Here is a 144,179-nt window from a genome sequence, read left to right as displayed (position 1 = left end):
GAGCCTGATGCGGGGCTCGATCCCCGAACGCCGGGATCACGCCCTGAGCCGAAGGCAGACGCCTAACGACTGCGCCACCCAGGCTCCTCTCACAAACCTTTAAAATGCCCTTGTTTCCTGCCTGAAGCCCAGGGATTAGCTTAACTGTCTCTTCGTTACTCCTTCAGGAGACCAGTGGCCCAATGGTGGGGTAGAGAGAGGATGGGCTTAGGGAGAGGGGAATGGCTGCAACAAGGCACAAGGTCTTCTAAGTAAGGTGTGGTGCATTCTGGTGGGTGACGGCAAGCACATGGCACAGTGGGGATCCCATGGGACAGGCTCCTCCCGTAAATGCACGCCACACCCTCCCTTCCTGGGNCCCGGGGCCCCCCCCCCCCCCGTCTGCAGCGGGAGGGCCTGAAGGCGGACGTCCATGAAGGGGGAAGGGCACGTGGTCTGAAAGACTAGTCAGGAAGTCAGTACAAAGAGGGAGGAGGTCCCCTTCTCAAAAGGGCCTCCATTGCCTCGGGTGGGACCTCTCAATCTTGGCACTATTGCTGTTTGGGGCTGGATCCCTCTCTGTGGGGCGGGGGCTCTCCTGGGCATACACGGTGTTTAGCAGCATCCCCAACCTCTACCCACTAGATGCCAAAACACCACCCAAGCGTGACAATCAAAAATGTCTCCAGACATTGCCAAATGCCCCCCCGGGGAGTGGGGGCAAAACTGCCCCAGGTTGAGAACCGCTGTCCTGGAGCAAATGGCTGTTGGCTGAAAGCCGAATGGGAGTCTGCCTTCTCGCACACGGCAGAGTAGCTTACGGGCAGTGGACCCACAAAGTGACGCCATCCTGTCCTCGTCCCTCAGCTGGCAGATGACCCAAGCTCTTCCAATCCCCATCTCACCCATCTGCAGGCTTAAAAGGCCCCTAGTGTGTCTGGTGAGGGGTGGGCTGGGGGAGGGTGTCAGGAAATGGGTTTGGAGCAGCAAGCTGGGTCCAGCCTGCTGGACTTCATTCAAGGGCAAGGGCTGAGGGTTTTAAGGTTTTATTCTGTGTTTCACTGATGAGCATCCTTAGTGGCTATGGGCAGTGGAGGAGCACGTTTCCGCATTTGGTGGCGAGCAGAGCATGGGAATCCCGAGCAGAAGCAGAGGCCATGAGGGGCTAGTGACGGGCGGCAGGGAGAGGACTGTGATCTGGGTGTGGGTTTAGCCGTGGTGGCAGCCACGGAGAGAGGCAGACGGTTCAGGCTCAGGAAGATGGCTGTGATGTTGGGTCCGTTGGGGGGTGGAGGGTTAGGAGGGCACAAGGAAAAGGGAAGAACCATTGCTAGCAGCTTGGTTTGGGCCTGGGTTGGAGATGTCCCTACATGAGATCGGGAGCTCTGAGAAGAACAGGCAAGGCTGGAGTGGGGGAGGCAACGTGGACACCGACAGTAGGGACCATTTTTGGCCATTTATTCCTTTATACTTTGTTTGTTCTCAGCCAGAACCTTAATTTCTCCGAGCCTCAGCTTCCTCATCTGTGAAATGGAAATAAGAGAGCTTATCTCAGAGGAATGCTGTGACCATGAGGATCTCTTTAGCGGCATATAACCATGGCTTAAATACTAAGGATATGTAACGATCTCACGTGACAAGAGGTCTTGGAGGTAGGTGGCCTCAGGTGGGTCTGGTGGCTCAATAAAGCCACCAGGGTTCAGGTGCTCCATCCTGTTGCTGTCTCTTCTCCTTGCTCTGGCTTTCCATCTACAGACTTGTCACCACATGGTGGCAAGGAGTGGCCACAAGCCATCACATCCCCACTCCAACCCCTATGAAGCTAGGAACAAATGGAGTGGACAGAGAGGCCCTTTTCTAGTATTGAAACTCCCTGGCCACAGGGAATGGATCAAAGGTGGGCTCGGGATCTATAACAGGCCAATCAGAAAAAACACAATGGAATTCTTGTTCAGAACCCCTGATGCAACCCTTAGACACCATCTTGGTGTTGGAATGGAAGCTGGGAGTACATAAGCCTGGTGTTCCTAAGGATCCTGCACGAAGAGGCTGCCTAAGAGAAAGGCATGGGACAGTATCTGAGCACCTAGATACAGCCGTGCCTGAAGCCAGACCAGATACCAGTTGCCTTTTCAGTTATGCAATCCGATACATTTCCTGTTTTAAGTGTATGTGAGCTGGGTTTCTGTCCAGTTGAAGAAGCATTGATGGGTGTAGCTGGCAATAAAAGTGTTTCCTCCAATTCCACGATCTATAGAAATAAATCTATGACTGTCTCAGTCAACGCAGGCTACTACAACAAAAATACTATAGTCTGGGTTGTCTATACAACAAACATGTATTTCTCACAGGTCTAGAGGCTGGAAGTCCAAGATCCAGGAGCCAGCAGTTGTTTGGATTTTCTGTACCTTTTATTTTAATTTTTAAAGATTTTTGCACTGCATATAAGTTTGGTAATCACGGGCTGGAAAAATGAACCTTTTTAACATTAATGTGATGACCACTAGATCTCCCTAAGAAAACACACAGAAAAGTCTTTGAAAAGGTCTTCTGCCTGGCTGTTGAGAATGTAAAGTGTCTTTTCTCTCTTAGAAATATTAAACTCCCAACAAGTATTAAAAACTTCACCCTCCATTAAATCCTGAAACAGTGAAAGTGAATGGTCCATTTCCACAGTGTCATATTTCCGGAGGGGACAATGATTATGAATGTCTCTTGGATCTGTACGCTCCATTAAGCCCCGTTAGGAGGAATACTTTCAAGCTCCAAGAGACAATTAATATCTTACTGGCAATAGCATTCCTGAAGGGACAACAAGGATTTTGATTACACTTGAGCAGAAAGTAATACTTTCCGGGGGTTGGTAAAAACACACTTCGGAAGTAAAGTTGGGAGGTCATAAAGAGTGGGGGTTACTTGAACTGGGCATCTGTACCAGGTAAATGGTTGTGTTTTAACTTCCTGGAATGAAGACCCAAGAAGCAGAAGGGGACAGTTTAATTCGGTCTACTTGAGGGCAGGGAAAGTCATGAATTTTTCCAGGGCTCAGGATTCATAAATAACAACAGGGGCGCCTGGGTGGCACAGCAGTTAGGCGTCTGCCTTCGGCTCAGGGCGTGATCCCGGCGTTATGGGCGAGCCCCACATCAGGCTCCTCCACTATGAGCCTGCTTCTTCCTCTCCCACTCCCCCTGCTTGTGTTCCCTCTCTCGCTGGCTGTCTCTATCTCTGTCAAATAAATAATAAAAAAAAAATCTTTAAATAAAAAAAAATAAATAACAACAGCATTTCATATCAAAAGAGCAGAACTTCAGAATTAACCTTTCTATGAATTTGTAGGTAACTCATCGCACATTGCTACCCAGTGCATTGTTACTACAGGAATTGCCAACAACTCTCCAGATGTTGGAAGGAAACACTGGAAATCGTCAGGTGACTGGCATGCTCTAGTCCAGCAGTTTGTTTGTAAGCAGAGGGGATTTTGTCCCACTGGGGACATCTGGCACCGTCCGCAGACATTTTTGGTTTCCACAACTGGGGATGCTGCTAAAAATCCTTCAATGCACAGAACAACCCCCATGACAACAAATTATTTAGCTCAGAATGCCATAGTGCTGAGTGGTGAGCCGGAGGGGCTCTTCTCTCTCACAATCCAGTATAACATAAAGTCAGGGCCATAATTCCTTTCTAAGATGGTGTCTAGCCCCGGACATGTCGTTTTGTTTGGGGAATTACTCAGATCCCAGGAGGCCTTGCCAGGAACCACAGAAACAGGGAGCATCACCTGGGGAGCAAGGGCGGTATCATTTGTCCTCAAAAACACAATGTCGAAGAAGTAACTTAGGAAATAACTACAAAGGTAAGACATTTAGTTCTCTCCTTTGGTAGAGAGGGTGTAGGGAAAATCAGAACACTAGCTGAAAGAGGAGATTCGGCTGAGTGGTTATCTTTCTAATTGGAGTAGTGTTCTTTAAAAGACTGGCTTTGCACAGACCCCTTGAAATTAGCATATAGTTTCTATGTGCAGAGGGGCTGCAGCTTTCATCAGATTCTTGGTGGGATCCATACGTCCCAAAAGATTAAGAACCACAATTGCAAAGGGTTCCAAATATCACTTGTGCCCCCCACCCCCACCATTTTTGAATATAAACCATACTTGCGTGCAGGGAAAATAAAATTAAACAGTACAAAAAGGTAGCCATGGTGGAGGCTGGGGTGAGGAGATCTCTCATTCATCTTGGGCACAAAATTTAAAGAGGGTGTCCCAAACCTCAGTAATCGAGATAAATACTATTTTAATGTAATTTAAAAACCCTCAGGGGCGCCTGGGTGGCACAGCGGTTAAGCGTCTGCCTTCGGCTCAGGGCGTGATCCCGGCGTTGTGGGATCGAGCCCCACGTCAGGCTCCTCTGGCCATGAGCCTGCTTCTTCCTCCCTCACTCCCCCTGCTTGTGTTCCCTCTCTAGCTGGCTGTTTCTATCTCTGTCGAATAAATAAATAAAATCTTTTAAAAATAAAAAAAAAAAATAAAAACCCTCAAAATTAATGGAAATGAAAAAATGGAAAAAATCCATGATGAGCAAAATGTGAAAACTTTGAATTAAAATAAGTTCAGTGTTACCGATTTTTCTTTTTGCCTCAAGCTCAACTATGACTCAGAAGGGCACTATTAATCATCATGGCTGTTTTAAGTGTTTCTTCCAGAGATTCTATGCAAATACAAGCAAATATGTACAGATCTACCACCTACATGAACACTTTCTGTTACACTACATATACCACGATCTTGTTTTTTAAATAAATTTTTTAAAAATTTACTTATTTGACAGAGAGAGAGTACAAGCAGGGGCAGCAGCAGAGGGAGAGGGAGAAGCAGGCTCCCCACTGAGCAAGGAGACTGATGCGGGGACTTGATCCCAGAACTCAGGGGTCAATACCCGAGCCAAAGGCAGACGCTTAACCAACTGAACCACCCAGGTACCTCTCTATATCTTGCTTTCTTCATTTACTATATCTTCGAGATTATTCCATATCAGAATGGAACAAAATATATTACATATTTATGTATATTTCATATATTAAAAATATGCAGAAAACTCACTTATTGTCTTCTTTTTTGTTTTATTTTTTAAAGATTTATTTGTTTATTTTAGAGAGAGAGAGCATTGAGGGGAGGGGCACAGGGAAAGAGAAAGAGAGAATCTTAAGCAGGCTTCATGACCAGCATAAGCCCTACATGGGGCTCGATCTCATGACCCCAAGATCACTACCTGAGCTGAAACCAAGGGTTGGGCACCTAGGTGCCCCTGTCTTCTCTTTTTAAAAGCTTTTTTTTTTTTTTTTAAATTTTTAAAGATTTTATTTTTAAGTAATCTCTATACCCAATGTGGGCCTCGAACCTACAACCCCGAGATCAAGAGTCACCCACTCTACCAAGGGAGCCAACCAGGGGCCCCTGCTTTATTAGTCAAACTTCCTTCTGCAAAGAATAATCTTTTCCTTTAAAATCCATTTCTCTAATACAGGATGCTACATTTGTTTGCCAAGTCCACATCATACACACACACACACACACACACACACACACATCTCTAGAGAACTATACTTAATTAGTTCTTTATTTTTAAAAAGTGCATGCCTCCATTCCTCCCTTATTGGGGTGGGTAAAGTTCTAGAAGTGGCTAGATTGACTTGGCAAGACTCCCAGGTAAATGGAGTGTCCTGGAGGGCACGTTGGCCTCCTCAAGTTACTGGTCACTGCTAATTAGTTTAGAGAGTATAAACCCTTCATATTCTCAGATTCCGTTTTCAAAGAAACAGGAGGTTTAAGTTGCCACAGATGTGAGTGATGTCACCAAGAGGGACCTTGTGAGCTGTAGTTGAAAATCATCTGAAACTGGCAAAAGGCAACATAAGCCCACATCCCCGACCTCCACTAATATAATTCAGCCAACTCAGGACCCACACAGCTCCTCCCTTCAGGAACTCTGTGGCCTCTAACGAATACTGAAGAATACACGCCTCTTGTTGTTTCAGTTCGTGATTAAGAAAAAAGAAAGTAAATAATAAAGTTGGAAATCTGTCTTTTGTTGGAAATTTCACCAGCATATTGTCCCAGGGTAGCTTCCTTATGCCATTTAGTAAAACTTCCTTTATGCAATTCCCTTTATTGCTTTTCTGATTACACATTTACTATTGCACAACAATTCAACAAATATTTATGGAGGGTCTACTTTGTGCCTGGTATTGCTTCTGGGACTGGTGGTAGAGGACAAAGAAGGCAAAAATGAACCAAAAAAATCGAGTGTTACAGAATATAGTCCACAAGAAGGAGAGACTGTGGGTCCACTCACTCCAGGGACGATGGATTTCTCCAACGTTCTTCCTTCGATGCACATGCTAACATGTAATACTTTACAAAAACGGGGATTTCTTGCGTGTATATGCACACACTTCCACAGGTATACAGATATTATAGGTAACATCCGTGAGGGGACTAGGAATCTCTCAAGTGATTTAAAAAATATTTCTCTTTTTAAAAAAATATTTCTGTTTATCTTTAATCTTCACAGAATTGTCTTTAAAATTGCTGCGACTTTGAACCATATTCTATATTTAAAAGAATCTTCTGCCTTTGATCATGGGTCAAATGCTGGCACATTTGTGTAAATAAAAATGGCAGCAATGACAATAATCACAGAAACAAAAATGTTCCATTGCTGAGGGCTGACTGTCCGACAGATAACCTACAAACCGTGGTGTTACTTAGGCTGGCTCGTGAAATCACACAGCAACCCTGGGGGTGGGACGGTGTCCCCCCACCCCCCCACCCCAGCGGAGAAAGCAAGGGAGGCTCAGAGCAGCTCCCACTACAGATCTGCTTGGCTCCCAAGTACAGTGCTTTCCCCTATAATACCATTTAAGCAAAGAAAAGCATTCACAAAAGCTGTAAATCTATGCATAGAAAGCTAGGTGTCATTTGTCTGCGGCTGTATTTATTTGATGGGGCAAGTGCCACTAGAGAAAAGTGGTCAAGATCAGGATTTCTAAGTCTCTAGGCCTACATTGTCACTAGAGGGTGACGGGTGCGTGAATCAGGGCCGTCTTTGCACTGCAAAAATGAAATGAATATTCAAAATATGGACCCCGAAGGGGTCCTATTTTATGAGGATTAAGTCATAAAGTGTATGTCCAAAAAAAGGTCTGTAAATTTTACTTATTTTAAAGCTTTTAAGTAATTTCTATAACCAATGTGGGGCTTGAACCCACAACCCCAACATCAACACTTGCATGCTCCACTGACTGAGCCAGCCAGGTGCCCCTGTAAATTTTAAAATATAAAATTATCTTACTGTCTTACGGGTGTTTATATTATATTATCTTATTACTTTAAGATTGTTTCATTTTTTATTTTTATTTATTTATTTTTAAAGATTTTATTCATTTATTTGACAGAGATAGAGACAGCCAGCGAGAGAGGGAACACAAGCAGGGGAATGGGAGAGGAACAAGCAGGCTCATAGCGGAGGAGCCTGATGTGGGGCTCGATCCCATAACGCCAGGATCACGCCCTGAGCCGAAGGCAGACGCTTAACCGCTGTGCCACCCAGGCACCCCAAGATTGTTTCATTTTTTAAAAGTGAAATTCATATAACACAGACTTAGCCGTTTTGAAGTGTACCATTAAGAGGCTCTTAGTGCATTCATGATGTCGGGCAACCACCCAAGTATATTATCTTGATGAACATATATATATATATTGCATGAGACGACTTTGGGCACAAGAGGCTTCGTTATTATATCCTTTAGTAATTTAGTGCCCCTCAAGGACACTAGGCTCCTGCAAGAATCTTCAGCCCTTAGGACTCTAGCTCACACAGGGATTCCTGCCACTTCTCAATCTTCTCATTGAATTTCAAAGCCTTACAACTGCACCCAACAAATTGCTATGGGTATTTGTGGTGTGTGGCTGTTTTACAAAGCAAGTGAATGTCTGGCTCTCTGATTGGCTACAAAGCCAAAAATAATCCAGGATGACAAGAGGAAATTTTAATTATAACCGTGCTTGGCTTTAAAGGCACTCAAATACTTCTTATTTGTATGCAAACTGAACTCTCCCCTCCCCCCGCTTTGTCAGGTTGTTTGGTTTAGGACTGACTCAATGTTTACTGTTGGAAATGTCTAAAAATAAAAGGCTCAACAACATTTACGACTTCAAAATGCCCCGAAATGCGAAATGCGGAAGCCAGCTCGAAGTCTTTTCCATATCTGATCACTGGAGCTAACATTTCTTTTTAAATGCAAATAAGGTCTTCTGAGTATTAGGAAAAAAAATTAAACTAGATTACTTGCGGCACGGGGCAGGATTACTTTTAGAAATAATGCATGTTTCCAAAGGGACAAGTCCTGTTTTAATTCTAGACAGGTAGTTTTATAGATTCACACATAAAGAGAGACCCTGGCTTTCTCTCTGAAGCCACAAACAAGCCCTGCCTCTCTGTTGGTTCTTATGATATGTTCTGGGTCAGGCAGTTTGCTTGTGGTCACACCAAAAGCAGCATCCAGTTCAAAGTGGGGGAAAAACAGTCTTAACAATGCAAGAATTTCCAAAAGTCCAAACATCCTTGGCCACCGTGCTCCCACAAATGGAAATGGTGTCAGATCTACATCATAATTGATCCTCCAGATTTCCATCCGCAAAAGAAGGATGTGGTCATTAAGAACAAACAACACCAGGGGCAACAGAGAAGCCTTTTTGCAAACTTTCCCCTGCCTCCGCCCACAGGAGTTTAGCAACTGACATCAATTTCACCGTAATCGCTCAAGATACAATCACCTTGAGGTTTACGAAATGTTATGAAGAGCAGTGGACAAGCACATCTGTGCGATTTTTCCTCTTAGAGATGTGAACTGCTGATAAGTATCCACGGTTGTATTTTTTTGTTCCCATAATTTTTTGATTTTTCAAAAGCCGAACCATTCGAGGAGTCGCAGCTTTTTGCCCCTGCCCTCCACAAACACAAGGGGCGGGGGGAGGGAGAAAAGAGAGTGAAAATGAAAGAGAAGAAAAAATTTGATACAGATAAAAGAAATTAAGGGAGCCATAAAGTCTGTGCTTTATTTTAACTGGGTTGTTGGGTCCCACTGTGCTGCCTATAATCCAGCTGGAAGACAGGCTCCTGCTGGGTGGCTAATTAAAACAATTATAAATACAAAGAAGGTATCAATGGCATTCCAAGACTCAAACAAAGAGATAAAGCATTGAAGATTTAAGTTGTCAATGGCCAGTCTCTCTTTAAGGAGCTTGTGAAGAAGGTCAGTGTCCCCCAGACTCCATAGCTCCTTTCTGGACTGACTTATGTCTGGTTACGTGGGAGGCTTCCTTCTAGTAGGTTTATAGACATCAAAATATATCAATGATGGAATTAGGGCAAAGAAATTCATAGACTGGAAAAAACAGTTGTCCTGGCATGTCAGGATAGTGGATCTGAATTTAGAAATGAAATCCTGTGCGTGTGTGTGTGTGTGTGTGTGTGTGTGTGTTGTGTTGGGGGGGGAGTGGGGGAAGGCCCCTTGACCCTCCTTTTGCAATCGATATTTTCAAAAACAAAACAGAAAAGCTCTTGAGACCTTTTTACCCCAATTCAAAGTGATAAAATGAGAGTCAGTGTAAAATGTGCTTCGTGTTAAAAGTACTGCGGGCAATCTGAGGATTGTTAACCATGGAGCAAGTGTGCTCAGATCCTTCCCGAATGTGTTTTATAGAAGTGACTTAGAGAATTAAATTTATTCCCCAACAAAAATGGAAATCTTTCTGAATGTATTCGGCCGGTCTCACCCCACCCCCTTCTGGCTTTTGTAGACTGCACCTTTAAAGGAACGTGCAGAAATACGATAACCTGGAACTACATAAATTCATTCCCTGATTACGGTCGAGATTCACACAAGGCATGAAACTGAAAGGCATAGGCAAGGCTGTACCTAGGCAAACGCACTGGATATTCTAGAAACCATCCAGCACACTCCCTAAGGAATAGGATTCCGGATAGTCTGCACATGCCTTGCAACTTCTTAACCTTGCCTGGTTTAGAACTTGCTGCCGGTTCAGGAACGTCTCAGAACCGCAATCAGACTACGCACAACGGATTGCAGTCCTTTCCAGGTGAGTCTCTGGGGAAGCGTGGTCCGTCAGCTCTCAGGAGGGGGATGGGACCAGCGTGGCTCCCCTGAGCACGGGGGGCCCGTCAGCTGGGCTTCAGGAGCAGGAGCCCGAAAGTGGCAAGGCGCCAAGGCTGACCCTTCCAAGGAGCAACTCTTGTTTGCACCCAGAAAGTAACTGGTGTCACAGGTGAAAGCCGAGCGGGAGGAAGGCCGTAAGGTGGAGAAGGCGGATAAGAACTCAGTGGGGGTGGGAGCCCCAGAGGCATTCCTTCCTTCCCGTCCTCCTTTCCTCTTGCTTTCTCAGCTTCCTTGCTCCCTCTCCCTCCTCTCCCCCACCCCCTGCTCCCCCTAGTCCCTCATCTTGTTTCCAGTAGCAAGGGGATTGAGTGTTTCTTCCTTGGGAGTATCAATGGCTTCCCACTCTTTGCCTTTGTGTTCTTTTCCCCACCAAGTCACTGTAAGCTAGGTCTCATTCCTGGTGGCGAAATGTTATCACAATTATCATTAAAAAGGTCCAAAGGACTGAATGGAAACCTTGGTCCCAAACCTTTGCAACACAGGATGGTGATTGGTAATAAGAAGGATACGGATCTGACCAGATGGCTTTTTTTTTTTGGGGGGGGGATGGGTGGGGATAAAAAAAAAAAAGTATGCCTCCGAAAGCACCTTTGTTATTTTACGTATTTTTAAATGATTATGTAATCAGAGTATTAAAACACAGCACAGAAACTCCGCTAGTTATGAAGGTCCAATTCAGACCTTTCCTTGACTTGAACAAACTTCAAAGCCCATGCAAAAGCATGACAAACTCTACCCGATGCCAACAGAGGGCGGTATATAGGGGCTCTGTCTCTTGAGTCTGGGGAAAATTTTTAGGTGAAGGCAACACTGAGCCTCAAATGCACTCAAGGATTAGAGGCCCACAGACCGACAGATCTCAGCCACGGCCCACCACGTCATAAATCAACCTATACAAATTTTAAATAAATCATCAAATCCTCCCACGTTGACAAGTACATTCCTAACGACAAAGCCAAAGCCTGTGTAAAGCTACTGAGAGTCAGAAAACTATCAAAGATGAGAATCTCCTTATGGCTGCACATGCCTGGGTGTTTTGTGGTTGGGCCTGTGATAGTATTCAAATGAGAAACAAACGTAACTCATAATTATTTATCCTTGGTTATATATATATATTTTTAAAGATTTTATTTATTTATTTGACAGAGAGACAGCCAGCGATAGAGGGGACACAAGTAGGGGGAGTGGGAGAGGAAGAAGCAGGCTCATAGCAGAGGAGCCTGACGTGGGGCTCGATCCCATAACGCCGGGATCACGCCCTGAGCCGAAGGCAGACGCTTAACCGCTGTGCCACCCAGGTGCCCCTATCCTTGGTTATATTAGTATCTGATAATTATTATATATGCCACTTCATTTTGTTGCTTTCATTTCGGTAAAATTATGAAATATGCAGTTACAGCCAAGGTTCCTTTTATAAAAAAATTTTTTTTTAAGATTTATTTATTTATTTGAGACAGAGAAAGAGCAAGAGTGGGAGGGGCAGAGGGAGAGAGAATCTCAAGCCGACTCCCTGTTGAGTGCAGAGCTCAGGACCCTGAGATCACAACCTGAGCTGAAACCAAAAGTTGAATGCTTAAGCGCTTAACTGACTGAGCCACCCATACACCCCCTTTAAAAAAAAAGTTTAAGTAATCTCTCCACCCAATGTGGGGCTTGAACTCACAACCTGCAGATCAAGAGTCACATGCTCTTCTGACTGAGCCAGCCAGGTGCCCCTATAGTCAAGGTTTTACATAATTTATATTCTATTGATCAAAGGTTGGCAAAATATGTTTGTAAAGAGCCAGAGAGTGCTGTGTTGTGTTTTATTTATTTATAAAGATCTTATGTATCTGAGAGAGAGCGAGTGAGAGTGAGAGCATGAGTAGGGAGAGCAGCAGAGGGAGAGGGAGAAGCAGGCTCCCCGCTGAGCAGGGAGCCCCATCTGGGGCTTGATCCCAGGACCCTGAGACCATGACCAGAGCCGAAGGCAGATGCGTAACTGACTGAGCCACCCAGGCACCCCAGAGAGTGTTTTAGGCTTTGTAGTGTATATAAGTTCTGCCTCATATATTTTTTTAAATTTTATTTAAATTCAATTAATTAACATACAGTGTATTATTACTTTCAGAGGTAGAGTTCAGTGATTCATCAGTTGCATATAACACCCAGTGATCATTCCATCAAGTGCCCTCCTTAATGCCTATCACCCAGTTACCCCATCCCCATCCCCACCTCCCCTCCAGCAACCCTCAGTTTGTTTCCTCTTTAAGAGTCTCTTACGGTTTTTCTCCCTCTCTGATTTTGTCTTACTTTATTTTTCCCTCCCTTCCCCTATGATCTGTTTTGTTTCCTAAATTCCAGAAGAGTGAAATCATACAATTGTTTTTCTCTGATCGACTTACTTTGCTTAGCATAATACCCTCTAGTTCCATCCATGTCCTTGCAAATGGTATCATATATTCATTTTTGTTTTGCAAATCTTTAACATATTATTTTTAGCCATTATGGACTAAATATAGCTAAATAGAACTGTTAGGCTTTTAGAAATAAAATCCTGTCATTTGTTGACTCCTGCTATTGACAATAATGATCTAAAAGATGAAAAGAAATCAAATACAACTATATTCAAAGGATAAAAAATTTGAGCATATGTTCATTGAAACAGTAAATGTTAAAAAACAATAAATACTTCATAAATATTTAAACATACTTTTCTCCTAAAATATTCAAAATTATTGAAGATGGCAAGGTAAAATACAAATGACAACTGGTATCAAGCTTCACATCAAAATTATTTAAACAAAACTGGAATGTGTATATATATATATGTATATAAAAGTTTTAGCTAAATCCCCCTAAATATGTTATAAAAATAAAACTACTTTCAAGTCCAGCACTCAGTTTTCATCTAGATGCCAATATCAAGAATCTAAGGGGTGCCTGGTGTCTCAGTCGGTTAAGCATCTGCCTTTGGCTCAGGTCATCATGATGCCAGGGTCCTGGGACAGAGCCCCACATCCAGCTCCTTGGTCAGCGGGGAGCCTGCTTCTCCCTCTCCCTCTGCCTGCCACTCCCCCTGCTCATGCTCTGTCAAATAAATAAATAAATCTTAAAAAAAAAAAGAATCTAAGCATGTTCATCAAGACCGATATCTAAGCAAAGTGAAGAGTGATATGAATTGTTTAATATCGTGGAATGCTCCTTACCCAGTCCCGTGCCCTGGGTGAGCACATGGCACGACGTCTTGAGACAATGAGCAATTGGAAAGGGACGCCCTGGTGCTGCTGGGGAAAGCGGCTGCACCTGTCTTCACAGTGTTTATGCTACAGGAGGCGCTACCATAGTAGGTAATGTGCCTTTTTTCTTTCCCGGTTGCTCAGGTCCTCCCTGCACTGCGGGGAAGGGTCTGTCTTATGTTGGCAGTCACACAAGGACACGTCTTCAAGCATTCGGAAGCAAGTGCCTTTTTTTTTTTTTAAAGATTTTATTTATTTATTTGACGGAGAGAGACAGCCAGCGAGAGAAGGAACACAGGCAGGGGGAGTGGGAGAGGGAGAAGCAGGCTCCCAGTGGAGGAGCCTGATGTGGGACTCGATCCCAGGACCCTGGGATCACGCCCTGAGCAGAAGGCAGACGCTTAACGACTGAGCGACCCAGGTGCCCCTGCAAGTGCCTTTTGTTTTGTAGACATGGGGCCAGAGATGTGCAGAAGTGCTTCCCTGAGGTCTGAATGGTGTTAGCCACAAGAGCGGATGTGTGGTGCCACAGATGGCACGGTGCCACTCCTGGGGAACCACGCTGAGAGGCAGATCGGCCCATGATGTTTAACAAATGTTTCGTGTGTGTATTTTATAGTCAGAGCCACCACGGTGAGGCACTCAGGGCAGGGGCCCCTCTTGCCCAAGTCTAATGGGAGACCGAAGGCTGGATTCAACAAACAACTCAAGTGGGAAGACACAGGGCTGCTGACACTCGGTGGTGGAATCCAGGAGATGACAGGAAGTGGACTGTGGGCATCTGGGAAGCCCACGCCCTGTCTTGAGAGAACTGCCAACATTCTGCCCTTACCAATTACTGACCTGGAGGAAAGTGGACCCGGGATTGCTGGGCTGTCCGATTTCTCAAGAGAGTGCCAAATCTAGGGTTTTCATGTGAAAGAACTGATACGTAATCCAAAATGAAAAAAAAAAAACACCAAAACACCAAAAAAGCATATTTTGGGGGGGGGGAAATCATCTTTAAGCTAGGTTTGTTCCTGAAGCCGCTGTGATCAGCCCTCTAGTCTATTGTACTTCGCTATGGTTTGTGCTTATTTTTGAAGCATTTATGACCATTAATGCCTCATTTTGGATAAATACTAAAGCAATGACAGTGTCAAAAGTGTGGAGGAGAAGGAGGTACAGGATGAGGTCAGGAAGGAAAGTGACGGACACATGGGGTCGTATGTATTCTGCCACTAGACTGGGCAGAACATGGACCCAGCAATACTTGCTTCCAAGTAGAGAAGCCACCACAGCCCAAAGAGTTCATCTGTTTTTGGCTCTGCCACTAAGTTCAGAGAACTTTTTAAAGAGAGCTTCATTGTACTTCCAACTTATTTTCAGTAATGGGAGAGTGGTGCCAAATGTGAGCCTGGAGTGTGGAAGAATGAGGTCAGAGAGCTGAGAAGAGTATTTTCAGGAGGTGTGAAGATTCAGGACATAGGGTTACATCCTGGGGCTCTGGAAGGGCAAACAGAAGACATTCGCGCATGGGAGTTGGGGAGGGAGAGCAGAAAGGGAAAGGTAGCAAGTTATGTTTCAGGCATTTTGGAGCACAGGTGAGATGCCTAGCACAGTGATTAAGAGGTCAGACTGTCCTAAGTTCAAACCCAGGCTTTAGTATTTACAAGCTGGAAAAGTGGTTTTTCCCTCAGAGATTCTGTTTCATTTTTGGTAAGAGGGTGATAATGATGCCCTACCTCAAAGGGCTGCTCTGGGCAATAAATGAGTGAATCAAAGTCAAGGTCTAGCACACGCTCCACGGCAGTACTCAGTACATGCTGGCTGTTGTTCGTAGGAGAGTGGGCCGGGTTAGCAATAAGAATTTGGGAGTCAGCTGCAGGAAGGTGGATGGTTAACATCTGAAGAGGACACCTTGGAAGAGACAGGGCATACATATTTGGGGAGCGTATTTGGGGGAGTAGAGGAAGGATGTGGAGCCCTCAGAGGAGTCAGAGAAGGAATAGTCAGGTAGGACCAAGGCCAAGACAGGGTTAAGGGCAGGCCCCTGTGTGAAAATAAACTAGAGACCTTATTCCACATCAGTGCTGAGTGAAAATACAGTTGGGTTATAAACTTCATGAGCTTTGAGTTGCCTAAGAATCACCTGGGAGAGGGGAGATGTTTCGAATGCGGATTCTCAGAAAGACTGGCTCAGTAGTTCTGGGCTGGGGCCCAGGGAGCTACAGGGATTCCAGATGCAGACAGGTGACTAGCCATACCTGGAAGGACACTGCATGAAGACTGAACATGCAGCCAGGGAGAGGAGCAGAGTGGTCAACATCCTTTCGAGGCAGTTAGTTAGGGCATACATGGGTCTCACCCTCCTCCACCCATGCATTGAACAAAGTACAATTGCCAAGGAAAAATGGGTTGCTTGGTGAGTAAAGGAAGGGATGATAGCTGGCAGTGTTTATTTCTCCCATATATGTATAATGGCCAAGGGGACTTGAACAACTGTGGCCCTGGGTTGTCATGGGTGAATTAAATTGGTTGATCTTCACGTATTAAACCAGCCTTGCATTCCTGTAATGATCCAGCTTGGTCATAAGGGATAGTGGGAAAGAGACACATTGATCAGACCTCAGTCTCAGGTTCCACGCTCCCTTTCCTCTCTCCAGACTTCAGGCACACATGGCCTTTTAGCCAACCAACCCAACAGCTCCCTAAGACTTGGAAATAAATACCAGGTCTTGTCTTCTGGAGCCATGATCTTCAAACTGTTTTTCTCTTACACCATCTAAAATAATTTTTTAAAAGTATACACTCCCGTAAATTTTGTAAAGTTGATATCTAAAATGTTTTCACATATTTAAATAGCTTAAAAGCACTCTGGGGCATTGTAATTATTTGTTACATGATTTACTTAAATACATTTCAAGTAGTCTGAATACCATGTATCCTGGATCTCCACAGTCTATCCATTTAAATAATATACGAATAAGCTGTTCTTTAAAAATGGAGATTTGATATCATTACTGAAGGAATTTTTCTCCTAAAACTTGTATTTCAATTCTACTTCCCCATGGGATTTTATAGTCATGCAATAATTATTTTTTGGCTTAGAAGTCTTGATCACCCCATCAAACTTCTTAGCAAGGAAATTTGTACATAAATTTAAAAAAGCTTTTTAACTTCCTTTGATCAGATCTGAGTTACCATTACAATGATTATCTTAACGTAATTGATAAACTGATTCTTTTTATGCAATTGATAAAAACAAGGAAGGTGATGGTATTATAAAATCAGAATGACAGAAGGTTGCTAATTGTGGAAGCTGGGTCATGGGTAAAGAGAGGAGCGTTATGATCCCCACTGCTCGGTACGTGTTTGAAATTTTTCATAATAAAATGCTTAAAAACATGTTGGAGAATAAGTATGTCATAAATTCTTACATTTTATTGGCAATAATATTTTAACAGGATGGCTATGGCTTGAATGGTCTTGCTGGTACCGGTCAAGTAGCCTCCACTATTACCAGGTTCTTGTTTGTCTTTGCAGTGACATTGGATGAACACATGAGTAAATACTCATATATACTCCTTTGATATGTAAGTGGGAGCATAGTGTAGGCACATTCTGCATCCTATTTTTTGCTTATGTATCTTTGCATGTGACCATGTCACATCAACATATGTGTATATACACACATTCTTGCTCTATATTTTTAACTGTCTTCAGAGAATTCCACAGCACAGATGAACCAGAGTTACTTAGCCGGACTCCCTACGTGGGGGCATTGAACTGGTTTCCAGCCTTTTGCCTTTACCATCTGTGCTGTCACGAATAATCTCCACAAAATGTTGTTCTGCTCATCTCTGAGTTTATCTTAGGAAAAAACAAAACAAAACACAAGTTTTTAAGACAGTCTTAATAGAAAAATGCCTCTTGGGGCACATGGGTGGCTCAGTTGTTAAGTGTCTGCCTTCGGCTCAGGTCATGATCCCAGAGTCCTGGGATCGAGTCCCACGTTGGGCTCCCTGCTCTGCTGGGAAGCCTGCTTCTTCCTCTCCCACTCCCCCTGCTTGTGTTCCCTCTCTCGCTGCCTCTCTCTCTGTCAAATAAATAAAATCTTTAAAAAAAAAAGAAAAAAAAGAAAAAGGAAAAGTGCCTCCTTTCGATAGCTACAACATACCTTTCATAGATTTAAAAACGGATCAAAAGTGATTCTCTTGGCTTTCAGGCGAGATTATTATTCCTGCTTCCTGCTTTTCTAATTCAAGTGAGCCAACTTCAATGACCTGATGCAAATCTCACTTCTCATTATTTATTGTCCAATACCCAAGCACAGCTGACTGCTCCTTTTTCTGAAACGACAAAGGGAAGATAGGCTTTATTGAGAATTTATGATGTGCGGTACCATGCTAGGAGCTGTGTTACATGAGATACAACAACCCCACGATGTAGACCCTGTTCAAATATAAGAAAACTAGGGTGCCTCATAGCTCAGTCGGTTAAGCCTCTGACTCTTGGTTTCAGCTCAGGTCACGTGTTAGAGCCCCAAGTCCATCCAGGGCTCTGCGCTCAGCAGGGAGTCTGCTTAAGATTCACTCTCTCCCTCCGCCTCCTGCCCACCCACCTCCCAGGGAAGTGAGAAAGAAAGAAAAGAAAAGAGAAGAGAAGAGAAGAGAAGAGAAGAGAAGAGAAGAGAAGAGAGAAAAGAAAAAAGAAAAGAAAAGAGAGGGAGGGAGGGAGGGAGGGAGGAAGGAAGGAAGGAAGGAAGGAAGGAAGGAAGGAAGAAAGAAAGAAAGAAAGAAAGAAAGAAAGAAAGAAAGAAAGAAAGAAAGAAAAAGAAAAAGGAAGGAATGGAAAGGAAAAAGAAAATAAAACTAAGGCTCTGAGAGGTTAAGCCACTTACCCAAGGTCACACAGCTGGGTAAACTGGTGGGGGGAGTGGGAGGGAGAAAGAGATTTGTCCCAGGTCTGTTTGATTTCAGGAATTCTTCCACTGCCTCTGGAGTCCTACAGTATATACACATGCCATCCTAGCCAACACTTACACGCTTTTTTTTTGAAGTGTAGTTGGGATACAATATTATATTAGTTTCCGGGGTACAACACAGTGATTCAATGCTTATAGACATTACGAGGTGATTTCCATGATAAATACAGCTACCATGTGTTGCCACACAAAGTTACTACAATATTATTATTTATTTTTAAAAATTTTTTATTTATGTGAGAGAGAGAGAGAGATCATGAGCAGTGGTAGGGGGGAGGGTCAGAGGGAGAGGGAGCAGCAGACTCCCTGCTGAGCAGGGAGCCCCACATGGGACTCCATCCCAGGACCCGGGATCATAACCCCAAGGTGAAGGCAAATACTTAGCCAACTGAACCCCCCCGATGCCCCTACAATATTATTAAGTATATTCCCTATGCTGTATGTTGCATCTCTGTGTCTTATAACTGGAAGTCTGTACTAATTTTAATTGTCTTACATACTTTTAAAACTACCTTTAGATTTATGGGAAATTGCAAAGATAGTACAGAGCTGTATGTGTGCATCACCCAGCTTCTCCTAATTAACAAGCCAAGAAATTAACATTGCTACAACACTACTAACTGAACTAGACATTTTATTTGTATCTTACCAGCGTTCCTACTAATATCCCCTTTTTTGTTTTGGGATCTAGAATACCACATTGCCTGTAGGATTTTCTATTACTCATAGTTCTTTCTTTCTTGTATGTCTCAGCTCCCCCACTATTTCTTGAGAGGAGAAATACTGCTGAACATTCAAGTCCGTCCCAGTGCCCTAGGGACAGTGCTGGACTCACAACACGGAGTCAATCACGACGTGACATGATTTATCGGGTTTGGACTGATTTATTAAGGTTCTGGCTGTAGAAGAAAACAGAAGTTTCCAGGGCTCTGGAATATCAGGTGTGCTAATGAACGTCCTCTAAAGCCTGGGAGCACATCAGCACCTTGTCACCTTGTCTGCCAGGCGCTGGCGGAAGTGGGAGATTTGTTCATAACACCAGGTCATTTCCTCCCTTCCGTTCTGACCTCCCGGCACTTTCAGCACCAGCCCCCACAGACGCCACGAGCCAAGTCACTTAGTGACATCTTAAGGTGAGGCCAAGAACTGACAGCGTGTGCTGTCCTTAAACTCAGAGGGGACCCTCCAAATCCAGAGATCCCCTCCTTGGATAGCTTGCCACGTGGAAATATGAGGAGTGGAGACATTAAATGGATTTTTGAATATACTTAATAAAGAAAAAAAATTGCTATGTAATTTTACCTGATTCCCAGGATTATCTAGTACTTAACTATCCATAATAAGGTTTTTTAAATGTGTGGGGTTCATTCATTTATTTAATAAATGTTTCCTGAATACCTACTATGTTCTAGGCACTATTTTAGGGGTTAGGTATAAGCAATAAATGATGGAGTTCTAACCCCTTCCCTGAAAGCACATATGTGGATATAGGAAGATCAATAATCAAACAACAGTCAATAGGCAAGTGAAATGTTAGCCAACTGTGCTAAGTGCTACACTCATTTAGTAGGTATTTGAGCACCTTTGTGTGACAGGCAGAGTTCTAAATCCTGAAGATGTGACAGGGAGCAAAATATCCCTACAGCTTTGAAAAGACAGATTCTAACAAAAGGGGAGGGGACTTTAAATAAAGGGGTTGGGGAAGGTGTCTCTGAGAGAGTGCCCTTTACTCTGAGATCTAATAGATAGCAAGAGCTTGACTTGGGCAAAGGGAAGAAAGGGCATTCCATGCAAATGGGGCAGCATGTGCAAACATCCCGAAGTAGAAAAGAGGTCGGCAGATTTGAAGAACTGAGAGGAACATGGTAGAGTGTATAGTGAGCAAGGAGAGGAGAAGGCAGCCATGGAATGGAGTGAATTTTAGCCCATAGGATATCGGAAGCCACTAGGCTAAATTGTCTGTTGCCCTTTGGACTCTTTCCAGAATCGTCTTCCCTGTGGGTTCCAGGTTAGAGATGGCCAATGGGAGGCATTGTAAGCAATCTGGCCTGCAAGGAAGACAGGCTAGCTGGAGGCAGCTGCAGTCATGGGGTTGGGGTGAGGGTGGGGTGGGGAGGTTGACACAGCTTCCTGGAGAACTTTGTATTAACTGTGGAGCTCCCTACGGAGAGCTTTCTAAGAGTTCATAGTGCTTTTGGACAAGGTTTTGAAACTACCTGCTGAGGCAGGCCAAGTCATCCTCATTGCCCATTTTGTTAATAAAGTTTTATGGGAACACAGCCACATTCATTTTTTTTTTTTTTTGTATTGTGTTTATGTCTGCTTTTGTGCGATAATGGTAGGACTGAAGGGTCTACAAAATCAAAAATATTGACTGTCTGGTCCTTTACAAAAAAAGTTTGTCAACCCTGCACCAAGATGTGGCAGGTCAATATTGTTGGTGGCTGGCCATGAGCAAGGCTTCAGTTCCCCATGCTCAAATATGTAGTGATTTCTGTTATCTCAACCTGACCTTGACACCCATTAAGTTTTTATGCAAAGGAATAATATGGTCCAAATAATGTTCTAAGATTATTCTTGTTACCCTGTGGAGGGTGAATGGGAGGAAGGCAAGGCTGAAAATAGGGGACCCAGAAAGAGGGGATTATCCAGATGAAATGTGATGGCTTACCAGGGAGATGGCCACAGGGTGGGGGGAGGGGGGAGGGGAGGGATGGAGGGAAGATGCAGGATACAGTTTGGAGACACCCAGCAGCAATAGGTACACCTAGTGCCCAGACTGATTTCAAATACTCTTCTCCAATAAAAGAAACCTGCGTTCCTTTGAGAAATGGCTGATTCCATGGCTGGGGCAGGAAAGGTACAAGATGAGCCTGGAACATCTTGTGAGGCCAGGAAGGAAGCACTTAAAAAATGATGGGGCGTTTTGAAAGTACACAGGAGCCAACATGGAGACCTCCCAATGGCCAAATCTAGACCAAATGAGCAACCAAATAAGTAATGAAAGTCATAAATGATTCAAGTCAACAACTGAATAAATAAATGGGGGAAAAAGGACAGTGCTTCCTTACAGAAATTCCATATGATAAATGTGAAAGTAATGACAGAATTTGAAAAACTGTCATTTGGCAGATAACATAGGAATAATCATGGTGGCCATGGAGCATCAACTGGATGGTATCAAAGAATCTCCCCACATGGTACTTATTAAGGACAAAGGGGAAGGAGGTAACCTTAGAGTGGACAAACCCTATGGTCATAGCCTTGAGACTGCAATGTAGCAAGTTTGTAGATTATGGGGACTGGATCCTCAAATCTCATATATTTTAGCCCTTGTCAACACGTGGTATCACCAACTGTGAAAGGTTTGCCAGTCTGATGGTTGGAAACGGTCTCACCATCCCATTTTCCTGAGTCAGGCTCAGTTCAGCCTCTTGCCTACAGTACTGACCACGTGTCTGTTCCTGTTGGTCATCTGTCCATAGCCTTTGTCACCTTTTTCCCTATTGCCTTTTTCTTACGGATCTGAAAGAGTTCTTTGTGAATTCTGGCTCTGTCATTTGCCTAATACAGTTGGAAAATATTTCACCTGGTACCCTGCTTGTCTTTTAACTTTGCTATGTGCCTTATTACTACTACTACTTGGTATTTCAAATCTGGAGATGTCCAATGGCTTTGAAAGCTTTTGTCTTCTAAATATAAATATATTTTTTAGGCTTTGTAAGGTAATTATTGTTTTTAGGAGAGGGGAGGGGCAGAGGAAGAGTGAGAGCAAGAATCTTCAGCAGGCTCCATGCTCAGCACGGAGCCCAACGGGGGAGGAGGGACTCGATCTCACAACCCTGAGATCATGACCTGAGCTGAAACCAAGAGTCAGACGTTAACTGACTGAGCCACTCACACGCCCCCAGGCTTTGTTATTTAATCAGTGGGGATTTATTTTTGTCACTAAAGTAGAGAATCCAACTTTACTTTTTTCCTCACTCAAAAGTCAATTTTCCCAGCCTCATTTATTGAATTGTCCCCCATCTTTTTCAATTTATATGTAAGATTTAGATCTTCTACAAATTATATAGTAATTTGTATATAGTAATAGTATATAGTAATAAAATACAATTACTTGAAAGGAATAAAATCCTATATTGAGGTCTCTCTCTCTCGTGTGTCTGTCTCACAAAGTGCTGGGCACACAGTAGGTGCTTAATAAATACTGCTGAACCGAAGGCATCAACTTTTGTTTTCTACTTACCATTGCTACGAGTGGTAAATCTTCATGTTAGCTATGGTACTGTCATAGGCATTTTGGGGTATGATCAGAATCTTGAAGTTTTTGTTTTCTTAGTTTTTCTGTGAGGTTATACAGAACCCCATTCTACGGATGTAAAACCAGTACTGCTGGGTGCCAGGAGTCTCTATTTTAAAAATGACATCAACAAACCATATATAATCTTCATGTCCTCTCACGTCCTTTTTCGTTGATGGATTATTCATATCACACATTTTCAGCTCTCCTGAAACTAAGCTACTTCATGGTGGTCTTGACTCTACCCAAATAATTCAATGAGTTTATAGAAATGACTGCATGAGTAGCCCCTAAGAGCTACGAGAGAAGTGTTTCTCCTTCCTTCTTTTTAAAGATGTCAACTTCAAGTCCCCCCTGCCCCGCCAAGGCTCCCATTCATTTTCTGACGTAAGGAGCTTTGTCAACTGCTGCACATTTCCAATTTTTAGGTTGCCCTCAGAGGTACTGAAAATCCGGCAAAGCTGTACATTTATTTTATTGTGGCCCCCACCCCCGTACTCTTTCCTTGATCAGTGCTTTGTTCAGCTATCAAGAGTCACATTTAAATACAGCAGCAGAAACTGTCTTTGGGGCTATTAGCAATGAGATAATCAATTGGAGATGACTCCCTGCTGGACAATTTTCAAGCGGAGTCATCACCAAAAACCCACTGTGCTTGCAGCTTGTGGCCATCACGAACATCACTGTCCAATGAGAGGTTACAGTCCTATGACTTAGATACATGCAGTATTTCATATTGATTAAGCAAATCAAGACACATGGGATAAATTCCCAACATGGAGGCAAAAAGTCTAGATTCTTAGTAATTTCCCCTTTTTGCTGGTGGCTAGAATCGTTACGTGCTAAATAAGGTGGTGAAATTGCAAATGATTTTATGTCTCTACAGTGCTTATTCTGCTGTTGGACTAAGGGATTGGAAAATTTTCTATTTGTGTATTGATACCCGGTCATCAGGATACTCACGATCCTTGATTTTTTTTTTTTTTTGGCCATTCTTTTATTTACTATACTATATATCACTTAAACTACGCAAAAATATGACCATGTATGGATTTTTAAAAACTCCTCTACTAATGCCATTAAAAGTTACTAATGCAATAATGATAATCGGCTTATCTAAATTAGTATGTTACTTAGCAAATACTCAACTTTGGAGCAGGGGAAGTAAACTTGGCCTCTCAGAATTGTTGATGAGTATAAACCAGACCAACCTTCGTGGAAAGCAATTTGGCAACATTTAGCAAGTGCTTTAAAATGCTAATAACCTTTGACCCAGTAATTCAATTTCTGGGAATCTATCTGAAGAAAATAATCCTATATCGGAAAGAGCTTTATGCGTTAAGATGATAAATACGGCATTATTTTCAATTATAAAAAATTGGAAGAAGCCTGAATGTTCACTAAGGAAGTAATGGAAAGTAACTTATATTTATAAGCAGTATATGATAACATGGGAAATTTTCTTGTTACGTTTTAAAGAAGGGAAAAGAAACATTTCAAATTGTGCATATGGTAATATGTTAGACAAGGATGTAAAAACACACCAAGCACAGCGAAAGACTACAAAAATAGAGCAAAAATGTCAGAACTGTTGCCTGTGTGTTGTGATGCGCACTGGGTGTTATACATAACTAATGAATCACTGAACCTACATCAAAAACTAGTGATGTGCTATTAGTGGCCAACCGGACATTAAAAAAAAAAAAAAAAAAAGGAACTGTTGCCTGTGAATTTAGCACTAAAGGTATTTCTACTTTTCTGTATTATTCTACATTTTCTGAATTTTCTACGAGCATGAAATTAATAAAAAATGAACATTTTAAAATTTAAATATTTAAAATTTAACATTTAAATAATTAAATTTTAACATTTCCTTCTGGTGTGAAATATCAATAATAAATCCTGTTGTCCCCTAGCACAATATTTCCTGTTCTTAAGAGATAGGTAACATTCTTGAGAAATATTTAATCAGAGGCAAGCACAAGAGTGGGAGGGAAGTTATAGACAGAATCAGTGAATAGATCCACTGTGCGACCGAAAATCTTCCTTTTCTTTCTTTTTTTTTCCTTTTTGGACAGAATCAAGGGCAGCAGCTGCTGAAATGACCACTGTACCGAGTAAACTCCTATTTTATCCTGAAACTGGAATCTCAGAGAATGACAAAGAAATGCATGAAGCTGATTGATTCTTCCAGGCTCATATTTGGAAAGAGGAAATACTGTGCAATTCATGAACTGCCTTATAAAGAACTTTTTCCCTTTGTTGTCCAAGATTTTTCCTGAGACTGGCAGGAAAGGAGGTTAAAAATGTCCGCAAGTGGGTGGCGAGGGGTGGGGAACACAGGTGCAGAGGCAGAGCACAGAAGCAAAATACGCGAAGGGAGACGTTCATAGAACTTTTAAATTCCAAAGGATTTTACGTGTTTAAATTAATGTATCGTATATATTTACAACGTGGACATCAAAGTGAATAAGTGAGAATGTGGGAGATAAACTTAAAAGCTATTTTTATTATTTATGTAGTCCTTGCTTGTTGTAAAAAGTCTAACAGAAGGCTATTAAAGCAATAAAAGCTCCCCTCTCCTCACACCTGCTTCACTTACGGGACAACCACCATTAAAGTTATTTCGTATCCTTCGAGACAATAGGCACACACATAACTTCTTTTTTGAATGCCGGTGGGACTATACTGCACAGAGAGTTCTCCAACTTGCTTTTTGTTCACTTAGTAATTGACCTTCAATCATTATCCACATCAACACACATGGGGCAACCACGCCTTTTAAAAAGGGAAAAAACCCACAAAGGTTTGTGTGGTCATCCACTGTATGGCTGTGTTATAATTCTGCCTGCGTTTCTGGAAATTTTGGCTGTATCCTGCTAACGGGGCCCATGGAGAGCACTGCTCTGAACACCTTTATACACATTCTCTTGCCTACGTAATCAAATTTGTTTCATGGGGGAACTCCTACAAGGAGCATTGCTGGGTCAAGGATAGTCGATATTTTATATTTTGGTAAATATGGCTAAATTCCTCTTCTGGTGAGTCTCTCTCATAGAGCACAAGAATCTCTCTCCCCCATTTTGGCTGCAGAATTAAGTTTTGTTTGTAATAAATAGATGATTTCTATTCTACTGTGTCCACATATTTGCAAGGTACAGGCATTTTTTTTATTTGGCCAAAGAGAAGATGATAAAGGGCAAGTAGTTTTGTTCAAGTACGAGCATTGGAAATTACTATTAACAAAATAAATCCAATACAAATGTTATTGAATTAATTCCAAAGGCACACGTAAATGATTTGATTAAGGAAATTCTTGCACAGCCTAGTAGGCTGGATAAAGAGCGATCAGCAGTTATTAACAACTCATTTACAAATACAAGTTATAATTAGCTAGCTCTTGATCTGGGGCTTATTATATGCCAGGCACTATTCTAGCTCTTTACACAGATTTATTTAATCTTTGTGACGATTCCGTGAGGTCGGCACTATGATTACCTTCATTTCATAGATTAAAAAAAGGAGGCACAGAGGTCTCAAGTGATATGGCCAAGGTCATGCAGCTAATACAATGACAGAGCCAGAATTCAAAGCAGGCATCCTGACTGCTGCCTCTGGGCCCTTAACCACCATGCTGTATTTGAAGTTCACGTTCAAGAAACAAGGACGCACTTTACAGTTCTCTACAAAACTTTTCATCATAACACTTCCAACAGGGAAAGTTCCTTACCTGCCTTTGGGTTGCAGGTGCCCCAATATCAAGATATAGCAATGGCTGGATTATAGGCTTTTAGTTTTTATTTTGCTTTTCAATATTTTCTCTGATGACCACAATATTACTTTGGTCAGAAGAAAACAAAGTTGCTTAAGAATATCGACAGTTCTTGAGGACAGAACACTTTCTGTATCAGAAAGTGGTTCATCTTTCTAACGCCTCATCCACCCGTCCTACCAATAGCCACGCGGCATCAGGAGGGTTTCACAACCCCAAACCACAAAACCTCATAGACACCAGAGGCAGAGTTTCAAAACTCCTGACTATAACAGGTCATATTGGTGTTTCACATACTTCACATACAAACATGGGAGATGCTGCACAGACACAGAATTTAGAATTGACTGGAGCTCCCTAGTGTGTGTGTCCCTGGTGGAGGAGTATGACGTGGGCAAAACAACCATTCACACAAATCCTAAAAGCAGAACCTGACAAGAGCTATTGTCTGCTTTGGGAAGGAAAAAGGAACATAAAGTCCTTCTGGTCAGGCAGGGTTAGGAGGTGGCATTTGAAACAGGCTTCAAGGGATGGAAAGAATTCTAATAGAGAATGTGAAGACCCTGCTAAGTGCTGCTCAGGGCTAGTTCGAACTCTCCTCTGATGCTTTTTTGTTTTCATTCATCTGCTCAGCAGCACAGAGCACTAAAATCCACTGTCTCCACTGCCACTGGGATGGAGCAGAAAGACTGGGGACAGCTCGGTGGTTAACACTGCGGGACCTCAGGTTGGGTGGTCTGGGGTGGAATGACAGCTCCAACACTCATAACCTCTGTGTCCTTGGGCAGGGTCTTTCGGCTCCTGTTAATTCATGTGTAAAAGGGGGATAAAAGTCCCCCCCCCCATACAGTTCTTGTGATGATTCCATGACTTCAGGTAAGTTAGGCAAGTATGAGAACCCCCCGGCACACAGGAATCCCAAAACAAAGGCAAGCTGTTGCCTGTACAGTGAATGCTGACTGTTGTGGGCTGGGGCAGGGTGGGCAAGCCCCTTCAGTAAAGACCACAGTCTTAGATAGTTTAGGCTTTGGAGGACACCTGGTCCCTGCCTCTCCTGGGCCACTGTAGCTCACAAGTAGCCAAAGACAAGATAAATGAATCAAGGTGCTATGCTCGAATGCGGTGTTCTTTATGGACACACATTTGAATTTCACATAGGTTTCCCACGTCACAATTTTTTTTTTTCTTTCAACCATTAAAAAAAAATCTGAAAACCATTCTTAGCTCAAGGGTTGTACAAAAACAGGTAGTGGGTCACCTTTGGGGGAAATGGGGTGAGCTGTCCAAGGGCTTGCTCTGTATTTTCTCACGACTCCAGGTGACTCTGTAACGATCTCACCCATACGTTGAGATTTCAGCAAAACTATTTACAAAAATAGGTGGCAGTCCAGATTTAGCCTCTGGACTGAAGAATGCGGATCCCTGGATTAGCTTCTAGGTCCCCTACTCTTAACAGGATGATACGCCCACATCCTCTGCTGGAGAACGCTGCAGTCCTCCCAGTGCATGGGAAATGTATTTCCCCACCCCTCGGGTATGGGGCTTGCTACAGCCAATGGGGTATCAGCCGACGTGATGAGAGCAGAGGTTTATCCAGTTTTGCCACTTTTGCTTTGCCTTGTGCCTTGCTCCTGTGATCAGCCATGAGAAGATCAGGACAATCACTGACTCAAGGAGAATGTGGAGATTCATGGAATAGACCAGAACCCAGCCTGAAACCCAGAGCCTGGTCCAGTGAACCTAAAACTGAGCTGCCAAGACAACCATAGGTGAGAAGGTAAGTGCCTGCTGAAAGCCCCTGTGTTTTGGGGCTGGTGGTGGTTTGCTATGTGACATTATCTCAGCAATGGTTGATTAATACACCATCTAACTCTCTGAGCCAAGCAGCAGGGCACTGCTTTCTGGTTTGAGTGGCCCTTGTCAGGGTGTAGGTTTTGTGTGCTGCACTGTAGTATCCGTTTTCCAGATGAAAGACTATGGATTTGTAGCTTATTAGTCTGACACATGTCGACTTATTTTAATGGTTGACCATGCCCATCGGATATAAAAACACAAGAAAGGTCAGGGGATGTGTGTCCTGTTAGTCTTTGCCTATTCGATAATAATTTTTTAAAACTTGAATACTTGTGGAGAAAAGGAGCTGACGTTTGGTCCCTAGATCCTTATTGGAATGGTCACAGGTAATGTGCCATGACTTGGGGGGAATGCATCTCCAAGGTGACCAGATGGCCCTTTGCAGTAGCCTAGTAGTGCATATCCGTCGCGGATGAGGCCCCCACATAGACGGGAGAAGCAGAATAGAAAGAATGGAGAGAGGTCATTCACAAGGTGGGAGGCAAGGATCACCACGGCTCGGTGTGTGAGGGTAGGCAGAGGGCCTTCGGTAACATGCCCAGGCACTTCCTGTGCAGGCAATAGGCAGAATCACAAGGAAAATGTCTGGGACTACCTGCTAGTGACTGAGGACTTTTACAGGAGCTCGATCTGTCAAGTGGGGCCAGCATCACTGGTGCTGGAAAGCTGCTGTGTGGAGTAGAGGTCTTTGAGCTCCAGTCGGCACTGGTAGCTACTATATTACCTTTGACAACTAACCCAACACAAAAATAGCCAAGGTGACAAATTTGAAATCAAAACTTTTCATGGATACAAAGACATTGCTATGATGACTGCCTCTTGGAAGGGACCAAGATGGACTTAGATGAGAGACTTGTCACAGCACATGCTGATACTTTTTCCCCCTAAACCATGTGTACGTATTACTATTTTAAAATACAAACAAGACACTAAGAATGCAAGACTTCTTTTTATAAATGACTGTCATAATTAGAAAGGTCGACGCATCATCCCTCCCAAATAAGTGAACATTTGACAAACATAAACGCATTTCATCTATCCTTTAGATGCTTGAGAAACACTACAGTCTTTAATTACATGGACCCCTACACGGCAAAGGCTTTTGTATCTGAACTGTAACATAAAGGCAATGTTTGGGAACAGCACAGATCAGAAGAAATCATATTCAGGGGCGCCTGGGTGGCACAGCGGCTAAGCGTCTGCCTTCAGCTCAGGGCGTGATCCTGGCGTTATGGGATCGATCCCCACATCAGGCTCCTCCATTGTGAGCCTGCTTCTTCCTCTCCCACGCCCCCTGCTTGTGTTCCCTCTCTCGCTAGCTGTCTCTACCTCTGTCAAGTAAATAAAATCTTAAAAAAAAAAAAAAAAAGAAGAAATCATATTCAAGCGTGGTCTTCATGTCAAAAACAATCTAAGAGATGAGAGCACTTTAAAATCAAATACCATATTTTCATAAGCCTTTCTGACTGGCAGCGGTTGTAAACTACAGCTCAGGGGCCAAATTCAGCCAACTACCTGTTACTTCATTAAAAAAACAAAAGAAACCTTTCTATTGAGAACCGTAGGTCCATATGCAGTTGTACAAAGTAAAAGAGAGATTCCTTGAATACTCTGCTCAGGCTTTCTCATGGAACCCACCACCCGTTTTTGCACAACCCATGAGCTAAGAGTGGTTTTCAGATTTTTTAAATGCTTGAAAAAAATATCGAAGTATTTCGTGATGTGAAAAATTACATGAAACTCAATTCGCTGTCCATAAATATTAACTGGAACACAACTATGCATTCCTTTACGTACTGTCTACGGCTGCCTTTCTGCTACGAGGTCAGAGTTGAGCTGTTGCAACGGAGATCGAATGGCTCACAAAGCCTAAGATATTTACTACCTGCTTTACAAAAAAGTTTGCCAACCCCTGGGCTCGAGACTGGGCTAGGATCAGAGAAGAAATGAGCATCTGGAATAAAGATTTTTCTTTCAAAGGCTAAACATTTCTAAAGGGAATTTGCACCATGGATGCCCTCAGATACTAGTATTAGAAAGGTCTTCTTCAGCCGGGGATGGATGGACAATTGAAGAGGCAAATAAATCTAGTTTTTCTCAAAATCCAGTGATGGCTTTTTTTTTTTTTTTAATTGATTTGAAAGAGAGCACAAGAGCAGGGTAAGGGGCAGAGGGAGCAGATGCGGGACTCAATCCCGGGACTCCAGAATCATGACCTGAGTTGGAAGGTAGACACTTAACTGACCAAGTCACCCAGGCCCCCCCAGAGATGTCCGTTTTAAAAGAACTCTACACAGGGAATCAATCTCTCTTACCCATAAAGGGATCATTTATCAAAACTAAAAGAAATGAAGGTAGGTTGTTTCAAATCCAAAAGTAACCACTAATACAAATGAAACACCATCCCCCTCCCGGGATGCTTGTAACTAAGTACAAAGGACGCTAGGCTGAGCACTAGCATTAACCGATGTTACTCACCTGTTACCTGCCCAGCTTTGGGCAAAAAGCCTACCCTTAGTGAAAGGCTGAAGCCAGTCTTTTGTAACCTTTCAAGAAATATATGGTACAATGTGAGTGGGTGCCGTGGCTTGAGAACTTCCGAATTGTTTGACAAACATACAATGTCTGTTTTCTATGGGTCAAAGTCCATTAAACTAACATGTGAGGATTGCCATCTTAAAGAGCAGCTTATCAGAAAAAGACTATACTGTACTACAAAGAGCCCTTTGGTGAAGCCCTCCTACAGTAAGTTTTTGGGCAGGGGTGGTAGGGGTAAGTGTTGTTTTTTGTTTTTAAGATTTATTTTAGAGACAGCATGAGCAGGAGGGGGCAAAGGGAGAGAGAATCTCAAGCAGATTCCTCGCAGAGCCTGACGACGTGGGGCTTCATCCCAGGACCCTGAGACCATGACCTGTGCTGAAACCAAGAGTCGGATGCCCAACCAACTGCACCACCTAGGTGCCCCGGGGGGTAAGTTTTCAAATGCTGGTGCTACTAGACCTGGTTATGATGGAAGCAAGTGCAAATTCAAATTTTACCACGGACAACCAGATCCCAGAAACTGCATTAGCACTGAAGGTCTTCATATAGGGTCAAGGAGACCATGGATGGAATTGAGAGAGTCCAGAGTCTCGGACAGGAAAGGAGAGGAACTTCCTGCACTAGCCTTCAACTGAAATCGAGCATTTCTGTCAATTCTGGCTATAGGTACCAAACCACAGTGGCATCAGCAAGTCAAAGCAAATCAGGTATGTTCACAGAACATGTGAAATACATCACTTTTCAGGCTCTAGTTATCTTGAAATACCATCACCACTTCAAAGTAAGAGTAGTTATTAGATCAGCTGCTAGAACTTATTTAATGCACTAATAACTATACATAGTTCAAAACATATTTTGATAACTGTTCAATATAATTGTTCCCCTTACAAACATATGCATTGTTTTCTTCTTGTAAACATTACTCAGGGGGCACCTGGGTGGCTCGGTTGGTTAAGTGGCTGCCTTCAGCTCAGGTCATGATCCCAGCTTCCTGGGATGGAGCCCCACTTCCTAGGCTCCCTGCTCAGTGGGGAGTCTGCTTCTCCCTCCTCCTGCTCTTGTGCTCTTGCTTGCTCTTTCCCCTCCTCTCAAATAAATAAAATCTTTAAACATCACTCAGAAGGGACTCATAGACTTCACTGAACTGAAAGAGGTCCAGGCCTCAAAGCGAACTCAGGCCTTAAGGCAGGTCTCCCAAGCAGGCAGTACTGGGTATTATTAGAAGGACTTCCACCTGCAGGCCTCAGACATGGGTTCAAATCCTAACACTCTCGACTTTAGTCAGACACTACAATTAGGTAACCTGCCTGTGTTGGAAGAAAGTCATGTCAGTCATTCCTGCAATACTTGTCCCAGCAAGTGGTCGGACAGCCTGGAGACATTTCTGCAATCATCCAATGATACCCACAGCTCAAGATTTTTTTTTTTCCCAATCCCACCATAGACCTCATCATTCTTATAGCAAGAGCTTATCCTTTTTCTGTCTTAACACTCGGAACTCAAATGGTTTCATCTCTGATTCCCCCACCTCTGTTAGGGGAAGACGCCTTATCCTCTAGAGGAGAACCAGACTGCAAATACCAGGCAGAGATGTGAGCCTGGCACACCTGGGTTTGTCTATCCTGCACTGGCTGTATTGACTTTTCCGAAGATAGGTTCCCTTTCAGGACAAATGCAAATGCCATTCATCGTGAGGTCTGAATGGAATCATGCAGAGGAATGCTTGAACACCATGGTTCCCCATGCTCGTTCCTTCTACACAGAGGAGGATGGCTGGCTGGCCAACCACGGTTACGACATTTCTGTACCAGCGACGCAGACAAGTTTCCTTCTTAGGCAAATTTTTTTCTTCCTTCACAGGACCAGCTACATAATTTGCAGGGTCTGATGCCAGATGAAAACACAGGACTCTTTGTTTAAAAATTAAGCATTTCAGGATGGCAAGAGCAGAGCACGCAATCGAGTGTAGGGCCCTTTGTGACAGCACAGGGGGCAGGTCTATGAGGATAGCCCTGTTCCTTCAACGGGAGCAGCTGTTCCCCCACTGCACATTAGAATCAATTCCAGAAAATACCCCCGTCCCGCACTGCTGCCTCCGAGATAGATTCCATATACCTAAGAGCTTCCCAGGGGACTGTGGCCACTGTTGAGACCCACTGGACTTAGACAAATACCATGGACCAACATCCATCAAGAGCAGGCAAAGACAGCCCCAGTAAAGTCCTGACAAAAGAGAAATGTTCATGTACAGAACACTCTGGGTGTTCAGGCATCTGAGCCAGGTGTTTCCTAGGAAAGTCCTCTCCAACTTTCAGGAGGCTACATGACTGCTCAGGGGCAGAGAATACTCATGGCCTAGCATCTCTTTCCAGGTTTTAACTTGGCACAGTCTACTCCAGCGACACCATCTCCCAGCCCCCTTCACAATAGCAATGCTGTAGGACCAGCCAGGTAACCAGGGGAGGTGGGCAAAAGTTCACATACAACTTCCTGGCAGTGTTAAGGAGAAGGGGCATGGCCTTTTCCACCCGGTAGGAGCTTAAGGTGGCGCCATCTTGGACCAGTGTGGAAGATCCAGAGTGGGGAGAAGACAGAAGCCACGTTCCCCAACACCAGAAGGTCACAGTACTAGTTCTCAGTTATTTTCCAATCTGCCTCCCCCCAAACGAGAGAAACAGGCAAGCAGGTACAACAACCTTGGTTTTGTTTTACACCAGTTGATTTCATCATTAAGTCAAATGCCTGAAGTGGCATATTTAGAGGAGCAAATGGAGAATCTGAGTCTCCAGCTGGATGCCAGCCAGACACTACTGCCAGAGGCTGGGGCTTCCTCACATCCTTCCTCCTCAACCCCATTAACTTATGTCAAAAGGCTTCTTTGGGATTGTCCACATCACCCTGCTCAATTTATTACTTTAATAAAATTTTTCTGAGACCCAGCCAGCATTTTGTTAACATGGACTCCGGAGCTACCCTGCCAGGGGCTGAAACCCAAGTCTGTTCTAGAAGTTTCTTCACCTTTATGCTTCCAGTTTTTTCATTTGGACAAGAGGCAGGGATCAGGGTGAGGTGGGTGAGGCAGTCCCCTCAGGTGCCAACAGAAAGTGGTGCCCCAAATCTCACTGATCAAGGTCAATATTTTAATGCAATTTTACGTGAAGCTAGGTTCAACTCTGCCCCTGCACGGCTGGCCCTAATTCCCAGGTCAACTTTTAAAGATATTTTTATTTATTTGAGAGAAAGAAAGAGAATGAGCAGAGGAGGGGCAGAGGGAGAGGGAGAAGCAGACTCCCTGCAGAGCAGGGAGCCCCACGTGGGGCTTGATCCCAGGATCCTGGGATCATGACCTGAGCTGAAGGCAGACACTTAACTGACTGAGCCACGCAGGCGCCCCAAAGCACACAGCTATGCCCATTTGCTTACCTATTATTTCCAGCTAGTTACAATGGCAGAATTGAGCAACTGTGCTACAACAGAAGAGATGAACAGAGCTGAATAGCTTCATCACAGACAAAGGCAAGCAAAGTCCAAACTATTTACAATCTGGCCCTTGACTGAAAAAGTCCACCTACTCCTGTTTTGGATGAATCAAACTGCAAACATACTCAATTTCCCCTTTCAGACCCATATTGACTTGCAAAGGGAGACACAGAAACTTGGTCTTTCCGGTACCATCATGGCTGTTTTTCACAGTTCTGTCATTATCTATGTATTTGAAGTCTCATCCTAGAAGAGTTTACTCTTCCACTTCCTGAGTTGTTCTATAAAGTTTTACTGGAACGCAGACACGGTCATTCTTTCTCTTACAGCCAACGGCTGCTTTTGTGCTAAAGCCAGAGTTTCCTCACAAGAGAGACCTTATGGCCCCACAATGCCTCCAATCTATCTGGTCTGGAACTCCGCATGGACTTCTGCTCTATGGGGAACCCAAATTTGCTGGGTGATACCTAGGGTGGACCTCAGACCTCTGAAGTCCATACAACTGGGGGGAAAAAAAACTTCTAAAAGGGCTTTCCTATTGGGGTGCCTTGGTAGCTCAGTCATTTAGCGTCTGCCTTCCGCTCAGGTCATGATTTCAGGGTCCTGGGATCGAGCCCCACATCGGGCTCCCTGCTCGGTGGGAAGCCTGCTTCTCCCTCTCCCACTCCCTCTGCTTGTGCTCCCTCTCTCGCTGTATCTGTCAAAGAAATAAAATCTTAAAAAGGCTTTCCTGTTTATCTGAAGAGCTGAGATACGAAAAGTTCGAGGAACGTTTATATGATTTCGATCTATGGGTTCCCACTTGAAAGGTCAACAGCCCTCTTGCTACTAGAACAGAAACACAGATAAGGCTCGTGACAAACAGAGGTGACACAGAATCTGTACAATGCACGGGCATTCAGTCACCAGACACTCTCCCAGACAATCAAAACAGTTCCAAAGCAAAGATTAATTCTATCGTGGGTCTCAGACATCATTCTCTCCTCACAACAAAAAGATCCGACTGTGTATCGTCATTCACCTGCTGCCACACTTAAATCAGGTACGTGCAAACAACAGAATTCATAACAAAACAAGCTACATGCCTCCCATAAGTAAACTGTTTATTCCCTCGTGTACAATCTAGAAAAGTGTTCACGTCCTTTTTCTCCTAGTTTACCAAAAAACAATGGATCTATTTAATCGGTTTGAAAAGCACAGATGTTTAACTTGATGAGGGCACATAATTTGTATTAAAGACTGCACCTGAAGAAAAGACGCCAAACAACGACACAACTGTGGATAAGTTGTATATCTGCTGGCATTCCAGAGCCTTCTAAGTTTTGGCCGAAGTAAAACGTCCATCTGCAAAAAGTCTGGATTTCCATTTGTTGGTTTGGCAAACACCAAGCACTTATTGGGATGAAAGACCCTAAGCTCAGGCTGTCTCGTGCATCACATGTCCCAGAACCAAGCCCGGGGCCCACTGCGCCCCAAGCGTTTTCTGTAGGAAGCATGTAAATGCAGTTTCACAACGCACACGTGTGGCTCACCTAGTGTTAGCCTGATCTTTGGCGCCACCTACAGGTCAAACTGCATTTCGCTTCACTGCAGCACTGAACCTGGAGAAATCCTGTGTCTCCCTAGAATGCACTACTGAATGGGGTGCGGATGGCGAACCCCACACCATAACCAGTCTGATGGTAGAGTGTAAAGAAAAATGGAGCGTTCTCTTACATCATTCTACAGCGGAGTCTGCCTTTTTATTATAAGACAATGATAAAAGGAACCACACGAATGCATAAGGCAAACACTCATAACCACCACCTAGGTTAAGAAATAGAACTTTCCCAGATGCCCCCAGGTCCTCCACGGAACACACCGCCGTCGCCGTCTTAACCTTCCCCACTATACACATCAGTTAAGTTTCCCACGTGGTATAAACAGTTTCATAATTCCATCGGAGATGGATCAGTTTTAGGACTGGAATCCATCACGAAACTATCCCTATTGGATAGAGCGGAGCGCAATGGACCCCCCCCACCTTGGAAGGACTGGGTCAACTTGCGGAGCCGATGTTTGGAGGGAAGACAGCAACGTGGAGGGGTGTCTCCACGGTGTTGCTCTGGTGTCAGTTCTCATGCCAGCGATGGCAGCCACGGCCTCAAGGGCCTATAAAGTTGGAGCATCGGTCCCCAGAGCTGGTGACTCAAGTCTGGCTTGACGGCCTGCACGCGGAGGGCTGGACCACAGCATGTCTGGAATTCGGACAGCCAACCAACCTCTTTGGCGGAACTAGAGGCACTGGCTGGGCTCTGGAGACGTCTCCAGCTGGCCTGCAGAGACCAGGGTGCCCAGCTGCCCTGAGCCACTGCTTTCTGGCAGGAAGGTGACCAAGTCTGAGTTCTTGTTCTCACTCTGGTCATTGTGCTGTTTCTTATGGCATCTCAGGGAATCGTCTCTGACGAAGGAGGCGCCGCAGGTCTCACAGCGGAAGGCCCGCTGGGTCACTATTTTGGCCACGTGCTGGGAGCTGCTCCCTCGGGGCCCTTCCTTGCCCTGCGGGGCCCGGTTCTCCGTTTTGGTCTCATCCCTGTGCACCTTGTCAATGTGCTTGGCCAGGCTGCTGGGCCGCTTGGTGTCGAAGCTGCAGAAGTCGCACTTGAACGGGCGGTCCTTGCAGTGCACCCGGCTGTGCACGCGCAGCGCCGCCGCGCTAGAGCACGAGTAGCTGCACTCGGGGCACTTCTCGGGGTGGTCGGCCTGGTGCAGCCGGCTGTGCTCCAGGAGGTCGGCCCGGTCCCGGCCCTGGAAGGAGCAGTGCAGGCACTTGAACGTGTGCTTGATGCGGATGTGCGACTTGAGGTTTGCCTTCATGGTGCAGCGGACGTCGCAGAACTCGCACTTGAAAGGCTTCTCCCCCGAGTGCACGATCATGTGCCTTTTCAAGTCCGAGCTGATTTTGAACTTGGCGCTACAGAGCCAGCACTGGAAAGGGGTGTCCCCTAACAACGGAAGGTGTGTTTCCATTAGAGCAGGCAGGCAAATGAACTCCCCCCTCCCCGCCAAACATGCATCAGAACACCTGGTGCAGAGACAGTTGGGTCTTTGAACTCCAACGACCGGGAGCTCCCTATCACCACCACTTACCATGTATGTTAACTTCTTTTATCCTCACAACAATCTCATGAATGGGTATTATTACCCCCATTGAACAGATGGGGTAACGGAGACTTCGAGGTCAAATAGCAGGAATTTGAACTCAGGCACCATGGCACCCAAGTCCACACTCTTCAAGAAGCCACTTTACTAAAATCTAGCTCGTTTAATCTAACACCCCAAAACCAGACATGGAAGAGGTACAACTTATGTTACAACTGTTCCAAATCAAACTATGACTTATCGCTGACTCTAGTGTTTAAGCTATATTTCATCAATTGATTGGCTTGTATTACTAAAGTCTCAGTTACACAACAAGGCTGAATTTTATTTATAAGATTAATACAGGAATATGGCGGCAGGGGACAAATTCCTGAAGATCCATAGCCTGCTCTGTAATCTGGAGGCACTGAGGATTTTTAGTGCTTTTTGAAGGTTGCTACTTTAATGATTCTCATCAGCTGAACATAAGCAAACATGAGGACCTCACTTATTCTACACGTCCACCCTTTCCCCCAGCCGCCACCTCCATTGTGGGGTGTGTATTGCACTCCTCGGGCATTACCTTCTACATTGGGGTAACGGCCTCCTAACTTTTAGCCCATCAGCTTGAGAGGTTTCTTGAGGATTCCCTCGTCTTCACCATAGTACCTCTTCCTACTTCTCAGGGTGTTCACATTGAAGTTCAAGAACATTTGCCTTCTGACCACTGAATTCCCGTGCTTTAACTAGTCGTTTTCAGGGTTAGAATCAAACTCTAATTTATGACCGGGTCTATGTCATTCACCAGAGCCAGATCCTGCACCAGAATTCTGCCCACCTCCTTAGAGGGTCATTGTCACACCTGGGCCATTTGATAGTTGTTAGCATCAAGGTCCAATTGATTCTCTTTTCTTACATGCTCATTTGGGGTCACAGTTTAGCCTAATTCTTGACTGGACTGTGCACTGAGGAAAAAAGAATCTTGCCATAATCTCAAAAGTCCCCCAGTCTTTTAATTATGGAACATTTTAGATGAAATTTCTTGTGGATTTTGAGCTTCTGATTTATTGAATTTTCTTTTAAACCTTCAACATAGGAATCATCCTGATACTTCCCTTTACTGCAACCTCTGTTAGCTATATTCCAATATATATCAAATATGCCAAGTTTTGTTTTCTCCCTGGAGAAGAGGTTATCTTCTAGTAACTTCCACTAGCATGATGGCTGGAAGTTTGATTTCTTGCCAGATTTTGTCAACTTTCTACTTGTATACTTCAGAGAGTTTAGCTGGGTATAGAATTCTTCATTTAAAATCATTTCCCAATTTTGAGGGCATTATTCCACTATCACCCTAGAAGCTAATACTACTGAAAAGGTTTTCTAGGTTTGACTCTGCCTATCCACTCCGTCTGTCCTGCTTGGCATCTCGGGAATCCTTTCCACTCTCATGGCTCCTTAGAATTGAGAAATTTTTCTCTCATTTGATTTTCTCATTTCTCATTTCTTTTTTTTCCCTAGACCTACCTAGTAACCAAACTTCTGGCTTCTTATTCTTTCTCAGTTATCCAAATCAGTTTTTTTTTCCCTTCTAATCTCTGGAAAATTTCTTTGCCTTTGTAGCCAGCAACTCCAGTTTTAATTCATACTTTGTTCTACCTTTTCACAGAACTCTTCTTGGAGGCAACATTTCTGCTAGGGGGAGATACCAATTAGAATTGAAGAATTCTTGTCTATGACCCAAGTACTCTGTTAACTCCAGGATTTGTTAGACTTGGGGCATTTTAGATCACTCATTTCCTGCCAATGATTCATAATCCATAGGTGACATTTAGATTTAGGAAGAACAGACTGGTTTAAGGATTAGATACAGGTGGCCATGGGTTTTTACCTGCAACTGGGCAGTGTGGGCCATGTTGCCAATAGGCTTTAGCTTCTCCTCTGAGCTCTGTGGCCTTGGCCGTCTACATGCCTTTCCAAGTCCAGAGTTCTCAGGGCAGTAAGACATTGGTTAGAAAGACTGAGAGGCAGCCACAGAGTTGGGAGCCATTTGTCTGTTGGAAGGGTTTTTGTTTTTGTTTTTTTAAACAGTTTCAGATGTCAGCATATTCCATCTGCTCACCATCTTCTATGAATTCATTGAAAAGCCTCATTTTCTGAGCCTCCTTGTGGGCCCCCCAATTCCCATTTTTCTGTGCCATGATGAATTGGTTGATTCTATCTATTGCCATTCAGTGGGTCTCACAAACGGAAGATAAAGCTCTCTGCAAAGTCTAATTTCTAGCACTAGAAGTCTATGATTTGTAGTTCCGGTCAACTAATTTTGCTACGTTTCTGAATTCAGCCACGTGATCGGTTTATGTGAAGTGACTGAAACACCTAATTTATTCGTCAAGACTTTCGAGAGACATCCTTTGCTTCACTGCTGTATGGGGTACTCATCCCCAGCTGTGGCCTGTGTTGTCAAGTCAGAAAACCCAGCTGTCAGACTTTCAGGTTTTACTGAAAATTGCCATCTTGGTGGAAAACCACAGAAATTCCTTTCCTTTCAGCCACCAAGTCATCTTGGTCGCTTGTGTTCGCGCGCGATGAAGGTTACGAAACTGGACAACAAGGCAGGCACGGGTTCCCAGGCCAGGGACCTACCTGTGTGCGAGCGCAGGTGCACGGTGAGCTGGCTGGAGTTGCGGCTGGCGTAGGGGCAGAGCTGGCACTTGTAGGGCCGCTCGTCCGAGTGGATGCGCAGGTGCTTCTTGAGGCTGCTGCTGTCCACGGCGGCGTAGTCACACAAGTGACACTTGTGGGGCTTCACGCTGGTGTGACAACGCATGTGCATGGTCAGGTTGTCCTTCCGGCTGAAGCACTTATCACAGAACTCACACTTGTGGGGCTTGTCTCCTTCAAACACATAAGGAAGATTCAAGGTTTTAAGGGTTTCTCTGTGAAGGTGACTGCAAAGAGAGCTGACCAAGATGGGAGCCTGGGCATGGGGGTCTGCCTCGTCCTTCTGTCCAGATGTCCCGACAGGAAGATACTGACGTACATGGTTCAGCACGTTGGGAAACAAGAAGGTGTGCTAGTCATGGATGGCTCACAAATTTTAAAGAATCCTAAGGAACAGGCAAGATTAGGTTGAAGGAGAAAATCAGAGGCCAAACCCTGTTTGGGGAAAAGGGAGTGGTTACATAAGCATTCAAGATCAAGTGTAGAGATCTGGGAACAGCTTTCACGGCTCACTGGGAATCGGCAGGCTGACTCCTCCCTTACTTGTACCAAGCTATAGCAGCAAGGTGTCTACCCTGGGCTGTCAGAAAATGAGGGTCTTACACCACAGAAACAGTGCATAAAACCTCACGTAGTTAGAGATACTCTAGAGAACAGAACCCCAAGGCCAGAGCATTTCCTCTAGTGTTCCATTTCCTCCCCTACAACCACTCCAGACTGATCGCTTACAAATAAAAAAATCTACCCAATAACCAAATGCTTGGGGGAAAGCTAGACCCAGGAAGACACACCCAATTCAAGAAGTTGAGGTTCTAAAAGCAAACAATTGCCATAATTCCAATTCTCCTGGGGACTCTCCAGACTCCAAGGTGACAAGCAGAAAGGATGTCAGAAGAGGACTTTGAAGATGGAGTTGAAGAATTCCCCAGAAGGCTGTCTGAAAGGACAAGAGGGAAAGGACATGAAAGCCAGGTCTAGATGGTCCAGGACAGAGCGGAGAAAATAGTTATTTCTCAACACTACCAACAGTCCCAGGTCTTAAATGGCTTATCTGGAGGCAGGGTGATACAGTTTCAGAAGCCCAAGAATGAGCTCTTAGAACTTTCAAAAAGAAATGCTCAGATCAGTGTGTAATTCCTCAGACAAGGGGAGTGGTGTCTGCAAAGTTCTATAGAAATTATTTAACTTGAGTCCTATGCTTGAACTAGCATGCAGTGGTTAGAGAAAATAAAGCCAGCTGATGACTCAGAGTATCACACTTGAACTGTGTACATCACAAAAAAGGAAGTGGATAAGATGTGGGATATAATAAAATGGGAAGTATTGCTTCCAAACCACAAGAGAACCATACAGAAAGGCAACAGAACACAAGTAAAAGTCAAACTATGTATAAGTAAAAACAGATTAAGTTTCCCTGTTAAGTTTTAACACATTTTAAAAATCAGCTTAATGCCCCTAGGGTACATAAATATTTCAGGAAAATGCTAGGAGTATCAGATATGGGACAAAACAGAAATCCTGGTGAAAGCCACTAAAAAAATTCATACCGAAAAGATAAAACCAAATAGATGTGACTTAAACTTATGAATCTGACACGGTTTCCCGAAAGGTTTTTCAAAAGTCAGGGCATATTTTAAGACAACTTTTTGCTTAAGAACCAAAATCAGATCACAAACTCCCTAGAGATGGACAGGGAAAGCTCTGTGTGTCAAAACCTATAGTCTCACCCTGTTTTCAAAAGGATGTTTGTAGACTTAATTTCTAACAAATGGCTGGAAGTGAACTATGCGATTCAACGAACTAGAAAAATCAAGATACACAGCAGTTAATCTATATAAACAAAATATGGTCAAGAAGGGAGGTTTGCTCAAGATACCAATACCCCAGGGTCCTGGAGCTCAGCGTTATTGCCTTTTTGGCCAAGTAATCCTTTGCTGGAGGCTGTCCTGTAGCAGCATGCCTCACCACTTCCCACTAGATGCCAGCAGCACATCCGTTCCTAGTTTTAAGAGTCAAAAAGGTCTTCTGATTATTGCCAAATGTCCCCAGGGCTGGAGGATGGGGGGGATGAGACTACCTGGTTGAGAACCATTCCAACAGACACTGGAAAAGAAAAAGGGGACCTCAGATTAAGTCCATCATGGCTTAAGTAGAACCTTACCCCCAACCAAATAAGACTTGATAACATGGATACTGGTCTAGGAAGATACCACATTACAAAGTCTGAACCAGGAGAAAACCGATCAGTGACAAAGTTGCTAAGTCAGAGATGAACCCCAAGGTGAACTATGCACTGTTCAGTTATTCACTAGTGGTCCCTTTCCCAGGAAAATTCTGCCTCCTAGTCCCACACACCACAGGCTTGGGCACGTGTCTTTTTCTGCCCAATGATAGGATAGAAACGAAGGTATCACTCTCAGGCAAATGCTTTTAAGAGCCACTGTGTGGTTTACCACGTTTCTCTTGCCCAGATGACCTGTAACATTCCAGATCAGAGTTTTTCAAATTTTTTTATTTGACAGAGTGAGCGTGCAGGCACAAAAGCAGGGGAAGTGGCAGGCAGAAGGAGAGGGAGAAGCAGGCTCCCCACTGAGCAGGGAGCCCCATGTTGGGCTCAATCCCAGGAGCCTGGGATCATCACCTGAGCCCAAGGCAGATGCTTAACCAGCTGAGCCACCCAGGCATGCACCCAGGCAGCCCCCCCCGCCAAAATCAGAGGGTTAATTTAGGGCTTGAGGATAAGATTTAGGGGGTACAAGACCTCATATAACAATGAGGTTTTTATTTCTACTACCTGTAACTGGAATTTAGCATTTCTACCCATTATGTAATCAACAAACCCAATAATGGTAACGGAGACCCTGGCCAAGAGACAGGAGCAGTGTTCGTACCACGTCACACTTGCCGCAGCTCTGAGGGATTACTGACGCTCATTCATTACTTCACAATTAAGAGGTAGTAGCTGGTCTGCTAACACTCAACTCCGGGTTTTCTTAGTGTTCCTGCACCTACCAATCATCTGGGGGCTGAGGAAGGGCTCATGAAAGCGGCTTTTCCCCCCCAGCTTTGGGATATAATGGACGTGACATTAAGGTGTGTGCTGATTTCATACAAGTATATGCTGAGAAAGGATTACCACCATAAGGTTAGTTAACACCTCCTTCACCTTCGATCTTTACTGTCTTTGCGGTGAGAACATTTAAGATCTACCGTTAGTAGTACAGGCCTGAAAGTTGCTAACAATCGCCACACTGTACATCAGCTTCTTAGAACTCACTTGTCTTAGAACTGGACCCTTTGACCAACATTTCCCATTTCTCAAGTCAAACTTAGAGAGTAAAGTGTAGTTTGTGTCCATGCATCTGGGTTGGCCCGGAGATTCGGGGTTTTGTTTTTTTGTTTTTTAAAGATTTTATTTGACAGAGACAGTGAGAGAGAGAACACAAGCAGGGGGAGTGGGAGAGTAAGAAGCAGGCTCCCCGCTGAGCAGGGAGCCCGATGCGGGGCTCGATCCTAGGACCCTGGGATCATGACCTGAGCCGAAGGCAGATGCTTAACAACGGGGCCACCCAGGCGCCCCAGATTCGGGGTTTCTCAAGCTCCCAGGTGAGGCTGACACAGCTGGTGTTTACTATACTGAAGGTAGCAGGGGTGCATGTATTAAAATACCACACGTTTAACACTGATAGAACTTGTACTGAAATATAGTTTAATGGGATTTAATTTAAAAACATTCTGGGAAGGGTCCGTAAGGTTCACAAAATTGCCAGGAGTCCACGGCAGGGGGAAAAAAAAAAAAAAGTCAAGACCTCCTTTTCTGGCATGTTCCAGACAGAGGCTGTTCCACTGGCCAGGTCCAGACAGAAGGCAGCCCAAGGTGCAGAGTGGTGACTGACTCTGGGGGACACTGGGAGGAACTGAACTGTGTTTATTTGTCCCAGGGATGGACACTGTCCTCACAGCCTAATCTACACTCTCTCCATCCGCTGAAAAAGTTGGAAGCAGAGAGCATTGTGGGTATGCTCTATCAAGTCTTCCAGGAACAGGGTTTCCACATTCACTTTACTGTCTATGGCACAGGGAAAGAAAAAAAACACCCCCACCCCCACTCATTTCTTGACCAATTAACCCTGATTCCAGTGCTACGTGAGGAAACAGGATAAAAAAAAAAAATAGCAATACTATAAGTCAACCTCCTTGACTAAGCTAAATAAATGTTGCATGAACATCTTAAACATTTACAATTCAACTATTATTTTTGATTAAAAATCTTCATCCAGGATCCTGGCATTTGGGGTAGAGAGAGGAAATGGAACTTTAGAGGTAAAAAAAAAAACAAAAAAAAAACCAAACAAAAAACCAAACAAAAAAAACAAAAAAAAAACAAACCACACACAAAAACCCCCAAAACCCAAAATCAAGGCCTTGTTTTCCAAGAGGTCTCTAATGTCAGCACACCCAGCTTTCTAACCTACTCTCCCCCAAATAAGCCCGCAGCAAGCCCCCATTCTGTGCACACAGGGGCTCGCTCTGAGCTGCTCCTGCGTCCGCCCTGCTTCACTCCCTGCATTAGCCTGTCAGACTCCACCTCCACGGTCTCAAAGCGCAGTCTGTGAGCGCCTGGGTGTCCCGGAGTCTCCTCCTGTCGAGTCTGCTGTCAGAAGTTATCTTCATCCTACTACGAAGATGGGACTTCTTTTTTCATTGTTGCCATTCACCTGCTGTGGGGGCACCTGGGCAGAGCTGCAGGTGCCTGACTCGGATCACCAGCTCCTGCAGGAGAACGGGATTCCTCCCTGCTGGGCCCTCCCAGTGAACCCAGAGCCAGTTTCCCTTAGGAATAGCCTTTCCAGCAGCCAAACCTATTACTTATATTAAGTCTCTCCCCCAAAGCCTTTTTAACACCGTGTAATGAAATAAGAAGGCAGACCAAATACAGTGTCTTGAGAACAAGCCATTATGTGTGTGTGGGTGGGGGGCGGGAGGAAGCATTTCGAGGGGGCAGATGTCAGTTTCACTTGAAAGAACAGACCCACTGTGGCTTTTTCAAATTTGGGATTTGGTGAATATTTTCTTCAGAATGAACTACGTGAGCCTGTTGTTCCAAGGACGATCACCGACAATGCTGCAGTGGTTAACATCCCAGCTCTAACCCCAAAGTTAGGATTTCAGAACATCTATCCCTTACCCTGGGCATGCAGCTTCCTGGTTCTTAGATTTTTCTGGAGAGATTGTGAATACTAACTGATTTTTTTTCTATTATAAAATGGGTCAATGTTTGGAAGGATTATATAAGTTGGTAAACCAGTATTTTCCAAGTGGCCAATGTAGGACAGGTCAAGGAAAATCAAGCACAGGTACGAGCCATTCAAAAAGTAAACAGAACAATGGGTTTTATTGGTTTGAAAAGTTTATGGATATGGCTCCAGATTCTATACATCAACTGATCCTTAAGAAACTACCCTCGAGGCACCTGGGTGGCTCAGTTCATTAAGCATCCGATTCTTGGTTTCAGCTCAAGTCATTTTCTCATGAGTCACGGGATTGAGTCCTGCATCTGGCTCTGCGTGAAGATTCTCTCTCCCTCTGCCCCTCCCACCACTCGCACGCTCTATCTTGAAAAAAAAGTTGAAGAAACTTCCCTCTGTTGTGTTTTGGTAGAATATTAAAGATTATCTGAAAAGGCTATCAACAGAATATTCCATTTCGAACCACATGTGAGGCACCAGATTTTTCTTCAGATCCTTCAAAACACAGCAATGGATTATATGCCGGTGTGGGTATCCTGCCAACTTGAGATTTACAAAGGTATAGATAATACCACTGGTCACATTTTTTGGGGAAAATAGTTACTTCTCATAAAAGTACTGCTATAAGGAGCTTACAGGGTTTTTTGTTTGTTTTTAAATTCTGAGTAATCTCTCCACCCAATGTGGGGCTCAAACTCACGATCCCGAGATTAACAGTTGCATGTTCTCCTGCCCCGAGAAGCCAGCCACACTGGCTGTTATTTTTAAGTGGATACATATTTTAAATTTGGTTTTACTGTACTGCAGTAACTATAGATCAAACAAACTTGGGGGTGGGGGAGAGCTTTAATTTTTAGATGTAAAAGGATCACAACAATGTTTTGAGAACCACGGCTGTAACCATTCGGCAAAGGTCCAGCCTATGCTTTAAAAGATCACCTGCACCTAGCACCCTCCCTGCCTCTCACAGCTTGCTCAGGGATGCCCTTCAGCCCACACATCAGTTCTTTTTCTTGTAAGTAGAACCCTTGCTCTATAAGCTGGGAACGTGGCCAGAGTCAAGATTTTTTCTTCCAGCCTTCATTTCCACAGCCTGGAAGGGCCATGTGACTATGTTCTGGCCTAACAGGCATGAACCCAAGTGATGGGTAACTTCTACTATATACCTTAAATGGGGGGGGTGGAGGCAGTAAGCCAGCTCGGACCACACCAACATGGTCTACACACTTGGGATGTCAAAGCAGCAACATAGGAGTCTGAGTCCCCGAAACCACAGGGCTGTCTACCATACCTAACTTGGACTGTTTAAACACAGAAATATCTTGGTTTTAAGCCACCATCAGTTGGGTCTCACTATTTATCACAAGGGATCCTGTTTCTGGGTCGTGCCGAGGGAGAGATGCTGTAAGTCCCCCAGACCCCTCTCTTTTACACCAGTTAAGATATTCAGAGAACTACAGCATTCGCCTTGGACACAGAAATAGCCAAAATATCTGCTAGAGAAGCCATCTGTCTGCCCCCCTTCTGTATCACTAAGTCTGAACCCCACCAGGGACAGGGCTTTACCTACTCTCTGCATCCCCATTATGCTATTATTCCAACAGAACATTAATCCAACCCCTATCTTTCTAGGTCCACCTTGGCACTGTTCACATTTGGGGGTCTGGGAATTCTTTGTCATAGGGCCTGACCTGTGTATCCTAGGAATTTGGAGGCACCTCTAGCCCCACCCACAAGGTAGCAGTAGTACCACCCCAGCAGAGAGACTGCTCGAGCAACCAACCAGCTTTGAAGTTGCCTTAACCAGTCATGGTTGGTGGGGTCTCCTTTGTTCAGATGGCTTCTGCAATCTGCATGCTCCTGCTGACCTCATCCTGGCAGCCTGGTCCTTTCAAGGACAGGATCAACAATCCCTTCACTAAGAGGCCTTTCATGACCTTTCCTGGCAAAGAGGACCCTTCTCTTATTTGCACAGCACGATGCCCATTTTTAGCAGAGACTACTAATTGCCCAGAAAGTGGTCCTCCTAATGGAGCTCCCGAGTTTTGTGGTTTCTAGAAGCCACTAGCCAGTCCCGCCTGATGCCTGAGGTGGCTCATATCCCACTAGTCACCAGGGATGCTGCTGGGGGGTGAAGCAGGGCATGGCCCAAGGGAGGGATGTTGTGAGCCCCTCCCCTGCTTCTGCTTTCCACTAGTTAACAGAGAAGTTGCCTTGTACCTGGAGATGAAGCTCTAATTTAAGGATGACAGAGCCATTCTACCAGCTGTAGAGTACTCCTTCAGTTGTACTTGAGAGGAACTCGATTATGTTTAAGCCACTTGGTTTGGTTTCTGTAAGAGCCAACAGACCAATACCTTTTTAATTTTTAAGATTTGACAGAGAGAGTATACAAGCAGGGGAAGCTGCAGGCTCCCACTGAGCAGACAGTCCAATGTGGGGATCATGACCTGAAGGCAGACGCTTAACCGACTGAGCCATGCAGGCGGTCCTAAATTTTTTTTTTTTTTAAGATTTTATTTTATAGGGGCGCCTGGGTGGCACAGCAGTTAAGCGTCTGCCTTCGGCTCAGGGCGTGATCCCGGCATTATGGGATTGAGCCCCACATCAGGCTCCTCCGCTATGAGCCTGCATCTTCCTCTCCCACTTCCCCTGCTTGTGTTCCCTCTCTCGCTGGCTGTCTCTATCTCTAACGAATAAATAAATAAAATCTTTAAAAAAAAAAAGATTTTATTTTACAAAGTGTGCACATGTGAGCACACATGAGCAGGGGGAAGGGGAGAGGGAGAAGCAGACTCCCTGCTGAGTACAGGGCTCCACACGGGGATCGATCCCAGGACCCCGAGATCACGACCTGAGCTAAAGGCAGACACTTAACCGAGTTACCCAGGTATCCCTTAATTTTTTAAAGTTTTAGTCCTCTCTACACCCAGTGTAGGGTCCAAACTCACAGACCCCAGATCAACAGTTGCATGCTCTCCTAAGCCAGCCAGGCACCCCACGGACCACTATCTTAACTTCCACAGGCTCCTATGGGGTCTACCCCAGAGACCGAAAAGTGGGCAAAGTTTTTGTGAAGAGCCAGATAGTAAACGCCTTTAGCTTTGTGCATTGTGCAGTTTTTCTGCACAATTCTCACTAATGCCACTGTAGGGGCCGAAGCAGCCACAGATGACAAATGAGCTTCACAGGCCATAGTGTGCAGACCCTGACTATAGATGATGGAAATTCCTTTGCTCCAGCAGCTCTTATTTCTCCATATTCTCAGTAGCTGGCTGCTCTCAAGAAGGAACCGTTAAGAAGCAACCTTATTACTCTTTTTAAAGATTTGAGAGAGATGCGCATGCGTGCGCACAGACGGGAGAGAAGCCGAAGGGAAAGGGAGAAGCAGACTCCCTGCTGAGCAGGGAGCCTGACGTGGGGCTCGATCCCAGGACTCTGGGATCATGACCCGAACCGAAGGCAGGCGCTTAAACGACAGAGCCACCCAGGCGTCCAGGACCTTATCTGAGGTTTACTAGGGCCATGAGGCCTCTTTGTAGCCGTCCTCACCAACCTCTCCAACTAGCTCACACCTCCCAAGCTTTTGCACCTGCTGTTCCCTCTGCTGGAATGTTCCTTGTCTTGCCTGGTTACTTAGCCATCTCTTAGAGTTTAAGGCAAGAATCTTCAGAAAGCCTTTCAGGGAACAGTCCAATCTCCTACAACCAGTTCTCCCAGGACGTGCCCCCTAGCCGCTGTTTAGGTCCCAGCCCACCCCACCAGGCCATTTCGTGAGGCAGAGACCGTCTCTGCCCTGCCTACCACTATATGCCAGCACTTAAACTCCTACCCACTTCCTTCAACATTAACGGTGCGAACAAACGGACACCTACCTGTGTGGATTCTCAGATGGCGGTCCAAATCTTTCATGCCGTGAACAGTTTTGAAGTGGCAACCTAGTAGGAAAAAAAAAAAAAATCCAGCTTTTCTTAGAATAGAGCCTCAAGAAGGAAGCTACTATACACCTGAGGTTCTGGGAAGTCGCGCCGACTCTGACGCCACCGGCGGCTTAGAACGCACGGAATGCGCCTGCGCGGTGGCTGCGCGGAGCAGGGCACGGACTCAGCAGGTGACGGAGGCAGAGCTCGCCCGCCAGCGCCCCGCACAGAGAAGGGGCTCCACGCGTTCATGTTTCACCTGGATAGCAACAGTTGAAGGTCCTTTCTCCGAGCGTCACCGTTTGCTCCTTGGACTCTGAGGGAAGCGCCGAAGCGGGGGCTTTCTGGGCGTCACTGCTGCCCGTGGAGGGACACGTTGGTTTGGGAACATTATCTTCTAATTCTGAAGCTGAAATGGAGACAGAAAGTGTTAATTTCTCAAAAACCACCACAGTAAGTCTTATAAGCAGGATTGTTTTACCTCCCTTCATCACCTCTCCAAAAAAAATCATTAAAAATGGAAAGCCACGTACACCCCAGCCTTACAGAAGTCCTTTCTTGAACTACCAACTTCCAGAAAATACAGAGGACAAGGGACATGGAAACAGGACAGACACAACTGGCAAGATCCAGGCTGCAAAACGTTGCAACCGGGCTTCTCGAACGACCTGGTGAAAACTTAGTTTGTAAAACATTTTCGGATCCATCAAAGGCTGCTACTTTTATAAAATATAACACAAATTACTAGTGAAATACAACAACAAAAGGCCCAACATTAGGGATGACAGAAGGCTGGTCCAGCAATGTCAAGCTATTTTTCAAAGGTTACTCGATTTCTGAATTTGTTTTGTCTCCATTCAGGAGACAGACAACACTTCAAGCACCACTGATCTCCTGGACAAAATAACACTGTTTCAGCAAAAAAAAAAAAAAAAAAATTGAAATAATTAAAATAGTTCCTTCTCCATAGGATGGTTGTGAATATTAAATCAGTATTCAACACAACATGCGTTCAGTACAGTGGCCAGAGAGGATTTTAGCTCACTAAGTGCTGAAGACGGAAAGGGGGGGGGGGGGGGGGAAGCCAAAGACTTGAAAGGAGGACTTGTGGTATCAGGAGGTTACTTGGAACCTGATTTAAACATATTGTAAGAGCCATTTAAGACCATGACAAGCATGAACACTAAAGTGGCTTCTTTCTTTTTTTGGGGTGTGTGTGTGTGTGAAGATGAAATTAAGAGTTTTTAAAGAGCATTCTAATAGTTTAGGGATGGATATTTACAAGTTGTTTAGATATGGGATTTGCTTTGAAATAATCCAGGACAGGGGAATAGCGGGACAGAAGAAACAAGCCCAGCTATGCATCATTAATTGTTGAAGCCCAGCCCCAAGTACATGGGAGCTCCTGGCATCATGTTCTGTTACTATGGTAGAATCATGTGCAATTGACGTTTTTGTGGGCCAACATGGTCAGATAGTTTCATGTGGTTCAATCTAATATGGAGGTTTAAAATTTCTGTAAAATCCCAAGCGTTCCTGAAAGATTATAAAGTGATTTCTTTCCAAACAGATTTAAATCCAGGGAATAAAGAGGTGCTGTCAATGTCTCAAGTTAAAAATAAAGATACTGACTAGTATATAAATTAGAAGCCAAAGGCTGGGACCTTTTCTGCTCCACGTAGAGAAGGTGGATTCCATTTTCAGTGAGAGGTTTGTCAAGGTAAACCTCTTACCATGAGAAGCTAGTGAACTTGGAGTGGGCTTCAGCTCTTAGGCACAGGGCTTGCTTAGTTACTTGCTAACTGAAACTTAACCTTTCTGAGCCTCAGTTTACTCCTTTGAAAAAGGGATCACAGACCTGCCACAGAGCTTCAGGGTTAAGAGAACAATGTAAATTCTCAGGACATCACCCAGCCTGTGCCTTGTAAACACGATTCAGGAATAAAGGATTGCAGAGGTCCCATCTGAATAGTGGTGGTGCTCAAAGCCCCTTAACAGGGTCTAGAACAAGTGAGCTAATCTTGTGGCTCTCCACTAAGGGTCATTTTGCCCCCAGAGGACATTTGGGAATGCTTGGGGACATTTTTGATGGTCATACGTACACACATATATAGGTGACCATGTGGGTATCTAGCGAGTGGAGGCCAGGGATGTTGGTAAACATACAGGAGAGCCCCCACACCTGTATCCGAGTCACTTCAATTGTGGGTTTTCAATGTAGCTTCCCAGTGCTCACCCCAGATAACTTGGGGTGAGGGTGGTTAAGGGTAGATCCCAGGAACCTGCACTTCAGAAGCCCTGCCCCATGATTCCATCATATACTCCAAGCCCTTGCTGCTTGAAGGGTGGTCCCCAGAGCTCTAACATCAGCATAATGGGGAAGCTTGTTAGAAATGCAGAACCTCAGGTCCCAGCCAACAGAATCGATCAGTACTTTAACAAGATCCCCAGGTGATTCCTACACACATTAAGAACAGGAGTAGCCCACTACCAAGGCACTGGTTCTCCAACAGGTACATCAGGACTACGTGGAGGGCTTGTTAAGGCTCAGGTGGCTTGGGCTCCTCCTCTAGAGAGTTCCTGATTCAGCAGATGTGGAGTGCAGCTGGTTATTTTCTTTCTAACAAGTGCCCGCTGACGCTCATCTGGCAACCACACTTTTGAAAACTGCTCTGTGGGAAGGAGAACTGGCTCAGAGATGCTGAAAGCTGCAGGGCTAAAAGTTTTCAGCTGACCAGAACCCCCACCGGCCAGATCTGAATGAAGTCCATCACTGTGCCCCTCAGAGGAAAACCCCAAACCTTGCACTGCCTTAGCAACCTGTATCAAAGAAAACCATCCAGCTCTTGATTTTTAATCCCAGAGAAACCAAGAAAGATTGAAAAGTGAAACCTAAGTGAGAGGTTTTAAGGCACAGTGGTTTGGGGAACGGACTGGAAAGCCAGCTGCTAAGTTTCAAATTTCAGTTCTATCATTTATTAGATGTGTGACCCCGGAGAAGTTTCTCAACTTTCCTGTACCTCAATTTCCACATCTAGAATGGGGATCATGGCCCTTCTCTCCTAGGTTTAGGTGAAGATCAAATCCTTTAGTGTATGTAAGAGGACCTGGTACATAAGTCAACACTATATGAACATTGATTTTGTTCATTGATGTGTACCTGTGAGCCACCAGATTCTGCAATGGAGGGAAATGCATTGTGCCATGAAAACTTGGAAACAGGCAGAAGAGTCTGATGGGTTAAAGCCATAAAAAAAGCTACGCAGGGGTGCCTGGGTGGCTCAGTCGGTTAAGCGTCTGCCTTCAGCTCAGGTCATGATCTCAGAGTCCTGGGATCCAGGCTCATGACGGGCTCCCTGCTCAGCCGGGAGTCTGCTTCTCCCTCTCCCACTCCCCATGGCTCGCGCTCTCTCACTTTCAAAAATCTTAAAACTATCCAATGCCAGAAAGGGTCATCCAGGTAGAATGTGGAGTGGCATGAAGGGCCTCCCAAAGAGAGACTTCCTTACTTTTAAACACCCAGGAAACCAGGCCAGTCTGGAAGCCCATGCTCTCCTGAAAACTGTACAGCTGGGGCATAGGCCCTTCTAGTCTGAAAGTGGGGGTGGGCCACATGATAGAATCCAGTTTAGTACAGTGGGCATTTTTACCCTATGAAAAACCACTGTTCCTTTTCTAAGGTTACCCTATTTTTTTTTTTTAACTGAAGTCTGTGAATTGACCTGCTCCATTTTATTTCTTCCAAAACCTGCTCACTTTGGGGTGTGTGTGGGGGGGAAGCCTAAACAAACCTCAAAAAGGAGGTGGGCCTCTGTTCAGCTGGACAGACCTAAAATGCAGGGGGAAAACCCACATCAGTTGGAAGGTTGCTTTTTCTCTACAGGGTGGCTGGTGCTTAATTCTGATTGTGCCCTGCTCCCACAGGGGGCACCCCAAGTACCTCATAATGCAGCGCACCCTAAGCCTTCTAAACAGGGCGTCCCCAGGAGGCGTCTTCACAGCAGTGTACGCCAAGAACAAAAGGAGCCAAGGCACTGAGCAACAGCCAGGGGTCACTCAGGTTATTGTCTTGTAGAACTGCTTCCCCCCAAGATTCAACACCCCCAATAACACTCTCCAGTTCCTCTTTTATGGAGGATCAGCAGGGGCCCTGCCCGCTGTGCCCCCCCCCCCCCGTTGCAGCCTGTGTCCATTATAGTCCCTAGGCACAAAGGTAGTCTTTGTATGGTGTTTTGGTTAATGGTAGTTCCATCCAAATTTTAGTTTTAGGTACTATTACTTCCAAAGTAGTTTCATTACACTTCTCCCCTCCACTACCTCCTTGGGTGTGTGGTCATCAAAGCCCACCAGACCGACCTGCACTGCTGGAGGTCTGAGGCTTACTCACAGAGAGCCCCGAGATCCCCCTGCTCCCTTTCTGGGCCGAAAGAACTTAGCGGAGGAGGAGAAAAAAGTTCACTCAGAACTAGGAGATTATCAGTTAGGGGGTGGGGTGGGGGGTGGAGAGGAGAACGAGTGGGAATTTAGGTTATCTTAATCTGAGGGCAAGATAATCAGAAGGGAAGTGCCTTAGAGATGCGGATTCTCCAACCCCACCTCGCCCCAGAGATTCCAATGGGGGCGGTGCCTAAGGGTAGACTGAGGAATTTAGCGAGTTCGCAAAGCTGCCCACCTGCAGGCTCTTCAGAAACCGAGGCTCCACTGACCGCAGGGTGAGAAATACTGCCCTGAGGACTTAGGGTAGTCGAGGGACTCTGCGCGTCACCCGGAGCCCCTCCACCAGCCACTTGGCGGCCAGGTCAACCCGCAAAGTCCGATCGCGGCACTGTTTTGCTCAACACACCCCTCCCTCCATAGCCTCATTTCAAGTAAAAGGGAAAGTCCTTACTGGAGCCCTTAGGCGCCCCATCATCCGTCGGACCTCATGTGACAACCCCCCCCCCAGCACTTTCAAGCCTCTCCCTCACAACCTTAAGGTTTTTACTCGATGATGCCCACCTCCGCGAGGCCCTCCCTGGACAACGCATTTGAAGTGCCCCTCCCCCTCACATCTCTCCCTTCTCAGCTTCGTGAGGTTTGCCTCCGCCGCTCACCCCTAACACACCTTATGCCTCCAGGTTCTGTCTCGAGGGCTGTCTTTCTCGACCCCACTCAACCATAAACTCGAGAAAGACCGGAATTCTGTCTGCTCGTTCATCGCTATTGCCCTCGCCAGCGCCTAGCTCCAGGGCCGGGCTGAAACTCAGACATCACCCCCAACCCCGGACGCGGGTCTCAGAACGCCCACTTTCCAGGCACGCCCCACCAGGCCAGCACAAGGAGGTGGGGGCCCCAGGAGCCGGCGCGCCCCGAAGAGGGCCCTCGGAAAGGGTCTCGGGGCATCCTCCCAGCGTATCTGGGAGAGGAACCGCGATTTACTAGCGCTTGGGGGGAGCGGCATAGTTTACCCGAAGAATTTACAAGGAGGTGTAACTTACAAAGGCGCAGGGCCAGGGCGCCGAGGTCCCAGCCCCAGCACTCGGGCTGGAGGCTTCCCCCGCCCTTCCACGCCTGGAGCCCCGCACCCGCGCCGGTCCCGGGACCATCCGAGAAACTGCCGGCAGCCCCGAGGCGGGGCGTCCGCAGCGCTACTCACCCGGCACCCCCGCCACCCTGGGGCCAGCCTCGGCGAACTCCCGGCGCTCGAGCTGCGGCTCCTTGGAGTTGAGGTGCTGAGGCTTGGCCTGCTTGCGCCGCGACATGGCGAGAGGAGCGCGGCCCCCGGCGAGTCGCTGCGAGTGGCCTACCTCCCACAACCGCTTCCCGGAGTTCGGAAATTACCCCCCCGTTCCCCCGGCTGGAGCGCGCATGTCCTGGCAATTCTGCTCCTCAGCCGAGCACGGCGATTTATCAAGAACCCTGACGGCTGTTTGGCCCGGAGCCAAGACCTTGGGGGTCCCGGGGAAGCGTGGTCCGCGCCCCGGCAGCCCGCACCACCTGAGAGCTCGTTAGAAATGCAGACTCTCGGGCCCCACCCCAGACCCGCTGAATCAGAATCTGCATTTTAACAAGCTCCCCAGGTGATTCGCATGCACATTAAAGTTTGAGAAACCATGTCTGCATTTTAACGAGATCCCCAGGTGATTCGTTTGCCCATTAAAATTTCAGAAGCACAGCTCTCCTCCAACTTTCATGTGCGCTCGAATCACTGGGGATCTCGTTAAAATGCAGATTCTGACTCAGTGGGTCTGGGGTGGGGCCTGAGCTTCGGTATTTCTAACGAGCTCCCAGGTGATACCACTGCTGAGGCTGGGAACAGGCCGTGTTTTTAGATTCTGACTTAATTAGTCTGGGCGGAAACCTGGGCATTGGTATTTTTTTTTAAGCTCCCCAGGTTATTCTGATGTGCAGCCAAGGTTGAGAAGCACGACCTCCAGCATCTTCGCATTTAAAATTTAAATGAGGCCAGAGAATCGCCATCTGCAGATGAACCACTTTATTGAGGAGCCCGTTAAAAATGCAGATTCCGAAAGTTTTGGCTTCAGGCGGCAGAGCCCAGTAGTCTGTTTCTATACGGCGTCCCCAAACCCCACCCCATCCCTCGCGCGGTGACTCCAGAGCTCCAGGTCTAAGACCACACGCGCGGGAAGCCTCTGGGCCAACAGGGGCGTGGGCCCGCCCAGCAGGTGACTGAGGCGTGTGTGTGTGTGTGGGGGGGGGGGTTGAGCTAATTGGCGTTCATGCTCAGACTGGCTGGAACCTTGATGAGACCCGAGGGGGACCCCTCCTTGCACCAGGTGAACGACATCCAACAGGGAGCAAGGAAGCCACCTACATCCCTCAGGTGTTTACTTTCTACAAACTGGGAGTTGCTTAAGGTGGGTCTATGCCCTAAACTTGCCCAAACCTGCGAATCACGTAGGGGCCCTTGCTAGAAAAAAACCCAGGTTCGGCTCTGAATCCGTGGGGACAGAGGCCCGGGAGTCCGGTGTATTTAACAGCGCCCCTGCTGACAGCTGGCGCTGTGGCCGGGACGGCCCCTTGGGGTTCAACAGCCGCCTGTCACTCGCCTTTTGTGGGGTTACCGTTAGCAAATCCTAGGGCTGGGCCTGCGAGAAGACGATTTTTGCATTTCTCAAAAACTGAGCTGTTTTTCTCCAACTTCCCGCTGATTTTCACCTGGTGAATGGATTTTAGGGATGGTTGTGTAATACCAGGTGATGTCACTCAAGGTTAAATTATTTATATATTTATGTATTCATGTGTTTCCTTACGACTTTTTAGAAAAGTAATCTCTGCCCCCAACCTGGGGGTTGAACTTACGGCCTGGAGATCAAGAGTCGCTGGCTGTACCCCCTGAGCCAACCAAGCGCCCCAAGGTTAAATTTTAGAGCCTGTTTTTTTTTTTTCAAAGCAACTTTTAAACTTTTCTTCGGGATGTGCGTGTAGCTACACATATACAGAAAGCCATTTGAAAACATATGTCTGTGCTTATGTTTATCGTGTCTCTTGGAACGTCTCAGGAGGATACTGGATAAGCGGGACAGTGGTTGCCTCTGGCGAAGCCTACCCAGCCAGAAGGATGGGAGATTTCTGATACCCTTTATACTGACTGAGGTGTGTACATGAATTTATATATAGCATTTACATAGCATTTTGTCAGCTCAGGTGCACACAATTGGATTAATCCTTGGTACATGGCACTTGGTTATTACTGATCCATTGCTGGCTTACGTTTGGCTGCTTGTTTGTTCCCAAGCTTCTTAGGATATGGTAAATACCAGGGAACCCACCACCCAAAACTGGGAGCACAACCATAACCTGCATCTCTCACATGTGGCCCCCTTCTCCAATTTCATGGCCATCAACCTAAACCCTGCATTACTCATGCCTTTGTCTTTTCAGCAAGCTCTTTTGCACTTACATGTAATCTTCAACACAATTTTAATCTTTAAAGAACTTAAAAAGGGTATGTAACTTTCTAGGAATCCCCCCTCATTTACAATATTGCTGTCACTGTCATTCGTCTGACTGATGTGTAATATTCTATGGTGTGAAAATAGTTTATTCATCTCCCCTCCCGTTAATGGGCACTTGGGCTGTATCCCAGTCTTTCTGAATCGTGTGGGTATGATTTATGATCCTTCTAAAAAGTGTCAGAGGTTAAGTGAATGTACACATTTTTGGATTGTAGGTGACTGTTTAAGGGATTATGCTGAATTGGAGGCACCAATTTACATTTCTGTCACCAAAGTAAGAAATACTGTGGGCCGCATCCTTTCCTATACTCGGCATTATCAGATGTCTTAATTAATATACAGATGTCAAATTAATATACAATGATATTTCGCTGTGGTCCTGATTTGCATTTTCCCTGCATGTATGGTTTCAACAAAAAACAAAGCAAAAATTGTTTTTCACAAAAGGATAGCGAGTGATTAAATTTCTTCTTTTTGGAAGGCATTGTAATACTTTTTAATACATCTCTTCAAAGTTATGGCTGTACAATTCATTACTATGTTTGGTTTTAATGGCTTGACTTCAAGGGTCGGTCATAACTGAAAAATTGAAAACAAATATAGGGGCACCTGGCAGGCTCAGTTGGTAGAGCATACGCCTCTTGATCTAGGGGCTGTGAGTTCAAGCCCCACGTTGGGCATGGAGCTTACTAAAAAAAATTTTTATATATATATATAAAACTCATAGATTAGAGATCTAAGTGAAAGCAGGGTATCATTCATTGGCTATGGTAAGACTGGATTCTCCTCCAGTCTCCTTCACCAATTATACAAGTTGACTACTTGTTTTTTGAAATCCAGCTCATAAATACTCATCTTCCCTGATAATCAACCTGGGGCTTTTGCCAATTAAACTGAAGAGGGCGCATCACTACATCGTTAACAGATGGAAATCAAACCCACTGCGTTTGGACAATGTTTAAACAGATCAGAAAATTCTGTTGCTAAGTTTAAACACGCAGAATGAGGTGTTTCCAGGTGACACCTTTTCATTGTCCTTCAGCAACAAAATCACGGAACAAGGAAACCATGGCCACCCATGCATTTCAAAATATTTTCACCACAGGGTGTTTCTCTTGAAAATGAGTTACTTTCTCATTCTTTATATATCATCTTCACCCTGATATATATATATATGTGTGTGTGTGTGTGTGTATATATATATATATATAATTTTTTAAAAGATTTTATTTATTTGACAGAGAGAGAGACAGCCAGTGAGACAGGGAACACAAGCCGGGGGAGTGGGAAAGGGAGAAGCAGGCTCCCAGCTGAGGAGCCTGATGCGGGGCTCGATTCCATAACGCCGGGATCACGCCCTGAGCCGAAGGCAGACGCTTAATGACTGAGCCACCCAGGCACCCCTATTTTTTTTAAATGCTTGTTGGGTAGTCCCCTTCAAGAGAAAGTCAAATTTTCAACGCTTGTCACTTTTTAAAGTAAAAATGGAAAATCTCGGTAATTTTGGTAACTTTTTTGCCAAGAGATAAACGGTGCATCTCTGAATTATACAAGATTCTCCTTCTCCCTCTGGATCTCTTTATAAAGCATTATAAAGACTGAGAGGCAGTAAAATGTAAATAACATATACTCTTAGAGCCAGCGTGAGTTGGAATCCTGGCTTTGTGACCATGTGGTCCTGGGAAAACCGCTGTGTGCGCCAGTTTTCTCATCAATAAAATGGCAATGCTAATATAGCTAGGGCGGGTACGGGGACAAAGAGATTTCTCTATGCAAAGGACAAAGAACAATGTCTAGTGCCAAGGCCGTACTCCCTAATGTTAACCATGACTATTTATAATAATAGAGTAAATGTATTAGTTTACTAATAATAGTTATGTATAATAATAGCTCTCACTCAATTGGTGGTTCCAATTAATTAGGCACAGATATTGTTGTCTGTGACAATAAGTTGGAAGCAAACAAACCTGTGTAGACGTCATCCAACCCTTCTGAGTTGCAGATATTCTATGCTTTCATACCAGTTTCAGTATATGTGTATTATTATTTTTTTAGATAGAGCATGGGGGGGGGAGGGAGAGGGAGACAAAGAATCTTAAGCAGGCTCCACACCCAGCGCAGAGCCTGACATGGGGCTCGATCTCATAACCCTGATCATGACTTGAGCAGAAATCAAGAGTCTGAGGCTTAACCAACTGAGCCACCCAGGCGCCCCAATATATGTATGTTAAATGAGGAATTCAAAGTGACTCATTAAATATTGCTCAAGTAATTGCTTTCTTTTTTAAGAGAAAAAGGCATTGCTCATCTGACTTCTGTTCTTACTGCTACCTCTCCCCACTATGGATATAGGAATGAGTGAATGAATAAATGTTTATCTAGGTACAAAGGATTCCCAAAGAGGGTCTAAAGGCAGACAGGAGCAAATCTGACTTCTTTCTCTGCCAGGAATTTATTTGTTCAACTGATAATTTTTTGAGCTCACAGGATTGCCTAGCTCTGTTCCAGGTGCGAGGTATGGAGTGAAATGCAAGACATACAAGACCCAGAGAATGAAAGAATGAATGAGTGCATGAGTTCATTTTGGATAAGAATGGGTGCCACAATCAAGAGGACATGGGGTGGCATGAACCGAGAGTGAGTGGGTGGTGTGGGGGAGGGTAGCTAAGTTTGGCTAGAAGTGACCTTTGAGACAAAACCCGATGTCATAGACAGCCACGGGAAGAACCAGAGTTAGGGAGATAACAAGCAAAGGGTCTAAGAAGATCAGCTTTGGCGTGTTTGAAGGAAAGTAAGAAGCATCAGTGACTACTTGGTTCCCAGAAAAAAAAATATGGCTCGTAAAAAGTTGGAAAAAAAAAAAAGTCCGAGCTCACTTATGATGAAAGAAATGCAAGTTAAAAAAAAAAATTGAAATACCGTTTTTATCTTGTCTGAACAGGGAAGATTAAACACATGTATTAGCAAAGGTGCACATATACTATGATCCAGCTATCCTCCCCCACACTGCACTTCTCACACTTACTGCTCTTGAGAATCACCTGGGGACCTTGTTAAATGCCGATTCTGACTCCAGTGTGTCTCAAAATTTAACACGAGTGCAGATCACCTGGGGACCTTGTTAAGGAGCGGATTGTGATTTCAGTGCTTCTCAGCCCTTAATGTGCAGAAGAATGACCTGGTGATGTTGTTAACAGCATATTCTGGGCAACCAACCTACGAAGAGGTATTCAGCCTCACTAATTATGAGGGAATGAATATTAGATAACCATAAAATCCTCTCTTTTCTCCCCCATCAGATCAATAAAAATTAAGAATGCTGGTAACATCTACCGTTCGCAAGAGCTCAGGGAGTTTGGTCTTCTAATGCATTGCTGGTGGGAGCGTGAGTGTTTATAGCTACTTCAGAGGGCAATTTGGCAACACCTTTTTAAATGTGCCCTGCCAGTGATCTGTCAATTCTGCTTGCCATCTATTCTCCAGAGAAATGTTTGCCCATGCGCACAAGGGAAGCGTGTCCAAGGGATGTTTGTGGCAACACCACTGTGATAGTAGAAAAAAGAAAAAGCCATTAAGAAATATCCTAACTGCCCAACAACAGGGGATGGGCTAGGTTAAACTAAGGTTTAGCCATACCATGAACTACCAGGCAGCAAATAAAAGTAATCATCCAGATTTAGGTACACACTCATGGCTAGAGCTCCAGCTGCACTGCGCTGAAGAAAAAGCAAGTTCCACACTGATAGAATTAAACACCTAGTCACATCCATATATGCTTTCAATGGTGAAATATGAAAATCCAGAAAGTAAAAAGTACTGGAAGGGTATACCCTGGCTATGTGTCAAACAAGATGGCGGCCGGGTAGTAGCTTGAGGGAGGAAGGATTAGAGAGCCAAGTGTTTCGTGTCTGTGTAAGAAGATGTGATCCTTAGTATCATCTCCTTTTTTAAAAAAAATAAGAAATGGATTCCCATACTGCTTGACAGTTAAAAAGTTAAATAGCTAAAAAGCAATAATTAAAATAATTAAATTATGGTTCTGTCATACAATGGAATACATTCTGTATGACCATAACAGAGAGTAATGTATTTCCTTGTGCACTGATATGGAATATTCTTCAAGATATGTTAAGTGAAATATTCAAAGGACAGAACAGTATACAAATTATGCTATTGTGTGTATGTATGTATGTTTACACACAATAGCATAATAAAAACACATATATAATAGCATCTCTCTATTAAATTTAACACACACAGACACACAGGCACAAAGACACAGACACACGTGAATGCAGAGGGGATGGGGAACTGGTAACATGAATTATTCCTGGGGACAGGACAGCAGTTGTCTGAATGACTGACATCTTGATATACACTTTTTGGCAATCTCTCAAGTTAAAAATCTCTTAAGTTAAAAAACTTTCAATCATAAAATTTGGCACACCCACAACAGTGCATAAAACACAAGTGTGCAATTTATGGACTAAAACAAACATCCTTGTAACTACCACCAACTTAAGGTCTAGAACATTCTTAGTACCAAAGCCCCTCTTCACATGTTCCCATCCATTAGCTTCTCCGGCCTTCTGTCACCTTCCACCAGCTCTAATTTTGTGTCATTCTTATTTAAAAATAGTTTTGTCACGGTATGTCAATGAAACTTCAATTAAAAAAAAACCAGTAGTTTTGTCACCTAAATAATATTGCTTAGTGTTGCTGCTTTGGGAACTGCATGGCTAATATTTCTTCCATTGCTTCTTTAAGTTTGTGAGACGTGCCATGGTGTCACAGGCAGCTGCAGTGGATTTTCACTCTTGCATAAGCTCCACACGAATTTACCACATTTTACACCTTCGCTGCCAAAGGGTGGTTTCCACTTTGGACATTATGAGCAACGTCGCTGTGAACATTCTTACACAGCTTTCGTGGCTCGGCTGTGTAAGCTGCTCTACCCCCAGAACCTGCATTTTAACTAGATCCTCCCCCACCCCCCTCCATGACTCTCATGTGCGCTAAGTGTGAGACGTGCAGCGTGGGGGAGGGCTAGCTGCATAACACAGGCTCACCCTCTACTTTCCTAGGAACTGCCAAACGGTCTTCCCGTCACCGTACCAATTTAGGTTCCCAGCATATGTAACTTTTAAAATGAAAATGAAAAAAAAAAAAAGGGAACTAGTTAAAAAGTCACTAGGGCACAGTCTTTGTTGAAAATGTTAATAACCACTACACCGATCTTCACTTCCTCTTCTTTCCTTTCTGCTCCCTTGCCCCAGCCCCTGCCCTTCACGGATTAGAATATGAAACGATGAGATGAATTCCTGGAGGATACCCTGTGCGTGACACAGTGGATCGGGGCCCTTTATTTATACAGCAAACAGCCTCCAGTCCGCCGGCTGGCGCCTATGGGTTTGGTAGTTCCTGAACTCTGAAGGAATGCAGTTCCAGAAGAAGAATTCTAAGCTTCTAGACCTGAGGTGGGGTGGGGCAGAACTGGGCTTGTCAGTTGTCTTACCTGGTCCTGGGAAACGTCAAGTTCCGATCCCTTTCGGGCAACATTGGAATCACCCGGGCCAACGGTCACCTGCAGATTGTTTCTGTGTCTTGGGCAGCACAGTCTCCCTGACTCTGACATTGTCTACTAGCGCTTTTGCTCCGGAGCCATTCATCTGTCTAGCAAACATTAATTGGGTTCCATCTGGTTGTGAGGTTGCTAACCTCTAGGAAGGCAACAGCAGGCCTTTAAGGAAGTCACAGAGTCATGAGGAGGGAACACAAGTCATCAGGCAGGTACAAGACACTGCGAGAGAAGGTCCACACGGTGGTCAGGGAATGCTTCCTGCAACAGGTGGGTTCGTAACCCCGGATGTATAGGATGAGTAGGTCTTGGGCAGGTGGAGAAGGGAGGTGAAGAGGCTTTCAGGCAGAAGGGACAGCCTGTGCCCAGACCAGGAGGTAAAGAGATGGCCCTTTTGAGGAACCTCCGTCTGGCTGGAGGTGGGCAGAATGCTGGCTGGGGGGCAGAGGAGGTGGGTGGGAAGGAGACGCAAGGGCCTCATATGGCAGGCCGCACACATTCAACCCTTTCTGCTTCGCCTTTCCCCTCTCTTCCCGTTCAACCTCAAGACACATCCAGAGGCCGAGTCCAGGCTTGGTTTGACAAAGGTGAAGGTTACTTCACCTCTCCTCACCTGAGAAGTGGCCACGCTGGCAGAGTGAATGACTCTGGCAATGCATACAGTGAACACTCACAGACGCCCACCGCGTGCCGGGGCTGGGTTAGAACACATTCGGCATGGAGTACCTCACCAGAATCCCGCTCTCACGGATGTGTGCTTTGAGCAAGTCTCTTAACCTCTCGAGCCTCAGACTCCTCTGAATGAGGATAATAGTTCTACTGACCTCAAATGGTTTTCCTGAGTATTAAAACGGAATGTGGGGCACCTGGGTGGCTCAGTGGGTTAAGGGACCGACTCTTGGTTTCTGCTGAGGTCTTGATCTCAGGGTTGTGAGACCGAGCCCCGTGTTGGGCTCCGTGCTGACTGTGGGGCCTGGTTAAGATTCTCTCTCCCTCTCCCTTTGCCCGTCCAACCCCTGCTCGCAAACTCCTCCTCTCTAAATAAAATAAAATAAAAAATAGGGGCGCCTGGGTGGCTCAGTCGTTAAGCGTCTGCCTTCAGCTCAGGGCATGATGCCGGCGTTCCGGGATCGAGCCCCACATCAGGCTCCTCTGCTGGGAGCCTGCTTCTTCCTCTCCCACTCCTCTGCTGTGGTTCCCTCTCTCGCTGGCTNAAAAAAAAAAAAAAAAAAAAATCTTAAAAAATAAAAAAATAAAGGAATGTATATGAAGGGATCAACAAACAGTAAATAATGAAGAATATTACTTACAATTACTATTGACAGTCATCTACGTACTCCCTTGACACTATACTAATTTTGAAAACTACTGCAAAATATAATAACAATTTATTGTAAATGCAATCGACTTTAATACTTACATTGTGCTGGGCATGCTGGAGATACCTTGGTGAAAAAGACAGAAGGGGGTTCTGTCTGGAACACTCAGTGTTTAGTTATACTATAAGGCAGGCCCTAATGTGATCCTGTGTTTAATTAGGCTAGTGCTTTGAGTTTTTTTAACGGAGACCAAATAAAAGTGACAAACAAAACAGAAGATTAACTCTGGTGGACGAGGCTCCAAGAGATCACCCAAGGACCCATCTCCTACTTATTTCTGTACCGTCCCCTAGATGGCATCTCTCAAGGTGAACATCCACACCTGTGATCCAGTCCATGGGAAGGAGCGAGAGGAAGAGGAAGGCAAGCAGCTGCCTTTTATAGAGTGACCCAGAGCATGTGTATCACTTCCTGGTTGTATCCCATTGGCTAGAATTTAGTCACGTGGTCACACGTAGCTGCAAGGGAGTCTGGGAATGTGGCTTCTAATAGGGTGGCCATGTGCCCAATTAACACTTGGAGGGCTTCTGGGAATGGATCCTCCTGATACACAGACACACTCACAAAACAACCCGTCTACAAGACTATTCACTGCAGCACTGACAGTGCAAAAGCCAGGATACAACCCAAGTGTTTGAGTACAGGTCACTTGCTGAATAAACTGAGGTAAAGCCACACAATGGCATACTTTGCAGCCATAAAAAAAAGAACAAGGAATCTGTTTATGTACTCACATGTAAGATTCTCTGAATATATTAAATGAAAAAAGCAAGGGAAGCAAAAGGGAGGGGGAAGAATATATTCATATTTGCTTATGTTTGTATACAGAGATGCTGGAAGGCTGTAGAGTGTAGCGATTGCGGTTGGCGCCCCACCCATATCCCCTCGCCCTTGTCACCTTGGTGCCTGCTGGACTGACTGCCAGCTGTCAGTACCTGCATTATTTTCCTGAGGGTTTTCTCTGTTTGCCAGCATCCCCTTTGCCCACCTGTGCGGCAGCCTGAAAGATGTGGGTTATTCATCTCTTCTTGCCACCTCCGGAGTGGCTCTCGACCAGCAAATGCTGGGAGCTGATGGATAAATACCTCAGCTCCCTTGCCCCACAAATGGATAACTCTGAGGCCTCAGTTCCTTCCTGCCTCCCAGGGGTTCCCAGCAGGAGCAAGTGCCAGATGCCCACGGTGGCAACTATGCTGGTAACACACTCCGTAGCAGCTCTTTCCCTCCTCTGTCACACTTCTCCAGCCATCCCGCTATCAGTGTTTCCTGGGATCACCTCCCAAATAAACTACTTGCTCTCTAATCCTTGTCTCAGGGTCTGCTACTGGGGAAACCCCGAAAAGACCAAAAAAAAAAAAAAAGAAGAAGAAAAAGGAAACAAAGTAAAGCAGTTATCCATACAGACCAGGAAGGGAACACAGGCTGGGAAAGAGACATCTCAATGTACATCGTCCTATATTGTTTTGTTTTGCTATTTGGATACTGTGACTATACGAATTATTCATGAAAGAGCTCATAAAAACATTAGTAAGTCTAGTCCTAAAAAGAACACATTGGTTGTAGGGGTACAAGGAACAGTTTTTGACAAAGCCCTATTTCTGCTAGGCTCACTTCTGCTTGATGTCAAACCCTTTGCCATATTGCAAAGGTGTGAGTCCCCCCAACTCTTCTCTCCCTGTTAGGTGAGGGGCATGAGTCTTAGGTTGCAAATGGAATGGGAAAGTTGACTGTGAAGGTGAATCCTGGCATCACCTGTTCCGGCAGGTGCATTGTGGACTGGTGGTGAATCCACGACTTTTGGGCCTCAGTTGTATCACCTAAGAAGTGGACACAATAAATACCCATGCTACGTTACTCTCAAAGTTGTAAGGAAAATACTGGATCTAGTAAAGTTCACTCACAAGAAGTGTGCATGCCTGACAAGCTTATGGACTGCTAATCGATCAATTGATCAATCAATATGGTAAATGTATTTAACTTGAGGTGCTGGGCTTATAAAGAGTATATAGAAAACTAAAATGTATGATATTTTCACCAGGGATACTCATTGAAGAATAATGTAGCCTGAAGAATATTAAAAAATATAAACTTTTATATAAGACAGAACTGGTCAAGTCATAGCTCTATAACTTGGAACAAATGGTTGTATATATATACATATACATATATATATTTTTTAATTTATATGAGCGAGAGAGAGCACGTGCATGAGTCAGGGGAGGGGCAGAGGGAGAGGGACAAGCAGACTTCCTGCTGAGTGGGGAGTCCTACACGGGGCTTAATTCCAGGACCCCAAGATCACCACCTGGGCCGAAGTCAGATGCTTAACCAATTGAGCCAACCAGGTGCCCCCAAAAGATTTAATATTTCTGGGCCTTGGTTTTCTCTTTTATAAAAAGAGCATTATTGCAATTGTCTACTGTTTAGGGCTGCTGTAAGGGTTGACGAGATAGTAGTTGTAATGTGCTCTGGGCATTACTGGGCACAGAGGGAGCAGTCAATGAAAAATGACTTTTTCTACCCATTACTAGAGATATCCAAGGCTTCCTTTGACTCAGTTTCTGTAATGGAGGGTCTATTAATCAGGACTGTATGCTTGCAAGGAACAAAACACCCTTCCTTTTTTTTCCTTAGGAAAAAACAATAATTTGTGCCAAAGAACTGAAGGTTGGGAGTACATTTTTTTTCAGCTCTGGCTTCATCCAAGGGCTCAAATATCATGCCGCCTTGGTCTTCCTCTGCTCCTCTCGGCACAGTTTTGCCCTGTGTGGTTTGCTCTTAGGCACTCCTCTCACGAGGCAAGTTGCTTCTGACAGGGTCCTAAAGAGCCCCACCTCCCAATGTGCTTGCTCTTGGCTAATCCCCTCTTCTTGGCTGGACCTAGAGACTCACTTCTTTTTTTTTTTTTTTTTAAGATTTTATTTATTTATTCGACAGAGATAGAGACAGCCAGCGAGAGAGGGAACACAAGCAGGGGGAGTGGGAGAGGAAGAAGCAGGCTCATAGCAGAGGAGCCTGATGTGGGGCTCGATCCCACAACTCCGGGATCACGCCCTGAGCCGAAGGCAGACGCTTAACCGCTGTGCCACCCAGGCGCCCCGAGACTCACTTCTAACAAACAGAATTTGGCAAAAGGATGACATGTCACTTCTGAGATTACATTACAAAAAGACTGTCTTCCTTCTTGCTTACCTTATCTCGTTCTCTCTGGCTTGCCTCCTTTGATGGAAGCCAGCTGCCATGCTGTGAGCTGCCCAATAGAGAGGCCCATGTGGCAAGACACTGATGATCATCTCTGGCCAACAGCCAGTGAGGAAATGAGGCCTTCAACCCAGTGGCTCCCAGATAACTTAATCCTGCCAAGGACCATGTGAATGAGCTTGGAAACAGATCTGTCCCCCACATTGAGCCTTCAGATGAGACCCCCATCCCTGGCCAACAGCTTGATTACAGCCTTAGGAAGAAACTTGACACAGAAGACCCAGTTAAGACCCCTGACAAACAGAAACTCTGAAGTAATAAATTTTGTGTTAAGCCACTAAGTTTTGAGGTAATTTGTTACATAACAGTAGATTAACAATACATCTTTACCTGGAAGTTGGGGGCAGTGCCAGTCTTATATCCCCATAGTTCCAAGGAAAAGAAAGGCAGAGAAAGTGCCCTTTTCCTGATCATTCCAACAAAAGTCCCAGGATTCAGGCCTGGTTAGGCTTGATGGGCTTGTCTTGGGTCATATGCCAGTCCTTTAGACCAGGAGATGACAAACTATGGTCTCTGGGCCAAATCAGGCCACTGCCTGTTTCTCTAAATAGGCTTTGTGGGAACACAGGCTCATTTGTTGATGTTTATTGTCTAGGGCTGTTTTTGTGCTAGAAGTGTAACAGAGACTGGATGACCCCCTACATCCGAAATATTTACTATCAAAGATTTCTGTTGAAATCAGCAACCATTTCTGTTGTTTTAGAAAGAATTTGCTGACCCTTGCTTTAGCCCAGTATCTTTTTTTTTTAATTTTATTTATTTATTTGACAGAGATAGAGACAGCCAGCGAGAGAGGGAACACAAGCAGGGGGAGTGGGAGAGGAAGAAGCAGGCTCATAGCGGAGGAGCCTGATGTGGGGCTCGATCCCATAACGCCGGGATCACGCCCTGAGCCGAAGGCAGACGCTTAACTGCTGTGCCACCCAGGCGCCCCTAGCCCAGTATCTTTGACCAAGGTCATGGAGTACTTTGATAGGCCAAGTTTGGGACCATGCCCTCCCCTCATGCAGGGGGTGTGTCAGCCCCATTTGGAGCATATGGGCTGGAGGTGGGGGTGGAGTAGATCCCCAAGGATCATCTAGGAAATGCTCAGGGACGGAGGTTGTTAGCAGAGGGAGCAGAGGCTCAAGGTCTTAGCAGTGAACCTATATGGTTTGTATAACCGCACTATCCTCCTTATTCTGGGGAGCTAGTTGTGGTGGGACTGGCAGTGTTGGGGGAGGTCATCGAGAGGATATGACCACTGGTTGAACTGTGAGCTGGACCCCAGCAATTGGAGGCTCCTTACTCCCTCCCCAATCCTTGAAATATGGGTTCTGCTTGCCTTCCCGGCTCCCAGAAGCTGCCCCAAGGACATAGCCTTGAGATAGTGATGTGGTGCTTAGAGCATCTGGATGGAACATGACTGAACCAGTTAAGGCCTCTATGTAGATTTTTAAGGGGTGCCTGCGTGGTGCAGTCGGCTAAGTGTCCGACTCTTGGTTTCATCTCAGGTTGTGATCTCAGGGTCGGGAGATCAAGCCCTGTGGCAGGCTCTTCGCTACTTGCAGAGTTGGCTTAAGACTGTCTCTCCCTCTCCCTTTGCCCCTCACACAATAGATAAATAAATCTTTAAAAAATTTTAAAAAATTAAGCCTTTAAGATTTGGCGGGAAGGTACGGAGATCTATTCATCTTGCAACTGCCCAAGACAAGCGTCATGTGTAAGTTCCCTTGCTTATTAAACCTACCACCTACCAATCTGGAGTGGCCTGACTCTTTTTTCCAGTATGGAGCCAGTTTCAGATTACTCCCAGGAAGCTCCCCAAGAGGTCTGGACCCGACAGCTAGTTCTAGAAAGCTACTGATGGCCAGTGAGCAGGATGGGCTCGTCCTAGCACACTGTATCCCCCAGACCACACAGCTGCCCTAGCACTGGGCCTGTGCCTCAGTGGAGAACCATTCCTGGGCTATTTATATACCAAAGCAAAGAGGGAGAAGGACTGCCCTCCTCATTTGCTGAATTGGGAAGGCGTTAAGCTGGAGTTACCTGTGACGATATCCTTCTGCCATGTACAGAAAGCCCTTTGCAGGAGGAAAGAATAAGGCCAAGCAAAGGCCTGCCGTGATGGGCATGATCATGAAGGAAGACACACACAAGATCACCTCCCTGGTATAGGTTCCCAGGTCCCCAGGTCCCTGGGAGCAGATCTGACCCCTGTGTTTCTTTCTCAGATTCTGGAAACTACATAGTGTCTGTCCAGGAAGTGTTCTTACTTCTGCTAGTTTTTGTGTGTTTGCTGTTACTTGTAACCAAAAGAGTGTTGACAATACCAGATTGAGCTGTAGAGAAAGACCAGAGAGGGGCCCCCCTCCCCTGAAATCAGGAAAAAGCAAAAAACCTAGGTAGAAGCCATGGGGTATGTGAAAGATACAGAGTAGAGGACAAGGTACAGAGTCTAGAAAAGAAAACGAAACAAACAGATAAATGTGGAATATCTGAGGCTCGTCTATGGCAGAGAAAATACCTAAAAATTCCCAGAACTAATACATTAGTTTCAGCTTCTGATCTCCTGACGTCTGGTGGCCAAGCTTTCACTGCGGATACCTTCCCGTGTGTTTGTTGTCACCTGGGTCTTACAAGTATTTAAGCCTTGGATTAAAAGTCCCTCTAAGAAGGAACTAGTGTTTGGGTGCCTGGGTGGCTCAGTTAGTTAAGCGTCTGCCTTCAGCTCAGGATATGGTCACAGGTAACTCCAGCTTAACGCCTTCCCAGTTCAGCAAATGTGGAGGTCGTGATCTCAGGGTCCTGGGACCCAGCCCTGTGTCAGGCTCCGTGCAGAGTCTGCTTGAGATTCTCTCTCTCCCTCTCTCGCTGCACCTCCCCCCACTAGTGCGCATGCTCTCTCTCTAAAATAAATAAATCTAAAAAAAAAAAAAAAAAGAATGAACTCGTTTAGAGGTAGGTACCTGGCTGGCTCAGTTGGTAGAGCCTACGAGGCCCAATCTTGGGGTTGTGGGTTCCAGCCCCACACTGGAGGTAGAGATTACTTAAAAACAAAATCTTAAAAAAAAAAAAAAAAAAGAACTAGTTTCACGTGAGCGGATACGGAATGATTTCTGAATCTTTAGCCTCAGATGGGGGCGTGAAACTATTCCAACCTGTCAGGGTGCTCGCTGTGTAGAAAAAGTGCCTGGCCCATAGTAGGTGCTTAATAAACTCTATGGAAACAATCCTGAAAGATATATTGTTAAATGGAAGAAAAAGAGAAAAGAGAAGACCTGCTACAAGGCAGTATGTAGAGTAAGGGCCCATTAAAAGGAATTAAGAAAGAAAAAAACCAAAACCTATCCATACAAGCATGTGTAAGCACATAATTGCTTTTGGGGAAGGGAGTTGAGAATCTGGTGTGGGAAGGAGAATAGTTTTCCATTAGACCACACTGAGATGTTTGAATTTTTCCACTCTGTGCATGTATTACTTTTTCAATGAAAAATTTACTATAATGGAACAAACTTCGATAAAGCAAATATAGTAACATGGTGATTGAATCTTCAGGCAAAGGATATGGGTGTTCACCAGAACATTCTTTTAATTTCACTGTATGTTTTAAACTTAAAAAAAAAAATTTATTGGGGCGCCTGGGTGGCACAGCGGTTAAGCGTCTGACTTCGGCTCAGGGCGTGATCCCAGCATTGTGGGATCGAGCCCCACATCAGGCTCCTCCTCTATGAGCCTGCTTCTTCCTCTCCCACTCCCCCTGCTTGTGTTCCCTCTCTCGCTGGCTGTCTCTATCTCTGTCGAATAAATAAAATCTTTAAAAAAAAATTTATTGGGACGTGTTTATTTTAAAAAGCTCCCCTTCTATGATGAAATCAAAGCCAGTCCTGACGCTGTTTCCCATGCAGCTCTCAGAAGGGAGGAGAGCTCCCATGGCAGTGGTGGGGGGGCTCTTTCTGCATAAAAGCTCCGAGGTTTACACTGTTAAAGTAAAAACATCTGAACTGGCTTAGTGCAAGGGTTGAGTCTACAGCAAGGACTTCTATGTTGGTATGGCCTCAAATTCTGTCCACTGGAGCCTTCAGTTTTGGTCAAAGAGAACGTATCCTAAAAAGAACATATCAACTGGGGTTTGTTGATACGTAACTGTTGGCCATTTGAACCAGAACAGGAACTTATGGCAGCATGCCTCGAGGGGTGCGGAGAGCCCGGCTCAGGGGATGAGCAGAGAGGGAGGCCGGCCAGACAGGTGTATCCATGAAGGACATACCCTGTGAGAGACTATCTGCTTTGGATGCTGCAGGGAGACAACCCTGGTACTGATGCTGGGAACCCCTGAGCTGCACCCCACTGCCCCGAGCCCCCCTGCTGCCACCATCACACACTGTTCAGGCCTCTGCTGCAATACCATCCCTGTGAATGAACCCAGATCCATCCCTGTGCTTTGGGCTGCTAGCTCAGGTTGGGCCGGAGCATCTGACTGGCCAAGCCTCGGTCACGTGCTTGTCCTCCGGCTGCAAGGAAGTGGTGGGAGTAGCTGATGTTCACCAGCTTGTACGAGGGCAGGTAGGACACTGCCTTCCACCCGGGTGAGCACAATGACATGTCCGCCGCACAGGAACGAGTTGGCTCCCGAGCAGCCCTACTGATGATGACCGTGAGCTCTTGATGGCTTCACCGAGGATACATACGCACTGAGAAAGCAGATCACTCGCGTTGCCATTGTACATGGCTGCATTGATTAACTGCCTACTATGTGCCAGGTACTTCGTGAGTATTATTTTATTTAATCCTACTTTACAAGACTCTAGGATATGTACTGTTGTTCTCACTATACAGAAAAAGAAACTGAGGTTCAGAGAGGTAAGGTCACTCACTGGGTCCTATCTCTGAGAAGATGTGAAACTGGGATTTGAACCCCATTCTTTCTGACTCCAGGGCCCTTATTCTTAACCAGTACCCTCTACTGCCAACTGTTCTGGTCCTCCATGGGCCTGCTGTGCAAGCCAGGCAGGAGAGGTCTTTGAACGACTTCCTTACTCACCTGCTCATAGGTGGGTGTGTCTATACTGTCAGCACTGGATTAGGCAGAAAGACACTCTGTAAAGAAGACTGCAGGTTTGCTACCTTGCAAGAAATTTAATACTAAAAAAAATTTGAATTCTCATTGAGCCTCCAACATACCCATCTTTTAAATTAATCTGAACTCTGTCTTTCTGAAGATACTGGTAACTGAGAGTCAGCTCAAAATGAACAAATGCTCTGTCTCCTAAGTGGGGACCGTTCCAGCACTCATTCCTTTCATGTATCTTCTCCTGGGAGGTGCCAGTTCTCAGATCCGCCTGGGAAAATGCTGTCTCTAACAAAAGATGTCCTATGGAGACCAACAGGTCCTATGTAGATTGGGTGGGGACTCCTATGGGCAGGCTGTCCTTTCCCATGAAAGGAAACTGACTAAAAATTAAAAAAAAGGAAGGAAGGAAAAAGAGGCAAGACGAGATGGGAGGAGAGACCTGTTGTATTTGCATACGAATTGTACTTTCTCATCACACTTGTGTTGAAGGTAATTTTTAAGTAGTATTGTAGGGAAAACATTACTTCATTCATTAAAATAAATACCGAATATGGATATGGCAATTCCACAGACAATCGTAAGCTGAAGTTTTCACTCATAGTCTCCTGTGTTAGTCAGCTTTTGCTGTGTAACAAGCAACCTCAAAGTCTCAGTGGCTTTCTACAACAAATATTTCTTTTCTTTTTTATAGGTCTGTGAGATCACTGTGGCTCTGCTGGGTTTGGCTCTAGGCCAAGGGTTGGCTTGAGGTCAGTTCCATTGGTCTGCTCATTTCTCCCTGGGCCATCAGCCACACGGGGCACGTTCTTCTCATGCCAGGCCTCTTGAGAACAAGAGGATAAGCCACACCGTACAGGCACATTGAAAGCCCCTCTTCCACGAGTATTCCATTAGCCAAAGCAAATCACATGGCTTTGCCCAGAATCAGTGGGGCTGGGAAGCACATTCCACCCACCATGATGCCAACGGGTAAGGATGGATACCTATAATTCCGGACCAGAGAGGGAGTGTTGAGTTGGAAGCAAAAATCTAGCACAGCTGTTAACATTGAAGATAGGAATACAGTCACAAGGTGAAGCATAAACAGATTGGTAAAGATTGACAGATACATTAATACTACTCATATCTAAAGCATTAGGCTGAACACCCAAACTTTGGTAAGCTGTGTGGCATGAAACTTGTTCTTTTTCTTGGAAAAGTAACCCGTGGGATGCGGTACTCTCATCTTTGCCTTGGGTTGTAATGCTGCATTCCACCGCTAGGGTGAAGCCCTACTCGTTATTTTACAGCTTCTGGCTTCCATCCATCAGTAGTAACAGCAGGTTGGAAGCTGATTCACACCTGCTCTCCCAGCACTATTATCAGTAGTGCCTCCTCATTCCCAGAGGCGTCCCAGTTTGGATGAGGAACTATGTGACTGTCTTATATATATGGTATAAACAGGGCATTTTTTTTCTCCTGAAATAAACAATCTTCCCAGGAGCCTAACACACCACGAGGAACACCAATCTTTTTTCTCTTCCCCACCCCCATTTTCCTTTCTGGAAAAATGCTCCAATTACAAATGACCTCTTTCCCCCCAGACCTTCATATGTTCCCATCCACCTGAGAATGCTCATCCCCCATTCCCGGGTTCTTGCTTTTCAGCTGTGACTCCCATTCATCACTTTGACTTTCCACACGCAGCCTCCCCGGGGCGGTCCAAATCTGGGTCACATGGCTTCCTTGTTGCGCTTCCGTGTCCCCCGCTAGAGCACTTCTGTGCTGTGGCAAATGTGTATTTGCCTGTCTGCCTTGCTAGACTGTGAGCTCCCAGAGGGCAAGGACCCTGCCTGCCTCGCGACACCAACATTCTACGCCACCCCCATGGCAACTGGTATTTGCTGAATGAATGCAACTGCTACTACTGTTTTAATGAGTATGAAAATATATGTCAGATAAGCACAAAACAGAGAATAATTCTCTCCTCAACCTCACGGTCTACCTGCTCCTCTTTCCTGCTCTCTCTTCTCCAGCCACATCAACCTCAAACACCACAGGCACGTTTCTCTTTTAAGGTTTTTCCACTGGCGTTTCCCTCTGGAATTCTCTTCCTCTTGATATCCACATGGCTCCCTTCCTTGGTCCCTCCCTCATTCCAGTCTTTGTTCCAATCTTAACTTCTCAGGGAGGCCTTCCCTGACCACCCTATTTAAAACCTCAAGCCCTCTCCCCATCCCAAATTCTCCCCACCCCCCCATAGCACTCATGACCTCCTGACACCATATAACACACTTATGTATTCTGTTTACTGTGTATTGTCTCTTTCCCCACCCTGGAAGGTGGACTCCAAAAGGGTAAGGATCATTCTCTGCTCAGTGATAACCCCCAAGTTTCCAGAAATGCAGCTGGCACATAGTAGGTGCTCAAAAAACACTTATTGAATGAGTGAATGAATTCAATGAACATTTACTGAGCACTTTCTTCTTGGGGGTTAGAGTGGTCAGAATCAGTCTCAGCCTCCAAGACCCACAATTTTGGTAGAGGAAACAATGGTACGCTGGACAATAAACTGCTTCAAGGCAGGGACTCAATCATATGATCTGGTGTCCTCATAGCCCCTTGGTCCTGTTACTAGTTCCATACATGTACCCGGAATGGTTCTACCAATGAGCTGTCCGTATCACAACAGTGGGTGGTGTCCAGAACATTCACTCTATAGTCTCCCTAATAACTAAATAACACCCAGTTCAACCTTCAGAAATTGGTGAAGTAACTCTCAGGGGAAGGATAGTACTGGAAAAATATAGCCCAAAGGAAATGACCATCACCATTGCTCAAGAACCACAAAATAAGCATTAAAAACTTAACTACTGGGGAGCCTGGTGCCCCAGTCAGTTGAGCATCTGACTCTTGGTTTTGGCTCAGGTCATGATCTCAGCATCATGAGATCGAGCCCCGTGGCAGGCTCTGCCCTGCACTGATCAGTGCGGAGTCTGCCTCCATCTCCATCTCCCTCTGCCCCTCCCCACACTCTCTTTCTCTCTCTAAAATAAATAAACAAATCCTTAAAAACCAAAAACCAAAAAACAACTTCCTAAATTAATTCTTCTAAAATGTTATAGTTAGTTTTTAAAAAAAGAAAGAGATTGATTTAAGGAAGAAGAGTCACAAGTACCATTTTGCTTATAATTTTTCTGTCCAGAAAGTCTTGACTCTCCTAAGAAACCATGTTTTAAAAATACAGATAAACAGATTATTGTTAAAACAAGGAAATATGATATGGGCATGGACAGATGCATTTCCTGGGGGCTAAGTGACACCAGTGTTGGCTGGAAGAAATGTCAGGACTTTCCTCTGGTCCATTCTTGGTTTTTTGCAGGAGTTGGTTGTAGGAGGCAGCAGTTAAATGCTTAGCAAGTACCCGGCCCATGGTAAGTGCTCAAAGGACGGTAGCTTAGTAAAAGAATTGAGTAGCTCTTTGGCCAGGCATCTCTACCTTTCCTCTCCTGAGACAGAAATGTGCCATTTCCCTGCCATGTCCTACTATTTTCATGTTGGCCACTGGACTAGAATTCACTGCTTCATCTTTGTGTTCATGCAGAGATGGATGGATGTGTCCTGCTCTTTACCGGATTTCCAACATGGGATTCTGGCTCTGGACTAAGATTTTAATCACTGTATGATTCAAATCAAATCAAATCAAATCAAATCAAATCAAATCAAATCAAATCAACGAGCTGTGTGACCCAGGGTCAGCTGCTTACTCATTCCATTGCTCAGCCTCATGAGCTCTAAAATGGTGGTGGTTACAATAACTCCTTTAGGGGGCGCTGCTGGGGATGTTCAGTGAGTTAGTGTGACTGACACAGAGTAACTCCTCAATATGTAGCAGGTATTATCATAAAAATTCCCAAATGATTCTAAAAATTGGACTATATTGTAATATATTAATATCTTAAAAACTAGGGCAAACAGTAAAACAACCCAAATTTCCACCAACTCGTGAACAGAAAAATAAAATGTGGTCTGTCCATACAGTGAAATACTATACGGCCATGAAAAGGAACGAAACACTGATAATGTGCTACAAAGTAGATGACCCTTGAAAACATGTCGAGTAAGAGAAATCAGTCACAGAAGATCCCATATGGTTTGATTCCAATTATGTGAAATGCTCAGAAGAGGCAAAAACATAGAGGCAGAAAGCAGATTTGTGGTTGCCAGAGGCTGGGAAGAGGGAGAAATGGGGAGCGATTGCCAATCCGGACAGGGTTTCTTCCTGGGGTGTCGACAATGTTCCGCAATCAGATGCTGGTAATGGTTGCACGACCTAGTGAATGTACTAAAAATTATTGAATTACATAGTTTAAAGGGTGAATTTTTATGGTATATGAATGATATCCTAAGAAAGCTTTTGTAAACAGATTACCTAAGCAGAAGATCAACAAGGAAGCAAGGGCTTTGACTGACACACTGCACCAGATGGAATTAACAGATATAATCAGAGCATTTCATCCTAAAGCAGCAGAATACACATTTTTCTTGACTGCACATGGAACGTTCTCCAGAATAGATCACATACTGGGTCACAAATCAGGTCTCAACAGATACAAAAAGACTGAGATTATACCCTGCATATTTTCAGACCACAATCCTTTAAAACTTGTAGTCAACTATAAGAAAAAATTTGGAAGGACCACAAATACATGGAGGTTGAAGACCGTCCTACTAAAGAATGAATGGGTAAACCAGGAAACTAAAGAAGAGTTAAAAAAGATACATGAAAGCAAATGCAAATGAAAAACGACAGTTCGGAACCTTTAGGATGCAGCAAAGGCAGTCCTAAGAGGGAAGTATATAGCAATACAGGCCTTCCGCAAGAAGCAAGAAAAGTCTCAAATATACAACCTAACCTTACACCTCAAGGAGCTGGAAAAAGAACAGCAAATAAAGCCTAAACCCAGATAGATAAGAGAAATAATAAAGATCAGAGCAGAAATCAATGATACAGAAATTAAAAAAACCCCAGTAGAAACAGATCAACAAAACTAGGAGCTGGTTCTTTGAAAGAATTAACAAGATTGATAAGCCCCTAGCCAGACTTATCAAAAAGAAAAGCAAAAGGACCCAAATAAATACAATCATGAATGAAAGAGGAGAGATGACAACCAACACTAAGGAAATAGAAACAATTATAAGAGAATATTATGAGCAAGTATATGCCAACAAATTAGGCAACCTAGAAGAAATGGATGCATTCCTAGAAACATAGAAGCTACCAAAACTGAAACAGAAGAAATAGAAAATGTAAACAGACCCATAACCAGCAAAGAAATTGAATCAGGATTCAAAAATCTCCCTACTTGGGCGCCTGGGTGGCTCAGTCAGTTAAGTGTCTACCTTCAGCTCAGGTCGTGATTTCAGGCTCCTGGGATCAAGTCCCGCATTGGGCTCTCTGCTCTATGGGGAGCCTGCTTCTCCCTCTGTCTTTGCCTTTCTCTCTCTCTCTCTCTCTCATGAATAAATAAATAAAATCTTTTAAAAAAAGTATCTCCTAACAAACAGGAGTCCTGGGCCGGATGACTTCCCAGTGGAATTCAACCAAACATTTAAAAACATTTATTCTTCTGAAACTGTTTCAAAAAACAGAAATGGAAGGGAAACTTCCAGACCTATTCTGAGGCCAGCATTACCTTGATCCCAAAACCAGACAAAGACCTCACTTAAACAGGAGAATTACAGACCAATATCCCTGATGAACATGGATGCAAAAATTCTAACCAAGATATTAGCTAATAGGATCCAACAGTACATTAAAGGATTATTCACCATGACAAAGTGGGATTTATTCCTGGGCTGCAAGGGTGGTTTAACATCCTCAAATCAATCAATGTGATACACCACATTAATAAAAGAAAGGACAAGAACCATATGATCCTCTCAACAGATGCAGAAAAAGCATTTGACAAAATATAGCATCCTTTCTTGATAAAAACTCTCTGCCACATAGGGATAGAGGGAACATACCTCAATATCATAAAAACCATATACAAAAAACCCACAGCAAATATGGGAGCTTTTCCCCTAAGGTCAGGAACACGACAGGGATGTCATTCTCACCACTGTTGTTTAACATAGCAACTGGAAGTCTTAGCCTCAGCAATCAGACAACAAAAAGAAAGAAAAGGCATCTGAATTGGCAAAGAAGTCAAACTTCCACTCTTCTCAGATGACGTGATAAGCGGAAAACCCAAAATAACTTCTCCCATTCTGTCGGCTGCCTTCTGGTTTTGTTGACTATAATCTCTGCTGTGCAAAAGGTTTTTATCTTGATGAAGTCCCAATAGTTCATTTTTGCCTTTAAGTGGAAAACCCAAAAGACTACAGCAAAAAATTGTTAGAACTGATACAGGAATCCAGCAAAGTCGCAGGATATAAAACCAATGCACAGAAGTCGGTTGCATTCCTGTACACTAACAATGAGGCAGAAGAAAGAGAAATCAAGGACTCACTCCCATTTACAACTGCACCAAAACCATAAGATACCTAGGAGTAAACCTAACCAAAGAGGTAAAAGATCTGTACTCTGAAAACTATAGACTGCTTATGAAAGGAACTGAGGAAGACAAAAAGAGATGGAAGAACATTCTATGCTCATGGATTGGAAGAAAAATTTTGTTAAAAAGTCTATGCTACCTAAAGCAATCTACACATTCAGTGTAATCCCTATCAAAATACCATCAACATTTTTCACAGAGCTGGAACAAACAATCCTAAAATTTGTATGGAACCAGAAAAGACCCCAAATAGCCAAAGTAGTGTTGAAAAAGAAAGCCAAAACTGGTGGCAGCACAATTCTGGACTTCAAGCTCTATTACAAAGCTATAATCATCAAGAAAGTATGGTATTGGCACAAAACAGACACATAGATCAATGGAACAGAATAGAGAACCCAGAAATGGCCCCTCAGCTCTATGGTCAACTAATCTTTGACAAAGCAGGAAAGCACATCCAATGGAAAAAAAAGAGGCTCTTCAACAAATGGTGTTGGCAAAATTGGACAGCCACACGCAGAAGAATGAAACTGGACCACTTTCTTACACCATACAGAAAAATAGACCTCAAATGGATGAAAGACCTAAATGTGAGATAGGGAACCATCAAAATCCTAGAGAACATAGACAGAAACCTCTCTGACTTTGGCCACAACTACTTCCTGCTAGACACGTTCTCCAAAGGCAAGGGAAACAAAGGCAAAAATGAACTATTGGGACTTCATCAAGATAAAAACCTTTTGCACAGCAAAGGTTATAGTCAACAAAACCAGAAGACAGCCGACAGAATGGGAGAAGTTATTTGCCAATGTCCTATCAGATAAAGGGCTGGTATCCAAAATCTATAAAGATCTTATCAAACTCAACACCCAAAAAACAAAAAAATCCAGTCAAGAAATGGGCAGAAGACATGAACAGACATTTCTCCAAAGAAGACATACAAATGGCCAACAGACACATGAAAAAATGCTCAATATCACTTGGTATCAGGGAAATACAGATCAAAACCACGAGACACCACCTCACACTGGTCAGAATGGCTCAAATTAGCAACTCAGGAAACAACAGATGTTGGCGAGGATGTGGAGAAAGGGGAACCCTCCTACACTGTTGGTGGGAATGCAAGCTGGTGCAGCCTCTCTGGAAAACAGTATGGAGGGTCCTCAAAAAGCTAAAAATAGAGCTACCCTACGACCCAACAACTGCACTACTAGGTATTTACCCAAAGGATTCAAACAGTGATTCAAAGGGGCACGTGCACCCCAATGTTTATAGCAGCAATGTCCACAATAGCCAAAGTATGGAAAGTGCCCAGACGTCCATTGACAGATGAAGGGATAAAGAAGAAGTGGTACACACACACACACACACACACACACACACACTGGAGTATTACTCAGCCATCAGAAAGAATGAAATCTTGCCATTTGCAACGATGTGGATGGAACTAGAATGCATTATGCTAAGTGAAATCAGTCCAGTCAGAGAAAGACAAATACCATATGATCTCACCCCTATGTGGAATTTAAGAAACAAATCAGATGAACCAAGGGGAAGGGAAGGAAAAATAAGATAAAAACAGAGAGGGAGGCAAACCGTAAGAGACTCTGAACTCTAAGAAACAAAACTGAGGGTTGCTGGAGGGGAGGTGGGTATGGAGATGGGGTCACTGGGTGATGGGCATTAGGGAGGCACTTGATGGAATGAGCACTGGGTGTTACAAGCAACTGATGAATCGCTGAACTTTACCTCTGAAACTAATAATACAGTATATGTTAACTAAGTTGAATTTAAATAAAGAATAAAAAAGTAAAAAAAAGCTTTTGTAAAAAAAAAAAAAACCTAGGGCAAAGAAAGATAAGTAAATATCTGTCTGCCCAACCTATCTCTTCTCCCTGTAGAACCAATCTTCTCTTGCATTCCTCATGTTGATTACAATCTCCCAGCCCCATTTTCCATTAGGCTCAGTGGGCATCATGCTCAGAGTCCATGAAAGTGCTATCATTTCTTTTGAAACCAAAAGAAAAAAAATTTAATATCATCCAGTCTGGCTTACCCATCTTTGTACCCACACGGTTTTAAAATACAGTTTTAAATGTGTGTGTGTATGTGTGTGTGCATGTACGTGTGTGTAGGAAGGGGGCTTATGCAGCCCAGGACAACAGCAATGTGACCCTGTTGGCTCCTAATAATTCAATACTAAACTGTAACCTTCCTTGAAGCTTGTGTTTTCTGGTTTGGGGACTTATGCAGGAGGGGGAAGGGGGCCCTGTTTTGCTCTCATAACAGGATGAAGTCAGAGACACCAAGCAAAATTAGAAAGCTAAACCAAACAGAGTGCAAAAGGTACTGTTGCCTCTATGTGTTACCCCCTTGTGAGATACTCAACGCTGGGGAAGGAAGTACCAAGGTACGGACGGAGCTAGCTGGGCTCAAGAGCCATCAGGCCAGTCACCAGCAGAGTGACCTTGCGTAGGTCCGTGACCTCTGTCTCCCCAGCCTGCTGAAAGCACAGATCTAGGTATTGAAAGAGCATTTTAAAGAGTGAAGGGTCGGTTTAAACAAGCGTCCACCCTCTGCAGCCTGCACTCCTTGAACCTGCAGTTCACGTGGTAAGATCAGGGAGTCCCATGGCGGAAAGCCCCCGGGGGGCTGAATTTGGCTCCGTGAACCGCCTCAGATAGCCTCTGACCTGGAGAAAGGCCAGCAGCACAGCAGCGAAGGAACCAGGAGTGGTGGAGAAGAAAACGACTATAGTTTTTATCCTCTACTGAGATCTTTCCAGAAGATCCAATGCTGGCTAATAAATCGAAGAGACATTTCAGTTGCAAGCATTTCATTGTTATGGCTCAGTGGAGAGTTCTTCTGAAGTCCAGACAAAAAAGGATGAATTAAAAAAAGAAAAAGCGCAAGTAGCTAGGATTCAGGCAGTGACTGTGTTTCAGGACACAACCCTTGAGTTCTTGGTCTCCTCAAGAGAATCCATGTAAAAGTAAATGTGAGTCGGCTTGTACTCACCAGCTCTGCCAGATCGAGGATGGCAGGATAATGGTAAATGCAAAGCAGAAGCATTTTGGGGTGCCCAGGAAGGCTACCCAGAAAAGGCTACCCAGTCCCACTTAGTATCTCACAACCATGGGTAGAAGGGAAACGAATTCCTGCAAACAATGTTTAGCAAGTTGGCCAAAGGTCATGACTCAAAAAAACAAGCTGGTTAGAACAAGGGCAGGTCATTTGACGCTGGCTCTAGGATTAAGAAGATGTGGTCCATATATACAATGGAAATTACTCAGCCATCAAAAAGAACGAGCTCACAAAATTTGCAGCAACATGGACGGGACTGGAGGAGGTTATGCTAAGCGAAATAAGTCAAGCAGAGAAAGACAATTACCATATGGTTTCACTCATTTATGGAACATAAGAAGTAGGAAGATAGGTAGGAGAAGGAAGGGAAGAATGAAAGGGGGGTAAAAAGAAGTGGGAATGAATCATGAGAGACTATGGACTCTGGGAAACAAACTGAGGGCTTCAGCGGGGGCGGGGAATGGGATAGGCTGGTGATGGGTATTAAGGAGGGCACGTATTGCATGGTGCACTGGGTGTTATACGCAAGTAATGAATCATGGAACTTTACATCAAAAACTAGGGATGTACTGTATGGTGACTAACATAATATAATAAAAAATTTTTATAAAAAAAATAAACCTCTTACAGCTAATAGCTGGATGGCTTTGGGCAGGGCTCTCACCTTCTCTGGGCCTTTGGTTCTATACTTTAATATTTCTTAACTCCTGGATCAGAAAAATCTCCAGAGGTGCTAGATGTCAAATACAGATGGTCAGGCCCCCGCCCAGATGCACTGTATTGGAATTTCCAGAGTGGTGCTGTGGCTTGTGAGCATTTTAACACGTGTTCCAGGTGATTCTTACACCAGGCAAGTTGGGAAACACACCCTTCTCAGCACCATGGGAGTGATAACAGTACCTCCCTCATGGGCTGTTGGGGGCATTAATGAGTCAGCACTGTGCTGGCACATCGCGAGTCAATAAATAGCTTTTATCACTGAAAACCATTACTGCCATTTATTTAATAAGTATTTACTGTACACCTACTACGTGCAGGGTCCAGATCAAGGGCTGGCAAACTATGGTCCAGCACCTGTTTTTGTATGATCTGTAAGCTAAGAATGGTTTTCTCATTTTTTTTTGAATGGTTGGAAAAAAAAAAAACAAAAGAAAATAATATTTCCTGACGTGTGAAAATTTTCGGAGAGTCAGATTTCGATGCCAATAACTCCTTTACACACTGTCTACGGCTTCCATGCTCCATCGTGGATTTGCATGGTTGCAACAAAGACCATGTGGCCCACAGAGCAGAAAGTATTACTATCTGGCTCTTGACACGGAAAGCCAAAGAAGCAAGGGTCTTCAGTGAAAGTTCTTGAATTCTGGCCATATACAAAGATTTTTCAAGGGCATGATTAAAGAAATCAATTCTCAGAGTCTCAATTTTTGTGGGTACTTTTTCATTTAACACACCAGAAGGTGGCTCCCCTTGAATCATCTGCACCGAATCAATGCAGGGACCTGTAAAATCTCTGGGACACCAAAAGAAAAAAAAAAAGAGGACAAAATGTTGGAAATCATGGTGTCAATGTTGACAAAGCATTCCCTGCCTGGGAGAGAAATCCCAGGCAGCTTTCAGTTCTTTGCTTTTAACAAAATTGACCCACTTAGTTATGATTGATCATTATGTGATCTTCTAGCATATAATTCAGAAGGAATTAAAATAATTGAGATCGCTATAACAATACAATTTCTCTTTCCATGTCCTTATTTATATGAAAGAGACTTCTCCACGTTTACATCAATAAAAAAAGAAAATAACTGAAAATTACCTGTATCTTTTTCCAGCAGTTGGTAAAAAAAATTTTTTTAGAAAGATAATATTCATCAAGGATATATAAGCTGATTAAAAAGTAGGCCTACCTATCTCATGAAGACATATATTGCCAATAAAATTTTCCTTATATATTTAATAATTATCAGAATGCATAATATATTTATGTTATTTACAGCATACCAACAAAAAATTGTTTCCTTCTTTTTTTAAAAGTTTATTTATTTAACTAATCTCTACACCCAAGGTGGGGCTCAAACTCATGACCCCAAGATGAAGAGTCCCACGGTCCTCTGACTGAGTCAGCCAGGCACCACTAGAAGTTGTTTCTTAATGATGAACTGGTATGGAAAAAACGTTTAAAGCTTGGAGCTCTATATAAATTCTTGCAGCCACTATGCAAAGCACTGAAGAGTTTCCTTAAAAAAACTGAAAACAGAACTATCATGTGATCTAGCAATTCCACTTTTGGGTATTTACCCAAAGAAAATGAAAACACTAGTTCAAAAAGACATTGGGATCCCTGTGTTCACTGCAGCATTATTTACAACAGCCAAGATATGGACGCAACTAAGCGTCCATCAATAGATGAATGGATAAAGATTTGGTATAATATATATGTAATGTATATATATTACTCAGCCATCAAAAAATGAAATCTTGCTTTTTGTGACACCATGGATGAACCTAGGGGGTATTATGCTAAATGAAATGAGTCAGAGAAGGAAAGACAAATATCATATGATCTCACTTACATATCAAGTCTGAAAAGTGAAACAAATGAACAAACAGACTCATAACTACAGAGAACTAACCGATGGTTGCCAGATGGGAGCGGGGTGAGGGGCTGGACAAACTAGGTGGAGGGGATTAAGAGGTACACCCTTCTGGTTATAAAATAAATAAGACACGGGGATCTAATGGACAGCAGAGAGAATAAAGTCAATAATATTGTAAAAACTTTGTATAGTGACAGATGGTAATTATAGTGCCCATTTTGTGATATATGTACATAATGAATCACTACTAATATAATATTCTATGTCAATTATACTTTAATTAGAAAAAAAGCTTGGAGATGAATGGTCATAAGGAATAAAAAAATGTAAATTTCAAATTACAGACCCATAATTTTTTGCTGAGAAGTAGGAGGAGATGAGCAACAAAAAATTTTCTACACTGTAACGTTCAAACCCCACGTTCAAGACCTCCCCCTCTTCTGGAAGCTTCAGAGTCTGGTTGTCTCAATCTGACTGGCTGAGGTGAGTGAGGTGAGTCCCCACTTCTTTTTCTAGCAACACTGATGTTTTGTCTCAACTTGGCTGGTCACTGATCTAAGGCATCTGAGAATTGGGTGAGATTGGTATTAAACCTTTCATCTGCACTAGAACAGAATTTGAAGATTACTGAAGAGGAAAGAATCCTATGTCCAAAGGTATCATTCACCTGCCGGGACAAAAGAAATGCCAACCGAGGTGCCTATTCTAAGGAATATATTCCAGAACACACTCTAACGGCATAAAGGTAAGATCAGAGTAAAGATGGGAAATAGGGCAGAGGAAGATTACGTAAGAAATGATGGCAAACATTGACCATTGTCATCTTTGGCCAAATCTAAGTGGGTGATGGTAACATGAGAATTATGAGACAAACCACAGGACAAAACTCAGCAAAAGCTTGGCAATAAGCTTATGAACTGTCTCAGCAAAACTCAAGATTTGGGGAGAGGGGGTTGCGGGGAGAGGGGGTTGCAGGAATAGATGAGCTCCAGAGGCCTCCTGTCATGGGGAAGGAGACTTTCTAGTGGGAGGTGGGGGCATGGTTAATATTGATATTCGAGACAGCAATAGAGAAATCTAAATTTAAAAATAATTGGTAAAGCTTGGAAAGTAACTGTTAGCAGAATGGAGACATAGGCAGGAATTTTCAAGAGAAGAGGGAAAAGCTAGAAAGGAAAAGGGAGAAAAAAAATCACAAAGTTTAGTAAACAGTAAACATTCGGTAAGACAGAAGTGAATGTACGAAGTCTATGTGACTGATAAATGCAAACAGTGTGACTTCTCCTACCAAAGACAAAGCGAAGCTGTTAAAGGGAAGATCTTAAATAACAGAGTAGGCAAAGGTGAGCCAGGACTTAGAATATTATTATGAGATAGAGTATAATTTAAAGTGGCTTTTGAACTACTGAATGGAAAGAACAGGTATAGAAAAAAGGAAAAAAGGTAAAATTGACAAAGGACATATAACAACCACGAACTCGTATGCCTCAAACAACATAGGGCAAGGTATAATAAAACAAAACGCTCTAGTCATCGTAAGAAAAGCTTGGTTAAAAAAAAAACAACCATGCCGAGAGGTTTACAAATACTTCTTTCAAAGTTTATCACATAGACAAAACTGAGAGAGGATTAGAAGAACTGAATAATTAAGTCAATGTGCTTCTCTCTCTCTTTTTTTTTTTTTTTAAAGATTTTATTTATTTATTTGAGAGAGAGAAAGTGTGTGCCCATGCGTTGGGTGGGGGGGAAGGGCAGAGGGAGAAGGAGAAACAGACTCTCCCCTGAGCAGGGAGCTGGATGGATGATGCCGATGCCAGGCTCGATCCCAGGACCCTGAGATCATGACCTAAACCGAAGGCAGGTGCTTAACGGACTGAGCCATGAAGGCACCCCCACCCCCCGCCTTTTAAAAAATTTATTTATTTATTTATTAAATATTTTATTTATTTGAGAGAGAGGGAGAGAGCGAGAGAACGAACAGAGGAGGAGCAGAGGGAGAGGGAGAAGCCAACTCTCTGCTGAGCAGGGAAGCCCAACGTGGGGCTCAATCCCAGGACCCCGGGATCACCATGGGAGCTGAAGGCAGATGTTTAACCGACTGACCCACCCAGGTGCCCTTAAAGATTTTATTTAGAATGTTAATTTTTTTTCAATGTGCTTATTTCATAGATACTTGTCAATCATAGCAAGCAACCATAGCACCTTGGTCAGGTGCATGGACATAAAAAGAAATAATAAATTATAGGGATGCCTGGGTGGCTTGGTTGGTTAAGGGTCTGTCTTTGGCTCAGGTCATGATCTCGGGGTCCTGGGATCAAGCCCCGCACAGGGCTCCCTGCTCAGCTGAGAGTCTGCTTCTCCCTCTCCTTCTGTCCCTCCCCACCATGTGTTCTCTTTCTCTCAAATAAATAAATAAAGTCTTAAAAAAAAAACCACTAATAAATGACCAAAAGCCCATATTTTCACAGATCACATCCTCAGGCCCACGAATATCAGAAACCACAATCTCAAATACAGTTTCCCAAATGGCAACTACTTGAAAAATAAGAAACGTTCCCTTCTATAACCCTTGGGTTCTGTCCCAACAACGCACCGAACCAAGCCACCCACCCTGAAACTGAAATAACAAAGCATCTAGAAACTTATAAAAGAAGGATACTTCATATAAAAATCTACAGGGATATGGACATCCTGAACATTTCTGAAAGACCCCAAAATAGGCAAAAAAGATGAGACTGGGTATCCTGTCTATTCTCTGCTCTGGGTTATCCAGTTCTCTGGACGTTCGTGCCTTTCATTGTTTTTGAGATATTTTACAACTTTGTGAGGCACAGAAACATATAATAATACAAACAAGTCATCCACAGGAATGCAAACGCACTTTATCTGGCGGGGGATGTTGCCGTGGAGACACTGAGCCACTCTGCATGTGTATGAACTCAGGGTAGCATTTTTCAAAAAAGGTTTTATTTATTTATTTTTCAGAGAGAGAGAGAGCACAAACAGGGGGAGCAGCAGGCAGAGAGGAGGGAGAAGCAGGCTCCCTGCTGAGCAAGGAGCCCGAGGCGGGACTTGATCCCAGGACCCTGGGATCACAACTGGAGGGGAAGGCAGTTCCTAACCCACTGAGCCACCCGGGCGCCTGTCAGCGTAGCATTTCTGACTGCCTGTGTAACTGTACACGCACTGAATTTTCCCGTGAGCCTGCTGGAGCCTGTTGAAGCCAATCCCCTCACTAATATTTTCATTATCATTCACCCATTAATATTTTACATTTGTACGGCAGTCATGGTTTTAACTTTTTAAAAAATGATCTTTTAACAGAGGTGAGGTTACAATGGAAAATGCATAGCTTTAAATGCTTTCATTATGGAAGGCTGAAAATAAGTGAACTCATAGGAAATTAGAATAACAAAACAAACCAAATGGAAAGAAAAGCAGGAAAAATAATTAATAAAAAGAGAAAAGCCAAAATGAATAAAATGGAGGAGGGCAAAGAAAGTAACAGCAGAAGCTTTCACACTAATATTTTTAATTTTACTTTAACACAAATGAAAAACAGATAAACCCTTTGGCAAGCAAAGAAGACTGAAAATACAAAAAAACCAAACCAGAAACCCTCCCCCACCCCGAACCAACAGCAATAAGAAGCTGACAGATCCCCCAAAATGCCAAAGATTTAAAAATCATTTTAAGAGGATGTTAAGTGAAATCCAGAGCAAACTGAATACTTTTTTATTTTGCAAAAAATAAGCGACCAAAATTGAGCCACACGGGCTGTAAAACCCAGACTGGTCATTGTGGAAAAAGCAGGGACATTTTGTAAGGATGTGGGATGAGAAAGGGCAGCAGCCTACATCATAAACGGGTCATTCCCGACATAGCAAAACCATTGCCAAATCACCGAAAAAGAAGGAAAGAGCCCCAATTTATTTGCAGAGTAGCATCACCTACAATAAACAAGCAAAAATCAGACAGACCATGAAAAAGAACCCCGGAGATCAACTGCACTTATGGATAGAGCTGTACAACTTCTAAGCGAAATATCTTAATTGCAACCTGGCAGTGTGTTTGTTAAAAGAATAAGCCAACATGATCATGAGGGCTTGTTCAGGAATGCAAGGTGATTCAGTACCAGGCTATACGAATTCACTACATCACCAGACTTAAGTGCAAAACCCAAGGACTTATGTCAAAAGATACTGAAAAGATATTGGATAAAATTCAGCAACCTACCCTTATACAAGCTCTCAGTGAAAACTGCAGCAGAAGAAAATGACCCACGTACTAGAAAAACCACCACTTAAAGGAATAGTGTATATTATATTAACCCGGGAAATTCTGAAGCCATTCTCATTAAAATTGGAGACAACAAAAGGATGTCAGCTGTATCAGCTTTGTTTGGAGGCTGGGGCTAATTACAATGAGGCAAGGAGACGAAGCAGTGTAAATATTACAAGATAAAACCACCTGGAAATGAGATGACTGTATCATAACCATTATAAATTATATTTATCAGAGACCAAGAGCTTCTAATAAATATTTATGGTTAATTAATAAGAATTTATTTATTTATTTATTTATTTATTTGACAGAGAGAGACAGCCAGCGAGAGAGGGAACACAAGCAGGGGGAGTGGGAGAGGAAGAAGCAGGCTCATAGCGGAGGAGCCTGATGTGGGGCTCGATCCTGTAACGCCGGGATCACGTCCTGAGCCGAAGGCAGACGCTTAACCGCTGTGCCACCCAGGCGCCCCTAATAAGAATTTATTTTAAAGATTTTAAGTAATCACTCCATCCAACATGGGGCTTGAAGTTACAACCCCAAGATCAAGAGTTTCATGCTCTATCAACTGAACCAGCCAGGTGGCCCAATTAATAAGAATTTTTTAAGGGAGCTCAATATAGACAAACATACCAAATACAGCTATTCTTTGTATGTTTGCAACAATTATTTTAACAAGGAAAAATCCTATTGATAATTATAATAAAATTGTACACTAATAAGGAAATATAGGCCTCATAAGAACAGATTGTATATAAAGAAAACTATAAGAATAATGTCTATCCCAGGATTTGAATAAAGGTTTTCGGTGTAAGATTTAACATATTTTTATTAAAAAGGCATTCTTTGTGTAAGTTCAACATCACATGGATCCATTTTTAATAAAAATTCTCAAAAGTTTTTTTTGGGGGGGGCCTGAGAAGTACTGGATAAAATGATAGCTCATTTGGAAGAATGAATATCTAGGAATTGCTAAGAAAATTTTGGAAAAGAATAGCTAGAGGGAGGTTTTGTGATCCTATTAGACTGTAAGGCTCACCTTAATGCTAATATAATAAAATGTGTGTGGCTGGCAAACCAGAGAAGATATAAATATAAATAGAAGATATAAATTGTCAGTGAGACAAAGCAGAGATTCCAGAAACAGATCCAAGTGTATTTGAGAACTTTCATTTACAGGTAAAATTAGGATTTCAGTAGCAAGGAAAATAATATTTCATTTAACAAATGGTCCTGGCATAGGTGAGCCACCAAATTACCATGTCATATGTGTATAAATAGGAATTTTTGCTGTAGTAAGTTACTAACTAAAAACAAACAACAAATATATTAAAGAAAAAAACCCCTTTTTTCATCTTAGGGGAAGAGATGACTAAACAGGAGCCCTAAGTGAATAGGGCTACAGGAAAAGAGAGTTCTTTTTGGGAGGTGACCACACTACAGGAACAGTCAGAAGATGAAGGACAGGAGGGGAGAAAATGTGACAGACATGGGGTTCATGTCCCCAGTGCCCAACAACCCAAGGAGAAACATGAGGGAGAATGCGTTTTAGGTTCACAGACAAGAAAAATGCCAGTGATCAACAAGTCTATATAGAGATGTCATAGAAATGCAGATCAAAACACCAGCTGGGGAAATGCACAGAGCCCAGATGGCTCATTTCACTCATCAGACTGACAAAACTTTGAAAGATTGCTAACAGCCAGGATTGGTGATATAGTTGGGGCCCACACCACGGATGAGGCTACCGTTTTGAAAAAAGCAATCTGAATCTATATGCAAGTACAAACTACAGACACTCGTTGTAACACCAAAAGCACAACTGAATGTGAGCAATTGCACAGGAGATTGACTGCTACCATTTTTAAAGGCAAATGAAAACAAAACAACCTGAATATCCACCAGTAGAGAGATGCATGGTATGTTCACACTACTTTTTGCTTAAAAAATCATTAGAGGGGCGCCTGGGTGGCACAGCGGTTAGGCGTCTGCCTTCGGCTCAGGACGTGATCCCAGCATTATGGGATCAAGCCCCACATCAGGCTCCTCCGCTATGAGCCTGCTTCTTCCTCTTCCACTCCCCCTGCTTGTGTTCCCTCTCTCGCTGGCTGTCTCTGTCACATAAATCAAATAAAATCTTAAAAAAAAAACCAAAAACATTAGAGATAGCTTGTATTCACCCACAGTCCTGTTAAGACATGGAACAGTAAGAGCAAATGCAGAGAAATAGACATAGTATGATACAATTACTAGAAAAATAGGAAAAAACCTTTTCTACATTATTGTTTTGAGTCTGTGTATATCAGTATGAGCACAGAGAAAACTTAACATTACTAACCTTAGGTAAGAGGACAATAGGAAGGGCGCTGGAGATGACTGGCTTGGTTTTTGTACAATTCTGTATTTAGTTTATTACAAGGAACAAGTTTTGCCGTTGTGGCTTGTTAAAAAAAATCCAATTATGCATGTGTGTGTGTATATATATATATGCATGGAGGGTAGCAGCTAGTTGGAGATATAAATATATAAAAAGAAATATATAAACAGAAAATAGTATGCTTGATTCAAACCCAACTCTGTAACTGGAGTGGCAACCATACATACATAAACATAGAAACAAAGGAAGTCCATCAAAGAAGGAAGTCCATCAAAATGGTCACAATTTTTATGTCTAGGTAGTGAGATTACTAGTAACTATAATTTTAAATTTTTTAATTTCTATTTTTAAAATATTTTATTTATTTATTTAGAGAGAGTGTGCACGAGACGGGGGGTTGGCACAAAGGGCGAGGGGGAGAGAGAATCTGAAGCAGACTTGATGCTAAGTGCAGAGCCCGAGGTGGGGCTTGATCCCATGACCCCAAGATCCTGACCGGAGAAGAAACCGAGTCAGATGCTTAACCGACTAAGCCACCCAAGTACCCCAACTTTAACTTTAAAAAGAATATAATGTGTTTTGCATATTTTCTACCTTGAATGCACATTACATTTCTAATCAGGGGAAAAAATCCTTTAAAAGTTGAAGAAAGGGGCATTCTGGGAAAGGAAGATGTAGGAAACAGGTTCATGACGACAGAAATTTTCCAGCTAAAACTGAATAGTTAAATAGTTTCTTAAAGAGCTGTGGGTGGGACACCTGGGTTGTGCAGTCAGTTAAGCATCTGACTCTTGATTTCATCTCAGGTCGTGATCTCAGGGTCCTGAGACTGAGCCTCATGTCAGGCTCTGCATGGTGGAGCCTGCTTGAGATTCTCTCTCCCCCCCTCTGCCCCTCCATACCCCCCGCCACCTAGTGTTCTCCCTCTCAGTTAAAAAAAAAAAAAAAAAAGAGCTGTAAGCAAATTCTAAAGCAGTGAAATTATGAAAATATTAACACAGCACACTGCAAGCTTTTTCATTTTCTTGCCAAACCATAGTTAATGACTCATTAAATGGTAATAAATAAATTGTGGCTACCCCCCTCCCCCGAATTTTCAGAATTGTGTTCAAATATGAAGGATCAAAGAAAGAAAAGAGACAACTCGAACTTTATAACTATTTCCTAAGGGAAGATGATTTTCCTATTCCAACAGGCAAACCCTGAAGGTTTCCACATCATCATTTTGTGTATTCCTTAGTTTGTTATTATTAAAGAAAAAGGGAGGGGGGATGAGTACTATTTTTATGTAAAAGTGAGTTGATCTGCATGAGAATTTTAATAAGTTTGTGTGCTAGGAAACGGAAAGTGAAGAGGGCTATGATAAAAATGTAAGGGTTCTCTGGGTACCTGGGTGGCTCAGTCAGTTAAGCGACTGCCTTCGGCTCAGGTCCTGATCCTAGGGTGCTGGGATCGAGCCCCACATGGGGCTCCTTGCTCAGCTGGGAGTCTGCTATTCCCTCTCCCTCTGCCTTCCACTCCCCCTGCTTGTGCTCTCTCCTTGTGTCAAATAAATAAAATCTTTTTAAAAAAGTAAAGGTTCTCTTAACATTTTAAATATGCTTTCCTCACCAATCCTTGCTGACACTCTGTGAGAGCATGTTTCAGTCATTCAATATGTATTAAGAGCCCACCATGAGCTGAAGATCATGCTAGAGGCTGGAAATCAGAGGTAACTAGTTCAAGGCTTGGGGTACAAGCGTGGGTAATTCTAGCTTGCTCTCTGGCGCCACCTACTGATAAAACTGCATTTTAATTCTAAAACAATAACATTTGAATTTCCCTTTCCTCAGTAGAGCCTACGCTTCTGAAAAACCTAGGTGCTTTTCCAGTCCCACTCGTCTGGTCCCTGGGATTGCACAATACTGACATTTAAAACAATGGCATCCTAGAAAGCCATCCTAAATGTTATAGGAACTCACATCATATTTGCATCTAAACAGAAATGTCAGTTTGTCGATCTCAAGTTTCAAAATGGAAATGGTATCATGGGGTCACTTTAGGCACCAGGCATACTTAAGTTGACTGTGAAGGTGGTAAGGCATTTGTATAATGTTAATTAGAGGACTAAAAGCCTTTGCTTCTTCAAATTCTCTTTAGTTATAGGATAATTCACACCCCATTATGCCCCAGTCATACTGACTGTAAAGAATCATTAACATTCAGTATATTTTACTCACATATCGATTTATTAGGAAACCATTCCTTTTTTTTCTCGTTAGCACTAAACATTTTTTTTTGGGGGGGTCAAGTATCCATGTAACATTATGTAGAAAATGGTCCTCATGCCAATAGATTTGTATCCGTGTACTAAAACAGTAATAGCCCACACTTGGGGGGGGATTTCAGAATGGTGACTTCAGACAGGTTGGGAAGTCTCCATCTCCCACACAAATTTAATGAGACTAGAAAAAAACCCTTCTCAGAATTGGGAAATCAAGCCGGACAAAACAAATGTATTCACTACTCACTGCACTGAATTCCAGCCCCTAATTGGAATCATCTCGGCAACATATACAACAGTTAGAACGCGGCGATTCCGAGGTGGTCTCAATGTTATCACAAGCACTAAAAAAAATTATAGTAAGCAGTATAAAATTACAATTTATTATACGAGGGGAGCGGTTTCACAGCAATCCTCAAAAACATTAGGAGCAAACCTCTTACAGAATTCTGTTTAGGACTTCCTGTTTTTGTCACTCCTTTCCCCCCTTTCTTCTGGTTTTTAGGTACTAATCTGGTATGGAATCCGCCGGACAGAGCAAGGCTGGGTGGGCTCCCCCCTGAATGATGGAGTAAGTCTGCTTGGGCAATTCTTGTTGGGAGGAGGAGGAGAATATAGGCGGGGCCGTGGTGGCCACGGCGATGTTCTGACCTCCGTCGCTCACCACTGTCACTTCAGCTGTCCCCTCCTGAATCAAAGCATTAAGGCCTTCAAAGTCAGTGCATGTAATACCCGAACTGGTGATGAAAGTCTGGTTGCCGGAGCCTTCCTGGGGGCTGCCGGGGGTTGTGGGTATAAGAGTCTGGTGCAGAGTGGCCCCGTCAGCCTGGTCGTGCGTGGTCAGCAGCACAGCTGGCTGGGTCATCGCGCCCGCCTCGCTGGGACATCCCGAGGGCTGAGGAGGGGCGATCAGATTGACCTGGCGCAAAATCTGCAGCCGGCTGTTCCCGGGCAGTTCCTCCGGGTTCTGCGCCACCAAGGCGGGGGGAACGATGTTCACCGCGGCGGCCGCTGCCTGGATGATGGTGTTGGCCTGTGGCACTTGGTGCCCGACGATGATTTTGACTCGCCCCTCGCTGAACTGGGGCACTTGGCTGGGCTGCAGGGGCACCTGCAGGTGGCCCACCGTGAGGGGCGCGGCCGGCTGCTTGCTGGGGTCTATCTGGAACTGCAGGACCGTCACATCCGAGTTCTTATTCTCACTGTACTCACTGTGCTGCCTTTTGTGGCTGCGGAGCGAGTCCTCGCGCATGAACGAGGCGTCGCATATATCACAGTGGAAAGTCTTCTTGGCGTCCAGCTTGGCTACCTGCCGGCTGCTCTGCCGGCCCGTGTCTTTCCTCTCCAGGGTTTCGGTCTTCACCATGTCCCCGTGGAACTTCTTCATGTGCTTGCTGAGGTTGCTGGGCTGCTTGGTGTCGAAGCTGCAGTAGTGACACTTGAAGGGGCGGTCGGTGCAGTGGATGCGCTCGTGGATGCGCAGCGCCGCCTTGCTGGAGCACGAGTAACTGCACTCGGAGCACTTCTCCGGATGCTCAGACTGGTGCACCCGGCTGTGCTTACGGAGGGTGGCTTTGCTGTCACCCAGGAAGTCGCAATGCGGACACTTGAAGTTATTCCCGCTGTGCTTGATGCGGATGTGCGACTTGAGGTTGCCCTTCATGGTGCAGCGGACATTGCAGAACTCGCACTTGAAAGGCTTCTCCCCCGAGTGCACGCGCATGTGCCTTTTCAAGTCCGAGCTGATTTTGAACTTGGCGCTACAGAGCCAGCACTGGAAGGGGGCGTCCCCTGTCAACACAAGGTGAGTTTCGATAAGAACAGGCAGGCAACAACCACAGCGGATCCCCCCGAAGCACACACCAGAAAATCGCTTATACCAAGGCAGGCGGGTGGAGACCTTCCTACTGCAGCTGCTAGTAGCCCCTGGGAGAAAAAAAAAAGGGGTGTGTGTGGGGGGTGGGGGACTTCTTTTCTTTCCCCAAACCTAAACCACCAGCACCGTTATAAAAACCCACAAGAAAAAAAATGGGAGATGGAAAAGAGCTATTCAATTTTCCCAAATAAAATAGTATTTGTGAATATACTTAAGTTCTTTAAAACGATCAAGCTACGGTTCATTTTGCTAATGTGCCCACGCTGCTAGTTAATGGTTCACAGTTGTGCACATTTTGCATAATCCGTTGATTTTGATTGAGTTACATGTTGTAACAGATTCGAGGACACATTTTGGAATCAGCTCCATGCTCACTCATCAGAATAGTCTTTACAAAGCGATTGCAACGCCCAGCTTACACTTCATGCAGATTTTTATTAATAAAGACGTGTTTATTGCGCAAAATTTATTTATCCCACATTGCCAGCTGCGTTCTTGTGAAGTTACGAAATCCAGCTGCTTCATTTTTTTTTTTTTTTTAAATTCACGGTCGCTGAAAGATGAGCAGGGAAAGTGAAACTGCAAACATCTGAATGCACACGATACTCCAAATTTGTTTCCTCAATGAATGGCAAGTCCGAATTATCTAAGGCACTGAGAGTTCAAGCAAATTGGTGACCCCGCCCATTTCAATATTGTTGAAGCAAGCAAAGTAGCAGCTAACAGTCTTCGGCTGCTTCCAAGATGGCAGGCACTCTGCGGAGTACTCCACAAGAATGGTCTCATTTCAAGCTCCCAACATTCCCACGAGGTGGGTACTATTATCAGTATTATTCTTAACACTACCGTACAAATGAGGCCTAGAGAGACTACGTTAACTTGTTCACGGTCACCCAGTAGTACGTAGCAGGGCTTGGATTCCAACCCAGGCTGGCTCCAAAGCTGGTGTTCTTAGGTGCTGGGTAATTATCTGGGCATATGACTGAGGTTCGCTTTCTTATTTCTTAGGCTATAAGCTCAAAGATGGGCTTGAGTTCCGGCTTTTTTGGTATAAGGCCTAAAACATCACCATTTAATAAATGCAAGTAAGTAAAAAGGGCAGGAAGCAAATTTAACAAGCTTCTGGAAAACTGAGAAGCTCAAACCTCAACAATGCTTTGTACGACTAAAAACCACCAAGACCATGCACACTAAACTCTAGAACGAGGAATGGTAAGCTATAGCCTGTGGGCCAAATGTGGCCCACAGCCTGTTTTTCTAAATAAAGTTTTATTGGAATTTAGCCACACTCATTCGATCATGTGTTGCTTATGGTTGCTTTATGCTACAAAGGCAGAGGTGAGTAATTGTGACAGAGACTATATGGCTTGCAAGGCCTAAAGCATTTCCTATTTGGCCTTTTACAGAAAGTTTGCTGACTCCTGTCTCGGAATCTTATTCTTAACCTCTTTTATGCCAGCAACGCCTTTTCGGCAATTTAGTGAAACCCACGGACCCTTAGAATAAAGTTTAAATACACAAAGTAAACTAAAATAAAAATCAATAGGAGTGCAAAAGAAACCAAGTCTATTGAAATAGTTATATAGAAAATTAAAAGAAAAAATTCATGATATAACACTGTATGTGCTTTATTAAAACCTTTTTTTTTTAAAGTAATCTCTACACCCAACATGGGGCTCAAACTCACAACCCCAAGATCAAGAGTTGTATGCCCCACTACCTGAGCCAGCCAGGTGCCCCATGTGTGCTTTCTTAATGCATTAAATCAGAAGATTTAGTGGCGGATTTATAACTACAATAATTTCTCAGTAGAGAGGAGCATAAATGATATATTGATTGATCTACAACAACTGTTATGAAAAGATCTGTGATTTCCACTGGTGGCAAGTTCACAAGCACTATTCTCAGATCAGTTGCCAATTTTCCTAACTGAAGGACACACCCAATTTTAATATAGGTTAGTGAAAATGAAGATGTAATTTTTTCCCCCATCCAAGTTCATGGACCATCTAAATTCTATTCATGGATCCCTGAATGGAGGTATCTGTGGGTCCGGAGGAAGAATCCCTGCTCCAGAATATTCTAAGTTTTCCTGTTATACCCCTGCCTAAATTAGTGACAGCTTTTTTGCATTTTTTTTTTTAAGCCATCAGCAGAGGTGAAACCCAGAAACACCAGATAACCAAACCTCACAGCTGAGTTGCCAAGTGAATAACACTTTTTGATATGAAAGCAAAGGTTTCAAAGCCCTTTGTCATCTTTTTTTTTTTTTTTTCCTTAAACCACAGATTTCTTAACTGAGGTACGCTGGTCAGTCAGAGTTCCATGGGCCATGAGCTCTCCAAAGCCAATGACTACGTTAGTTCCTGCCCCCAACGTGATCCTCACAGTGTCTAGCACCTTCAGAGGACTGAATGAATGTTGTTGAATAAATAAGCAACTGATATATTTAAGCCGGCAGATCTTTCTTGAGTTTAGCTTGCTACGAAAACCACTGATGATGAAGTCAATCTAAGCGATGAGAGGATAAAAACAAAATCCTATTAATGTCACGATGTGTAAAATTTTCTAAATGCCACGGATTTACAAAAGGGAAACGAACAGTCTATGGAGACATTGCATGAACAGCGCATGTTTAAATTTTTAGAAAATTCACCTTTTCTAGACCAACTTGAAGATGCTACTATCAATGGTAAGTTTATCCTTACGAGTCAAAACAATTCAGAACCACTTTCGTAAGTGAGTCCTTCAGCTCCTCCAACATAGGCCGGGGAGGCTTCTGAAGAAAATCAGTTGGCCATCGGTCATGCCTATGTCTTAACTTGCTTTAGTAGATTACAAAGTCTCACCACCTCGCCTCCCTCCCTGTAGCCATGGCCTCTGCCATGTGTGCAATTATGCGTGGTCTTCGGACAGGGGCAGGATGACTTGTCATGACCCTCAACAATCATGTGATTGGATTTGGCTGATGGTATCTTCAGTAGACCTGACATGAGTAATGCCTTGAAACGGGCTTGTACACTGGGTTTTGCTTGCCTGGACCTCTGTCAGCCATCGCCATGAGAAGATCAAGGCTGGCTACGAGTGCTGGTCCCAGGAGGAGGGGGACAGAAAGGTGGAGCAGCGCTGGATTCCCGCAGCCAAGAGCAGTGGACAGGTTGCTCACAGACAGCAGATTCTCAGACACGTAAGTGAGTCCAGCCAAGATCAGAACTCCCGAGGTGATCCCCCGCTGATCCCCAGGATGCCAACAGAAAAGGGATGTCGTGGTGTCCACTGAGGTTTTGTGGGAGTATTTGTTACGCTGCATTAGTGTGACAACGGATAGCCAATACAGAGATTGGTATCTAGAAACAAGAGTGCTACCATAACAGAAAATTAAAATAATGTAGCATTGGCTTTGGGATCGGGCGGCAAGGAAAGACTGGAGAAGTGGCAGGGCACACTATTTAATGGCAAACATTTGGTCCAACTTTCACCTGTAGTAAGTTAGAAGACAGAGAATATAATACACCTGTTGAATCTGGGACTTGAGCAAAGAGATTAATTCTGGGCAGAACAGTGAAAGTGCCTCACGAGCTGCATATGATGAAGTCCTATAAGGAAGAGACAGACTCACACAAGAACTGGCCATTTTCTAAATGGAATTTCGAGAGAATAGAGCAAACCAAAGATGTGCTGGGTTAGATAACATTTCTCATCTCCAACCAGCAAACGGTTTTCAAAGAAAGACAGAAGCTGGGGGACAAAGGTCATATCCAGGGATGTGATCTCAAGGGGAAGACCGAATGAGAAATGAGGGGTGTGAAGGTAAGGTTCTTCGTTAAAATCTCCAAAAGAATTAAGTTGGTGCCAAGTAGGTTCTCCAGCTGGACAAGGATTCCTAGGAACGTCAAGGGTTCAGTCACAGAAGGTTATATGCCAAAAGTGCCTACAATTGGATTCAGAGGAAAGGAGAGTCTCTGAAGGAATTGTGACTTTTGGCACACAGACACATAGGAAACTCACAAAATTTTGCACATGGCTCTACCAGCAAACCTGTCACCATCATCGGCCGAAAAGAGCCCTAATTTTAGTAGGCAGGAAGCAGACTGAGAAAGTTTCGCAAAGCTGCTTTTTCCACTATGTTTCGGAAGTGGCTCGGGCAGCTGAAGGGAAGGATGATGCAGTGGGCGGAGTCAGGAATCAGGGAGCTGAGCCGAGGCCCCATCAGGGAACAGGCCCAGTCCCCAGAGTGAGGAGACCTGGGGACATGTGCCCAGAGGGTTTCTGGAAATCCGTGGAGCTGTGACTGCCATTCTTCCCCTTTCCAACAGTAGGATTACTGGAGTTACTCTGCCTCTGTGTCACCACTGTACACGGAGAATGTAGGAACAGGCCACTTGTCTTTTTTACTTCAAAGGAACTCTAGTCAAGAGAAGCCATATCCAGACCCGGCAAAGATCATGGGATCCTGGTGTTTGAGGCTGATCCTGTGATGGGGTGTGACTTACGTGGGTCTTGGGTAGGCATGATTACCTCCACATGTCCAAGTTGTAGTGTGACAGCGTGGTGGACTGTGGTGGTTTGCAAAAATGGTTCCAGTTCTTTACCCTTCCTCCTACCTCTGGCCTTTGCCCTGTCATCTCGTGGTGACCTCCCATCATGGGTGAGCCCAGCCCCATCCCTGATGCCAGGCCCCACCACATAGCCTGCTTCAGCCAATGGGAGGCAAGCAGAGGCTGGAAATGGGCTTACCCACTGGGACATGTTGGCTTGTACCCCTGCCACTGTCATGAGAAGGACAAGCCTGGGGTAGCCCACTGGTCCAAAAGGAGGATGACAGGCATGTGGAGCAGAGCCGGACCATCCCAGCTAAGGCAAGGGGACAGCCAGCTAACCCACAGGCAGCCAATCCCCAGCCAAGGTCAGTGGACACCTAGCCTTTCCCCCAACATGTGATTGAGCCAGTCAAGATCAAGAGTGTTTAGCCAAACTGGTTAGACCTGAAGTATGTGAGCAATAATTGCTTATTATAATCTGCCACCGAGGTTTTGTAGTGACTGTCACACAGCATCACTGTATCCACGGCTAACACACTCGCCAAAAGGAAATGTCCATGATTGGTTAAGTGACCTGTGCTGCTGAGTTTTTCCATGACACTGTCCCATGCTCAATTCATCTGAGTATACTTCAAAAATGACCGGAATGCAAAAACTATGCAGACATTCATTAAAAATGCATTGTTTGTATTTATATCTCGATTTCGTTTGGCTCACCTCCTCCTTCAATACTTTCCTAGTAAGTTATCAAGTTGCGTAAAGATAGAGATGAGATTATCAACTCCACGTTTTTTCCCCTCATCGATGGAGAAAGGCACTTGTGGGTGGACGCCAAGGGACCCCGCAAACAGCGCAACGAGCACACGTCCCCGTTCGTTGACTTGGACCGTGACCCGGTGCGTTAAGGCGCCTTTCCGCCGCGGGCGGCGAGGAGCCCGGCGTGAGAGCAGCGGGAGGGACCTACCTGTGTGCGAGCGCAGGTGCACGGTGAGCTGGCTGGAGTTGCGGCTGGCGTAGGGGCAGATCTGGCACTTGAAGGGCCGCTCGTCCGAGTGGATGCGCAGGTGCTTGTTGAGGCTGCTGCTGTCGGCCGCGGCGTAGTCACACGTCTTGCACTTGTACGGCTTCACGCCCGTGTGGCAACGCATGTGCGTCTTGAGCTTATCCTTCCGGCTGAAGCACTTGCCGCAGACTTCGCACTTGTGGGGCTTGTCTCCTTCAAACACACACACAGGTGGCATCAGAAAACAACGGGGAAGAAGAAAAAGGCTTATTTCCCCCCTCCTGCCTTAGGATAAGAGGAACACGCGGTCACCGAAGAATAGTCCAGAAAGCCCCAAAGCTAGATAGAACGTTTGCCAAGGGCTAACATCTTGGGGGGCGGGGGGAGTTTCTTCTCTTTGCCTCTTGCCATTTTCTAGTTTTTCCTACATCGAATATGGATTCCTTAATAATTAAAAACAGAAGGTGACTCCACTGTCTAAAGGAGAGCTAAGTAAAATGAGGAACTGTTCATGGTCTCGTTCTGTTCTGTCCTTCTCCCTTTTTTTCAGAGACACACCCTAAAGCTCAGAGGCTCTAAGTTTTCGGAGAGCTCCAGGCTGAGCAGCTCAAGGCCACCTTCCCCAGCCCCCCCGCAGCCAGGGAACATTCTGTGGCGGGTCCCTGCCAATGAGAGGGCAGAGAGGGTCCATGTGTCCCTTTTGCAAAGGGACATTGCTTGCCTTTTATTTTCCTCTTTCCGCCCTTCCTGCCAGCTGTTTCCAAGACATGGGGTGAACTGGCAGATGAGGGCAGCTTGCCTGCAGACGGAGGATCTCGTGACATGATGCATTTTAATGACCCAGAAGGAACTTAAGTCCCCAGCTGATCTTGTAGGACAGAGCCGCCTACCTGCTCTAGACCACCTGCTCACCTCCTGACAGTTAGAAACCCCTACGTGTGTGAGCTGGGTGGCGGTCTCTGTCACAGCAGTTCCATCTGTACTCAGTAATGTACTTACTACCTGTGAATGACCGCTGATTTTTTGATGGGTATCTCTCCGATTATTTGTGTGTGTGTGTGTGTGTGTGTGTGTGTGTGTATTTTTGGTACAAAAAACTTCTTCGCTAACATCAATTTAAATACTTTCTGAAAGACACTGTGCCTCTCAATGATTTTTCTCAGTCCTCTCAACAACTGGGTTAGACCCCATGACAGTCTTGCTTTCTGAGCCAAACACAACAGTGCCTCCCCAATGACTGCTTTCTTGCACTTAAAATAATTCGATCGTCTTGTCACATCGTTATATCTCTACAACATGATTTTTAAAAGCTGAAGTATTTCACTGGATAGACGTACCATAAATTATTGAACCAGTTTCCTACTTGGCCACTGAAAAGAATGAAGCAGATATGTACTAGTGAGGTGGAAAGATGACCAATATTGAGTGGAAAACAGCAACATGCAGTGATAGTATATATACCATTAACTTCGTAAGAGATGGAAAAAGTAGATTCTGTACGTTTTTTAGGCCCAGGATAGGCATGCTAAAATTTAAGAATGAGACACAGTAGACTTTGAAGACTGGTGACTTTGGGCTTATACTGAATACGGCAATGGGCTGTGAGTCAGGATTTCCCCTGTTTCCTTTATATATTAAAAACATCTTTTGGCTAAATCCTAAATAGCCAAGTGCTAAAATCAGTTGTCAGCCAATGCTGATCCCTGCTGTCCTAGAGTAAACGTCTGGGATTTAAGAATACACCTAAAAGGGTATGAAAGATTACGATTTTATTAATAAAAATGTTAGTTAACGTTGACAACTTAAAAATCCACAAACAGGAATTTCTCATGATTGTCAGCGGCCCATTAGCTCCTGTGGTCGCCAGGCTGTGTATCTGCCACACCGGCTGGCCGCCGGCCGCCGGCCGCCGGATGCTGGCGAACAAGGATGGTTTCCAGCTAGCTCTGCAGGTGCACACACCCTGGCCACACCCTCCTGGCCACGCCCTCCTCTCCAAAGGAACTCAGGTGAGGACACCTTGTCAACTCTCTGACTTGAAGATGTTACTGACATTGCTGCAGTCACGTAGAAACCATCCTATGACCCTAAGTGGGCTACCTGAGTGTATAAGGTGTTTCTAAAAGATCTGGAGAGACGGACTTACTGTCACTGCTTCACTTACGTAGTTAGAGTGTTTCCTTAATCCTCCTCACGAATAATGACAGCACGTTACTCTGGCAAGGAATATGCTATGCTTGACTCGACTGATTGGATTCACGCCGAACCCACATGGAAAGAGTCATTGTCTGTTACATCGAGAATGTTTACCAAGACTTGAAACTTAATATTCTGATAATTAGAATGAATTCAAATGACATGACACTGTGACGTTGGTTAGAACAGGGTGGTGACCCCGGTGCGGCAAGGCAATCACTAGCCATGGCCAAAAAATTCCAGAAGTTACTGCTGGAGATTTCCTCTTCCAAAGGTGGAGGCAGACTTTGGGCAAAGTAGTGAGTCCCCAGCCAAATGTCAGTGACCCCTACCTTATGCACATTTACACTCTCTATGTTCACACTCTCTCGTTTGAATTATGAGTATCTAACACTTTGTTAAAAATAGTCTAAATGCAGTTCCTTCTCCATTCAGAAAATCTGGGAGACATAAAAATAATATATTGAAGAAAATTAAAATCACCAGAAGTAAGTACATTTTTTCTTCTCCATGCATCAATCTTTTCCTCTTCTTTTACTGTTTTTTTTTTTTTTAAAGTAATCTCTACACCCCACGTGGGGCTTGAACCCATGACCCCAAGATCAGGAGTTACACACTCCACCAACTGAGCCACCCAGGGACCTCATAAATTTTCCCCTCTCCTCCCTCCCTTCCTTCCTTCGTTCATTCGTTCCTTCCTTCCTCCCTCCCTTTCCTTCTGCCTTTCTTTCTCTCTCTCTCTTTCTTCCTTCTTTCTTCATAAAGATTGTATTTATTTATTTGAGAGAGAGAGAGAGCGCAGGAGCAGGGGGAAGAGCAGAGGGAGAAGAAAACTCCCCACTGAGCAGGGAGCCCGACGCGGGGCTCCATCCCAGGACCCTCGGATCATGACCTCAGCTGAAGGCAGACGCTTAACCAACTGAGCCACCCAGATGCCCCTTTCCTTCTTCTTTCAAAAAAAAGTATTTATGTATTAAATTTCACTTTCAAAATGGCAAAAATAACACACACACAGTGTCCAGTGATACAGTAAAGATTCATAAAAAAAATTGACTATTCTTCCCCCTTATTCCTTTATCAATCATTACACATACACACATTTATAGGACCATCTCCTCAAAATAAGAATATGTACACTTACGTTTTAATTAATTCTGGCAGATTGTCAAAATGGTTGGAGCCGTTCACACTTCCACTAGCTAAGTTTGCTCATATCTGTTCCAGCACTGGATTTTATTGCTTTCCACACTTTCTGCCAAAATCATGTACAGAAACAGCATCTTATTTTTACTGAATTTGTGTTTATAATCCTGTGACAACCAGCGAGGTTCCGTGTCCTATCACATGTCTGACTTGTCCGGATGCCCGGCTCCTAGCACACAGCACATACTCTGGGATCATGTGCCACAGAAATGTTACTTACCAGTGTGAATTTTTAAATGACGCTCCATGTCCTTCATGCCATAGGCAGTCTTGAACTGGCAACCTTAAAAAGCCAAGAAAAGATTAATTACAAAGGGAAACATAGTAACCTAAGGATGGAGAAACCTGGCAGAAACTTCCTTAACCAAGTGATGAGAGTAAACCCCAGTAAGCAGGACAAACAGGTATCAAGTGTCTCCTGATAACGATGCCCCCGGAAGGACACACACCCCGTCTGTGCTTCCTGCCCAAACTGCCGAGCCTCAATCTCATCTTGAGGGAATATCAGCCAAACCCACACTGAGGAACATTTTACAAAATAACTGGCGTACTTTGCAAAAATGTCTGTAGGTCATGAAAGACCAAAGTTTAGGATTCAAGGAAACTAGAGAGACAGGAAAAGTCAAAGCAATGTGTGATTGTGAACTGGGTCCCAAACCAGGGAAAATGTGTTTCTTTTGTTACGGAGAACATGAGTGAGACGTTAGTAAAATCTTAATAAGGTCAATCGTTTGGTAAGAGTGTGTATAAATGCTAACTTCCTTTTTTTTAAAGTAAACTGCCCAACGTGGGGCTTGAACTCACGACCCCAAGACTGAGTCACATGCTCCTCTGTCTGAGCCAGCCAGATGCCCTTAAATATTAATTTCCTGATTTTGATAATTGTGCTGTGGTTTATAAAAGAACTTCCTTGGTTCTAGGAAATACACATCGAGGTATTTAGGGGTAAAGGGATATCCTGTCTGCAACTTACTCTAAAATGGCTTTTGGGGAAAAGTATGTATATACAGAAAGAATGATAAAGCAAATACAATATGTTAACATTTGGGAAATCTGGATGAAGGGCATACATAAATTTTTGTGCTATTTTTGCAGCTTTTCTGTGAGTCTGAAATTATTTCAAAATAAAAACTTATTATTATTTTTAAAGGAAACCGCAATCTTTCTGGATATCTTCCCAAGCCATAGCACGCAAAGAAATATTCACAGTAACCTGGATCTTCTCAAGTCTTATTTCAAAGGCCCGTGTCTGTAAAAGTCTTAGAGTCCACGTGTGCAGTGACCAGGGACAGCGAGACAGGTCATATGTGATGATGTAAATGCTGGGGGGGGGGGATGCTGATTTTAAAGCCAGGCAGTTTAGAGCACATCTATATCCAGTTCAGGAATTCATGACCTACAGCCCTGGAATCTGTTCCACGTCACATCCTCTCCACAAGCAGGACACAATGCTGCCTTTACCTGGATAGCAACAGTTAAGCCTTTTCTGAGCAGGTGGTGCTGTGGGCTTTTTGGCACGGGACTTGGCAGGGAGAGAGATGACCGTGGCTGTCTGGTTTTCATTGCTTTCCGTGGGCAGATACGTTTGATAGCCATGTTCAAAAACAAATTCTGGAGCTGAAACTAAAAGACAGGATGATTATTAGATTTCATAAAATGAATACCCAAAAGCTATTCCCTTTGCCTACCTTCCTTTCTAGAGAACAAACAGGCTAAATTGCTTCCCCAGTCTCTTTTGCTGCTTAAGGGTAATCCTGTGACCCCATTCTAGTCAGTGAGACACTAGAGAACATATGTTGGGGGGCTTCTGGAAAAGATTTTCTCCCTGATTTAAAAAAAAAAAAAAAAAGAGGCAGTTGAGGAAAAGCTCATTTGCCATCCTGGTCGCCCATTTCCTGTCTTTGTTGGAGTGAAGACGTGATGCCTGGATCTGTGGCAGCCATTGTGTAACCATAAGGGGAGAGAAAGAAAACCTGATGTTGAGCCAGAGCTCTGAACTATCCAAATCTAGACTTATTAAACAAACAAGAAATGCCCCTGTCATCTATACCAGGCAAGCTTTCTACTATCTCCAGCCAAATGTATTTGGTACTTTCATAAGCTTTATCACAAAATCCTACCAAACAGCTGGAAAGAAACTGATCAAAGGAATTCTGGCCCAGACTACAAGTACTCTCTAAAAACACATGTTTTCCTAAAAGAAATCCTTGTGTTCTTACTGAAGTTTTCAGAGGGGAAAAAAGGAGAGATCAAACAACTTTATCACCTTTAGCTTTATATTTGTCGTTATAAAAGATAAAGTAGGCAGCCTCTAATTTCTTTTTCTGCTAATAAAAACTTTTGTGACTACTTTGTTGACTAAATTTATGGTTTGGGTTTGGAAATATTTTCTTCCTTTATTACACGTAATTTGTCCCAGGCAGATGTGGTTTCACAGGAGGAGTCGATATGGCCAGTGGGGGTCTGTTCGTTGGGTGGGTTCGTCAGGCTGAGAGGCCCTAATGATGACTCTGAGAGCCACTGTCATAATCTGAGTCACTGAGGCACCACTTTTGGCATTTCTGCCACTGTATTTACAGCCTTTCAGGCCTAATGTCACTACCTATTTCGGCTTTGCCTCGAGCAGTAATATCCACGTCACAGGTCTGCGGTGCTAGTTATATTTTCTCATAAAACAAACATCACCTTTCTTTGAATCTCAGATCTCATAGATTGTGAGATGCACCGTTATTTTATGTACAATAAATTAAAAAGCTGCCGATTATTAGGAAGTAATGCTTTCATATTCCTTATGTTTAATGAGATTGCTTAGAAATTGTGTATTTATTGAATGAATTATTTTCGATTTCTTTGAGCATCTGCCAGGAAACCCAGGTTCCTTATCTCCCCCTCTTGAGCACGTCTGGCAACGACAGCATCACTGATGTCGGTCCAACAGCACCTGGGTTCTACCAGCATTTGCTATTCGAGTAAATGGTTTCAGGGTCTCGATTGCCATGTACACGGGGATGTGAAGTGGCTTTTGTTTAAAGTTGGCTGGAAGGTTCTGACGAACGGATGTTCTGTCTTCACGCCAAGTCCCTCAGACGCCTGGACCAACCGCACCTGCCTCTCGTTGAAATGGTTCATCTCCTCTGTGGGGTTTGGCTGTTGCTCCTGCCTCCACTGCTCTGCTCGGTTCTCAAAGTGGGGTTCCCAGCCAGCAGCATGGGACCTAGGGAGGAACCTGCTACGAAGGCAGGTTCACTGCTCCAGGGCCATGAATCGGAACCTCTGGGGTGGGCCCAGCCTGGCAACCTGTGTTCTGACAAGCCACCCAGGCTGTTCTGATACGCAGTCAAGTCTGAGAACCACCGGCGTCCACCGTCCTTTTCCATGTACACCATCAGTGACACTTCACCCAACTTTGTCTAAGGGAGGGAATCCCTCTTTCCTGGTTGTTGCTTTGCTAGAACCGCTGTTATTCCTCCAAAAACAACCATCTGCTTTGTCCATATCAAGTGGCCCCCGCTACTGTTTGCAAGTATTTCTAGGTACACAGTTACTTCTCATGCGTAACCGGAATCATCACCCGATGTCTTGGAAGATGTTTCAGCAATGAAGTTCAATACACAAGAGTCCCAGACAGTGCCCGCCACCTGCCGAAGCGACAGAACATGTTCAACGACGGTCGAGTTTGTTCTCAGGCTCCCAAAGACCTTTTTCTTTTCTCTTTTTATTTTGGTGACTGCGTCTTGGTTGACAGCAATCTCGCTGACTCTGACATGCACCTCCATTTCAAATATGTTAAAATCTATCTTTGACTTGATATGAGTCCAGGTCCAGCCACTTACTCTGTGTGTGACCTTAGGCCAGGTACATAACCTCTCTCTTAAAAAAAAAAAAAAAAAAGATTTATTTATTTTGGAGAGCAAGAAAGAAGGTATGAGTGAGCAGGGGGAGGGGCAGAGGAAGGGGTGAAACAGAAAGAGAGAGAGACAGAATCTCAAGCAGACTGCACTGAGAGCCCGACACTGCACACAGAGCCCAATGTGGGGCTTGACCTCACGACCCTGAGACCATGACCTGAGCCAAAGCCAAGAGTCAGATGCCTAACCAACTGAGCCACCCAGGTGTCCCTACGTAACCTCTTTGAGCCTCACTTTCTTCACCTGGGGAATGGGGACAATTTCTATCCCTATCTCCTAGGGCTGCTGTGAAGATTATAAATCAGGCACGTAAAACTGTTAGTGCTGTTGTCATTATTCACAGATTTATCCAGCAAATATTGATGAAGGACCTACTACGTGTACACCTACTGTACGCACTGTTCTAGGCACTAGAAACACATCAGTGAGCCAAAGGGACAAGAGTCCCTGCATTCATGGAGCTGACATGGGAGTGGTGCAGGCAATAAGTAATGTAAACATATGCTATCTAGCGAATACAGACACAGAGCTAAATGCTATGGAGAAAAATGAAGCAGCGAAGGGGTACAGGGAGTGCTGGGGGGCATGCAATTTTAAGTAGGGTGATCCACGAAGGCCTCAGAGAGAAGGTGACACTTTGGAATGTGGAAGCACATAATTATTAACAGTTTCTGTTGCAGGTGGCTGGAAATCAACAGCCAACAAAGGGCCCTGGGGCATCTGGTTACCAAGTCTTGCTGGAGCCTCTTAGCTGGCTTCCTAGAGGGTCATCCTTCCCCATCTATCCCCCACACCCGGCTTCTTTCTGGGATGCCCAGGAAGAGCAGGGCCTACAGATACCCCAGGGAAAGGCTTCAAGTGGCCTTGGTCACTGGGGGGCTGCCTCAGGCCCTTTAGGTGTTTGTGCGTGATCTGATGTTGGAGTCGCACGCATTCCCAGATGTGTAGGGTCCCACTGATCGGAGGCCAACTCTTTGCAAGAGCTCAGAGCCTCATCTTCTCTGGCGTGGCTGTCTAAGTCAAGCCCCATGTTTACTGAGATCAGCCCCCCACACCTTCCAGGAGCTCACAGCCTCACACACCTGCTGCGGGCTTTCGCTTTGTTTTTTTGCCTCCCAGGGATTTCCCTTGCTGTGCTGTGTCCGGGTGTGCACCCGAGAGCCTGTTCGTTGCAGTTAGTCCTGGTGTGTAGCGGGAGCCCCTCAGGTATCCAGTGACGTAGTTACGATGCTACTTAAAATGTAAGACTGTTCTATGAACCAAAATCTTTCTCCTTGAGGTCGTACCCATCAGTGTCTGAACCCACTGGGCTCACGTGGAATAGCTCCTTTTCCACAAAGCTGTCCTTCAGCTTTTGGCAGTCTTCCAACCCATTTTGCTTCTCGCTTTTCTTTTTCAATTTAAAAACTCCACTTTGTTTTCTTTTCTTTTCAAATTAAAAACTATATATATATATATATATATTTTAAAAGATTTTATTTTTAAGTCATCTCTACATCCAACGTGGGGCTCGAACTCACAACCCCGAGATCAAGAGTCACATGTTCCACCAACTGAGTATTCCAGGCACCCCTGTATTGTTTTTTATTTTTTTAAATAAAAGTAAGCACTAATTGTAGAAAGTCTAGGGAGTACAGAATAAGTGTAGAGAAGAAAACAAAACTGCCCAAGGTGGCCATGACAATATATTGCATGACAATATACACCCCTTCTTTATATGCTCATTACATTCTGTACGTTTTCTCTAAAGCATTTATCTCTGTGATTAAATAATTACTTGGGAAATTATTTAATGGCCACCCTCCTCCCTTTGGTTGGATGAACCACCTGAGAACATCCTGTCCTCTCCATCACTGTCTCCCTGAACCTAATGCAGAACTTGACAAAGGACAGGGGCTTAAAGGACATTTGTGAATTAATGACCCACCTAATGGCCAAGGCATTCTTTGTATAGAGATTTCAAAAGTATAAAACTGGCATTGTGGCTTAAATCATTTAGTCTCCTTCTTTGTTAAAAAATTTCGCCATTTGAAGATGTTTGCCACCCTATCATTCATCCAAAACACAATTTCAAATGGCTACATACTATTACTCCATTTTGGTTGTGGCATGGCTCAATGATCTATTCTCATCTTTGACACTGAGTTGGTTTCTAGGTATTATTTTTTATAAATAACTACCCCAAATTTTTAACTGACCTCTAGATTCTTTGGATACATTCTTCTAAAAGTTGAAGAACTGATCCGAATGGTATGGTCATTTAATTGCTTGCTGATACATAATTATAAGATCCTTCCCAAAAATCTAAATCAATTTACATTCTACCCTTTACTTTCCCTAGCTTGCTGGCTATTAGGACAAAATACAGTCAGTTTAGTGTCATGTGTATTTCCTTTATAATTGGTGAGGATGAAACCCTTTCAACATATTTTATCCATCCCCATACCTTCTGTACTGAACTCCGTTTATGCTATTAGCTCTTTTTTTTTCCTATTGAATTTCACTTTTTTTTCTCATCGACATGTACATGAGCTTTACAGATGAAGGATATTACTACATTGTCATATATTCGAATCGATTGATTTTTTCTTCCTACGTTGACCAGGCCAACGATTCACATTTAGGTTTTTGGATCCAACTGCAAACTCAGAATTCGTTTCCTGAGAGAAAAGGGTTTTCACACACGTGATGCACAGGGACCCCACCAGCCAAGAGCCCCCGGGTGAGCCCTCCCCCAGGCTCCCATTCCTGACTCCACCCCTCCCTCTGCCGCAGCTGATTGGTCCAGCAGCAGATACCTGACAGGGACCGAGCCAATCAGACCCGCTTGCCCTGAAGGTAAGGATTGGGACTGAGATGCCGCGGTTTGTGTGAACTTTCCTGGGGGGGGGGGTAGGTGGGGGAGACGACATTAAGCTTGGGGGCAGTAAGGCAGACAAGCTTCTTGGGATCTTGGGATCCATCTGGGCATCTCTTTATAACACAGATTCGATTCAGTTCTTAAAACAAGACCCCATTGGCTGGTTTAAATTCCCAGGACCCTGCTCAGAGCCACAGAGATGTTACCCCAAGGGGAGGGGGTTCACCTGAGCTTCAGCGGGTTCTGAGGCACGAACAAGTTTGAGAAATACTGTCATGAGAACTCTTCCAAGGGGTGGTCAAAAGCACAGATTCTGGGGGCTTCTGGGTCGCTCAGTCGGTTGGGCGTCTGCCTTCCAATCGGGTCATGATCCCGGGGTCCTCGGATCGAGCCCTGCGTGGAGCTCCTTGCTGGGCAGGGAGCCTGCTTCTCCCTTTCTCTGTCTTTAAAATGGGGATAATAATTCTTCGCACCTGATTTGCGGTTCATATGGAGTGCTTAGAAAAGAGACGGCAACTAAGCACTACGTTAGAATTCGCTGTTATTATTGTCAGATCCTCCCAGCAAATCATTACATGGCTTATCTTACTGAACTGCTCACCTGATCAACAACCTTCAATGGCTCCCCAGCTCCGTCGGAATAAAAGCCGGAGCCGAAGCACGGCTCCTACCGCATATGCTGTTTGTCATCTCTAGCCACTGCTACCAGATCTTGCCTGGAGCATCCCCACTTCTCAACCACCATCAGGAAATGCCCCTTCCCACCATCTTCCTCCCAAAGGCGAGTGAGTCTTTCAAGGCCTCTTATACCTTTGATCTCACTCATGATTTTCCCTCCGGCTTTCCCCATTGGGACCAATCTGCTAAATTAACTCTCTGCATAAGGCTATGCTTGTCACAGACGGCTGCGCTTGTATGTCTTATGACTAAATTCTCCCCCATGGGCTCGGAATTATCCAAGGGCAAGCATCTCCACTATCTTGGCTCCGGCATCTGGCACAAAACAGTCCCAATGCTGCCCTCATGGGACACTCCCAATGGGAGAGACGCCGTGCCCCAGGCCACATGCACACTCATTTAAGGCTCACAGCTGCCCTTTCCTGTCCTCATTCCATTAACTGGTTTATTGAGTGCCTATGATGTCCCAGGCCTGGTGTGGGGGGAGGGGTGCAGGAAAACAAGATTGGTTAGGTCCCCACTGGCAGGGAGATTTACAATCCAGTAAACTAGAAGGTAAACCACTCATTTGGGGCCCACAGGCCAAACTGAGCCTTCAGATTCTCTTTCGAGGCTTTCAAAATCAACTAGGTGGGCTGGATCTTCCCCATGTCAACGTCCTCTGGTCAGAGACCACCAGGGACATGGCTGTGGTGGAAGAAGTCTGTCGCTCAGTGCAACAAGGGAAATCTCATACCACGGGAGCCATGGGGTATCTTAGTAACAGGGCTGCTATGAAGGACTCATTTCTGGTTGGGGCTCACGTTAGGTGAGGTGTGGGGAGGCTGGAGGAAGCCTGCCCGGGAGCTGTTAGGAAGTGGGGAGAAGCCTAGGATTTGGTATCTTAATAATACTGAGCGGAGAAGGCTCGTCTGGCATAGACAGAGAAGCAACTGTCACTCAGATTAGTAGGGGAGGGGATGTTTGGTACCTTGTGCCTCAGACAGGAGGAGGGAGGGGTCCTGTTTTGGTCTTGTCCCATCACAGCCCAGAGTGGCCCAGCTCATGCTGATGTCCTGTGAACTGTTTATGTTCACCAGGAGAACAGCACGGCCTACCTGTGAGAGCCGGCCCAGGTCCTAGTCCCACCAAGACATAGCTGGTGATGGTTGTCGGGCTGCTTTCCTTTCCCAGCAGGTTGTCCACAGGCCCTCCCACTCCCCATCGTGGCATATCTGCTGCTGCCTGGCCTCTGGGAGCATCTGAATCCACTTCTCTAGTGAACTACAGACTGTGTGTCACACAATTACTTGTTAATTGCAACTGAGATAAATTGCAACTGAGATAAATAAGTGTTGGGTGGGGAAGCCGTGAAACACCTGACCTTGGGGGGGGGGAAGGGGAAGAGGGAAAAATCATGGCTAGCTTCTAGGTGGAGGTGACTTTTAGCCTGGGACCAAAAGAGTAGGAATTCAGCAGAGGGGAAAGACCCTTCCAGGTCAAGAAATCAATTCAACTACTATTGGCTGGGGGCTTATCATGAGCCAGGTTCTGCACCATCATTTTCCCTGTGCTCTTTCCTTTTGTTTTCATAGCCCCCTGATTTGGTAGTCAGGAGAGCTAACCCTGACAGCTCTAAGTGTCTTGTATTTAGGAGCCCTGGCTAGAACCCTCAGAGGTGAGTACTGGCATGTTACAGTTGGGGCAACAGGCAATGAGATCCTGCTACGTGCCCAAGGCTACCAGGTCAGCAAGCGCTGCCACTGGGAATCGAACTCAGACAATCTGGTCCAGACCCTTTAACTACTAAGCCCTGTGGTCTTTCTATTTATTCTTGTCCCCATCTGAAAAATGAGACATCAGGAGCTCTTGTAATTCACCATGGTCAGGAGGCCCCTATGTTCCTATGTGGCCAAGATGCCAACTCAGGGGCCTAACTTCTAAGCCCCAAGATTTTCAGAACTTAGAAAATGCACGTGGGATGCTAATTGTTTTCACCGGCATCAATATCTCATGTTATCGCACCTGTAGGCAAGTTCTTAAACCAAATGCCAAACAAAAGGCAGCTTTCAAAGCTAGCAGGCAGAGACTACATTTTACTTTACATCCAACTATTATTAGACAGAGAAGGGACAGAGATGAGCTGAGTGAGGAAGGGTTTGGCTTTAATCACAGCATGAGAAGCACAAACAAGCTGGGGCAATCTCTGGGTGAGCATATCTGGAGAAATCTGCCAGGGTCGGGGGGTCAGACTCTGGCCTTGAGCAGTGAGTGACTCCCCACACTGGCTGAGACCTGGAATCCCCCAGGGGCTTGTTAGAAATATGGATGCCTCAGCCCCAGAGCTTGAATTCAGAGGTGGAGCCCAGGCACCAGTATCTTTAACAAGCTCCCTGGATATCCTGGTCCACAGGTGGGTGGGGGAACCGCCACTAAGTGGAACACCGAAGCCCGTGCAGGTGGAGAGTCGGGCCCAGAAAACCAAATGGAAGTGTGAAAGGAGGGGGGGAAAGCAGGCTACTGCATGTTTTGTGGCAGAGAAGCAGGAACGATGAGGAAGAGCCGCTGAGTCAGCCAGAGATGGAACATACTGCAAATCTCGCCACCTGTTCATTAATCTCTACGTTAATAAAAGCGGTTGTTTACTGAGCCCAATTATTCTATCCCAGACCATTTATGTGGATTATTACAGAGTCCTCCGATAACACAATGATTACTAGGTAATAGGCACCTAATTCTATTACCTAATAGTATTAGGCGCCACTCGAACCCCTTTTTTACAGATGAGAACTATTAAGGAGAGAGCAGAGGGCGACTTGCCTGTAGTCTAGGGCTGGTGGGTGGCAGACAGGCCCAGCAGTCTGTCCCTGGAATGGGTGGCTCCCCGAAACACCGCACGGTGGGTGCCACCGTGAGCTGGGTCTCCAGGCCTGGCCTGAGCATACAGGGTGACTGGCAAAACCCACGCATGCCCCCAGTGAGTGGTCACAGGGCAGTGGAAATGCCGAGGGGAGGGGGAGCAAAGACTAGGACAGAAGAAGGTGCAGGCATGTGGCTGCGGGTCAGCTTTACTGATGGATGGGAGACTGGGGCAGCTGCTTGTTCCCTCAACAAAGACCGGTGCTGGGGGTCCAGTGGCAGACATGAAGGGTGCAGCCCCTGACCTCACAGTGCTTACAGCTCAGTGATGGTTTAATGACGGGGACCTGACCTGGTCCGGGGGAACAGCGTGAGTGTGATGTCAGGGAAGGGGTCTCGGAGGAGACGCTTTTAAGCTCAGCTCGGACGTACGCATCAGAGCCAGTGCCAGGCAGATGGTACAAGACACACTCAGGCTCTGAGGCAAAGAAACGTGGCTCAGTTTGGAAAACAGAAGACTTCATCTTACAGAATGAAGGGGAGTGTCCTGAGATGAAACAAGGTCCCCTGTTGGGAAAAGTATTTCAGGAGAGGGAACAGCACAAGCAAAGCCTCAGAACCCAGAAAGGTATAACGGCCACAAGCTGTGGGCCTTGAAGCCTCTGACGTGTTATAGGTTTCACACCCAGTGTGCGGGGTTACTGGGAGTTTGATTTTGAAGATGGTGAACAGGGAAAGGCCAAACCTAAGTCCCGGGACTGTCCTGAACTTGTGGTGGCCCGTTGGCTGTGTCTTCTCCCCACTTGCAGCTTCCCTTTGTCCAGGGTAAAATAAGAAGGTTGTACTCAGGCCCCCCGCTAAGGTGGTTTTTAGTTTTAACACTTTCTTGGTGACTTCCTTGGGGATGATAATTAAGATAAACTCAGAAGAAAGTGGGAGAACCTCAACGTGCCTTTCTTAAGGCTTGTGAGGTGATCAGGTAATTATATATTAGTGTTTTAAAAACTCAGCAGAAACTTTATTTTGGAGGCATTAAGGAGACAACCCCCAAACTTCACTTATTGCTAAAAAAATTCAAACACCACACCAATACAAAATCAAGGAGGTGAAAGTTGGTGCCCCTACTTTAGATGTTCTTTTCACCCCTCAGCTCCAAATTAACGCTCTACTAAACACTGTGGGAGAAAAGTCTAGAAAAAACTTGTGGGCTCAATCAGGCTAATCAATGTATTTCGTTTGGCTGACAAGGTTTTAAAATTTGGGAAATTTTACATTTTTCTGCTTCTCTGAAAAACCCAAATATCTCACTGACCGGATCCAAAGGGCAGCTATCCCTTTGAACGAGTCATGTATACTTACTCTACTTAACCGCAGTCCCCACCAGTCCCCATTACCTTACGCACAGCTTACTTCTTTCATTAACATTGCCTGGCTCATTCCTGTTCTAGAAGCTTGCCTTGAATATAATACTATGTATGCATGCATATGTGTGTGTATGTGTTTTTTTTTTCACACTTCCCCTGAGAATCTTTCTGTGTCTATACAAAGCTCTAGCTCCCCTTTTCAAGGCTAAGTCATATTTCATTGTCCGAATCTCTGATGTTTATCTCATTTTCTCATGATGTATATAACAAAGGTTCCACTTTCTTTATAGCATATACTGTAAATGACTACTCTTATTTGTCTGTTTATAAAATTTTATGGGATAATGGGATAAGTGGACTTACTAGATAAATGTGTTTATGTACATTTTAAAATTTGAAAGATTTTAAATTTAAAAGATATCACAGAATTGCCCAGGTTATATAAATTTACATCCCCAGAAAATGAAAGCAGTGTCCTGTCCCAGGCCTTCTTTTGACTTGCATTAATTTAATTACTAAGGTGACAAAGCTTCCGTTTATGTTCAGTGGCCTATTATATATCATCTGCTGTCCCCTGCTGACTTTTTCATTTGGTTCTTTTTCTCCACTTTTATTGATTTTAGGAGTTCTTTATATATGAAGGACGTTAAGCCTTAGTCATCTGTGCTGCCGTTTTTTTTCCCCCAGTTGTTTGTCTTCAGTTTTATACATTGTTTTTACTTTGGGAAAATTGTAACTTTATTTGTAGCCACACACAGGATGCTTTTTCTTTTGCCAGAGGGGGTCAGCCTGTCTTCTTTGGTAGGCATAGTATTGATATATCTATGTATCTATCTATCTACATACAATTATTAGTATTACCTATATAATGATATATATTATATATATAATTTTTTTAAAGGTTTTTATTTATTTATTTGACAGAGAGACAGCCAGCGAAAGAGGGAACACAGCAGGGGAGTGGGAAAGGAAGAAGCAGGCTCCCAGCGGAGGAGCCTGATGTGGGGCTCGATCCCGGAACGCTGGGCTCACGCCCTGAGCCGAAGGCAGACGCTTAACGACTACGCTACCCAGGCGCCCCTATATAATTATTTTTTAAAGACTTTATTTTTAAGTAATCTCTACACCCAATGTGGGGCTTGAACTCACAACTCCAAGATCAAGAGTCACATGTTCCACCAACTGAGTTAGCCAGATGCCCCATATATTTTAATTTAAAAATCTGAATGCCTGGAGCTAGGAATACATTCTCTGTTTCTCCACAGGATCAAGCAGCGCCTGCACTATCTAGTTCATAAATGGGTGACTTCACATTTTCAAAGTTGTCTAGTCCCTTGAGACACACCATACAGGTGTGAGTATAGGAACATGTTAGTGTGAGTGTGTGTTCATGTGTCTGTGTGTGTGTATACTATTTACTCTAAAACTTTTACGGCTTCCCTGTGTACATTTAAATTTTGGATCTATCTGCAATTTATTTTTGGTGGAGTAAATGAACACAACCAAGAAGTAGGATGAACTTTTCTGTTTTCCCGGCTGGCAGCCCGGGCGGGGGGGCGGTGGGGAGGCATCAGTGCCTACTGGTAAATTAATAAACCAAACCAAACACCCATGTTTTCTGTCTCTTTATAAAAATCATGCAAATTCTGGGATCATACCCATACTCCCACCACCCAAAATAACTACTTTTTTCCCCATGCAACGTATTTCCTGCAAGTATTTTTTTTTTCTTAGTACATATAGGTTTTTGTTTTAGAAATCTGCTTTTTGTCCGTTTGAACATGTGACAACATCTCTAACTGCTAACGGTTAATGCTTCCATCCAGCAGTTCCCAAACCTGGCTGGGCAGCTGGCTTCCCAGTGGAGCTTGTTAAAAATAATGAATCAGCAACCCTACAGGGTGGACCCTGGGAATCTATATTTTTAATAAGTTCCACGGAGGTGTCTGGGACATAACCAGGCCAACTCTAACAGTTGCTCCCCCCCTCCCGGCCGTACCTGTGATCGTCTGGGTCTCTGAGGTGATCGTTCTGGTGGCAGTCTGTGTTTGGGTGGCAGGCACTGTTTCTTCAGATACGAACTGGACCGTGCTGGGGGCCGCCCCAGGCGTGCTGGTCAGCTGGCAGCCACTCTGCTTGTGAGCTACAAAGGCGTCCAGGTTGTTAAACTGCTGCTTGCAGATGCCACAGATGTGGATGTCCGGGGTGAGCTCAACCAGCACCGTGGTGCCACCTGGAACTCCACGGGACAAAGGGAAAGCCACGGGTTAATTAATTAATTAATTTCAAACAGCTTGCAATCACAACACAAACCAGATTCACAGTAGGAAAAAGGGCACAGTGGCAGAGATGGCTAGCTGCTGGCCCGATGTCCATTCTACCCCCCTCTTCTCCCTCAGCAGCAATGTTCCCAGACCCAAGTGACTGTTGCCCACTGGGGAACTAGTGGCATTTTACGCAAGAAAGCTCACTGAGGGGCGCCTGGGTGGCTCAGTCGGTTAAATGTCTGCCTTCAGTTAAGGTCATGATCCCGGGGTCCTGAGATCAAATCCCTGCTCAGCAGGGAACCTGCTTTTCCCTCTGCCTGCTGCTCCCCCTGCTTGTGCTCTCTCTCTCTCTGACAAATAAATAAATAAAATCTTAAAAAAGAAAAAGAAAGAAAGAAAGAAAGAAAGAAAGAAAGAAAGGAAGGAAGGAAGAAAAGAAAGAAAGAAAGAAAGAAAGAAAGAAAGAAAGAAAGAAAGAAAGAAAAAGAAAGAAAGAAAGAAAGAAAGAAAGAAAGAAAGAAAGAAAGAAAGAAAGAAAGAAAGAAAGAAAAAGAAAGTTAGTTCTTTGATGTGCAGGGCTGCTTGCACTTTGAAGGACCAGTAGTCATGTCCTATCCTAAGGAAAGGTTGTTTTACTCCCCAGTCATTAGGAAAGCCAATCCCTCCACTTTTACACCCCCTCCCCTGCCCTTGCCATGAGAACTACTAAATCATCTTGGTCTCTTACATGCTTGGGAAGTTCTGGGAAGTTTGGATTTCATGATAAAAAGGGATCAGACGTGATTGGCACGGGTTCCCTCTTCTTTTGGCCTTGAATGCAGATGTGATGCCAGGAGTTTCTGCAACCATGTTGTTACTATGAGGAAAATGCTAAGATCGCTACAGATGCTGATCCCTACTTCACTGATCCCCTGAATCAGCTAATTCCAGACTTCTCATTAGGCTGGTATAATTCAGTTACTTGTAGCCAAAATTCATTCCTAACTGATAGGGGCATTGTTTCTCAAGGGTAAGGATGCCAAGAGTTAATACTGTGTTAGCATTTACAAAGGACTCACCACAATATCTGGCACTATATTAGAAAGTGTTATGTAAATGCTGGTTAAATGAAGAAATACAATCAATTAATAAGTCTCTAATATGACTACCTTCATCTTTATTTTTAAAATTTTCTTTGCCTTATTGTAAGGAAACTCATGTTTATAACAGAAAATTTGGAAGAGAAGAAGCAGGGGGAAAATCACTCACAATCTTTCCACCTATGTGTACCATGAACATTACAAAATATTTTCTTCCATTTATTTTCTTTATGCTTAAAAATTGAGATCATAATGTACTGTAAAGTTAGTCTTTTCCCCACATAGTATCACATAAGCACTGTGGCTAGCTCACTAAAATTTTTATAAGTATAATGATTTAAAGGGTGGCTCAGTAGGTTAAGCACCCAACTCTTGGTTTCAGCTCAGGTCATGATGTCATGGATGTTGGGATGGAGCCCTGCGGCGGGCTCTGTGCGCAGTGGGGAGCCTGCTTGAGATTCTCTCCCTCTGCCCCTCTCCCTACTCTCTCTCTCAAACAAATCAATCCTTAAAAAGATATATAATTATCTAATAACACACTATTCTATGTTATCTATGCATCATAATCTAAGTACTTCTAAGGTCTTTATATTACTTCTAATTATCCTCAAATCTAAATCATATGAGAACCACCTTTGTGCATATACGGTTGGTATACATGAATCACAACTTTCTGAAAAGTTGTAAATATTTACATTATGTTCAATTTTCTCCAAGTCAAGCTAAGACAAAAAAATCTCTGTGTGGAAACACAATTTGGTTGACTTGCTAAGGAGAGCTAGTCTGGGCTGTGTTGTAATGTTTTATAAGCTGTTCTGCAGAGCGCCCTGTGCACTTAAGTACATCGAAATCAACGGATGGAAGGAATGACGGCGTTTCCATTCCCCTGGAACGCTACCTCCCTGCAGCTGAGGCGCCCATGAGACTAACAGGAAAACAAGGAACCGGAGGTGACTGACATTGATGAGGATTCCTTAATGATCCAACAAGATTGATACCCAGTAGGAAAGGGTTTTAATGACAGTATCTCCAGTATGTGGCAAGCACACAAATAATGACCTAGGGTTTCCTTAGAATCCTGACACTACGATTTACAAACCGTGACTTGGGCTTGATCTCTCTCATCTGTAAAATGGGTAGAAATTCCTGCTCCATAGGATGGTTAAGAGGATTAAATAACATGGTGCTTGTAAAGGGCCAGCACAGGGGTCCCCATGCCCCTGAACCATACCTGGTGGGGTTATGACTGAGATACCCTATTTGAATGCGACAGTGTCCCCCTCTGAAAATTTGGAATGATAAAAGATACCTAGCCTCCTGCATTTGTAATGAGAATTAACGGACCAAATAGAAAACACTGGGTACAGGTACGAGCTCAACAGCAACAAGAAAGAATTCGTTTATCTTCACTATGTTCTCCAAACCTGTAACAGCATCAGAACAATTGGGGTGTGTGTGTGTGTGTGTCTGTGTGTGTTAAACATGGACATATCTGAGCTCCACTTCAAAGATATTGAGTGCTAACGGAGGAAGGGTGCAGGAGGGGCTGGTGTTTAGAGAAATCTGTGCTTTTCACAAGTTATGCAAGGAATACCCAGCCAAGTTTGGGAGGCAATGTCTACACAACAGCTAACAAGCTAAGCGCTTACTACGTGCCAGATGTCGTCAAACCCCTGTGCCAGGGGGTCGTTCTCAAACTGTGCGCAACCGAACCGCTCAGGGTATGGCCACAGATCCCCTCCCCCACGTCCCCCATCTAATGGGTGCGGCCCAGGGAGCTTTTTTCTTTTTGTTTTTTTAAATAAGCGCTCCCGCTCCCAGGTGGCTGGTTTGCGCTCAGTCTCTGGACCACACTTTGGGAAACAATGCAGCGGGCGAAATCAGGTACTTGAATAAGGCTGCTGTCCTCATCAGGAGAAGTAAAATGCATCCCCAACTCAAAGAAAGCGACCACCGCCCCATTCCCCATTCAGATGTCCACCTTTATAATGGTAAAAGGCTTTCCAGTGAGCCGGCAAGCCCAGCGCGCCAGACCTCATGCAGCCCTCGGATCCCCAGACTTCAAGGATTTTGAGCAACCGAGCAGAAGTTTTCCCATCAGCTTAATCGCAGTTACCCCCAAATCCCCCCAAACTCCGCCGGGGGGGTGGCGGGGAATGCCCCGAGGGGGTGGCGATTGTCTGAACGGCATGCCCTCCCCCACCGTTCCCTTACAACGGGTTTTGCGAGGCTGGAGAGCGCCCCCCGCCTTGCACTGTGTTGGGTGCCCCCATCCTAAGCCTACTCCGGCGCCCCCTGCACGGCGCGCCCGCCGTGGTGCCCGAGACGCCGGCTCGGGGCCGTCACCCCGATTTCGGGGCCCCGGGCCTGCTCGCTGCGTCGTAGACGTGCTTGGGCCCGGGCCCCGGAGCGCGCACTGGGCCCCGGAGCGCGCACTGCGCCCGGAAAAGCACTTACTTTGCACCGAGCCCGGGAAGCTCTCGCCCTCGCTGCTCGCGTTCATGGCCACAGACTGGGAGGTCCCCGGCCGGCCGGGGTGCCAGGGTGGGGGGCGCTGATCTACATGGTGCAAGGACTTTTCCTTTTATTTTTCCACACCCCCCAGCCTTCCTTCTCCCAACTCCGCCAGGCGGGGAGGACGGATGTAAAGCAAGCTCCACTTCCGCTGCCTAGAGGGCGCTGCCCGGGCCCGGCCGCCCCAGCCTGGCTTTGCATCAGCGGCTCCCGGGGGAAGCTGCGGGCCAATCCCGATGCCCGGGCCGCGCGGCCCGGGACCGCGGAATCCCCCGGGATCTGGACCGCGCACAAACGTCCCGGCGGGTTGGGCAACCGCTGTCGGCTCGGGATGCGCCCCCACCCCCGGCCGCGTTAGCCGACGCCCCGCCCGCACCCCTGTGGTCGTGGCCCACGTATTTGGCCTCCCCGGCTCGGGCGCTTTTGCACCTGCTGCCCTGGGCGTCTCGTCCCCAAGGCGTCGCTCCCGGGTCGCCGGGATGCTCTGCAGAGGGGACCGCGTCGAGCTGCGGTTGGGGGAGGGGTGCGCCCGGCGCGGCGGGCTAGGGAGAAACCCCAGCTGAGCGTCAGCGGCGGGCAAATCAGCAGAGCGCTGGGCGGGTCCCCTGCCCAGCTAGTGAAATATAGAGGACAGTGATCACGTGGATCCTAAGAGTAACAACTAGGATCTATCGCCAAAGGCCCCCTGCTCCAGGGTTCTGCCCACTTTCTCGTGCACTGTCACCTGGAGGGCTGGCCGGAACACAGACCGCTGGGTCCGCCCCAGAGTTTCTCACTCATTAAGTCTGGGCCGAGGCCCGAGAACGAGCATTTCCAAGTTTCCAGCTGTAGGAAGACCCAGCTGTTGAAAGACACTGTCCTCTCTGATCTGTGTCCGCTTGGCCGACCGCATCTCCTACAGCTCGCTCCTTTACTCAGGCTTCCGCGCCAAGCACTCGCCAGCCTCAGGTCTCCTGCGCTACGGTTTCCTCTGTAGCCGCCTGCCGCCCTCCCTACTATCTTCGGATCTGGATTCAAACTCACATTCTTGGAGAGGCCAGTCTTGGCTAGCGCATTCTAATATTGAAGCTCCCTCTTCCCCCACCCAACCGCTTCCTGTCTCTCTCTGGTCTGCTTTTTCTTTCTTCTTAGAACTTATGACATTTAACATTATGTATCTGGGATATATCTATCGAGCAGTGGATCGAATGATCTATCTATGAGATAGATAACTTGCTTGTGTATTACCTGTCCCCTCTTACACATTCAAAAGTTCCCAAGAAAGTGGGATTTTAAAATCTGTTTGCTTCATTGATCCATCCATCCCCAGTGATTTGGCCTTGTGCCCGGCACGTAAGTAGGATCTCACTAAATACGACTATATAACTAATGGAATTTTGTCTGCTGCTCCTGCCAAGGGTTTGTTCATTCCTCCACCAGTTATTTATATATCAGTGTTGCAAAGTGCCAGACACTGTGCTCGCCCCTGGAGGTTCAAGGGTGATCCGAACGATTTGGTACCCACTCTAATAGAACGTGGCTAGTGGCTAGTGCGTCAGTTAACACGAAATAGTCAAATCAGCAGTGTGATTTTCTTTCTTCTTCTTTTTCTTCTTCTTTTTTTTTTTTTAAGATTTTATTTGTTTATTTGAGAGAGAGAGAGAACGCGTGCACAAGCAGGGGGAGGGACAGAGGGAGAGAGAGAAGCAGACTCCCTGCTGAGCCAGGAGCCTGAAGGGGGGGGCTCCATCCCAGGACCCTAAGATCATGACCTGAGTGAAGTCAGACTCTTAACTCACTGAGTGGCCCAGGTGCCCCACAGTGTGATTTCTTAATAGTGAGAAGGTCTCAGAAGACAGAAAACAATGTTGTGTTAATGACTGCGGGAATGGTCAAGGAAGGCCTCTTTGAGTAGGTAATAACCAGAGAGCAGGTAATATTTGAAGGTGGTGGGTGGGGGTGGCAATTCCAACCTGAGGGATAGGCAGAAGCAAGAGCCGTGAGGCAGGAGTGAGCTAGACGTGAACTGGCTGTTACCTACCAGTCCCACGGCACATCTTACAGTTCCCCTCTTGCTTCGCTCAGGCCAGTGTGACCTGCCTTCTTGCTGTTGCCCCAGGGGTTCTGCATCTTCTCTTCCCTCTGCCTGATTGCCTTTCCCTGGTCTTCTGCAGGCCTTGCTTCTTTTGGGACCATGTTTATTTTGAATGCTTCATAAATGTTTACATATGTGCACACCTGGGTAAGCCCCACCTGGATCAAGATACAGAACGTTTCCAGCCTCACGACCCTTCCCAGTCAGTGCTAGTCCAGCTCCCCAAGGCCAAAGAGCTAAGCCCCACTCTGACTTCCTTGTGATGAGAGCAGTATTTTTCATATTGGCCTAAAGAGAAGAAACATCTAGAGGGCTTGGGAAGGACCAAATTCTCAAGTCCCGATCTAGACCTACTGCAGGTCTATTTCCCAAGTGCCTCAGGTAATTCTTATTAAGGTAGAAGCCTGGACCTTACCAATTGGTGGTTAAGTCTATAGGTTCCGGAGTCAGCCTATCCCATCGCCATATAAATCCTGGCGTCACTACACTATAACTAGCTGGGTGACCTTGGGCAACCGCTCTGTGTCTCAATTTTCTGTAAGTCGAGATAATGGCAGTAGCTACTTCATTAAATTGTTTTTCAGAGGAAGCCGTCAATATGTATAACGTGCTTAGCTCATACAACTGGGCAACAAATCCCTGCTATTCTTAAAAAAAATATCCTTGGTTACTATCTATTTTCCCACCAGACTGTGAGCTCCGGGAGAGCATAGATCTGGCTGATTTTATTAATCCTGCATCCCCAGAGCCTAGGACAGGGTCTCGTACAGAGGGGTCTCAATACAGTTTTTGTTGTCGAATGAGTTTATGTATGTTTTCATCAGCTCCATTTTAAACATTTGCTACTATGCCCAGCCATACTTTCTCGTGTATGTGTAGATCACTGCAGTGCTTTTTTTTTTTTTTCTGGTCTTAAAATTTCCTCTTTTCTCGTTTTTATTTTCTTCCTGTATTTGTTTTTCTTATTGTATGAGTATTACAAGTTCACTGTTAGAAATTTGGAAAAAATACAGAAAAATATAAGGAAGAAAATATGACCATTTATAATCCCCTACCAAGAAATAACATTTTTTAAAAAAGTAAGCTCTACCCCCAACGTGCGGCTTGAACTTATAACCCAAGATCAAGAATTGCATGCTCTACTCACTGAGCCAGCCAGGGACGCCCAGAAATAATATTTTGATTGATATATATACTGAAACTCTTTTTTTTCTTTGTGTCTGTGTATGTATATATATATGCATATATAAACACACAAGTTGTATTCATATATTTTATAAAATATGATTTTAATTTACATGCTGTTTTTAAACCCCCTTTTTGTGTACATATTATGATCCTTATTTTTAAAGATTACACAAATAATACACGGCTACCTGAGATCCCACCATCCAGAGATAACTAGTATTCACATATGTCCTGTGTATCTTTTTAGATTTTTCCATAGAAATATAATAGAATGAATCAAATGAATTGCTGATATTTGTCTATTATAACTTAAAAATGTTAATTTCATATGGTTCAAATCAACGTGACTCACCATATTAATATTATACTTCTGGTAGAGATTGCTGTTTGTCTACCCAAGGTTGGTTATCTCAAATTCTCTTAGTAGCAGAATTTCTGTTTTGCAGCTGAGTGCCCGGCCTCCTGGAAGAAGGCTTTTTCCAGCCTCCTTTGTTGCTAGACATGGCTGTATGACCACATTCTCGTGATGTAGATGAAATGTTGTGATGAAATTTCTGGGAAATAACAGTTGACATAGTCATTTGCCCCTTCTTCTTTTTCGCTCCCTCCCTTCCTTGCTTGGAAAGAAGATGTGATGGGTGGAGCTCTAGCTACCATTTTGGACTATGAGAATGAAATTATATTCAGGGTATGGTCGGGTGGTGAGTTGGAAGTAGCCCAGGTCCCTAACTTCTTTGTGGACCTGTCAACCGGACTGCTTACTTCTGGGATTCATTTACATGAGAAATGCACTTTTATTTTGTTTCAGCTAGACTGTTACTTGTGTGTATGTTCATGCATGGGGCGGGGGGGTCGTGGTGTTTCTTTCATGCAGTGGAACCAGATCCTCATCCAAACACGATGCTATGCATCCTGTTTGATAATTGGCTTTGATTTTGAAGAGTTTTTCCAGTTTGGTTGATGCACTAGAATCACCTGGGATGTTGTCCCAACTCCACGTGTGGACACTCTGTTTCAGGTGCACTGGTGTGAAGCCTGGGCATCTGTACATTCGACAAGCTCCCTGGGTGATTGTGATGCTCTCGGGGTTTGCAAGCTTCTGCTCCTCACTGTTAGTTTTAATGGTTGCATAATATTTTATTATAGGATTGCATCATAATTTATTTGATATGCTATTGGATGTTGTTAATTATTTTTTAATATCATAAGTAATATACTTAGTGGCTTTTTAAAATTGGCCCATATGAACCCATTATCTCTCTATGCCAGCCATCCTGAATAGAGCTGCTAGGATAACTTATTTCAACACCATTTGGAAGGGCTTTTCCTCCCCTTTTCTATTCAGATCATTTTCTCAATATGGGTCCTTCCAGATGAAGTTCTCAGTAAGAATTACATTTCTTAAAAAGCCTTTGCCTGACTAGAATGCTCGTGGTTCCTTCTGTTCTTCAGGTTTTGACTATTTCTCAATTAATAGATAGAATATAATTTAGCAAAGGCCAACTTCCTATAGGTTATAGGTATAAACCTGCTACATGTTAGAAATCTAGAATGTGGAATAAATTTAAATCTGTTGCCAATGCTTAAAAGATGGTAAATTTCTCAAAAAACATCATCATATTTTAATATTATTGTTAACAGTTTACAATCCAAAGCTAAGTCTTCAGATCTGGTGTGTACCTGATACAAGACGTCATCCCTGAGACCAGCCACATTTTAGGGGCTGAGGCGCCACAATGTGAATTAGTTGCTACTGTCTTGGGCAGCACAGTTTTATACCAGTGTTAGGACTTTATTCCAAAAAAGCTCTATTTCAGTGAGTAACTCACTTCTGCATCTCTATATTTGATAAAAATTGGGATTTAAGCCTTTTTTTTTAATGGAAAAATCTGGTACATCCAGGCCTGGAGTATCATATGTGTATGGTAGCACTTGCTTGGATCTGAGAAACTTCTCCTTCAGATCTGATGAAACTTCTCCCAGCCTTTCTAGTTTACCCCAGTCCCCACTCCTCCCTGTTGCTTCTTGGTATCAAGATTGAGTTTTGGGGTGCCTGGGTGGTCCAGTCGGTGAAGCGTCTGCCTTGGGCTCAGGTCATGATCCCAGGGTCCTGGAATCAAGCCCCATGTCGGGCTCCCTGCTCAATGGGGAGTCTGCTTCTCCCTCTCCCCCTACCGCTCCCCCGCTCTCTCAAATAAAGAAATAAAATCTTAGGGGAAGAAAAGATTGAGTCAGTTCCTTAGATCATTGCCCTTTTGCTGCATGTATTTGAATTTATCCAAAATTTCCAATATCTTTCTGATAGAAAAAGGGACTTGTCCTTTCCTATGGTTTAAATATTTCTTTTGACTAAAAATTTCTCTCAAGGAATTACCAGCCTTACCTGTATCTTGCCATTCAAATCCAGAACAACAGAAGGGTAGGCACTAGAATCACTATTTTATAGCTGTAGAAATGGAGTCTCATAAAGGTTAAAGAGATTTCCTCCAGTCAGAAGACCAAGGCATCTTAGAAGACTAAGATTCCTTAGAATCTTCTAATCCTTAGAAGATGAAGGATGACCTCAGGTAAGCATCTTTGAGGGCAGGTAGCGTAAACTGTAGGAGAGCAGAGATTTACATAGTGCTTCAAGATTAGTCTATCAGAATTATTTTCTTACTTAAATAATTTCTGGAAGGAGACTTTCAGATACTTTCTTAAATTATTAAGAGAATGCATATTTTTAAATTCTGGTAATATTAATCATAACCGGAATCACAAGGTCATAATTACTGGATTATTTGTCATAAGTTTTGTGTGCAAAGATGCCCTTCTCTTAACAAGATGGTTCATAATTTCAAGTAATTGATTTTTTCCATAGTAAACATTTTTTTAAAAGTAGGCTCCATGCCCAGGGTGGAGCCCAATGTGGGGCTCAAACTCACGACCCTGAGATCACGACCTGAGCCAAAATCAAAAGTCAAAAACACTTAACCAACTGAGCCACCAAACACCCCTTCTGTGCTAAACATTTTAACAAATGTAGTTTCCTATAGCAGTCATGCATAGTGCACGAAAAAGTAAATTCTCAGGGCAGGAACTTTTGTTTACTTTCTCCCTTGTACACCAGCATGTATAATGAGGCCTGGTATATAAAAAATGATGGATGGATAGATAGTATCAAAGTTCCTTTGGAAGATCACCGTTAAAGCAAACCTTTGGCTATTCCAAGAAAGCACTTTTTCGTTTTTACTTAAACATACAGACAAAAGTGTGATTTGATGACTGAATCCAGAAAAATTATACCTTCCATTGAAATTGTATGGTAACATATGCAAATATTTTTTAAACCTCTCTTAGTTTTCAAGACAAAAGCTAACAAGAACGGCTAACCCAGAGCTTTGCACTTTCAAAGGCACTCCTATCAACCACCTCTCCACTCAAAGTTTGTCAAAATTACACAGAAAATTGCAGCACAAGGCTCCTACTATATATTTAACCAAAGCAGGGGGGCCGGGCCCTGAGTCTGTTGGTCTCTGATCCATTCTCTGCTTCCCCTGTTCAGGTCTCCTTGTCAGGGCAGCTGGCCCCCACCTGTGTTTTCCAGGCTTTGGGAGCTTTTGGCTTCCTGCCACGTTTGGTTAACAGGTGAAAGGGAAAAGCCAGAGCATTTCTTCCCCTCCTTCTCTCCCTCGGTGTCTGTGGCTATATCTGCTCTGTGGCCCCAGATCCCAGCCGGACCACAGTGGCCTCATTTCATCCAGATGACACCAGTCCCTTGTCTCTGAAAACACCCCTTCTCCCTTTGGTCCCAGCCTCACCCCTGGGGAGAAGGGGGTAGTGCCTCCCAGCTGTTATTAATCTCTTGGTTGCCTAACCACTCCCATTTGGCTTTTCAGCCCTATTATGTGGCGTGTATCAAATTCCCTGCACTAAATTTACACTTAAGTCCTCAGAGTTGCTTCTCTTTTTCTGATTGGGACCTGGCTGACATAGTTGTAATAGGTTTTCGGGGCTTGCAGTTGTATCCTTGCTTTTCTGGACACTGCGTGTGATTCTTAGCTGGAGACCACCTCGGACTCGCCACGGGCACTTGCTGGGAACACACATGCTCGGACACCACCCAGATGCACTGGAACAGAATCTCAGGGCGTGTGGTCCCAGCACACAGCATGGAGACCTGCCTTGGGTGACTTTAGCGGGCACCTGCTGAGTTCCTCAGTGAAAGCTGATCCAGAATCTTTGATTCTGGGGAAAAATTGATTCCAAAGTTGATTCACTAACGATATTCAACAACTACCTGCAGTCCTTGCATAAACATAAAAGTCAACAAAGAAGAACTTGAAAGCCAAAAGAAGCGCAAAACCCTCTCTAATAGGATATGATCAAGACTCAACCCGTTGTGCATTAAGTGGTGATTACACAACCAATTATTTTGATGAGAGTTGGCTTTGAGTCTTGCCTGGCACCTAACCGAGGGTGACACACCTGTGTTTTAATAGTTACATTGACTTAGATAATTTCATAGGAGCAAGCAGACACAGGCCTTACTTTTTTCACTCTTTTCTTTAGTTAATGCATGAGCATGGAAACACTCCAATAGTATAAAAGGGTATACAGGGAAAAGTGGGTACCCTTCAACTTCCCCCAGGCACCCCAGTTTCCTTTTTAGGAAGCAGCATGCTATTACCAGTTTCTTGGGCGTTCTTCGGAAGTTTCGTACATCTGTAAAAAAAAGGAGTATGTGTACTCAGACATTTGTCCAAATTACACTATAATGCCAACAACATCCTAGACCCACTTTTTCTGCATAACAATGCGAAATACTTGGAAAATACTGGTTAGAGGTGGTCTAGCTCTGCCTCCTCGCTTTAGGAAGAGTTCAGTTTTCCATTGTACGCATACATATACTAAAATGTACTTAAACAATTCCTGTTTATGGACATTTAGTTTGTTTCCAGTTTTTTGTTACTACGCACAAAGCTGTAACAAATATCTATGTCTGTTTTTATATCTGTAAGGGAGAGAGTGTGTCTGTAGAATAATTTCCAAAAATAGAACTGCTAGGTCAGAAGGCATTGAAAGTTTTGATGCATTCCGATGGGGTCGTGCCACTTAGAGCCTCTATTAAGTCACTTGTTAGAGCCCCGGTTTCATCCTCACTCCCATGGTGTTATCCCATTTCCGATCTTTGTCAATCTGATGGGTAAAAAAAGTGTTAAGTTTTGGACTTAATTTTCATTTCTCTAATTATGATACATGCCTAAATTTGAGCAAACTAAAGCAAATTCTTAATGTCCATGTCTAAGAAACCAAAATAATGTAGTTACAATCTATGTAATTCCTGACTCAGAGGAGGCTTAACTATAATGCACAGATGCTAAAGGAGACACTTCGTTCCAAAGTTTGAATGTCAAAGAGGAAATCTGAAAGTGAACCTTCTGGGGTCCTCCATGTGTTAAAGGTTAGCATGTAACATTTTGGGTGTGTATTTTCAAATGGTGTTAATTATATATTAAAGATGAAATTCAAATCAGATATTTGCTGAGCTGTTGGAACACCCTTAGTGACACTATGCTTTGAACACTACTGATCTAGTTCTTTTTTTACAGAAGGGGAAACTGAGGTCCTTCCCTTCTTGTGGGAATCCAGAGCTATTGGCAGAAGTTTGAAAAAAATTTTTTTAAACCTTTTTTGGATATCTTTTTATACCCTTTTATTTTGATATAGTTTGACCCACAAGAAGTTGCAAAAATAGTACAGAGAGTTCTCATGTACCCTTCACCCAGATCCTTCCAAAGATAACATCATACTCTTTCTGAGTTGCAAAAAATCTTGAAATGTGGATTACTTTTAAATACTCTTTACGCATCCACATTTATGGCCAGTTCAAAAGGTAGTCATATCACAATTGTATTGATAATCCAGATTTCATTATAGTGTCCTGGAAAGTATTTTAGTTAGGTTCCTGAAATCAATAATCCCCCAGACACAAAGTTTCAAAGCCATAGAAACTGACTGCTTATTCTCAAGTCTGAGACGGAAGGTCTCCTTCAAGGGCCACACCCCCTCCATCCTGTGGCTCCATCATCCCTCACAGCTGCACCTGGAGAAGGTCCACTCATGTCCTAAAATCCTTTGGTCTGAAAGACACACACCTTCTTCCGGCTTATGTGCCATTGGCAGAGCCTCGTCACAGGGCCTCGAGGGGCTGCAAGGGGCCAGCCTGGGAAGTGTAGTCCCCAGGTGGGCAGCCCCTTGTAAGCTATAACTCTAGGCTGGAGGTGGGGAAAATTCTGATGGACAGACAGCTGTCTGCCACAGAAAGTTCTATACTTTGGCTCAGATGACACATCACCAAGGAGATCTATAAACCTAGGCTTTACTTCAGTTTATTATTATTTAGCTAATTCTGGTGGACTTTGATGGTTTCGTTTTGGAGTTGGCCTGGTATCCCTTTCTCACGTCTGATAACAGGATGACTTCTTTCCATGTCTTCCTTTCGGCAAAGGTTCCCCCTACTCCATGTAATGTTAATCACAGCCCCCAGTCCCAGGGGTCACAAAGGTGTCCTGTGACCCAGACACAGCCGATATCTTCTACCGTGCCAACTTACCTGCAGCGCCTCCAAATTTCTGTACCATGTACACTCTGTTCTGTTTCCCATTTGAAATTCTGTTTCCCACCGTACGTTCAGGAGTGGACTGGTTTCTGGAGCTAGCAGAGTCACCTTGTGGACCTGAGCTGGCGAGCTTGGGTGTGGAAGCCAGGGTGCTAAGAGCAAAAATAAAAGGAACCTGGGTTCTTGCTGATATTACTGAGCCATTGAAACTTCTTTGACGCTGCCTGCTTTCTGACTTTTCATTACTATAATAATAAATGTCCTTCTGACTTCAGCCAGTTCTTACCAACTTTTTTCACATCGGAATACATGATTGAAATGCTAAAAATTATCTAGCACACTGGGGTAAACTGGTGGAAATTTTGAGGCATTGATATGGAAGCTGGGGGAAAATGAATCATATTTTTTTTCAAAGAGTTTATTTATTTATTTATTTATTTATTTATTTATTTATTTATTTGAGATAGAGATAGAGAAAGCAGGCACAAGTGGGGGGGGGCAGGGGCAGAGGGAGAGGGAGAAATAGACCCCCCACTGAGTAGGGAGCATGATGGAGGCCTCGATCCCAAGACCCCGGGATCATGACCTGAGCTGAAGGCAGATGCTTAACGAACTGAGCCACCCAGGCGCCCCTGAAAATGAATCATATTTCTTTATGTTATTTCCTTATAATGTAAAAAATAAAACAGGACGTTTTTGGAAGTAATTAAGTATTATAATTTTACCAAAGTTCTTGTTGTAAAGTGTCAGAGTTTTATTTTTTATGTTTTTAAATGTTTTATTTATTTATTTGAGATAGAGAGAGAGAAAGAGAGAGAGAGCACAAGCAGGGGAGATGCAGAGGGAGAGGGAGAAGCAGACTGCTGAGCAGGGAGCCCGATGTGGGTCTCGATCCCAGGAACCCAGGATCATGACCTGAGCTGAAGGCAGATGCTCAGCTGACTGAGCCACCCAGGCACCCCAAGTGTCCAACTTTTATACAAGAAACTTGAATTTGTTCCACAGACACAACTTTTGTGTGTCAGACTTTAGGATTCAAGTGGGTATATGCAATTCCTGCTCAAATATTTTTTTTAAAGATTTTATTTATTTATTTGACAGAGACAGACAGCCAGGGAGAGAGAACACAGGCAGGGGGAGTGGGAGAGGAAGAAGCAGGCTCCTAGCAGAGGAGCCTGATGTGGGGCTCGATCCCAGAACGCTGGGATCACGCCCTGAGCTGAGGGCAGACGCTTAACGACTGCACCACCCAGGTGCCCCCTTGCTCAAATATTTTTAATGATGATCTTGTCACGTATTTGATAGGTACTGTCAATGAAAAGTGCTGTTAGTACAAGGAAGTTATATAAAAATATGAAACTATTTTTTAAACAACCTTTCAGAAATTTCCAATACTAATATGTTTTTTCATAGGCTCTCATAGCAATCATCTTCTTTCCCATCATTGATAAATGTTGGCGTTTCTTGTGATAATGCAAATGGCCTTCCAGTCTAATCCAACCTATGTTTCACAATAGTGGGGAAGCTTCCACATGCAGACCTGACAGGCATGCTTTGAGCAATCCCCAGTGGCTCACCTAAATTCACCAAAAAGGAACAGCTTGGGAAAGCAGAGCAGCAACCAAGTTCTACAAAGACAGAAATCGGAACCACTACCTGGAAATGGACCAACTGATGTTCTGCCCGGACCACTCCCCACCCCGCTAACCAACTCCATGGGGGTTGGCTCGTCCAACCTGTTCCTTGGGCATCTGGAACACGAACTCCTCCAGGAGCTCCATGGTGTCCTGGCTGGCTGCTGGAGTGGATGTCCAGCTCCTGGACAACCTTCCTGGCCACCTTCAGCACGTCAAGGACCGTCAGCGCTGCTCAAGGGAGGGCCTAAATGAAGACTGATGGTGCTTTCTGGTGTGGACGGGCCACAGCTTTGGTAGTTGTCAGTTTTCTGTTGGTTGCTAATGACAGAAATCCAAATTTGAATTGGCTTCAAACAGAGAAGAGAATTTATGACTCTAGCTTCAAGACTGATATTACCAGCCACGGCTGACTTTCTCTTTCTCTTGGCCCTGATTTAGAAAAAAAAAAAAAAAGATTTCTTCACGTGAGGTTTTAAAATTTTATTTTACTTTTTATCTATGTGATACAGGCATGCAGTTTAAAGAATTAAATCATTCTTCAAGGCTCATTATGGAGAAGAGTGATCTCCCCACCACTATTTCCCAGGCCCCAAAGGAATCACGGTGTAATTATGTTTAGACAAATATTCAATGTTTACATTGTGTAAATACTAGTTGCAACCGAGTCACAGTATATTCTGATTACTTCCTGTTCTGCACAACTTTTTGTTTTCATTAGAGTTAAAAAAAAATGTCCTTTACTGCTTGTCTGCTTACTTTTTGGTGTATTAACCCATCGGAATTCGTCCCTACCCATTGTGTAAATCTCTTCTCAAGGTATTCAAACACATGCCAATTTCTATGGATTTCATTTTTTTAAATGATTTTTTATTATATTATGTTAGTCACCATACCGTGCTATGGATTTCATCTTTTGAAGAAGGTTCTTCAATCTGGAGAAGAGCAGCTGTGCACCGATGGTCTTGAGATGGGGTCTTCCTCATCCTCCCAAGGTTTCTTGTGCTTCTTCCTCCTGGCGGACCATCTTGTTCTATACCACTTCCATCTTCACCTCCTTGGTTTTTCCCTTTTTTGGTGTGCTAGATTCCCGTGACGAAGCCCAAGGGAGGTACATTTTAAGATTTAACACATATGTCCTCCCCCTTTATTGATGGTTTGCATTGAAAATTCCAGGCTAGGTAGAATATTACTTGGCAATAAAAAGAAATAAACTAATAGCCGTAAAAACTTAGATGAATCCCAAAGACATGTTGAGTGAGAGAAGTCAGTGTCAAAATGTTACATCCTGTAATCCCATTTATGTGGCATTCTTTAAAAGAAAAAAATGATAATGATAGAGAATAGATCCGTGCTTACCAGGGTTTAAAAGGAGAGGGGAGGGTTTGACTACATGGGGGTCACATGGTGGGTTATTTTAGGGTGCTGGAAATGTTCTGTATCCTGATTGTGCTGGTGGTCACCCAAATCTGTACATGTGTTAAAATTCATGGAACTATACACCGCAAGTAAAACAAATCTGGAAAACCTCTTCTAGGGGCGCCTGGGCAGCTCAGTCCGTTAAGCATCTGACTCTGGATTTTGGCTCAGGTCATAACCTCAGGGTCCTGGGATTGAGCCCCACGTCGGACTCCCTGCTCAGCAGAAATCTGCTTCTCTTCCTCTCCCTCTGCTCTTCCCCCTGCTCTCTTTGTCTCTGAGATAAATAAAATAAGTCTTTAAAAAAAAAACCCTGTTGTATGTTAAAATTATAGTTACATAAAACAATAACGTCTTATTATTTGCTCTCATTGTGTTCTACGGTTACCATGACTGCTGAGTTAGGGAACAGTGTTCCCAGGCAAAATACAGGGTTGGGGCCCTTTGAGCCTCTGGTCATGACATTTTCATCAATGCATCAGTGCACAGCCTTGTGCATGTTTCTGTTTAAAGACAATTTATTTAATACATACTGTCGATTCATTAGGACTGAATTCTGCCAGTAGCGCTGTTATTTATGCCTGAACAAACCTGATCAAACACATTAACATTTTCTGTAAGCACATCCCAGCCTTCCTGCATGTAGGAGCACCAGGAAGCACTTCATCACTATGCTTGGGGCCATTTTATTATTATTATTATTATTGTTATTATTATTATTAATTTAATTAAGTAATCTCTATGCCCACCAAGGGGCTCAAACTCATGACCCCAAGACCGAGAGTCACATGCTCCACTGACTGAGCCAGCCAGGTGCCCCTGCTTGGGGCCATTTTAAACATCTTGAAATCATGAACAAAAACCACAAAAAATGTGTAAAATGTGGCACCAAGCAGACTGAACAAGACACTGGTTCAGTTGGCATGTAGAGGCAGAATGTCACCTGGTTGACCTCAGCTGGGTGTCCCTTTTGCCCCTCTCTGCACATGTCCCTGAACAATCAGGAAAACATCTTCACGATTGATTTCAGTGTTAAAAGAAATTTGAGCCAGTTGGTAAATTCCAAATACTGAATCTGGGCACAATGAGGATCAACTGGAATTGCCCCTGAGAAATTTGAAGGCTTTGTTCCATTATTTCTGTGTTTCCCAAGTCCCGGATGAACTACGTCAGATGCCATTCTGATCATTGTGATTTTAGATGAAAACTTGTTTTTTTGCTTGCTTTTAGCTGCATTTCCTTGTCCCTTCGTAACCTGGAATTTCATGACGATGTTTACTGGTGGGGCCTATTTCTGCCCTTGGCACGGGGGTACCTAGAGGAGCCCTGTCATCTAATATCTAGTGTCCTCCGTCGTAAGTTCTGGGACATCGTATTGAGTATTTTTTTTCTTCCCCTATTTTCTTTGTCCTCTTGCTAGAACTCCTGGCTTTGGAACTGGAGCTCCTGCCCTAGTCCTATCATCACATATTATTTCTCTCTAATTTCATGTCTTGGTCTTTTTGCTCTGCCTTCTGGGACGTTTTCTCTACTGTAGCTCTCTGGCTTTCTATGTAGTTTCCTGCTCTTGCTCTCATGTTTTTAATTTCCCAGAACTCTTTTCTTGTTATCTGAATTTAAAAAAAAAAAAGGCACCTGATTCTTGTTTTGTGGGTGCGGTATTTTCTCTTGTCTCTCTAACAGTGTGGATATTTTGGGGAGGGGCTTTTTTCCTCCCTCACATTTGTGGTTTCCTCCAAGTGGCCTGACCGTTCTCTGCTTCCTTGTTTTTGCTTTTGTCTTTTGGGTTTCCCCCAAGGTCTTATGCTCCTTGGCTATCCAATCTCATTCTCTAGAAAGAGGCACTGAAGTGCTGATTGGCAGCTCTGAGGGCAGGGGGCAGGGTGGGCTGCTTGTCAAGCCTGAGCATCAGTGTAGGGTGGCCTGACTGGGCTGTGTCATTGCCCACGCCTGTGGGTTTCCTTTTTCTACACCTGGCAAGTTTCCCAGAGAATACCTGCCACTCAGCTGCCTGGAGGGTATCAGCCTTCTTGCCTGTGGTCTTGGAAGGGGGGTGGTGCAGGGAAGGAAGGTCACGGGGTTTCACCCTTTTCTTGTCCTTTCTGTTTTCAGTTTAGTTCCTGCGTCTGAAGCTCTCTGTCCAGAGACCTTACATATCAAAAGGCACTTTGCAGCTGTGATTAAATGAAGGATCTTGAACTGGGGAGAAGATCCTGGATTGTCTGGGTGAGCCCAATGCAATGACAAGTGTCCTCACAAAGGGGAGGCAGGAGGGTCAGAGTCACGGAAGACGTGGTAGTGGAAGAAGAGGTCAGAGAAGGAGAGATTTGGAGGTGTTAAACAGCTGGCTTTGAAGATGGAGGAAGGGGCCACGAGCCAAGGAATATGGGCGGCAACTTCTAGAAGCTGGGGTAGGTAGGAAACAGGTTCTCCCCTAGAGCCTCCAGAAGGAACCGGCCCTGCCAACACTTAGGTTTTCAGACTTCTGACCTCCAGAACTGTAAGGCAACACGCCACTTAGTGTTTTAAGCCACTGCATGTGTGATTTGTTACGGTAGCTGTCGGGAACTGCTACACCTTTAATTGCACGTTCATTTCAATATTCATTCAATATTCACTATTCAACATTTCGATATTCTGGAAATGTGTCTATTCTTTGGATTCTCCTTTGAATGGGTTCTAACACCTCCAGAAGGGAACCAGCCCTGCTAACCCCTCGAATGTAGCCCAGCGAGGCTGAGTTTGGACTTCCGGGCACCTGGGCTGTAAGATAATGAATCTGTATTGTTTCCAGCCACTAAGTTTGTGGCAATATGGTAGAGCCACGAGAGGACCCTGAGACACTTCCCTCAGCTCTGGCACCCAGAGGGCTGCTTGGAAGCGGTGCCCGAGATGGAAATGTTGGTGTGCGGAAGTGCCTGAACAGCTCGCTGACTTAATAAACCACTTAAAAGGAAGCCTGCAGCCTAAAATAAAGTTGGCTTCTATGGTATCAGGACCACTTACATGGTTTTTGAAAGGCGTGCCAGTTCTGAAACTCCTATTCTAGTAGAAGAAATGGAGCTAGAAGTGTGAGAAACAGAGATCCTGTTGGTCAGCATGGATTTCTGCCCGCAGGACATGAAAGGTTCCCGAGACATCCCGTCGTCCTAGGACAGAAAGTCGGTGTTAACAGGCACGTCCGGGAGGTGTCAAAGGTAGAGGGAGGCTGTGCAGTGATAGTCACTGACTTTAATCTCCTAGCCCACATCGCAAAGATGACTTCATGGTCGAAACATCACGACTGACTTCCTTTTTGATTTTTACCAGAGCTTTCCCTGTTCCCTTCACTTTTTTTTCTTTTTTGTTGGCAGATGGGTGACATATTTTGTTCTGAAAAAACTTACTCAGCACTTCAAAGTGTCATTACTCTTTAGTCCTGTGTCCTAGCATATTTGGCTCAAGTTAAAAAGAAAAAGAAAAAAAGGTCGGCTTTGGTCTGTGCACTTGGCTGACCAGGCCTAGAATGAAGAAGGAAAAAAAAATGAATAGGATCGACTCAGAAAATTCAGGCAGGTTTCATAGGGGCTCATTTTTGGCATAAGTTCCACGTATTCAATCCTTGTTTTTTTCTTAGTGGCCTCCTACCTGGGAACTGCTTAAAAGACCCATGAATAACTTAGTTTAGGCCCTGGCTTCTATTATGGGTTGAATTGAATTCCCTCCCCCCAAATATGTTGAAGACTTTACCCCTGGTACTTGTGAGTCTAACTGTATTTGGAAACAGGGTCCTTGAGGATATAAATAAGGGTGAGATCCTGCGGGAGGAGGGTGGGCCCTTAATCCAATAGGACTGGCGTTCTCATAGGAAGGGAAGAGACACAGACAGACAGACACACAAGAGAATGCCATGTGAGGACAGAGGCAGAGATTGGAGAGAAGCAGCTATAAGCCAAGGCATGCCAAGGATGGCCAGCAGCACCAGCGGCCAAGAAAAAGACATGGGACAGACAGATGCTCTCCCTACAGACTTCAGAGGGAACACGGCTGTGCTGCCATCTTGATTTTGGACTTCTGGCCTCCAGAGCCATGAGAGATACATTTTTGTAGTTTAAAGCCACCCAGTTTGTGGGGTTTTGTTACAGTAGCCACAGAAAATGAGTATAGCTTATTAATCACGGCACTATTGACGACTGGGGCTGGATAATTCTGTCACGGGGGCTGCCCTGTGTATTGTGGGATGTTTAACAGAATCCCTGGCCTCCACGCACTAGATGCCAATAGGACCTGCCCACTTGTGACAACCCAAAGTATCTGCAGATACTGTCAAATGTCCCCCGGGGATCAAATCGCCCGTGATTGTGGTTGAGAGCCCCTGGTTTATAGTTTAGGAATCTTCTGTCCATTGCAACTATAGGGGTGTAACCAGAAGCATTGATCATAATGAACCTTGTTCATTCTTTTGACCAATAAACCACTTCCAGTGGCTGGCTACTGTTGGTGGAATGTTCTTTCCCAAACAGCACCCTCAAGTTCTGCACTCGCTCCTGGCGTGTTTCTCCTCTCTGGGCAGTTGGTGGACTTGGGTTTTCTGTGTTTCCCTCCCTGGGCCACGTTTGAATGCTGAGAATGACACCCACCTCCTCGTGGTAGCAGATGGCCAGGCTCACACCCTCTCAGAGGGCACAGTTTGGTACAAATGCAGATTTCTGGGCAGAGAATATTGACTCTGGATACATGAGGGTGGGACCCCAGAACAGGTATTTTCACCAGCATCCTCAGGTGAGTGCCCTGGGAGCCAGACTAAGTTCGTGAACTACTGGTGTAAGAAACAGAAAACACCATGAATTGAAACGTGCTTGTTTCTGCCCTTCAGGTACATTAGAGAGGAACTTCTGGGTCATAATTATACTGTAAAGTCCCTTCAAACAGACTGTGTGTAGACATTTGGTCAGGATTTATGTCGAGGGAGGCTCAGGGCTGGAGGGGAGGAATGCTGAGGAGAGCAGTCGGTCCCTCTGAAAGGATTCAAAGCTGCATGCTCCCTTGGATCGCACAGGCTACGTGAGCCATGGCGGATGGAAGTGTGAAGGTAGCTGTGGCTGATTACAAAGAAGTCTGGGTGCAGGGATCCTGTTTTAGGCATCTGCTGCTTCCTGTGTCCCCGGAGACCAGGCTGGACCCATCCTTCGGCCCCAGCTCGCTTCGCACATGGCTATTGTCTGTAGGTTTGATGTGTCATTCTTTTCCAAATGGCTTGAGTTCCCCTCTTCACTTGCTGGTAGGACTGTATCCACAGATGAGAAGCAGAGAAATGTCCTAATGGGGCTCTCTGCTCTGATTTGGCGGAGGGGTGCCCTTTTTTAGAAAGTTCTCAGCTAACCCCTCCTGACATTACTGCATGGGGTCCCCTGGCCCCTCCTAGCTGGAGGTCAGGTGGGGGGAAGTATTTGCTTTGCCAGTCTCTTTAGTGGGAGGTGATCAGTGGAGGAGAGGGAAGGTAAGGACTAGGAGGTGACCCAATGAGTCTACCATAGGTCTCTGCTTCCCTCCTGATCACTAACCACAGCATCCCTTCCTGGAGACAACATGGCTTCTCCTCTCCTCACATTTCCGGTGACGCCTGGGCTCCCATTACAGATGGGCACCAAGGTACTTGCTCCTCTAGCCAATCCCGTGTGGAGTGTTTCTGGTGAAATACGAGATAAAAAAGATGTAAGTGCAAAGAAATAATTTTGAACTTCTTGGTAAAAAAATTTTTGGACAAGTCTAGATTTTATGCTAGTGAAGACTTATCTACTATTTATTTTCCATCTTCCCATAGTGTCTAACATTGTGTTCTGAGCTGAAACAGAATGGAAACGGAGGCCTGACTGAAACAAGGCAAAACAAAACAAAATCCTCCAGCTAATACCCTAAAAGAGTGCATGAAAAATGCCACAGTAACTAAGGACATAAATATAAAAACAACTAAGTAATTATAAAGCTTAAAGGAACCTTAAGGATCGTTTTATTATTTTCTTTTATTTATTTATTTTTAAAGATTTATTCATTCATTTTAGAGAGAGAGCGTGTGCAGGAGTCGGGGGGGAGGGGGAGAGGAAGAAGGAGAGAGAATCTCAAGCAGACTCCGCACTGAGCTTGGAGCCCCATGCTGGGCTCAATACAGGGCTGGATCTCACAACTCTGAGACCATGACCAGAGCTACAATCAAGAGTCAGTTGCTTAACTGACCCAGCCACCAAGGCAGCCCTTAGGGACCCTTTTAAAAAGGTATTTTTAACTCTGTGTGTGTGTGTGCGTGTGTGCATGTGTGTATGCACTTTTGGAAAAGTTTTATCAATATATTGGAGAAGAAGGCAAATATTGGTGGAGAGTATTTATGACTTTCTTGCTGCCCAGAATATATACCTATTTTAATGGTATAAACATTCATTTTTTCTTTTGGAGAAATTGAATCTCCCATGTTGCAGGAAGTCTTGGTACGATCATCAACAAAGATACCCTTCCCTTGCATGCCGAGGGACTGATCAGATGCCCATTTCCTCCCCGTCCTGGTGGAGACCAAGGATGGAATTCCTTCCATCCAGGGACTGGACTCTCAGCAGTCAAGTCATTTCCGTGACCTAGCCTGTCAGTCAGGTGAGAGCCCTCTTCCTGGTTTGCAAACAGCTGTCTCTTGCTGTATTTTCACATGGTGCAAAGAGAGAGACAGAGACAGAGACAGACACAGAGAGAAAATGCTCCAGGACTAGAGACATCCAGAGACAGAGAGGCAGAGAGGACAGAAGGAGAGAGAGAGATTGAAAGAAAGAGAAAGAGAATTTCTCCTGTGTCTTTTCCTGTAAGGGCCCTAATCCCATTCATGAGAGCTCCCCCTCATAAACTAATGACCTCCTGAAGACCCCATCTTCAAACACTGTCATACTGGGAAATAGGATTTCAACATATAAGTTTTGGTGGTGGTGGTGGTGGCGGCGGGGAGACATGAACATTCAGTCCGTAGCAGCTGTCTAGAACTGCTGTGTTTAAGATGGCAGCCCCTAGCCACGTGTGGCCACTGAGTCCTTGAAATGTGGCTAGTCCAAACTGAGATATTCTGTAAGAGGGAAATACACAGCACGTTTTGGAAACTCAGTACAAAAAAAAAAAAAAAAAAAAGAATGTGAAAGACCTCACTAGTAATTTTTAATATGGATTACATATTGAAATGGTGTATTTTGACTGTAACCAGTGAAATAAAATGTAAATCAAAATTATTTCATGTGTTTATTTTTGCTTTTATAGAAATGTAGCTACTAGAAAACTTCAAATGACACAGTGGGATGGCATTCCATTTTGATTGGACAGAACTGGTTTGTACCCTTGCATTCATGAGTTAAGGACATCGGTTAAAGCATTTCTAGCTTGATGTGACCCCAGGCAAAACTGGCATCAGAAGCTTGAGGCGGACAAAGAACCCAAGGGCTTGGCTGTCGGGAGTAGGAGTGTCCTGGGAGTCTGTGTGCAGGGTAATGGGAAAGTTATCCACAAAGGTACAGCAGTATACTGATGTCTTCTGCTATAATCTGGGTAATACTTGTCCTATGAGTTAGTTACATTCTCATTTATGAAAACTTTATTTGTTTGTTTGTTTATTTATTTATTTATTGAGTAGGCTCCACGGCCAGCATGGAGCCCAATGCAGGGCTTGAACTCATGACCCTGAGATCAAGACCCAAAATCAAGAGTCCGATGCTTAACTGATAGAGCCACCCCCCCAGGCACTTCTGTATAAGCTTCTTTTAAAATGAAAGTTCATTGTAAGCAATAATATTGTGGCATCTCAGGCTTGGAACACTAGTAATATTTATTTCTAAGACACATTAAAATAAACACAAAACTATTAGAATAGAATCATATTTGTCTCCTAACCCACCTATAGTGCACATTTTGGAACATTCTGGCAACAATCAATGTTTGTTAATCTTCAGCAAAGGAATTCTTTCAAAAGAATAGTCAATCATTCTCTGATATGTGTAATTATGACTTTCCTTCTTTTCAATTTTATGAAGCCATTTAAATTCCTCCAATGTGTTACTTTGACACTTAATGCAATGTTTATGCAACAATCATAAAAATTAATTGTCTTCCTTCTTGAAACTCTAAAATCTTCATCGTTGGCCTGCCTTATTGACATGTGCACATTAAAGTATGACTATGTGACAATAATAATTTTACAACATGAATAAATGTCAAATTAATTATGTTAAAATAGTAATTTGTCTGCTTCCTTTCAGATATATATAATTATTAATTTGGGGGAAGTGTGCAGAAAATGTTAAGTATATTATCAGAGCTGAGGTTCAATCTCTGAAGTGATGCTTATTTTTTCTTCTGAAATGTATTATTTGGGAGTTTCCTTTTTGTCAGAATCTGTTACTTGGTGGTCAGTAAGTTTTAGGGAAATTCCGCAGTATGTTTTACTTTTCGAACCAGTGGCTAGGAGGTGTTAATGGCCAGATTCCCAGAACTTTCTGTTCATGAAAAGTTTGTGGATTTTCTTTGGCAGGGGGAGCAGATTTTTCTTGTCAGGGTAAGGATCGTACCAACTTCCAGTTTTGTTTGCCAGAATATCTGTGCAGCTAAAAATAGAAAGCATGTATTCTTTTTGTTCTTTAAATGTAGTCTTAAATATACATCCTTAGAGAATCCTTCCCAATTTAGGCGTAACGTTTTTGGTAGTGTTCTCTGTCTTCATCTCAGATGGTATAAAGAGATGAACTGAATCTCCGTTTTTTATTTTTGTAATTATCCTTAGTTTGTACCTTTTACCCAAATACTGTTTCATGTATGCATTTTCACAGTACTCGGTACATGGATTTGGTGAAAAGCACTGTGGATATTGCAGGGTTTGTGGACATAAATTGGGGCTCTGGCGGGTTGAGGGTTAGCTCCCAAACGACTCTCTACTGAAATATGGTCATAGTGCAACATTTCTTACTAGAAATGATAGGGTGCAGCGTTCCGCATGATTTTCCTAAAGGCCTGGGAAACACGAGAGACCATTAGAGCTGTTAAATGTGGCTGTTGGCAGAGCCTAGAGACCCTAGCCTGTTCTCAGGGCCCCTCACTAATCCCCGGATAGCTGGCAGTCTGCCTCTCTCCTGAGGGGCCAGCTCACCTCCAATCTTCTGGGTGTGTTTGGGGCAAACCGCTCCTCTCTCTCCTAGGCTAGGACTTGCCTCT

The 144,179-nt window shown here is 44.4% G+C and overlaps 1 protein-coding gene across 4 annotated transcripts; it reads right to left on the bottom strand.

The window, feature by feature from the left end:
- Positions 1–36,062: 36,062 nt before the first annotated feature.
- Positions 36,063–122,423, bottom strand: ZFP64 (ZFP64 zinc finger protein). 4 transcript variants are annotated; one of them, XM_034640371.1, is made up of 9 exons: positions 122,000–122,423; positions 118,196–118,435; positions 106,010–106,171; positions 104,769–104,831; positions 101,111–101,362; positions 49,622–49,771; positions 49,318–49,380; positions 40,116–40,367; positions 36,063–37,336 (listed from the first exon to the last, which is right to left on the bottom strand). In XM_034640371.1, exons 1-9 carry the CDS (start codon positions 122,043–122,045, stop codon positions 36,627–36,629), a joined length of 1,938 nt encoding a protein of 645 aa, XP_034496262.1. In that variant the 5' UTR covers positions 122,046–122,423; the 3' UTR covers positions 36,063–36,626. The 4 variants fall into 4 exon arrangements, with proteins under 4 accessions (XP_034496262.1, XP_019655146.2, XP_034496261.1 ...); XM_034640370.1 differs by lacking the exons at positions 36,063–37,336; positions 40,116–40,367; positions 49,318–49,380; positions 49,622–49,771 and adding an exon at positions 94,099–95,520 and having other exon boundaries at positions 118,196–118,429; positions 122,000–122,411; XM_034640369.1 differs by lacking the exons at positions 36,063–37,336; positions 40,116–40,367; positions 49,318–49,380; positions 49,622–49,771 and adding an exon at positions 94,099–95,520 and having other exon boundaries at positions 122,000–122,408.
- Positions 122,424–144,179: the final 21,756 nt, after the last annotated feature.

The sequence above is a fragment of the Ailuropoda melanoleuca genome, chromosome 13 (genome assembly GCF_002007445.2).
Source record: "Ailuropoda melanoleuca isolate Jingjing chromosome 13, ASM200744v2, whole genome shotgun sequence".
Lineage (NCBI taxonomy): Eukaryota > Metazoa > Chordata > Mammalia > Carnivora > Ursidae > Ailuropoda > Ailuropoda melanoleuca.
This window is presented reverse-complemented; position numbering and strand designations above follow the sequence as displayed.

Excerpts from the sequence above, each read along its gene's own strand:
- ZFP64 (XM_034640369.1), bottom strand. The coding sequence starts at position 122,045 with ATGAACGCGAGCAGCGAGGGCGAGAGCTTCCCGGGCTCGGTGCAAA. Across the intron at positions 101,363-104,768 it reads TCATTTAAAAATTCACACTG|GAGACAAGCCCCACAAGTGC; the intron begins GTAAGTAACATT and ends GTGTGTTTGAAG. Across the intron at positions 95,521-101,110 it reads GCACCTGCGCTCGCACACAG|GGGACGCCCCCTTCCAGTGC; the intron begins GTAGGTCCCTCC and ends TTGTGTTGACAG.